At 43.7% G+C, this 142,248-nt stretch overlaps 3 protein-coding genes and 1 long non-coding RNA gene across 6 annotated transcripts in view; 3 read left to right on the forward strand and 1 right to left on the reverse strand.

Moving 5' to 3' along the window:
• Positions 1-238: 238 nt before the first annotated feature.
• On the forward strand, positions 239-40,632 carry PPP2R2A (protein phosphatase 2 regulatory subunit Balpha). 2 transcript variants are annotated; one of them, XM_075117503.1, is made up of 10 exons: positions 239-461; positions 2,835-2,909; positions 30,722-30,819; positions 34,148-34,313; positions 34,878-34,990; positions 35,264-35,441; positions 36,333-36,497; positions 37,091-37,260; positions 38,065-38,156; positions 39,514-40,632. In XM_075117503.1, the coding sequence occupies exons 1-10, from the start codon at positions 455-457 to the stop codon at positions 39,791-39,793; spliced, it is 1,344 nt and encodes a 447-aa protein (XP_074973604.1). In that variant the 5' UTR covers positions 239-454; the 3' UTR covers positions 39,794-40,632. The 2 variants fall into 2 exon arrangements, with proteins under 2 accessions (XP_074973604.1, XP_074973603.1); XM_075117502.1 differs by lacking the exon at positions 239-461 and adding an exon at positions 2,069-2,192.
• A 6,292-nt stretch (positions 40,633-46,924) lies between these two features.
• Positions 46,925-61,791, forward strand: BNIP3L (BCL2 interacting protein 3 like). Its single transcript, XM_075074679.1, has 6 exons — positions 46,925-47,144; positions 52,429-52,615; positions 54,341-54,413; positions 56,230-56,333; positions 57,115-57,264; positions 58,539-61,791. Exons 1-6 carry the CDS (start codon positions 47,060-47,062, stop codon positions 58,585-58,587), a joined length of 648 nt encoding a protein of 215 aa, XP_074930780.1. The 5' UTR covers positions 46,925-47,059; the 3' UTR covers positions 58,588-61,791.
• A 30,337-nt stretch (positions 61,792-92,128) lies between these two features.
• Positions 92,129-142,248, forward strand: part of DPYSL2 (dihydropyrimidinase like 2) — a 54,935-nt gene continuing 4,815 nt past the window's right edge. Inside the window, exons 1-12 of one of the 2 annotated variants that reach the window (XM_075074677.1) lie at positions 92,129-92,494; positions 106,284-106,372; positions 107,721-107,905; positions 125,919-126,083; positions 127,218-127,279; positions 128,441-128,521; positions 129,412-129,480; positions 134,503-134,623; positions 138,101-138,257; positions 138,417-138,558; positions 138,780-138,950; positions 141,738-141,917. In XM_075074677.1, the coding sequence (XP_074930778.1) occupies positions 92,144-92,494; positions 106,284-106,372; positions 107,721-107,905; positions 125,919-126,083; positions 127,218-127,279; positions 128,441-128,521; positions 129,412-129,480; positions 134,503-134,623; positions 138,101-138,257; positions 138,417-138,558; positions 138,780-138,950; positions 141,738-141,917 (1,773 nt within the window). In that variant the 5' untranslated portion in view covers positions 92,129-92,143. Of the gene's footprint in view, positions 92,495-102,670; positions 103,060-106,283; positions 106,373-107,720; positions 107,906-125,918; positions 126,084-127,217; positions 127,280-128,440; positions 128,522-129,411; positions 129,481-134,502; positions 134,624-138,100; positions 138,258-138,416; positions 138,559-138,779; positions 138,951-141,737; positions 141,918-142,248 lie in introns of those variants that run through there. The other variant, XM_075074678.1, reaches the window with a different exon arrangement.
• LOC142048108 (uncharacterized) lies at positions 100,208-102,525 on the reverse strand. Its single transcript, XR_012657401.1, has 2 exons — positions 102,335-102,525; positions 100,208-100,790 (listed from the first exon to the last, which is right to left on the reverse strand). It is a non-coding gene; the product is annotated as an uncharacterized LOC142048108 (long non-coding RNA).

Here is a 142,248-nt window from a genome sequence, read left to right on the forward strand (position 1 = left end):
TGGGGGGGGATTCGGTGAGGGAGTGAAATAAAGGGCGAGCCCGCAGAGCATCCTGCCGGGCGGGGGCACGGAGGAAGCTCCGCCGCGGGGACGAGCCGCCGGGAAAGGCCACGGTGCGGTGCACCCGCCCCGCCATGCCCCGCCGAGCCCGGCCCTACGGGGCGCAGCGAGGGACCCTCCGCGCCGCCCCGCCCTCTCCGTAGCACCGCCCCGCCCGCCCCCCGCCGGGTGACGTCACCCCCAGCTCTGCCGGCGCCATTTTGAAAGTGGAGGCTGTGGGGGGGGGCCGGAGCGAGGCGCGGAGCGGGGGCAGCCCCAGGAGCGGAGCCGGCCGCACCCCCGCCGCCATCCGCCGCCATCCGCCCCCCGCCGCCGCCCCCCGCCCGGCGCCGCCGGCACCGCCGCGCACCGCCCGACCCGCCGGGCCCGCCGCGCCCGCTATCGCCAGCCCAACATGGCAGGTAAGGGGAGGCTGCCCCCGCGGGGCACCGGCCCCTGCCGCCGCCCCCGCCGGGCGGGGGGGCGCAGGTGAGGCTGCGGCAGCGGCCCTGCCGAGCGAGCGAGCGGCGGGGCTGCCGGTCCCCGCCTGCCCGGGGTGCTCTCCCGGCCCGCCGCGCTCCCGGTCCGCCTCGCCTGCGCCTTCCTCATCTATTTCTTTTTTTTTTTTTTCCTCCCCCCTCTTTCTGGCAAGCCGTGCTTTCCTCCCACCCGCCCTTCTTCTCTCCCTCCCTCCTCTCCCTCCCTTATCGCAGAAAAAAAAAAAAAGCCATGCGAGAAGCAAGGTGGAGGGGCTTCGGTGGGGGAAGTGGTGTATTTTGAAGTTCAGCGTGCAGGAGGTTGCAGATAGGGTGGGTCTTTAGCCCCCCTCCTTCCCCCTCCTTCCCCCTCCTCCTCCTCCTCCTCCTCCGGCTTTTTGAATTTGTAACCGTGCTTGTGTGGCGTTTATTTCTCAGGTGGAGTTAGCGAGGGGTGCGGAGGGGTGCTGCTGTGCCCGGAGAGGGGTTCGGGGGTGCAGACGTGCTTGTGGCGAGAGTACAATTGCACCCTTCTGTAGGGTGCAGCTTTCAAGCATCTGCAAATGAGAGTAAAATTGGGTACAGGATGTAATTAAATAATACAGGTCTTCTTTCTCATTCCTTCCTGTGCCTGCTCCCCATTTTGCATCCTGAAGTGCTCTCGGTAGGCTAGAAGCGTGCATGCATAAGGTATCTCTTCCTGCTTACTTTTCCTTGGGATTTCTTAATTTGGAAATACATTAATTCCCCTCCTCTGCAAACGAATTGTCTTTTCAGCGCTGTGCATTTGGAGGAGCAAGCGTGAGAGGCTGCGTTAGTTTTGTGCTTTGCTTTTTCCCCCTACACCATACGCCCGTGCTCCGCCCTCCTCTTTTTCAGTCGGGGGGGGGAGGGAGGGCAAGTGCCAACTTGGTTCAAGTAAATTGTATGAAAAATGGAATTTTAGCCTCAAGTTAGGACGAGGAGTGATTTTTTTTCTTACGAGCCGCCCCCTTTAAACGCTTCCATGGTGCCAGCTGCTAAATGACAAATGGAGGCTGGAGAGAGGAGAGGAAGGGGGTGTGCGGGGTTTGGGGGCTGGCAGGGAGGCGGGTGGCAAACCCTTACAAGGTCTCCGCAGAAGGCGTTCGGACACCTCTTGCACGGGGGGGTGCTCGTACCTGCCTTCACCTTGTCAGGTGCGTGTCTGATACCCTTCAGAAAAGAGATTAAGACAAGTGAAAAATGCAGGCTGGACTCTGAGTGTGTTCTGAGGCGCTTGGTCTCTTTTTGGAAAGATTATTTTGGGGCTTCTGGTTTCCATGTCTTTGACCTTTTCCCCCCACTTAACTTAGGTGGAAGAGGGAAAAGTCCTGTAGTCGTTGTTACTCCAGAAGTGATAACAGACCTCTGGATTAATGTGCAAATGCCATCTGTTGCTCAGCCCGTTTGAATTGTGCTGAGGAAAAGTTCCATTTTGACAGTGGCTTTCAATTAAAAAAAAAAAAAAAAACAGGCAAGCCCATTTCAGTCCCTTCCTGTATGTACTGAGCCCCGCGGTGATTTGCTCAGAATGAAATGCAAAAGAAATGGGTGGTGATTTTTTGTGTGTGTTTTGGTCGCAGGGTTCAAATGAATCACTGCCTTCCGCTGAGGCAGTAATGTTCCTGAAGTTTTCTCTTCGATCCGTTTTCTATGGTAGTAGAACTTGTTAACTGCTTGTTTGCTTTTCTGCTCGGATTTGCTGCTTTTTTTAAAGGCTGATATTTGCTCTCGTTACTTCTGCGGAGAGACTCTATAATTGTGGTAAAATTCTTTTTCTTTAGCCTTTAGTGTGTAGGTTCAGTTCAGTGTTATTGTAGAAGGAGGAAGTGAGTAGCGGGCTTGGCTTATACGGAACGGAAGATTGAAATTTTCCAAAAATGTACGGCGTTTTCGGACAGTCGCTGTTTGTGTGCGTTTGTGGGGGGCTCTCATGTCTAGAGCAGGAAGAAGCTTTGTGAACTAAGATGTTCACGCGCCCGCGTTCGAAACGCGCCGTTGAAGTTAGCGCTGGCCCTGTTCCCTCGTCCGGCGGGCGAGCTTTGGGCGATGGAGGCTTTTCTCGCTCTTGCTGCTTGTGCTTCGGCTGTTTTTGACAAAGGTGGTGTTGAGCGCTGGCAAACGGCTCATGACAAAAACAATATCTGTAAAGGAAAAAGGTGGGGAGGGGCGATTTGCAGTTGTGCCTTGCTGAGGAAGTGGGCGTGGACGGTGTTGTCTGAAATTTTCAGCTGGTGACTATTGTGTGCTCTTTGTTGCTGGGGGGGGTCCTCATTTTCTTTTGCTTGTGTTTTTTAGGAGCTGGAGGAGGAAATGACATTCAGTGGTGTTTTTCTCAGGTGAAAGGCGCTGTAGATGATGATGTAGCAGAAGGTAAGAAGACTATTTTTTACTGAATGTTTTCTGACTTTTTAAGCACTCCTTTAGGAGGGGGGTGCGAACGCAGCTGTACTAAAACATCTCGGAGTTGCTGTACGCAACTTGGGCGAAGCAGATAGGCATCTGATGGGCATTCGGATACCCAGATTCAGGACTGAACTACGGTTTGAGAGTACTGTTCCACGCACTATTAAGAAGGGTTGGGATTCAGGCTTCTTAAATATTTTGCTGGAATTGTTTTCAAAGATTATTCGAGTTTCCCGTCACTCAGCTTTTGATTTGTGTTTCTTTCCTCATGTGCAAAATGGGGAATGTGATACTTGCATTCCACTGGGAGGTGTTGTGAGAATTAATTAATGTTTGTACTCTTTGAAGATCTAAGCACTAGATAAAGATCAAGTAATTTTCCCAATCTCTCCAGCCTCTATTAACCAGAAGAGGAAGAAATCTGAATATTTGTGCATGCTTACCTCTTAAGTAAAGAGGGGTTTGTGTTTGAAATAATACTGGAAATTGCCTAAAACTTCCCTAAGCTGGCAGTGACAGAAGTCACCCTGTACTAAGATGTCTGCCTCTGATTGTGACTGCAAAAAATGGACTTGTTTATTTTTTTACTTGGATTGGGGCTCTTTAGAGGAATCGTACTTCCTCTGTGCTGCTCGATGGCTGTGCTGGAGAGCAAGGTCTCTTCTGCTCTCTTTTTTGGGGAAAGTCCTACGGAATTATTAATTTTTTGGCCATAAAGTCCTGTTTGTACAACACAGCGTGTAAGATCATGAGTTAAAATTTTTCGTTGCAAGCAGTTGGCCTTGTCGCTTGTGTATTTCTCAGGGTTTTTTCTTCTTATTATGTATCTTGAATGCTCTGACTTACAAGTAAGATTAATGTTGTATTTAGAAAAGCAGTAGCTACTGTTTCCATTACTTCCCCATTTGACGTGTGGCTCAAATTAACTTCCAAAGGCCAAAAAAATCAGTATAAACATAAGTGACTTGTTTTTATTTATTAGCTGCAGCATGTGGCAAACAATGTGCTTTCAAAGACTCCTGTCATGTACAAGCTGAAAAATGGCTTTTGGAAACAAGAAAGCTGTAACAATTTTTTTTAAAGTTACATTTTAAATTCTTCAGGAAGTATATTTTTAAAGCTTGAACTCAAAACTACTGTTAAGTGTAGTCTAGCTTTTTCCCAGCAGACTTCTATAACCTTTATTTTAATTACATATCAAACTACGTCCTTAATTAAGTACAAATACTGAAGAAGTTGTGGTTGCGGGGCAAGCGCCTGCAAATAATTCTTCATTAAAATAGACATGTTGACATGCATATAACAGTAATGAGCTTAGTATATATGGTGAAGTGGCTTTTACGGGGATCTGGAAACACAGAAATCAGGAAATAGCCTGTCCTTAACTTCCTTAGCTGCCCTGAAGTATTGTACTTCACGTTACGAAAGGTGCCTTGCTAGCCTCGCGCTTCCTGACAGGTTAGCAGCCGTACTGTGCGTTGCTGGAGTCGCAGTGGGTGGAGCTGAGGGAAGCCGTCACTGTAAGGGAATTAAGGAGCCTCGGTTTCAGCAAGCCAGTCAGGATGGTTTCCAAAAACTTGTAAGAACGTCCTTTTTTGATTTTATGGAAGATGTAGCCTTCTGATTTTGTGACCCAAAGAGCAAAGAGAAGCTTGGTTTGTTGTCTGCTCTAACTGGCTTAGGATGAGTCTGAAGGTACAAACCACAGAGCTTCGATATACTCCTAGACATGCTGAAATGTGAATGCCCAGATCCTGGAGTGAGGTCCGAGGGTTGGTACTACACTTGGTTGAAGTGACTTTGAGCTGAAATTCTCTCTCCTTCCCTTATATTGGGCTTCCACAATTCACGCTGGAAATTTTTGAAAGCCAGCTGCCTAATCAAAGTGCAAGTTTAGTATCTATGCGACCCTTTGAGTCATGCTTATACTTCGTAATGTCTCCCTGTTAAATCTGTTGGAAGGGTTAATAATGTACCAAGCTGGTCACATTTTCCCTTTTATTGGCTATATTTCTGGCTTTAAGGTTCACTTTAATGAAGCGGAACCATATGTGGTTGTCGCAAAAATTGGAACGGCAGCTTTGCGTGCTTCTGGTCCTCCTTCAGGATGCCCAAGGACAAGCTGACAGTGGCTCTAAGTCTAGTCTGAGGAGCTTTTTTTCTCCCCCAGCCTTTCTGTCTGCTTTCTTGTGGCAAGCACCATGCTGAAAGCTAAAGAAAATCTTGCTGTCTGAAACTTAAATGATTGTTTAACAGCTGTGGTCTGCAAGCTAAGAAGTCTGGGCTCTAATCGTGTCTGGGTCTGAGGACAGTGCCAATTTGTGCGTGGTAGTACCTGGGGCGTGGATTTATGTTTTTTGAATGGCTTTAGAGCTCAGATTTTAAAACTAACTTTTGTTGCGGAATACTGAAACTTCACTAAAAATGAAGAAAAGAAACCTGAAAGAAATGGGAGGTTTCACTTTCTGTTTTCTTCCTGTTGGAAGCTGCAACCTTTAGAATGGAAAGCTAGCTTAAACTAAACTAACAGAAACGGTGACCGAGAAAATGGCATCTATTTAATGGCATTAATCAGGAGAATGCAAAATCAGTGGTGTCTCTACAGTGTTGCCTGTAAAACAGGCCAATGGAGAATAATGCTTTTAATACAGTAATAGTGGCAGCAACTTTAAAAAGCTTGCTGAGAGCGCTAGTATGTAGCTTCCGGTAGATTTGAGGTCAGGTCTGACCTCGTAACCTTCACGTAATATGTATAAACTACAATTCTTTAGATACTTAGGCTAGAATGGCTGCCTATTACAAAGTCAATATTTGGTGGCTTTGATGGCTGAAACATGAACTCTGATACATACAGTTTTTAATTTTCTGGCTTTCTAAGCACAGTGTGATAGATGGATGTGACAGTGTTTCTTTTAGAGCTAATGAGGGTGGAAGGGAGAGAAGGGGGAAAGCTGTTAGTAAAGCCTGAGGAGAGAAGATGGCAGTGACTTTGTCTGGGGCCTGCCTGCGCCATCCTGCTGCGGCAAAGCTTTTCCAGCTTGAGGAATGTGGATGTGTGAGGAGCAGAGAACTCACCTCTCTTCTCTGTGTGTGTAAGTTATAAGCTGTGGCCTGGCCCTATCAGATCACAAAGTTAAGCGCAGAAATTGGGATATAAATTGAAATCTGAGTGTCAGCCTCACTATAATTGGGTCCTTAATTTTAACTTTTGCCAAAAGTGTGCCTTTTTGTGATTTCGCCCCCCCCCCCCCCCCCTTTTTTTTTAGCAGCCCATTGCATCAGGGCAGGGGTGTTGTGGCTTTGCTGCCTGTTTCTGAAGTAGCTGATTCTTTGCTCAACAGAAGTTTTCCTCCCTTCTTAATTTTACATTTGTCTTGCTTGTGCCCAGTCCTTGCAATGTGCCTGTGCTCAGCTTGTTCTGCGTACTCTGGAGAATCGAGAGCCAGGGCATCAGATTAGGCAGAACTTCTCCAGTGGAGAACAGAGTCATTGTCCTCGATAAGTTCAATGATCAGGTTATCAAAAGCATCTGTAATGCATGGACTTTGTTCTTCCGTGCCATTACTGTTTCAGTGCAGGTAAGACTTAACTGTCCAGAAATACTCGAGAGCAGACATTACCATGTTTTGGTAGTGGAAGTTTCCCTTATGGGAATGATTGTAGAAAAGGATTATAAAGATTTTCTGCAGCAGTTTTGATGTTTTGGGACTTGTTTTTACCCTTCTGCTCTTATGTTCTCCAAGATGTGGCAAAATGGCAGCTCCAGTTGGAAGCAACTAAGCATTGAGAGTTTAAACTGTCTCTGAAAACTAGACACTTGCTTAATGGAATGAGTTCGTATTTCAGAACAAATTATGTCAAATTTGTTTAATTACTTGGCAGAAGGAAAAGAGTCAAGCTGCAGTATCTAAATGTTCTTTCAATTGTAATACAAAGATATGTAGAAGTCTGATAGTCTGCCTCCAAGGCTGGAAGCCAGGAACTTAAGTCCTAAGCTTTAACCCTGAGTGGTTACTGCTCATCTTTGACAAGTTAACTATCTCATGCCTGAATTGTCTCTGAATGAAGTATGGGAATATCTGCTGCGGGTGCTGATTACTGACTTAATTTTCAGGTCTGATGCTTAACTGTTCAGTGCTGCTTTGTTAATGATCTATGGCTTGTTTCATGTTTCCTCTTTTATAGCCAAAACATTGCTGTAGTCTGTTTCAGTTTGTGCAGATGATGAACAGATGAAGACTCTTACGTTTCTATCCCTAGCCAGCTCGTGTGTGTGGTCAGAGATGTAAACAAGATTTGACTTTTCGCTTGTTGAGGGAATGCTTTCTGTATTTGATTCTAGGTATGTTGTATCTTTCAAGTGTGGTTTCATGTTTATTTTTGGCGGACATCAAAATTGCAGAGCAGCTATGGGAACTGTTGTTCCAGTAATGGTAGTTTGTCTCCAATGCACAAAAATAGTTATCTCGGAGTAAGGAGTATTGAAGCCAGGAACGAGGACTGCTGTAAAAAGCATTTTACCGCCATCTGGAGCTCACCACCTTCTCTTGCCTTACCAGAAAGCTTTCTCTTTGAGTAACGTGTATCTGAAACAGCTGGTTAGAGCTGCCGAGCCTCCTTCAGAAAGTTGGTTAGCTCCGTCCTGCCAGGCTGCTGCTCCTGGTGGCGCATCCCCTCTGTAGGCTCATCAGCAGCCGGCGAGGAGGGGCCTGTACCTTGTAGGGGGACGGATATTGCCAGGATCCGTGGGGAAGAAGGGCTTCTGCCGAGCTGTGTTTGTGGGCAGGGGTCACAGAAGAGAAACAATGGCTTTATTATAGAAGTCACTGATGGGCTTTTTTAATGGGAGTTGATGGAATAGGAGGGGAGGAAAAATTCTCCGAGAAGACTAGCAAAAGCATGAGAGGTTGTGATAATACTGCTGAAGCAAGATTGGGTGTAGTTGTAGGAGGGAGCTTAATTTGGGTTTTTGAGGGCTGTGGTTATGTTCTGTACGCTCCTAAGGTAATATCAGTTAGAAGGGGCAAGGAGCGGTAATAGGTTTGTTTTTAAGGGGTGGTTTGAAATTTGCTGTAGATAAATAAGACGACCCATGGTTACAGTCCTGTTCTGTATTCCCAAGTCTGCTTCTGTATTTTAGCTCTTTTATCATCAGCCATTTGTAGAATGACTGTCTGTATCTAGAGAGAGAAATAGGCTACTGTGTTCTAGGAACTGCTGGTCTAGATTGACTAAAGCATGCATTTGAAGTATGAAGTTCCCCAAACAAAGAGCATTTAGCAAACAGCTAAACAGGAGGTGGCTGTTTAGCTCCCTAGAAGTTATTCAGTGCTCTCTCTTGACATGGGTTTGGTAGCTGGGCCACTTCAGCTTGTCAGTCATGCTGGCCAGTGTTGTTCTGTTACTACTGTCATGCTTTGCTGTTCTAGGAAACTTTTTGGCTTAAATTAAATATTACTTGGAAAAGGAGTGGGCTTTTTGTGTCATAAATACGGTGGTTATAGTGATCAAGCTGCCAGACTCCAGTAGTACAAATGAATGCAACTTGGCTATCGGTGGCAGTCCTGGTGGATTACAACTCTTAATCGGCTTTGTGAAACCTCATCGCTTTTAATTTTAAAGGTGCTACCTAAACGTTTCTGGTTTGGGTATTTCTACCCTAGAAATGGGTTTCTGTGGTAGCTGCAGCTTCATAGAATGTGTTTTGGAAGAACTAAAATGAAGAATAAAACCCCTGGTGGATGCAATGCTGAAGCAAGAGTTAAGAGCTGCATGATCCTAGCTGTACTGTCTGCCCTTTTTTTTTCCCCCTCTTTTTTTTCCCTCCCCTACTTTCTGTTCTCTTCTGACTTGCCTATTTAGGCCATGGCTACATGTTTGGCAGCATTTCTGCTTAAAGAGGCACTCCTTCCCACTTTGCTGGCACAAGTGTTCATGTAACTGCACAATGAACTTGTTTGGGAAGCTGATCCAGCTGAAAAATACTTAAAATTGTGGTTTTGACTGGAATTTTCAGCTGAATTGAACCCTGATCTGGTTCTCGGCGCTCTGCGTGCGCTTGTGCCAGCGTAGTGTGGAGAGTGATCAAGTGGCTCAAAGAAACATGAGGAACTCTGGAAGAGGGTTGGTCTCTGTAGGACATTATGTACAGTCAAGACAAGACTGTGATCTCTGAAGTGCTATGCTGCTACAAATGGTGAAATAAAAAGGACTTTAAACCTTTGCTGTTAAAGATACATACTTTGAATGTGTGCTGTCTGAAGGTCAGCAATAGAATATACCTTCTACTAATACTGTAACGGTAATCTTAAGAGATGGAACTAAAATACTGGCCAAATAAGAGTGGGGGCTTTGCTATGGCGCACGAATGCTTGACAGAGATCTGGCATCACTGGCGATCATCATCTTTTAGATGCAAAGGCTGAAGTGGGGCCAGGTCTGTGCTGCTATTGAAAACAAATGGACCTGTAGATTTTTTCTGGGTTACATTGTGGTGGAATCAGATCACTGAATTTAAGGCTGTGTGGATGTGCAAACACTAGAGGTGTAAAAAAGGGGTGATGAAAACCTGTGCCTGCAGGCAGGCAGAGAAGGCAGTGCTACCTCATTCGGTAGTGGCACAGATCTGGGTAGGTATAAGCCAGTTGTCAAAGCACCGTGCGGTGTGATGGCTCGAGATTTTTTGAAAGTAGAAATCGCGTATGCATGTGCAAACACACGTAGGGACGCAGGCATGATGTCATTTATCACTATGTTACAAATAATCTTTTTGACGTTTTTGTGCCGCAAAACTAGTATACATGGAATAGGTTTTCTTCCTTCGGTGTCCGCGCAAGCAGTATGTGGAAATGGCATTTGTTTGGCGTTGTTACCAGCTCTGGTGGTAGAAAGAGCTGTGTTAATAGCAGGACAGTTTAGTTTCTTGGAAGTTCTAGAAAAGAATACCACTTAATTGGGAGATGGATTACTTACTGAGTGCTTTACTGTAAAGCACTTTAAAAAGATAATCTGACAAATGATAATCTTCTCTTATCGTGTCTTTATCGCTCTTAATATGATTTGAAAAATTGATCCCTTGTTTGGGGTTTTGACTTCACCTAATGTATTGTCTCGCCTTTAGATGCTACAGAATTAGGTTTTCTTTGGTTTAGATGCTGTTTAAGTGTGCATCCAATTAAATCTGCTACGTACTGTACTGTACCTCCTGTAGCAAAAACATCAATTACTGATGGTACCAAATTAAGGCTACCATTTGTTCTTTCCTCTTTAGGAAACACTGTGCTCCCAAAGCAATTTCCTGAGGATAAGATGCTTTTATAACTGCCTTAGGGGTGTTTTACAGACCCTTTTTTTTTTTTTTTCATATTTTTCAATGCTCTGCAATATGCAGTACCGTAACTATGTCCGCAGATTTTTAGTATGGAGCAAAGAGTTTTTCAGACTAAGTCAGTGTTCTGTAATTATGTGAAACTGAGGTTTACCCTTAAAAAAAAAAAAAAAAGCTTGACATGTAAATGATTGAAACAAATGAAGAGTCCTGGCATAGGCAGGCACTTGTCTTGTGAATGTGAATAGAGACAAGAGTTACCATGTTTCTATGAAAATAAAAGGAGAGAAATACAGGAAGTATGATACTTGATCCAAACCAATTTAGAATAATCTCTTTCAAGAAGCAGCAGTGGGTCTTACAGTAAAAATATTTACATCTGGACAGTTTTCTACATTTCTTGAGTGCAATATATGGAATTGTAGCTTTGTTACACTGCTTTATAGCTAAGTTATGCTCTTAAAGCATGCACTAGCTAAATGCTCCTTTCCTAGGGTTAGGATGCAAGTAATCTGAAGTAGAAAAGAATAGAAAATAGAAGTTGTCATTCCTTTATGCTGACCCTTCCTGAAAATGGGGGAAGCCTAAAAAGGTGTCTTGCCTTAAGAGGTGAAGCGTTGATACTTGTGTGTGTGCACTTGCCAATGACTCAGTACAGCAGGACTCCCTTTGGACATCCTGTTGCTCGCTTTCTGGCTCCCCAAACAGGACTGCTTTAGGAGATTGCTCCGGGCCCCAGGTAGCGTTACATGGTGGTGGTCTCGTCTTGTTCTTATCTGTGACTGGAAGGTCTTGGTTTGTTACATGTGCCTTTAAAATTAAGATGCTGGCTAATGAGACATCAGGTAGGGTGTTGCTTCTGTGAGTCGATATTACTCAAAACAATTATTTGAGGCTTCCGTGCATGACTGTACTTCGGTTACAGAAACAGAAGTGTTGGCGAGCTGCTCTCTTCTAACTTGCCATGCTTTTGTTAAACACTGGAGGAGAAATTATTAATTTGGTCAGGCATTCTTTATAGCAATGTATTTTCTTCTCAGCGATCCGCAAGTGATCGTACCGTTAAGAAAACCAGCCTATTTAGGTCACATTTAAACCCCTTAGGCGTTTATGCTTGCATCTAATTTTGGAAGAAAATTTTAGGGTCAGGAAAAGAGTGTTTAAAAGAGTTGTGTTGTAAGAAAGATTGATTTCCCAGGTATATAGAATGCATTTTGTGTGGAAATATTTCCCTTTGCATTTTCAATTGCAGTTCTGAAATTAATGCTCTGGGAATAACGTGATCTCCAAATACACAGAGTTGGCACTCTCTGTTTCTGAGAAGTTGAGAAAAAGATAATTGCATATATTCAGGAACAGTTAAGATAATTGAGACTTCAGACTATAGCTGCTTATTTAAAATTTGGACTAATTTCTAATATATTCTTGTCTGCTAAATGCTAGTAGGTGTATTTTCCTTCTTCCCTGGCGAATAGAAGAAGTATTCCCGGGGAGCATTCTTCGATTCTTAAAAGTAGTGATTTCAGCTGGCGTTTCTCCTGGCAGTGGCAGGTTAGAAGATGATTGGCAGACGTTAGGACCTACGTGTGTTTGTAGAGTGCTTATAAATGTAGGCTGAGGACTTTTTTTTTTCTTAAAATTACTTAAAATTTTAAGTTAATTGGTCCAGCAGACAAGAGCTACCCCACCTAAATAAATCTTCAGCTTCAACTCTCATAAATATATAATAATTCTCAAAGACACTGAGAGTTCCTCCTGGACTCTTTTTCCAATGGAATTACATGACAAACCCCTAACTTCTCAGGTGCTCTTCTTGATGCGTTGTATAAGGATACATTTATAGAAATATTGGAGATAATAAACCCCAAACTGGGATTATCTTTTAATAATTGCCGTGTTCAGTTTGTTTTGGAGTGAAATGTGGCCTTGGTATGGAAAGAGGAATTAGAATTCAGATTGCTTCCTGACTTGCCTGTAAGTTCATTGTCACTTCAAGTAGCTGCTGCTTCTGAAAGAGATGGTCCTTCCTTACACCTTTAGAGTTTCTGCTTTGAGCCGACACAGGTGTTCACTTAGCTGCAGAGTGATGGCTTTGGGAAACCGACCTGAACGAAAATGTCACGGTTTGGTTTAATTGCCATCAGCTTAATTTTATCCTGAGTTTTAGCTTCCGCAGACTGGTCTGTCAAACTGTAACAGGTGCCTGTGTTGGGATAGGTAGTGGTGCTCCAGGAACAGGACAGGAGCTTTGAGAGATGAATGGATGGATCGCTTCTCTTGGAGATATAATAATGTTGTTAAGGCAACATGGTAAACGTTGGCATTGTGAACAACTTGCTCATCCTCTTCCTCAGCCTTTTCATGCTTACAGTGGATATGTGCTTGTTCATAGGCTGCCTTTCAGGTAGAAAACTCTACTTTCAGTGAATTGAGGCTCATGTTGGAGGACACCCCTTCTAAAAGATCAATGAAACAGCAATTGAAGTTGAAGCCTGAAAACCTTTTTATTATATAGTCTAGCAGTGGGAAAATGGCACTGCTTTATAGAGGTAATAGTGAAGAATTCAGAAGATATTTTAGTGGGATGTGGAACTGGCAGGAATGGCTTTTTGACCAAAATTTTAAAAACTTTCTATATAGTCCTTGTGCCTTTTCTCAGTCTGTTCTTACCACAGCTCCCTGTTTTTGTTCTGTTTGTTTTTTTGTTTGTGTTTGGGTTGGGTTTTGGTTTTGGTGGTTTGTTTGGGGTCTTTTTTGTTTGTTTGCCTTTTTTTTCAGTTGTATCTTACTATTTTTTCCTTTTTGTTTTCAAGAAATATCCAGGATCTTTCATTTTACTCAGGATCCTTTTGGAAGTGATAACCCACTCTTGAAACTGGTGGGAGGCTGGTAACATACCAGTTCTGTTACTGGAGCAGAACGCATGCTGTGCTTAGCCTGGCAATTTTGTCTCTGACAATATTTAGATGCCTGAGAGGAAAGCGCAGTGGGAAGACAGAGAGCATTTAAACTAAAACAAAACAGTTGGAGATTCTGCACATCAGGTTGTTGGTTCCCTGGAGCTTGTGGATTCTTTTCCTTGATTTGGCCTGAAGAAGCATGTACCAAACCTGAGAATAACAGACGTCTACTTGTTTCTGTAGCATTCGCATCTTTCTGCTGTTTCTGAAAATCAGAGGAGTATGTTCTAAACTGCCATCTACAACTGTGCCACTAGGTCATCCCTCTGTTCTGTTGCTCCGGGCTCCTGCACAAGGGTTATTAAGCATACATGTTGTTAGAAGAAATGACATGACCAAGTGATTGCATCCTGTGTAGGAGCACTTCTGGCTTAATCTCTCCTCTGTGCTGGTTGCTATTGTTTTGAAGTCGTTGTCAAGAGAAGATGGCGTACACAGTCCTCTTTGGTCTTGTAAGCTTCTTTATGTGTATGTTGAAATTCTTTTTCCAGAAGTTTTACAGTTATGTAATGTAAAACTGCAAGTATTTTGCACCTTCCAATTCATGTTCTTTCTAACCAGTGTCTTTTGACTGAGGCTCAAGTTTCTTACACAGCAGTTACTACTCTTTTACCAAGTTTAAAGTTTAGATTTAAATTTAATTATCTGGGAGGAGGGGGACAGGACTGACAAAAAGAAGACTAGAAATGGAGCTAAGCCAAAGCGACCGTCCAGAGTTGTTTCATCTGGAAGGTCACTAAGTCATTTTAACTCCTCCATGCTTTGTTTTCCCTGTCTGTAAGACTAGTGTGCCCTTCTCCAAAATGAAGTTCCAAAACTTTCAGAAGTTATTGCAAAGAACTTTGAGATCCTTGCAGGACAGTCATACTGCTAAAACTCTTGATCTTGTTTTCAGCTGTTGTACAACTCTTCCAAAATCCAGAGAAAAGGTCCTAAACTATAGATAGAGAAGGTGACAGATGTAAAATAATTAACTTAAATGTGAAGGTCAGTTTTTTGCTCAGATTAGTACACTATATATGTGTTTTTAGGATGTGTTATAAATATAAACGCCTGCCTTAGAGTTGTCAAGGTCTGTAGATTCCATTTCGTGTCACTTAGAGAAGTGAGTGTTAAGAGTCTCTGAAAGTCCAGGCCGGAAACTAGTAATGGCCTCTCTTTAATACAGTTTTTTTTAAGAAGCTAAGGCATGTATGCTTGGGCCAGAATAGAAACACAGGAAAATACTTGCCAAGTGGGGGAAGAGAAAAAAAGAGGCAACTGGTAAGGGGAAGTCTATTTTTTCAGGTTCCAGGTGCTGCTAAGTAATGCTTTAAGTATTAAAATGAACTGGTAAAGGAGTGAATGCCCATAGTGAGTGAAGTAATCAGAAATTTTTATCCCATGATCACTTAATAGTCAGAACTATGTATTCATCTCTGCTGGAAACTTCAGTTGTACTTGTGACCTTCACAGGCGCTGTGCTCTCCGGCAAGCTGCCTGAAATTCAGTTAGCGAGTGTGCCTCCCTCCCTCCTTCCCCCCCTCCCTTCCCTTGCGGTAGGTAAGAGCGATTTTTTTTTTTTGCTTTCGTTTTCTTTCCGTAGAAGGAAGCACGTTACACCTTCTCTGAGGTACAGTTGTTTCTTGCATTCTACACATGAAGATTAAAAGCCTTAGAAAATTTTGGCCTTAGCTTTTGCACCTAAACTAAAAGCTTTGGTCAAAGAATATATGAGAAAAGTCTGAAACAGCATGATAGTTTCTAGGAGTTGTTTTTTTTATATCTACAACAGACATGCACACCAAGCCACAGAATTCTAGCAGCTGATTTTGAAAGGCATTGCCAGATTATGGTATTTTTCTAAAATACTGCGACTAATTTTGAATTTGCAGTGTATGTTTTGGAATGGCTTCAACAAAAAGAGAAAATCGAGATATTCCAGTGCTCTGTCTGTAGCGTTCTCAGCAACAAATCAAGAAAGGCACTGCCTAAAGGCTTCTGTTATGTACATGCAGAACAATAGCACAGTATGTTATTTCCAAATTTATTGTTATTTGCAAACAGAAAACTAACCACTAGCTTTTCTGTGCTGTGCAGCCTATTGAAATTCTGGCTGTGATTTCAGCAGAGATTTTTCCATAAATAGCTCTGTACTCCAGTGGAACACAAACAAGCCCCTGAAAAGATCTAAAGTAAGGTCTTCTGAGGGGACTGTTTAGCTGATGTTATTATTGTGTACTTCAGTGTAGGTACTATGGGGGATGTGAGGAATGTTTATTTTGGGGGGGCCCGTCAGCAGGAATTGAGAAATAGTTACTGATCCAAATTAGATGAAAGGACTCATGAATCACCTGGCTCCAGCATGGCGGGGGGAGGGGGAAGAGGTAATATACATGAATGAACATAAGCAGAGGCAGGTATGTTTTCCTTTTACCATTGAAGTTTGGGGGGTTGGTTTTGTTCTTTTTTTTAATAAAAGCCATTACATAATGACTTTAGGCATTATTAGGTAATGTTTCAAGTAAATACAACTTGAAATAGAAATTATTTATTCTTCCAGTGAACAGACATCCAAACTAAAGCATCCTTTTAAAATGTTTTCTGATTGGAAGTTTGGTTATGTGAATTAATACACAGCTGTTTTTGTAGGGCAGGATTTTCAGTGCCATGTGGGTGAATGTCCTCTTGAATAAGTAGTACTACAGGGGCAACTTCCGTGTAGATGTGTTTAGTGACAATTGGTGTCAGCTATCTTGAGAGAGGTAATTTGTAGTCTTGAGAAGAAGCATGTAAACATTCTGTGAATTAGAAGAAGTGGTGAGGAAATACTTCTGTGATTTGTCTAGTTGATAGGGCTGATTTTCTGCTAGTCCTGCTGCTACTAAATATTTTTTTTAACAAAGCAGAAATCCCCTTTTAAAGGGAATCAAAGAGCATGAAACTAACTCCGGTGTTTGTGAAATCCATGCTCCTAGTGGTAGGCTCTTCAGTGTCCTTCTCAGCCCTGGGTTATCAAACAAATGTGTTTATCAGCTGTCACAACAGAGTGAGGATGGTATCACAGAGCGTAGGGCTGACAGGGCCTTGGGAGCTTGTTAGTATGTTCTCTAAATGCAAGTCTTTCAACTATACCTACTACTACCTACTGTTGGATGTTTATTAAAAACCTTCATCTGTGGAGATTCTGCAGTCTCAGAAGCATATCTTTGAGAGCTTAGCTACTTGTAGTCTTGAATGACTTTTTTCATGATGTCTCATATCACTTTTGGTGAAGGAACACCCAAAATTTCTATATGGGGATTGTATGTTGCTCTTGACTGGAAATTAGCCCAGATACCTGTACAAGACAGTGCCTTCATGCTGTTAACTGGATATAACTTAGTGGGAAGAACAGCTTAAGTGTTGTCACTTTTTCTTTTTTAGGGCCTGGATAGTACTTCTGAGCTTGTTGAGATTCCCGTGCCCCCAACACTCTTTTTCGTCACTCCTAGGCATGTTGAGAGCAGTTACCTAAGAAAATGGAAGTATAAATAAAACAGCTAGGCAATACAGCAAAGCACTTACAAGGGGTAATTAGCCTGTTTTTGGAGAATAGATACATTGCTAATGTTTATCACAGTGGGAAGAAATACAGCTTGAATAAAACTTATTGCAATTCTTTTAATGCATTTTGAGGGATCCTCATACTATGTATAACTTGTATTTCATAGCATGTTTTTTGAGAATTATGTAGCACCTGAGTAAGCATTATTTATACTCCTGAAGGAGCCTAGTGAGTATGTAGTGTGTGACTTAGCTCTAAGAATACAGGTTTTCCAGAGAGCAGTGGCTTGAGATGGAGTTCTGGTGTCCGGAGTCTTCACTCTTTATATGCTGAGCAGGATGGCCTTTACCTGCAAGTTGGCAGTAATGTTTTCAGAGGTCAGAAGTGGCAGCAGTGTTCTCCTCTGAATACAGACTATTTAGTTTCTCTGTTCTGGCATAAAGTTTGTTCTGGAAGATCAGTAAACCTGCATTTTTGTCCTCAACAGTGCTAAAACTGAGATGTTACTTTCTTGGAAATTAGGTATGCAGAAACAGTTTTGCTGTCGCTTTATTAATGATATGTTGTAAAGTAAAGCTCTGCAGGCAGAAACTACGTTGGAAAAGTCATGTACCAATTCCTAAGGCTAGACAAATGCTGTGTTAGAGCAGCAATAATCAAATCTGTTATTTGTCAGCCTTTTTGTCTCAATTCTCCTTGTATTAATCAGCAAGTGCCTCAGTTTTGTGAGTGATAGCAACAGAACATTGAGGCACCTGAGGGGATCTTGTATGAAGTAATTGTGGGCATGAGGTTAGTTCCTGCTACAGTTAATTTTGCTCCCCTATAATTAGGTATGTGTGATCTGTATGCGATTGTACAAAGGACAGAAGTGACGAGTAACTGCCCGACTAAACTCTACACAATGCGAATGTAACTTAACCTTTCGGTTATCTTTGTCCAGGAAGACCTCTCATAAATCAGCGTAGGTTTTGCTGGCTGAACAGTGATTCTGTCATGGAAGTACAACTAGTGTGGACTGTGTATCGTACTGCTTAGTACAGTTACTTTGTTTAAAGGATAATGTATGGTTGAAAGGCACAATCCCTGTAGTAGTACATGTTTGAAACGGGAAAATTCAAAGGGGAGGAAGCTCTTTTTGTGTGTGTGTCATTTAGTGAATTATCACTGTCTGCAGTAACATTTAAGTCTTCCTCTGTAGTATGAACTGTAGAAGCAGAGAACGCTGACACTGCCCGTTTGTTTCCCCCTTCAAGCAAACCATAGACTCCATATTCTGCAAGGCTTACATTTTAGCTCACATTTCACTTGGGGTTTAAAAAAAAAAGTTGGTTTTAGGTAGAGTCTTATTGCTGCAGCACCAAAGAACACATTTGTTTTCAATTTTTTTAGTGTATTTAAGCCACTCAAGGAAGGCTTGGTTATGTGACTTCTGGGCTGTTACAAACTTTGTTGAAGGCCAGAACTCCCTGGCACTCGATTGAACCCTAAGGTTTTGGACTTCTTTAGTTGCATCTGAACAGGGACACAATCTTTGCAGCCTAAGTGAAACTGATGGGTGCTGTGACAAGAATGGGGCACAAACATACCTAGACCAGATATGTAAAGTGTCAGATGGCGTTTTACGTAGTAGATGATGCTTTCAAAAGTTAAGTATTATAATGCCTTCGGGTTTTTAAACACAGCTGTTGCTTAGGTAGTGTATTTTCCTCTACTTCATGTTTCTGTTCTTCTAGTTTGTATTTCACATCAAAGACATCCTTTCTGACAGAGTGATAAATGGCAATTTAATTTAGGGGTGCGTAGCCTCTGAAGGGGGTGTTATCCAGAGGCTGGAAACTACTGCACAGTCTCTTTTTTGATAATCCTAACCTTGAGTGAAGGGGAGTTCTCATTGCAATCCAAAGGGGGTTGATGCGAAGCATGCTCAGCAGGAGGGCCGCTCTTTTCTCCTTTCCCTGCCTGAAGATACATTTAAGTTTCATAGGTTGGAATCTCTCAGCAGAATTGTGTGACGTTTAGACAACTGAACCCCATGATAGCTTTCCCATTGAACAGCTGGCTGGTATTTAAAAATGCTGAAGTGTTGGATTTGCTGTTGATTACCTTTTTGTTGAAAAGCAGAACAGTTCTGGTTGGAGAGAGGAAAGCTTGTGGACCAACTTGAGTTTTTTTCTTTCTTTTTTTTTTATTGTAGAGTATTGCAGTGGCTGCAAAGGACAGCCTCAAGGAGAAGCTGTGACCTTTAACTGCTTATTCCTAGTTGTGAATCAATGTTCTAGTTCCACAACCTGTGAGATTATTTACCCGCCTTTCTAAGGTTATTTAAGACGGGTACCAGCAGTGGGTCTGGATTTCTGCCACTTAGGCCTCTTATGTTTATGATATTAATAAACTGGTGTCAAATGTCCTGGGAACGGGTGATGCAGGTTGAAAGACCTTTGTTTCAGCCAACAATAGACCTGAATTAGTGTGAATAGGAAAAGCAAATAGCCACTTCCTGTCATATTTTAAGGAATACTTGAGTTTGGGGAAGCATGTGTATTAAGAGATTTAAACTAAATGCTCATCATTTGCTCCCCCCCCCCCAGTAAAATATTCCCTGTATATGTATGCATATCTATTAGTCTTTCTAAATATGCTTGCAGTACTAAAAGTCAGGCAGAATCCCATTTATTTGAATAGATTCTTTAGGGCGATATTCAGGGGAAAAACCCTAAACCTACGTAACGAAGATCTAAAGAGGGGAATTGCCTTAGTTGTTGCTTTCCTAACCAGGTTTGTTCCTCAGGTTAAAACACAGAGGCGTCTTGCAAAGACTAGAAACAATTTGAATTAAAATTGTCTGGGTGGTGCTTCAGACCACCTTGAGGTTCAGTTGCCTTTCACAGGGTATTGTAAAGGTCCAGAACAATGCTGTTTGTGGTTTCAAGGCAGAGGATGCCTTGGGAGACTCAAGGGAATTCTTGTCTAATCCCTTATTATTGAGTTTGAGGTATTTTCAGGCTGACCTAGCCTGTGTTGAGTTGAAAAACGGCTCTGTCTTGAACTGGTGATGTCTCGACTTTGCAGTGACTTGCAGACTGAATTATTTGGATATTGGTAGTCTTCCAGAGTTGCGGCGGACTATCAGAAGCTTCACACACATCCCCACAATGCCAGGACGGGGGGGATCATAGTGTAGATCAGCTTAGGTGTATGTGTAAAATACACCCTCAGAGGTCCTAGTAATACATAGGTGAAGGCAGCTCCCGAAGGACTTGGAAACTACTGACAGGGCTACAGCTCGTGTTTCGCTAGTTCTGCAGTGTGTTACCTTTTTTACATTAATTAATGCTGGAGCTAGGTTAACCTTATTAGTTAAACATGCAGTACCGAAGTGTGGGCAGACAAGTCAGCCGTAGTTTTTTGTGGTGTTTGCATCTGGACTGATCTGCTGTAAATGCATTTAGTTTCCTGCTTCTCTGAATGCCATTAGACTGACTGTCCCTTGCTCTGTGCCCCTAGTTAGATGATGTCTGGCTTAGGGGCGAGACGAGGTGCTGGGAACTCTTGGTTAGCAGCTTTTCGTGAACTAAAGATAGTTTACATATCATACGGACAGGTAAATGCACATACTGCTGTGGTCATTTTATTCTCTTTCGCCTAGTGGAAAAGGGGATTTACCTATCTGTTTCCTATGCATGTGTTCTGAAAGGAACTGCAGTAATGTCTTAAGGTTTAAAAATAGAAAGTAATTAATCAAGGTGATGAGGGTTAATGATTTCTATCCAGAAACCAAACAGCTTTGCATTTGTTTATATATAGAGAAAGTTCTTCTATCTGCTCTTGTTAGGAGTTTACTATGAAAAGTCCTCTCATATTAATTTTTGAAGCGCTTATTAATAACTAATTTGGGGTTAAAAAAAAACCCCAAACTATTTAGTGCTCTCATCAGATGACATCTTTTTAAGGCACCAGTTCAAGATTGTTTTTAGCTAACATATACTAGCCCTATAGTGGATTTTGTTCGTCTTCTGTAGGTTTATAATGAAGTTTGCATAAAAGGAATTACAGAATGCAGTGCCAGATCTGGAGAGCAGAAATAAAACCTCTACAGTCAGATATAGCCCAGTGGTTACAGTAATTGTGGTACAGGTGTTGCTCCACCAGTTCCATGGTGGATCACAGTGCTCATACTAATTTTAGTGTGAATGCTTTCACTCCCGTCACAAAGGTCAAACTTAAAAAAACCAATTTTATGTCACTTTAAGCAGTAGGAAGCATGGACCAATGGGTTCACACTAGCATACCACACGTCTGTTTTCAGAGTGCTTTGACTTGCTACTGTTTGTCATCTCTGTTTTCTCTAATGCCACCGCAGGTGTCTTGGAGTCATGTATGCTGGAGACTTTGAATTTCCTACTATAGATGGAGACAGGAAGCCAGTGGTCTGAGGTTTAAATCAATTTCCTTTCTTCTCTAGCAATGCCAAATTCTGATCTTGTTTAGGAAACAGTTGTAAGTGTACGTTTGTGAAGACTCTACACATAGACCAAAATGCACTTAAATGGCATTTTGGTTGTGGGCTCAATAGCCTTTTGCAAATACAGCTGTGCTGTCTGGAGATGTGGTTGCTTCTGAGCATGTTCCTTGCCCACCCCCACTCAGCAGATTTGCTCCTATAATGCCTTCAGTTCAGTCTTAATGAACTCTCTTAGCAAAAACCAAACTGCTTAATGTAACTGAAATGTGTCAGGGATCATTGACAGAAGTTCGAGGCAGTGGTAATGTCTGTTGGAGGTGGGGATTATAGTGTTCCCTGTAGTGATTTCTGCTACTTGTGAAAGTTGGTGGTGTTTTAGCTCACTTGTTCTTTGGCCTTTTGCCTTGGTCTGAAAATGGACCATGAGGGAAACTGGTGGTAAGTATGATGGTGGAAACTTGACCTGAATGGAGATGTTGAAGTTCACTAATGTTGGCCCACAAACAGCAGTTGCCGGGTGAGGCACAGCAACTGTTTACCAAACACAAGAATTAAATTGTTCAGTATGCTACTCTGCATGCAACTTAGATTGTAATATTGAACACAGAGTGTGCTTTCTGTGAATTGTGTTTAAATGAGGAAGCTGCTTTGATATCATGCTTAACTTCAGATCACTTAAACGTTTCTGAATGCTAAGGAGCCGCTTCTCCAGATGAGAGGCGCTGTGTTTCAGAGATTCTGTTCCCTGCTTTGCTATTACCTTGGTAAAATACTTCATCTGAGTATTCACCGTTATTCCAACTGGTAAATGGTTTTGAGAGTCACTTCTATTTCCATTCTGTTCTCTGCAGTTCTAATGTCATCTTCTCACTATTGCTTTGCAGACAGGAGCAGCTCCCGTTGTGCAGGGCAGATGGGTTTGGACTTGTATTCCTCTCTGAGCGTTGAGCCTAGTAAAGCTATTTAGGAGAATTACTAGCCTTACATAAAACCAATGGCAACAAGATTAAGCCTGGTATCGCTGTATTATTTCAGTGTGAGGGAATGGAAGTTTGCTGCGCAGGAACTGCTGTTTTTTCTAAGAAGGCTTAACAAAAAGAGTTGTTTGCATAAAGTTACAAACCCACATAATAACGTTGTTTTGAGCTGAGTACTTATGTTATCTCTAGACTATCTAAGAATATGTTATAAACGCACCTGTAAATTCAAAGCCATCCTAATACGCATATAACCTATGAAATGGTTGTCTTGGAGTACTGGTTCCTTCCCTTAGCTTTTATTGTTTGTGCTTCCACTAAAACAAGTGACTGAATTAAAGCTCCTACTTCTGATGGCTGGTGACAATAGTTCTCTACTGTCATTGCTAGTACGTAGATTGGACAGCATAAAGAGTGACCTCAGAAGGATGTGGCGTACTCAAAGGTACTATGCTGAGCCATGCTTTGCTGTTGAGGAGCAGAGCCCTGCTTACCTATGGCCCACTGTGAACTAAATCAGTGGTAAGGTAGGCGGGCATCCGCCCTGCTCATGTAGCTTAGGAAGCTTTATCGCGAGGGGCCCAGCCTTTATTTTAGGGAACTGAATAGGAAGTTAAGATGTGTAGTAATAATAATAAGTCACTCAGGCTTTCATATAGAAAGTTGAACTCCTAGTTGAACTAGGACTTGCTGTTCCTTCTAGAAAGTGATACTTTTCCTCAAAGATGGGCAAAGAAGGGGAGAAGAAAGAGTGAATAAAAGAAGAGAAATGGGAATATAGGAAAGTCCAAGAAATGGCGGGAAAGTGGGTTTTAGGGCTGTTTGACAAGGTTTATATTTGGTTATTTTACTTAGAGTATTTTATGCAGTGAACTTCAGACGTGAAGTACTACATATATTTGCTATTTGGAGACTTTTACCCTGTGAGTGTATATTACACATAGATACATATGTAAATAGGACTGGGAGAGTCTCAACATTTAAATGCATCTTTACCGAACAGGACTAGGATGCTTGTAAAATCCATGGGAAAAATTATGAGTTCGTGGTGATAGCATATTTTGTTTCTCACATCACAGGGCCTGGAGCACTTAGAATGAACGTGGATACTAGAGAGCATTCTGTAAATCTTTCTCCCTGCGTGTAGGTTTCCCAGATTTGCACAAGCCAACAGAACCAGCTTAGTTACTGTCTGCTGCTTGAGCTGTGTCTTCGGCTCCCGCATATTTGTGTTCTGACACTGGTAGAGCCAGCGGCAGTGTGAAGCTAGCTGGCCATCATACAAATTCCACTCCCCTCTCTGTTAAGGTGCTTTGTGTGCTCTTTGCGTGCAGCAGTACTTGCAGGGCTAATACTTGGGAGAGAACAAGTAACCAGCTTGCAATACTTCATGGCACAAGGGAAAATTCTCACCACCAGGGTAACTCCTTTCTTTACTTCTGTGGTGCATGTATTTCATCTGGTCCTCATATTTCTGAGGAATTACTAGATATTTTCATTCCTAGGAGAGGGCATTAAAATATATTTAAAGGACCTCTGGAATGACTCTTGAGAAATAAATTGAACAGTAGGAATGCCTTATCCCAGCTGCCTTTGTTTTTGTTGCCTAGTCACTTCTGAGAGACGAAATGAATGCAGAGAATCACTCTTGAAAGTGAATGAAGAAAAGGGAAATGAAGTCAATAGTAAAACTGGTCATGGTAACTTTAAAGTGTACAATCCTTGTATCCCCTTCCCCCTCTCTACACACACAAATGAGGGATGAGGCTGGAATGTAGAGGGTATTTTCTCTTATTCTATCAGTACTAAAAAGTGCTTGCCATTTTCCTCTCTTATTCTTTCCCTGGGGCATATAGCTGTGGTATCCTGTGTTGGGAGCTCTCTTCTCTGTGAACACACATGTATAGTCACTCTTAATCTTATTTCAACAGCCTTCCTGTTCGCTTTGAGATTAACGCTTCACTATCTAACTTCAGAGACTTAATACACAATATATTAGGATTCTTGGTAAGTGTGGTAAATCAAAATCATGCAGACAATGGGGTGATGTGGGAATGACTCAGACATTCAGAGTGCATTGTGCAGCTTCTTAAAATATTTGAAGCCTTGGAGGAGCTTTTGTTTTCTCTCTAGTGTTTTTGGTTGTGTTCCCCCCACCCCCATGAAGTACATAACTCCAAAACAAAATCATTACTGGAAACAAGGAAGTCCAATAAAAAGTCAAAATCTTCTGCCATTAGCTGGGATTTGAGCTTGAGTTTTTGGAAGTTGCATCTGTTTAGTAATCTGAAGCAGGAAGGTTTTGCTTCACCCTGGATTAGAAAGGACCAAGCAATTCACAAGTGATTTCCAGATACTTAAGGTCTGCAAGTTCTCCTGGCCTGATCCTCTTGCTCAGTTTTGAGCTTGTTGGCTTTATCTTTAGAGATAATCTAGGAAGAATGGCTCAGGTATGCTCAGTAATTGTGCGTTGAAGTAAAATACTTCACTGTCTTTATCCCTCATGATGTTTATCCTTTCCTGTGCTGCTTCCTCAGTTTGAGGTTTTTTGAGCTTCCTTGGATTTTTATTACTACTACTAAATGGGTTTCTTAATGCTTCCCCATTCCAGACAGTTTCTGAAGTATCCTTGGACTGCTCAGTTGATGTTAACTAAACACGTTCTATACTTAGGTCTGGAGAACTGAGGTAGTGGGCTCTGCATCTGGTCAGTCAATTCTTTTTACTCCTTAGGACAGAATTACCAACCTATAAGTAATCTGCTCGACATTATGCATGAGATTTGAGTTGCTCCTTTGGAAAATTCCAGAAACAGTATTTGGAGCCACTGGGAAGGTGTATAAACAATGAAGACATACCAAAATGCTTTTTAAATACTACAATTCTTTGTTCAGTCCTTGGAAACATCAGGAGATTGCTCCACGTGTGTAAACATACTGATTTACTTGCTCTCTGCTTAGGCAGCAGATCAACGTGATTCCAAAAACTTGCACAGAAACCTTTTAGGTCTGGTGAAATAAAGACGCTCTTTGTTCACTGCCATGATTGACTTGCTGCTGTAGAGTAGGTGACATGTTTTGCCTACCAAGCATGTTTTATAAGCAGAGTTTATATAAAGTTCATGGTACATTAAAATAGATAGCCTCTTCTGTACTAATAAAATAGCTTTTATTCTATTATTGGAAACAAATTCAATACAGAATTGCTTTTCAAGTTCACAATGGGCCTTCTGGAACTAAGTCATTGGATTACAGTAGTTTTTTGCTTGTTTGGATTGATAAAGCTGTTTTCTTCCCTTATTCCATAGACTTGTTGACAGTGGTAAAACTTCAGCACAGCCCTTTCTCTAGTATTTCGGAAAACTTGCTCGTGATCGTGCACATGTGGTTCTTGTTCAGCATTAACTGGGAAGTGTGGAAGGCCCCAAAGTGTGAAAATGCTTTAATATCCATCACTGGTTTTTTCTTATTGCAAACGTTGCTCCCCTTTAAAGGGGGATAAGGCATTTGAGATCTGTCAGATTCCTTTATTCATCTATCTTTCAATAGCGTAATCTGCCTATTTTCATTTGCACTTGCGAAAGATGACCAGTTCACTGGCCCAGTGCCACAGTTCCTGTATCCTGCCTGACACGGCAGGTGAATTACACAAAAAAAGCATAAGCTGGTGTAATTATGACTAAAAAATCTGAAATGGTGATGGTTATCTTCAGAAGCCCACTAGGATGCAAGTCAGGTTTGTGTTGAGTGGCTGTTGTCTTGCAAGACGATTAATCAGCAGGAATATGTGCCTGCCACTGGTTCAGAATTGCTTGGGAGCTTCTGGTCTGTCTTCCTTTCATGTGGTGAACTGTGAATGTGTCATTTGAAACATTACCAATACTTTGAGGCATGTCTTCCCCCTGCACTGTCCCATGCTGTCCTCTGCCAAAGCTAGACACCTTGGTTTGATTTCTTTGGTTCTTCAGGTTCCTGTCTCCATGTTTGCCATGGGAAAAGCTAGTCTTACTTGAATCTAGTGAAGGATAAGTGTCCAAACCTTGCAGTGGTTTTGAATTCTGTTGCAGCACTTAGTGAAGTTGAATCATGGAAGCAATACCTAAAAAGCTTAAAGCAGGTTGTGAAAATAAAGATGATGTGCAGAAGAAAAGGCAGCCTTGAAAGCAGTTGCAAGAAACTATGTTGTTGCTGCTGTATCTGGGTGAACTGTCAGGAGGTTTTGAGGACTCCTGGGAAAGCAGCAGCTCTGCCCTGTTGGTGTGTGCCGATAGGTGAGGGACCAGAAGCATCTCCTTACAGTTTGGTGGGATTTCTAAGATCAATGGCTTGGTTTGGCTGTAGTATGTTTTGTTTCTTTGAGGTAGGGATACAACTGTACAATAGTTCTGGGTTTGATTATAGTGTTTCACTCAACCTGCTGCAAAACACTTTCCCTTGGTGATGTACGTGTGTGCCAACAGTAAATGGACTTTGAGTTGTGGAGGTGACTTCCCCCCCTCCCACCCCTTTGCTTTTAGATCACTGAATTTCATTATTGGGAAGCATTTAGTCTCAGAAGTGTTTCTACAGTGTTGAGAAGTGTCTATGAGGGGATATTTAAGTGGAACTAAAGGACAAAGTATACATCTGTGCCAAGAAGTACTTTTAAAAACTACAGTAACCCCTGAGCTGTCTAACCCAAGTTACGCAAGAGGGAGAAACGTAGTATGGGTGTTGCAGATATACTACAGGAACGAAGATGTACATTTCTGTCCTGCTCTTTGCTTTTGTCAGAATGATGTCTTCATCTTGTGTTTGATGTTGCCCTGTTGTGTTTCAAAATCTCAGCATTTGAAATGTCACACTTCATCTTGGTGTCAAAGATGTCTCAAGATGCCTGGGGGGAGGAGAGAGACAAATCTGATCTCTCATGGGTAACTTTGTGGAAGTGTATTAACAGATAATGCTATCTAACTCTGCCCTATGAGGGGTATGGTTATCAGATAAGGTTTTGGTGGTTCTTTATCTCTGATACTGGTGCTAGAAGAGGAGGGCATTGAAATTAATTCAGCAGTAAACAGTAGAATGCAGTGTATTTCAAAAACCTGCCGGTGACAATAGGGCACCTATAAATCTGCTTCTCCCTCAGATATTCCTCCCTAGTGCTCCTTGTGTCCAGCAGGGATCATTTACAAGCTTCTGGACAGTGCGAGCAGCCCTCTGCGTTTGCAAGACTCCCACCTAGAGACTGTAGCAAAAATAGCATGCACAAAAGGGAGGAGGCAGAGAGAAGGCAGCGCGTTCTATAGATGCTCTTTTGCCCGTTGCAGCGCTGAAGGACTAAAATAACCCTAAATGTAACTGTCATGGGAATTACAGTTACTATTTGAAAAGGAAAAGATAACATTGATTTTATTTGGCAACGAGGGTGTTAATACAGATGAAAATCCACAAGCGAATCAGCGCGCTGCAGAAGATGAAATGCTTCCCCTGTCAATTCTCAAATACTATTAAATCCGCCCAGTTCAACACCAGTGCTTTGATGTCTGTCTCTTTCTTTGACCAAGGTATGGGAATACAGTATTCTTAACGGTGAGTTATTGGCTTTAAAATGTGTGGTCGGTTGCTTTGCTCTCCAGTACTGATTTTTGTATAAAAATCTGCATTTCAACCCTGTTGTGGGACTAGCTAAGCAGAAATCATTTTTTCTGCCTACTTTTTTAGCATGTTTGTTTTGTCCTTGGAAAGGGAACAATCCAAGATTACAGTGCAGAAGGCACATCAGATTCTATGGATGCAGCCTGAGTTTAAAAACTAATGAATAATTTTCTGTTGTGATTGCTGCTAAGGAATGTATTTTGTTTCTAATTTAAAACTGATCCAAGTACTTGAAAATATCTTTTTCATAGTGTCGATAAGACACTGGAGAGATTTGAGTACCTTGTCACCACTGACTGAGGCTGCTGGACTTTTTGGAGGTGTGGGGATGTAAGTACCAAAAGTTCGTTCATGCAGTTGAACCTATAGACAAAGCAGGACTTGTATCAGCTTGGAGATGACTGTTACCAAGCTCAGGTGATCTTAAAATAAATGGAAAAAACGAGAATGTCGAGAATTGTTACAGGAAAAGTTGCTAGCTTTCTGCTGTATGAGAGACTTGTGTAATTAAATAAATATATATTACAACAGCAGACCTAAGAAAATGGAGGGTTTATCCCTTAATTTAAGGCTTTTCTGGTTGTTGTTGCTGCTTGTTCTAAGGATAAGGCTTCAAGCCTAAGGCTTTTGACCTTGTAGAACTTCTCCGTGACGTTCACCAAACAAGCGCTAAGATGAATTTATCCATCTATTCTTAGATGGATATATAAGATTTTTAAAGCAGTTTTTTCTTTGCTGTTCTCCTTCCACATACATGCACACGTTTAGATCTGCTGATAACTTGCTGTATCATTTTCTCTGTTTAAAGACGGGCTTAGCTTGCAGTGTGAAATCCCTCAATGTTTTTCAAAACAGTAATTATTCTGTATACCTCTCTCTTGAGAGGTGAGTTATCTTGTTTTTCTTCAATTAATTGATAACTTCCTTAAGCTCATCTACCAGAGGATTACAGCAACGTGGTTTGCATTGTATGGAATAGGCAAAATTAGATTGCTTGGTTTGCGCTTTCTGCATACTGGATTTGATTAATCCTATGTTATCTTTATGCCCCGTTCACCTGTGAAAGGTACATATTGAATGCCCAGTCTTCATCTGAACGGTATGCAGTCTGAAGTCTTATAGACGTGAGATAAATCACTTCTTCTTCACAAGTACATGAACGAATGGCTAAAGTAACTGTTACCTTCCCGGGGGGAATTATGTGCGCTCAAATCAAGGTTTTTCTATGTGTAGTCTGGATCCTGGTTTATCTCCGTGCAAGCTTACATCATGTTTGTCCTTAACACAGTGTTGTTGAGAAATTTCAGCCTGTTCGTATTTCAACAGTGCCTGATAATCATGGCAAGGGAGGTTGATGGATATAGGAGCATCTTGTGTTTATATCCTTTGTTATATGGCAGTTTATGCTATGTATTAAACGACGACTGAGCCGTACGTACCTGCTCACGCCAAGAATCTGACTCTGCATCTTTTGCCTCTGTGTGAGGATTTTGCAGCTGAGTTTGGCCTGCTCGTTCAGGCTGTCTTTGCATTGTGCAGTTTTCAGACAGACACGGCTGCATGCTTGTAGCTGCTGTGTAATGCAGTTGTTAAGGAACAACAGGCCCATGTCCTCAGAGGCCACCGCCCATGTGTTTGGGACAACCCAAGGATGATGTAAGTTGCATTTTGGTGTTAGAATGAATAAGAGGAAAATCCTGCGTGTTTCACTTCCAAATTAAATAATTGCCCATTGCTGTCTGTGATAAGATAGCTTCCCTGATATGCTGCACAATAGTGTCTGCTTAAATTCAGACTGAGCATCTTTTGTTTAGCAGTAGCTTTTGGTCTGTAGAGCAGCAGGTACCAGACCTTTTTAAACTCTAAAACAGAGAATGAAGAAACCATCCAATAGAAAAAATGGATACGTGGTTTTATCTATATCAGACTGACATGAAAGCAAAACAGCCTGAAGACTTGCACGTGTAAAAATCTCAACTACTTTTTTTCTGCAGAAAATTAGGTTTATATAGTTGTATTGCAGTTTGAAGCTGGCATTCAAAGAATGGCTTGGCTTCTGATTCTGCCGTTTGAAAGTACGGGGGGCATGTGTATGTTTGCAAATGTGAATTGGTGCGCTTAAGCTTAAGTTGTAATTTGTCCTCTTTTTTCCCCTGTATGAAGAGATCAATGTGATCCTAGGCATGACTTTTTTTTGCCGATGTATATTCACAATTTAATTTTAGCACTCCTCATGGAAAAAAAACTTGTGGTAATGTAAACCTTCCTTATCCAGAAAAGATAGTCAAGTTTTTTAGAGACAGTCTGAATTTATTTCTTAATTTTCTGTAGCTGGTTTTGTTCCACATCCTTGCATTCCTTAGACACTGATGCCTGAACATCTCCACTCTAATACGTTTTGCCCTTAAGCTGTCAAATGTATACAGAGTTCTTAAAAAAAACCCAATCAAACCAACCCAGGCTTTGGTATCGTACAGATAATGATTGTATCCAATTTTTCTATCAGAAAGAATGGAAGAAATAAAGGTAAGAATATAAACATACACAGTCTCTCTCTGCTGTTACAGCACATTTCTATACTCTACCAGAGTAGCAGCCATAACAGAAAAACAGTTCTAAGAAGTGACAATATAAAACCTTTAAAAACATCTTAGTGCACAACACTGAACTTGTCACGCTGGCACAGTGAACTAGTAACTCGTTTCCAGATGTACAGATTAAAAAAATTAATTCTATATTTTAAAATAAATCCCTACTTGTATTTTATAGCTTAAGTATACTTAAACTGAAGTATGTGTTTTCTTCTTTACTTAAAATTGTAGCTTTCTTGGCCACTTAGTATTTAGAAGAATTATTAACTTGTGGGTTTTATTTCTGTTCCTATGCAGCGGATATAATTTCTACAGTAGAATTTAACCATTCTGGAGAGTTGTTAGCGACAGGAGACAAAGGAGGTAGAGTTGTCATCTTTCAACAGGAGCAGGAGGTGAGTGCTAACTACTTAAAGTAATTTAATGTTCTCTTCTGTTCCTGTTTGTTCTCTTTTTCAAGAAAAGGAGCACGCTTTTATAAAAAACTTTACACAAAGTGCATGCCTGTGTAATAAGGGTTTAAAATAATGAAATTTAAGAGTGAAGGCATTATTGTGAACTTTGTGACACTGTTAGAAATTAATGTCTCTTTGAACACTCTTAAGCAGTGGTCTGAACAGTGTTTAAAGTGAAAATGAGAAAGGGTGGGGGTAGGGCACAAAAAGACTTTGGAGAAGCTAAAGGTGGTTATTTGACAATGACTCGACTTGGCTGTGATGATTATTCCAGATTATGCTGTAGTTGGGGAAATAAAAGTTGCCCTTAGTGAATATGTAACTGTGACCTAAGATGTCCTTTTCCCATTCTGATACCAATCAGGTAAAAATCATAAAATCATAGTAGCAAAGGTATCTTATCATTTTATACTTGTTCTTTTGGTCCATGCAGAATTCTACAGACAAATCTTCTAATGCCCGGAAAGGGCCTCTACTCCCACGTTAAAGGTGGGAGAGCTGAGTTGAAGTGCTTGATTTTTAACTAAGGCCATAGCTGGAAGTTGACTTGGTTAGAATTTATTTCAGGGCGAGGATCAAAAGGCACTTCTTTCATCTCACTGCCTAGAAAAGTCACACTGTTACTTCCGCCCTTTAGTGTTTCATTCAATTTCAATACTAAAAATCCCAAACTTTAAGAACTCCACAGTTCCCCAGAACTAGTTGCTTCCTGCTGGTACGCAGGCAATTCGAGTGCAGTATCTTCTCTTTACAAATAAATCACTTTGGTCAGCTGGTGCCACCTAGTGGGATATTCCTGACTGACTGGCCTCTTCCGAAGCTTTTTTTGGCCGGAGTCTGAGATGAGGGTAGTATGTAGAGTATCCTTACTCTTCTTCCGGTTGTTTTGGGCACAAACTCTTGGGTTTTTTTTTCCTAAGTCTGAGTTTTAGCTTGTGTCTTTTAATGATCCTTTGCTTCAGCGTACCTTAAAGCTTAAATTGCTAATTGCCTGTTTTCAACTGAGTTGTCTTTAAATGACTACTTCTGGTCTTGCTGCATAACCCATGGCTCATATCCTTATGACCTGTGAGTCTAGGTACAGTAAGAACCACCTGGGTTATCAGATTAAGTTGCACAGAATTGTTTTTGGCATAATTTTGAGTCCTCTGTGTTTAGAGAATGAACAATGGGGACAAGATTCCCTAATGCATTAGCAGTTAGTTCCGCCATATCCATGACTATCTAGAGCAAGTTTTATACGTGAGAGTATCTAAAAGACAATTGTTAAACTATTATGGCTGAATTTATGTATCACTGTCATCACACTGTATTCCAGAGTGCTTTAAGACCATACATACAGGAAGGAAAACACTAAAACACAAGTGCTCTGTATAGAGTTATGCAAGCGAGTGTAACCTTACCCAGGGCCAAAACGCTGCCACCTCTGGACTGGAATGTGGCAGCCCTTCTGCAATGCGGAGCAAGGGACACTACAGAAGTACCAGGCAGGAAATGAATATTGTATCTAATTGAAACCGAAGGAGGAATTTGCGTAGGCAGCCTGTAATTACCTAAATTGGAATTTAACATAAGGCACTTGGGCCAACACCTCTTCTTGTTTTGATTTGGGGTTTTTTGTGAGTGCCCTGAGATGGTCTGATGGTTTAAATTTTGCTTTTATCCCAAGGATGGATTTAATATATTATTGGTTTTATATATTATTCTAGTCCTGTAGAGTTTTACTGGAATACACAAGTACATTTAAGACCCAATCATTATGGTAACTATGGAATTGAAGGAAAGTTCGCTGAATCACGACCAGCATTTCCTAAAGCACAATAGATTTATTTCAGAAGTCGCCTGTTCTCTGCAGTGACCCTGGTTAGCTTGTTAGGTCTAACTGAAACTTAGAACAAAGTTCCTTCCGTTCCCTAGGGTGGGAAGGCCAGTATAATTGATAGGTGTGGTACAATATTCTAGTGCCAAATTTTATTTCTAAGCATTTTGTCCAATTTTCCCTCCCCCACAGCTTATTGTAAAATGCCAGAATTGCTGCCAGCTATTAATGTAAGGGTGTGAAGCAAGAGAAAATGACGCAAGGAATGTGACAAATGTGGGCTAGCAAGGATCCTATCAAGAGTATGTTTTAGTGAGGTATTAAGGGATGAGATGAATGATGGACATGAGACACACAAGACAAGGAAGGAGCAAAGTCCCTAGTCAAGAATATATCACAGGAAAGGCATCTGATGGTGCAACCTCTTGAAATGGGTGGAACAGGAATACGTCACAAAATTAAGCTTGCATTAATTTCAGGTACACCTAGTGAGCGCTATTTCAGAGATGGTTCCAGTTTTCTGTCACCTTACTCCTTGGAGGGAATGTGAGGTTCAGTCCGTGCAGTGCAATATTAGTGCTAGGAAGCCACTGCCTAAACATAGCTTTTAGAAATCATGCAAGTTTGGAGATTTTCTCGGTTTTCCAGACAGTTCCATCCTGAACAGGCCAACTGCAGGTGCGACTTTAAATGTCAGAGATGTATTCAGCAGAGGTGTTAAGCTCCCCCCACCCCCCCCGTCTCTAGAATGAAGAAGAAAAAGCTACTTAAGCAGTTTAGAAGGTCTCAGGCAATGTGGAAATGAGCTGCTTGTATAAATTTAGAGGCGACGTGGGATTTCCGTAGTGTGTCTTGCCAGCCAAACTTGCCCACAGAGCGGATTTGCCATACGTGTGGCTGTGTAGTGCTCTTGGGGGAATATTCTCCTTAAAAAACAAAGGTGGAAAATCTAAGATGAGAGAGTGATGAAGGTTTTTGAAATTTGTTTTTAAAAGAGAAAGCTTATGCCTAGAATATTTAGGCAAAATGTTAGTTCGTAAGTTCAGCTGCTCAGAATGAATATGAAAACTTCCTGGAGATACTATTCATGTGGCTGAGAGGATTTTCTGGAAACTTTAGGAATCAAAAGCTGCTGCAGTAACTGTCTTTTCTCTGATACTTTCTTAGCCAAATAGTAGAAACTCTAATCAAGTTCTTGAAAAAGAGATGATCCTTACTTCATCTGTCCTACAGGGTCGTTAAAATAAGGCAAGTTGTAGACTAAAGGATACTCGGGGCAAACCTGGCATAGGCAACACCAGAGTGTAGAAGTCTTAACCTATTCTTATGCTCGTTAGAGTTTGCCTGTATATCTTGCTGCATAAATACTTAGTTCTGCCTTCTGCCTGCAGCCTTGAAAAGCATTGTGTACAATGCATACCTATCTTGATCATTTAATTCTCTTTTCAGAACAAAACCCAGTCTCACAGTAGGGGAGAATACAATGTTTACAGTACGTTTCAAAGCCATGAACCAGAGTTTGACTACTTGAAAAGTTTAGAAATTGAAGAGAAGATCAACAAAATTAGGTGGTTACCCCAGAAAAATGCTGCTCAGTTTTTATTGTCTACAAACGGTAAGCTATGACTTAGTAGTTAATTTTGCACGGTAACCTGTTGTTACATAGGTTTGATTTAGGATTTTGTCTAATGCACTCCACTTTCAAAAGGCTGGAAGAAAGCTGGTTTTAAACGCAAGTGTCTAGGGATGTGGCTACGCAAGGGTTAGGCTGTTTAACTCTGTTTAGCGGCTGTTCTGGCTTCACTGGATGCAGAAGCCCCATAGCATGGGGTGGTATATTAGTCATTTCTGATTCGGTTGCTTTATAGCAAAGGGGCTTAGCTAAGCTGTCGTTCAGTATCTCCTTATCTGTGTAACTGTGTGAGAGCTTATATTAGTCATTCATAACAATCCCGATTTAACTGAAACTTGCTATAACTTTTATAAAAAGAGCAAACTGTGGAGGTGGTCTTTTAAATGCTTTTTATCTTGTCTTGTTTTCTGCAAGCAGTATTTTTGTCTTTTTTGGTACATGTAGGTGGTCTTGTCTTGTTTGAAGGCTTCATGTTAAACTGCATCAACTTGAAGATTAGTATCTTTGCTAGAGCTTTGGTTTGAAACTCTGGCTGTTTATTTTCAGATAAAACAATAAAATTATGGAAAATCAGTGAAAGGGACAAAAGACCAGAGGGTTATAATTTAAAGGAAGAAGATGGACGGTATAGGGATCCTACTACAGTTACAACACTACGGGTGAGTAGTTCGTGCTCCTGTGAATAGGCCGTGTTCAAGTGATTTCTCCTCCCCCTCCCCGCCGGCACACAGGTTAGCCTCTATCTCAGTGAGCAGCTGCCCCATCAGATTCTTAACTCCATATTTTCTGTGATGCCAGTTGGCAGACACACTTATTTCTGGGGTGATTTTAAGGTATTTTAATCGGCTTGGTGTGTTGAAGGACTGTGATTGAGTGCTAACATGTTTGTAGTACGTTTGCATCTCAAACTTCCGTTGCTTTGTATTTTGCAGGTGCCAGTATTCAGGCCCATGGACCTCATGGTTGAAGCTAGTCCACGAAGAATATTTGCCAATGCTCACACGTATCACATCAATTCCATCTCCATTAATAGCGATTATGAAACGTACTTATCTGCAGATGACTTGCGGATTAACCTGTGGCACCTAGAAATTACAGACAGAAGTTTTAGTATCTTTTTGCATTGTTTTATGTGATGGGAACAGCTTGGCTACAACAAAACTGTTGGATTGTATTTCCTTTCCTGAAAAGCTTTTTAACTAGCATGTTTGTCCATTTCCTGGTTATTTCTCCCTAGCAGTCGTAAGGACTTCTGGAGAGGTGGCTGCTCAGCACGAGCAATATAAGGAGAGCTAGGCATTTGCATGGCAAGAAACACACTCCAAAAGGAGAAAAAAACTTCAGGTTTCAAGTTAGATGGGCGGTGCTGGGAGGCAGCATTACTGTAAGCTATCTTGTGAAAATTTCCTTGACTTGCAGTAGGAAGCAAGTCAGAGGAGTGCCTTTCTTATCTCTTGCATGTGCACCTACAGGGGTTGCAGGCAGTAGGATCATAGGAGTATGCGTTCAGTCCCATCGCCGGGAGCAGAGATTTGTGGACAAATCGGCAGGATCCTGAGCAGAAATCACACGTGCCTTCTTTATAATGTAGCAACGTAATCAGAATTGAAGCAAAATAAAGTTCTATGTGAAAAAATGTAGGTGACGCATATGTAGTGTAAAATTAGTTACTGCTGAAGCGGAGCAAAAAAATTAAGCAGGTTTTTGCTGTTTTAAGAATTAACTTTGAACTGATACAGAATGCAACGTTCCAGTCTTGCTTTCTGGACAAATCATGGGACTTGATTTTAACTTTTATGCAGTTTGTGACTGGGTCCCACAGCCTTGGCATGGAAGTCTTGTCCTGCTTCCAAACTTCAAGTATTATTTTGCTTTTATTGGCTTGTTTTAATTCTGTTTGGCTATTTGAGATATACTTTGAACTGAAGAAGCATTGCTGAATACATTTAAAGCTGAAAAATGTGTTACAAAAAGAGAAAATTTCTTAACAAAATGCTGTAGATATTGTAGATATAAAGCCTGCCAACATGGAGGAGCTCACAGAGGTGATAACAGCTGCGGAGTTCCACCCAAACAGCTGCAATACGTTTGTATACAGCAGCAGTAAAGGAACGATTCGTCTCTGTGATATGAGAGCGTCAGCACTCTGTGACAGGCACTCAAAATGTAAGTTCTGCCCTGCATAGTTTGTTGTCTCTTTGTGGAATGTGATACCTCGCTGTTAGATGAAACTGAACACTCAGTGAGAACCTATTAAACACCAAAGAGCGTGTGTATTTGTATTGGATTTCTGTAGTATATTGAACGGATCTAAAACCAAAAATCAAAATAAATCTTAAAGTTAGATTCATATTTTTGCCACAGTAAAAGTAGTGAATAAAATTATTAGCAGCTTAAGCTGGGGAGCCTGCCTAGGCAGTAGGACTAGGAGTGGCTTTCTGCAGACTTCAGGTGGTGAGACACTGGTTGAGTTTGGTTTGTAGTTGATGCCTGGTATCTTACATGTGTGAGAGAAGACTCTGAATATTAGTGAGTAGTTCACTTCACTAAAAGCTGACCTTGACTTGCTACAGAAATAAAGTATTTCAGAGTATGGCAATGGTATTACAAGGTGTTCTCGCAAAAGCTGCTGTATGTGATGCAGGCAGGCTGTAGCCTAATGGGGCAAGCTTATTGCAAAAATGTTAACCTGATTGGGGTGTATCTTGTACTGGAAGAGATGAAACTTACCTCTGAAAATGCCCATCTTATTTTTACAGTGTTTGAAGAACCAGAAGATCCTAGCAACAGATCATTTTTCTCTGAAATCATCTCTTCCATATCTGATGTCAAATTTAGCCATAGTGGTCGATATATGATGACTAGAGATTACCTGTCCGTGAAGATCTGGGATTTAAATATGGAAAATAGACCTGTGGAAACATACCAGGTATTTGGTGAAGATGATGTAGGCTAGAAATTAAAACCTTGACGGGTGCTGAGTCTTATTAATAGTAATGGTGTGGCCGTTAAATCTTTGTCTGTTGATCACTGTGCTCAGGCAAAGCATCAGTGAGGTTTGTGGGTTCTACACACGTGCGAATGGACCTTGCTATTTGCAGGCTGATTGCAGAACCCAAACCCATGTTTGGGTGTGAAAAAGCCTCCCTCTTAGACAATGGAAATGTGGAAAGGGAGTCTTCAGCCACAAGAGAGCACATCTCTCTAGAGTCTTCGGTTGACTTTATATTCTCCTATTCTTTCCTGGTGAAAATAGGAGGTAAAACATATCCTTTGTGGAAAATGTTTTTATAAGAAAAATTGTGAAGGGATCCTCCTCATCGTACACAGAAGGAAGATGAGTCACCAAAACGTGATTTTTTAGAAAGAAGCAAAGGCCTGATAAATCCGTTCAGATATCTAAAAGGGTACTGAGGGTACAACAAATGCACGGAGAGGGGAAGCATTCTGAGGAATTGCCAGGCTTTGGGAGATGTCTCTTTCCCCACCCTGAGTGACTTGCTACTATTGGAGTTCATTTGACATCTCTGTAGTGCAGAGTATGTTAACTCATGCATCTGTTCCTTTTGCTCTTTACCCCTGCAGTCAGAGACGGAGCTGTGTGGGCTCCTGTGAATGGGCTGTAAGCACTCTTGGATACATAATTACTTTTGGAACAGAAATTATGAAGGTTCTTGCACAGGTATGCAAGTTCAGCATTCATTCAGGTTATCTGATTATTTTTTTTTTCCAGGTGCATGAATATCTCAGAAGTAAACTTTGCTCACTGTATGAGAATGATTGCATTTTTGACAAATTCGAATGCTGTTGGAACGGATCGGACAGGCAAGTTTAACTCTTCTCAATATGCAATTAAGACCGTGCCAAGTTATTGTTAAAATGGGCAACTTAGATCTTTGCCTCAAATATCTGTCTGGTTTTATTCATGGGCTGGCTTGGATAGTATTTTAGTACTTCCGTAGACTTTAATGTATGTATGTTAGCTCTTAACCCTTGATGTTGTAGGATAGGATTATAGAGAATTGTCCTAGTGTGTACTAAAGAGATGCAGAATTCTATTAGAAATTGAATTTTTTTCACTTTGCCAGAAACAGTGACCAAATGTTCCAGCCGCTTAAACTGGAGAGAGAGGCGAAGGAGTAAGATTAGAGCTGGTTTTCTGCGAACTTTAACTTGTGAAATACTACCAGTACCCTAGACCACTAGGTTTATCGTCCCTAGGGTTTCTTTTGGGTTTCTTTTTTTGTGATTTCTCCCCCCCCCCCTTGTGTCATCTGTTATGACCCAACTTTGGAATGATTTGTATGGGAATATGGCCCGTGTACTCAAACCCTGGTGTCTGCTTGATGCTCTAACTGTAAGACTCTACGCCGGGGCTGTTGGGGAACCGTGTGTGTGTTTTTGGTATTTAAGCTGCCTTGTCAAAAGGTGGGACACTGAGGGAGACCTTCTCGGAATTCTCTCTCCTACAATGAGTTGTCAAGTTTGCCTCCCTCGGGCATGGCTGACTAGCCAGTAACACCGTTTAAGACAGCTATGACTTTTGTGTGTTAATCATGTCATTAACTGCTTATTTGCTAGATCTAAATCAGCTCATTGTATCCCTATCGGTGCTTTTTTTTTTCTTTAACTCAGTACCTGTCCAGATATATTTTTTGAGGCAAAGGAAGAGCAGGGAAACTTCTAGATCAGCTTCTCAGCAAGACAAATACCCTTAGAATAAGGATCTTGTATAAGGTAGTATCACAAACTAGGTATGTTAGTACCTAAATTCATGCAACTTGTGCGTGACTAAAACTAAGTGGCCAAAAGTCGGATGTATTTGGCTTTTGTTAAATCACATTCCCACGTGTGCATGAGAAGCAAATTGAACGATGACACTTGAGCTGAAGCGCTTTGATAACAAAGTGTGTACCTTTAAAAGGTCCAGTTAAGGAAAAAGATTAAAAAAAAAAAATATTTTTTAATAAATGAAAAACCACAAAACCAACAACAAGCCAACCAAAAAATCAAACCTATAAAACATTCAAATGCTGTAGTTTCACTTTAGATTGTAGTGGGCAAGGCTGCCTGCTTTCTGCTTTCATAATAAGGCATGGTCTTAGTTGGGGCCCTGAGGTTTCCTAACAGGAGAGGTTATTTTCAACTGAACTATTACTTTCTTCCTTCTGCCTCTCCACAGCATTGTCATGACAGGATCTTACAACAACTTCTTCAGAATGTTTGACAGAAACACAAAGCGAGACATCACCTTAGAGGCATCCCGGGAAAACAATAAACCCCGCACGGTTTTGAAGCCACGTAAAGTATGCGCAAGTGGTAAGCGAAAGAAGGATGAAATCAGTGTTGACAGCCTAGACTTCAACAAGAAGATTCTACATACAGCCTGGCATCCTAAGGAAAACATCATTGCCGTAGCTACTACAAACAACTTGTATATATTTCAAGACAAAATGAATTAGGGTTGGCATTCCTACCTGAAGAGTCCACTTCCTGCATAGTTGAAATAGTTGAATCTAGCATTTGTACCTGTAAACGAAAGAGAATGAGAGGTCCATTATGGCACCCCTTTCCAGTGTTTAAAAATGTGCCATATGACAACACACTTTTATAGCTACATGGAGAAAGCTCTGTTGATCTGTCACTGCGTTCTTCTCCATGTCTGCTAGCCATTTAGGTGAGGATAGGGCACTTTTTAATTTAAATGACTACTTGCACCATCTTGCCTAATGGACTAGATTGGACTGTATCAACATCGGTTTACTCCACTTTTTATGCCTTCCATTGTGATGACGTCAAACACAGGGAAAGCCTTCAATCATGCTATGGGATATAATTGTGTAACCTCATTACTGTATCATTCGTGGCCCCCTTTTTTTATTAAAAACAGCTCATTCTTGCTGTGGCTTGTAGCATTCCTCCTCCTTCTGGCCTCCTGGACTCCCCCTTTCCCTTTCATCCCCCTCCACCTAGCCTTGGTGGTGGTGTATAGAAAAAAAAAAAAAAAACAAAACAAAATAAAGCACATGAAATGGGTCCGTTTGGGGTCAGTGGTAAAGGGGGTCTGTGTTGCAACAAATGTTTTAATAAACAGTTGACTGTAATCACTCCTTGCCATGTCTGGCACCAAAAAAGAGAAAATAAGGAAAAAAAAAAAACAACCAACCAACAAACTACTGAATAAAAGTGACAAAGAATGGAGAATCTGTTTTCTTTTTTTTAATCTACCTCTTTATACAAATACTCTGTGTTTTACCTTAGATGCATGAAAATAAAATTATGTTTTTTGTAATGATTTTAACCAGTATTAATTATTTTTCATGGGAATGAAGAGAGGGAGGGATTTCACAAGTATCTGCCTTCATTCGTGACTGACACGAATACCAGCCCTAGTATGCGCTGACCGCTTCCACTTCAAAACCACAAACTGCTGTCAGATTTTGCCATAATCTGACCAGGTCAGTTACTGTTCCAGGATCCTTAAAGGCGCTTTTTTTTTTTTAAACTATTGCTTAAATTGGAACAGGAATAGAATTTTCAGGTTTTAAACTCCATTTTATGGGACTAATGTCTTAATGTTCCATTTCATCCTGGTTTCTGTAATGCCTTGTTTTAGGATACGACACCTTTAACGCCCTTTTTAGAGCACAGAGTCCCCTGCGGCTTCTAAAAAAGTTGTTTGAGTTCTTGTCTGGCAGTACGATGTTATGTAGTACGAAGTACCAAGCGGTTACGTAGATAATTACTGCACTGCGTTCTGAGATGCTCTGTTTTCTGTATTTTATTGCTATCAGTACCTGAGTGGAAATGTAGTTTTACCATGCAAGTGTTGCTTTTGGCTTTGCAAAGTTATTGCACTTACAGAAACGTTTAATGGTGCAACGATCAGAAAATACGTGGAGTACAGAAACTGCATGAAATAAGTGTTCGTAGTTTTTTGAGAGACTTAAACTCTTCAGCAAATAAGGCTTATCCAAAGATGAACTAGATATTGATGCTTTATAAGGCTCCTGAGTTTTTACCTCCAGATATTTTTGCTAATTGTGCTTTTAAGTTTACTCTTCCTTCATGGAAACGTTCAGAATGAAGTTTAAATTGTAGTGAACTTACCTCGACAGGGAGAATTTTTGCTTTTCAGTTACCTATATTTAAATTATTTCTGTGGCTTAGTTATAGGTAGTTATAATGCCTCTGTTTGATCAGCTGAGATACTGTTTCTGCTGTAAACTTATGGCTGGGTTAGAGGTTGTTAACAAGACTACTATTGCAACCATACTTTAATTTCTTTAAGTCCTTGTGCAGTGGTTTGAAAATGTAAAAAATTCTAATATTTATTAGATCTGGTTCTCTTAAATACAGTATTTGTCTTGTAACATGCATGCCTGACCATGGGCCTTTGCAAGGATTTTACCATTTTGGGTTTGTTTTTTTTTTTTTCACCTGTTAGCCTTGTAAAAAAAAAAAAAAATTAAACTGCCCCAGGGACAGCAACTGTTTTCCAATGGGAGAATAAACTAGTAGGCCCTACTCCTCCTTTATGTAGCATGTGACTAATTTTACTCAAATGACTCTACTCACTAATAGTTAAGGAAACAACTTGTTGAGTAACATTAATCATGTGTATTGGTGTTTGCAGGACCAGGGCCAAGGGTTTTATTCTTTATCTTACCGCAAGGGCAAAGAGGTAATTAGATGCTGCTTTTGCATCAGAGCTGGTACAGTTCACCTCCATTTTGTGAAGAATGGCGTAGGTTTAATGACGGCTATTTGGGGAAGACTGAGGGTCCTGGTACCAAAACCGCTGCTCTTGCGTGTATCTGTTTCCCAAATGACGCACAGAATATCTGAGAAGTTGCTTATTGCAGACACAGAAGAAAGTGAGGATGTGAAGACGACACAGAACCAAACAGGTAGATTTCACGTAGAACATGGCACAGCCTCCTAGCAATACTACAGTCAAGCGAAACTGCCTCTCGGACCTCAGCTGTGCCTGTTGGGACGGATTCGGGGGTTTTCAAGCTAGTCCTGGGAAAGGTTTTCGGTTTTGTCGGTAGTGGTGATCCCTGGCGGGTCATCTGAGGTTTAATTTATCCTCGCCAACACCAGCTACTGACTTTGGTGTCATACTATCCAACTAGGTAATTCTCTAAGCACACTGTCCATTGACATATGCTGTAAATCTTATATTTTATTAATAAAAGTATGCATAGAATACATTTTGTCAGGTTGCTTTTTATCTTCTTTCCTGTCCCTCTCCTTTTTCTCTGTTCACACGTATTTTTGCAGTTACTGACCTCTTCCCCACTGCATGTTGACAGGAAACCCGTCCTGCTAGCTGAGACCTATTGTGCTTTTGGGGCCTTGCCCTGGAAAGCCTGCCTGGTGGGGTGTGCTGTGGGGTCATTCTGCCCTCCACCAGCAGTGGCAGGAAAGCAGCCACTCTGTTCCAGCCGTCTCTTCCAGTGCCCGGTGAAAACAATGTAAATTTGCAGTTCGCAGTCCTTGAATGCCATACTAAAGGCAAAAAAGGAGTTCTGTTCCCTAGCGTCTTGAAGCCAGGGATGCTACCTAATGCCAACAGCTACCACTTCAGCAGTTACTATCTGCAAAATTGCAGCCATACTCTAAACCACGGTGATACTATTGCCAACAATTAATGTTCAGCACAGGTCCGTTATCCGACGGGCACGGCGCTGAGGTGCAGGCAAGTTCTGTGGCTGAAGTCCCTTCATGGTCTTCCTGCCGAGAAGTGCAGCAACACCCTTCTTACCCTCACTGTTCTGTTGAGACAGGACTGTAACTTCAGCATTTATTATTTAAATATATTATCTTTTATTCTCAGCTGAACTGGAAGAAGCTCAGTGCTGATAGGCAGGAACCTGTACTTTCCCCTTCTTGGAGAGGGGCTGCTGGATGATGGCATAGTAATATTTTTACTTTTTTTTATTGGCAGCTCTGGAATTGTGTGTTCCTAGGTTTGACCTAGCTAGGAAGTAATTTCCTGTGCACTGGTCTTCAGCTCCTCATCTTGGACTGTAGCTGTATAGTCTCCCTACTCACGACATACGCTTTCGACTAATCGAACAACAGGTTTCCTGCTGCCCTTTCTCTCTTGCGTCTTGCACTCTCCCTTGTCTCCAGTGTGGGTTTTTCTGCGTCGGTGCTCTCTGCTAGGGGGCAAAACATCACCAACAAGGGTGCTTTGGAAATGTAAGGGAGGGAGGTTGGATGCTGTGGCTATCCCTCGCAGTCATCTTTGGAGTCCCCAGTTGCCTGCAAGGACTGTGTGTTTGATCAGTTGCTGCTGATTATATAACATGAATATTGTAATAATAAATATAAAACACAAGCATTTCCAGTACACATCATCACTACCTCCAGCATAACGAATCCAGCCAACTGAGGTGGGTAGGGAAAAGACTGCCTTTGCATTTGCTGGATGCTGGCATAGTGTCTGTCTTGGCAACAGGTTAACTTTTTTTCTTCATATTTGGGGCATAGAGGTACTAAATAAAATAAAAGTAATCGCAGCATGTTTAAGATTTTTAGGTCATTCTTACTTCAAACATCAATAGCACCTTGGAACACAAGAATAAAACAGTGGGATTAGCTTGGTTCGGCTCTCTGAGAGAAGTCAGGTGGCTTGTCACTTGTTTGATTTCAATGAACTGAAAGGTTTTCTGTAACTTTCTAGAAGAAAAACCTTTTTATTGCACTTGAGTACAAAAGGCCTTTCCCAGGAGTTCATGGCCATTGTTTCTCTTCTATTAACCTGTGGTTTCCTGACCCTCCAACCTTGCTATTGTCATAGCATTTTCTGTCCAAGGATTCAAATTACTTTACAAACATTAATTACATCATTCAGCTGCCTTAGGAACCTGTGTAGTGGTTAGAGCACAGGGCTGAAAGTCAGGACTTGTGGATGCTATTTCTGGCTCTGAACTGACTCACTCTATAATCTTGATCAATTTATTTCTGACTCAGAAATTTTAATAGTCCTACTTTACTGATAAATTTTCATGCCACAAGTATTACAGCACATGCTTCCTGAATGATGGAGGTGACAAATACTCATGGCGCTAGCCTGTGAGTGTTTGGTTTGCACAGGAGGATAGGGTTGCCTGGGCAGGTTTTCTATACAAAATCGTAAGCAGCTCATTGTTCTGATTCTAATCGAGAATGTATCTGTGGCCCTTCTTCCTAAAAACTGCTGTTTTATTAAATTATTTAAATTACTGTTTTCTTTTTACTACACGTAGCTACTCCTGTTCCAGTGATTTCCAAGGGACATGCAGATTTTCCACCGGATTAGACGTTTGATACAGTCACGCAGGGTATACAGTCAGCTTGGTAAGAACGGTCAGCGTTACAGAAGGCGGATTTCGAATGTCCACACTCCAGTATCTGGACACTTGTCAACATAGCAAATACAAGATGAAAAATGTTTGGAACCGGTAGTCTAGGATGGGCCAACTGTGACAGTTGTACATACAGGCTTTTTCTCTAGCTAGAAAGAGTTCTGACGCAAGCAGAAAAAAAGCAATTTCTTTGCATGTGTAATGGTGAGATAACGAAAGAAAGAACATGAATGGAAACATACCTGTGTGACTCCAGTCTCTGAAGGTATTACTGCTACTGAACTCCTACTGTGCGTACAGTGACGTAAAAACGCAGTTTATATTCTCGTGGCTGCTGATGGGAGGGGTTTATGATATAAAAGGCTCCTTTACTGCTGTTGGGAAGCAAAATAATTTTATGTATACATATATGTATGTATGTATGTGTGTGAGATGGGACTTGAGTTACAATGTTCCACCTAAAAGACTCTAGGCGTTAAAGCAAACCTTGAAGTTCAAGTGATGTCAAATAGAGTGAGGTTAGTAAAGCTGATTTCTTAAGCTTTGTGGGCAAAATTACATAATCTTCTGTGAGGAAGTGAGTCTCGCTGGTTCTTTTTGTTAGACGATGTCAGTGAAAAAGGAGATCAGAAACAGAAAAATCCTAGTAAATGTTCTGCTAAGCGCCATACCAAGTATCTATGAAAACTCACTCTGCCTTGAGGAATGGACTTGCTTGATTTTAAAGATAAAATTTACTTTTATCTTCAAATTAATAATTTATAAGAACCTTTTTTTCTATATATGGTCACTTAATGACAGCTACTTAGTCTGGGTAATTGGTACAGAAGCTACTTGTGTTACAACTGAAGAACCCTCAGCAGGGTGAGGCAGCTGTTTGCATCTGTATCTCACTGCATTTGAAAGTCTCTTCCATGGAAATTCAGCTTTGCTCCCATTCTCAGTAGAGCAGTATGCGCATAAATAGCCTGAGGTTGTCTCCTCATTTTCATATTGAAAGGAAACTGTGGTGCACGCTAGTAATTTCACTTTTTATAGCCATACTTTTGCATCCCAGTTAAGAACAAGTCCAATTTTGTTACACAGATGCCATCATTTCTATCTTAACTGTCTGACAATAATTAAAAAAAAAATTGCCACACACGGGGTTGGTTTGTCTGCTAAACACTGTCATCTCAGAGAGGTATTACTTTTGATCTTAAAAACTATCAGTTCTTTGAAAGCAACCTTAACTCTATTTCATGGACCTACTACTTGGCTTAAATTTATCTGAGGCAAAAGCAAGCTGATGAGAGAGGAAAGAAGCTTTCGGCGGCTCGTACCATTGCGCCATGCAGGTCTGACAGGTTACCTCACACCTGTTGCGCCTAGGGAGGAGGATTTGCTGCAATGTCTCATGTGGAAACCCGTCTGAGCTGAAGGCTCAATGGGTACTGTGGTAGGGGTTTGACAGCAGCGAGTTGTGAACGCTGTTCTTGTCCTCTCTGGAAGCAGAACAGGAGTTTTGGCCTGGAAAAGGTGCTGGAGGCCTTGGGGCTGAGCCTCCAGCCAAGGCGGGAGACCATCAGGTATCTCTCCTGGGGGGACAGAGATGGCTCCAGAGACGTGTGGGGAGGGCTGGCCACCTCCAGCCTGCCTTTCCTACTGATTTCAGGATCCTGGGGCAGCTGGAGCTGAGTGCTGGCTGCCTCCAGCCTACCTTGCCCCTGATTTAATAGAATCATGAAGGTTGGAAAAGACTTCTATGGTCATCAAGTCCAACCCCCAACCCAACACTACTATGTCTCCTAAACCATGTCCCCAACTGCCACATCTACACGTTTTTTGAACCAGCCCCCAGGGATGGTGACTCCCCCACCTCTCTGGGCAGCCTGTTCCAATGCCTGACTGCTCTTTCAGTAAAGACATTTTCCCTCATATTCAACCTAAACCTCCCCTGAGGCAGCTTGAGGCTGTTTCCTCTCGTCCTGTCACTGATGACTTGGGACAAGAGACCAACCCCCAACTACTCCCTCCTTTCACGCAGCTCTACGGAGGAGCTCCCGAGGACCGCCCGCCTGACCTCTTCCCGCCCCTTTCCCTCACAGCCCTGCGCACGCGCGGCGGCGGCGGAACGTGCGCGCGGCGGTTCAGCGCCATGCGGGGCGGCACGCGCCCCGCGCTGGGGGGGTGGGGGAGCCGGGCAGCGCGTGCGCAGGAGCGGAGGGCGGGAACGGCATCTCCCGCGCCTGCGTGTTGCGGGAAGGAGGCGGGGCGGGCGGGCCCGGAGCGCAGTCCGGGTTTGTTGTTGTTGTCCCAGCGGCTCTTCGGTCGCCTCAGCCGTTCTCCCCCCCCCCCCTTCCTCTTCCTCCTCCTCCTCCCCGCGCCGCCATGTCCAGCCCTCAGGAGCCACCGCAGCACAACAACAACAACAACCCGCCGGCTGAGGGGACGCACACCGAACCGGGCCTCAACAGTGAGTGTGGCTGCCGTTAGCGTGTGGGGACGAGCGCGAATGGGGCGGGGACGGGCGAATATCGGGGGGGGGGGGGGGGGGGGGGGGGGGGGGGGGGCTGTGAGGGCCGCCCTGAGGGCCGCGACCCCCTTCCTACTCTTCTCTGGGCCGCGATTGGTGGAGGACGGGGCCGCGCGAGCCGATGGGGCCAATCGGTGGCGTCCGCCGGGGGGGGGGTGGCGAGGAAGGGGAGGGTGGTGAGGGCTGAGGGGGTACGGGGCTGCGGAGGGGATGGCGGGTGTCCCCGCAGAGCCGGGGGCCGCTGGTGGGGGGCTGGGCGAGCGGTGGGGGGCTGCGGGGTGAGGGGCTGCGCGCCAAAAGCTCAGGGTTCGGGCTCGGGGTGCTGCGCGGGGCCGGCGGGCTCCGGAGCGGAGCGCCGGCGGGGCTGAGGTAAATCGGCCATGGCGAGCAGGGCCGGAGGAAGGAGGCAGCGCCGTGGCTCGGAGCGAGCCCGGGAGAGCAGGAGCGGGTTTGTTTCGTGGTTAAACGGAGTTTATTCGGTGGCTGGTGCCAACAGCTAAGATGGGGATACAGCAGGGTAGGGGGAGGAGCGTGACTGTGGGAATGAGTTTATTCAGTGGCTGAGTCAATACCACTGACGTGAGCTATTTTCCTCTATATCCGGCATCGATGTCAGCTGCTCTGCTGCATCCTTTTGTTCCTAGGATAACACTAGTAAGGCACAGCGGTGGGTTTTATGTAGGCTCTCGTACTTACTTGGCAGATGCTTCTCCCTCGTTTTAAACAGCTACTTCAATGCGTCCTTTCATTTGTTTGTAATTATTAAGGATACCGCAGCTAAAGAAGTGAATAAGTTGCATTAATCATTAACTGTTACCTTCGCGGTTTACAATGAAGTCAAACTGACAACGAAATATATTGCTTGGTTAATCTCCTGTAACTCAGTGTGAATTGTATTAAAAAAGAATAAACTATGCCCATTTTGTAGGACTGCTATTGTGTCACGGTAACATTACATCTTGTGATAACGATCGTAGTTTACAACAATGCTCACCTGAGTCAAATAGGTACTTTAGCAAACTATTCAGGGCTGTTAGCATACTTAAATAACAATTATGCTGTCTTAAAGTTATGACATGCTTAGTGCCGAACTCAATGCGTACTTTGGAAATTGCGATGTCTGGCGCTTCTGTAGTTTAATATTTCCTTTTTGTTTTCTGTTAGAGTGTTAACTTACTCTGTGGGACTCGTTAGTCCGCTGTAAAATAGGAGCAACAAGAGATGAGTGCGCTGTGCTGGATCTGCCCACATAGGTCTTATTGCCGGCTCAGCACATAAAGGCTTAGCAAAATCCATGTGATTACTGAAGGTGGTGAGCACAAGGTATGAGAGGAAATGTTTGATAGTCTGTGCTCCGTGAACAAAACAAATGCAACCAATCAGCTCCATGTAGGCTTAGTACTGCTTTCAGATGTTCAGCCGCTCCACAATGCTTTGGTGTTATAGGTACATTTTCCGCCATCATATAAGCTTTTCAGTGAACCTTTTCAGGCTAATGAGCTTAGACGCTTATTCATTTTGTTCTGTATGTCATTTGTGCATGTTTAGGGCCTTTCATTCAAAGATCCCTTAGCACTTGAATTGAAGGTCAGAAGACCTGGGAATAAAACCTGTAACTGAACCTATGCTTTGCTGGGTTCACAAAAAAACCCTTGCGTTCTCTGGGAATTCTGGATGTTTCCTATATTTTAATTATTATAAGGCTCTGTTACATATTGACGAAAAAAAGAAATCCCACTTTAGGCAGGAACCCATCTAACTCTGTCATGGAAAATCTGCTTAATGATTACCATTATGGGAATCTGAACAGCTCTCACCTTCTCTCTCTTTTTTTTTTTTTTTGGTTAATGGTGTACTTCATTATAAAAGTGATATTTAGTAGTTTATTCAAGCTGACTGTGGCTCAGACTTCTTGTGAACTATAAGTTTGGAGTATCTTTATAGGTATATAAAATGTATATATGTATATAATTTATATATTGTCCTTAATATCTCCCCCCTGCCCAAGTGAAATCAGAGAGTGAATAAACAAAATGAGACCCCTTTTCCCCCACATGTTTACTTGTTGTGGTTTAAACAGGCCATCAGTACATGTAATGAAAGTAACTGTGAATCAATTTTAGCCTTAGAGCATGGCCAAAATTAAAATAATTTGGAGAAAAATACCATTCATGCAAACAGTTGTTGGTGTTGCCCCCCCTCCCCCCCCAGCCCCCCCCCCCCAGTGTGTGTTATGTGATTAGTAAAGGGAGAAGAATTCTACCGTGCTTCTTAATTTTACCATATCTCTCGTTTTACTGACAAGTTGGAAATAGGGTAAAATTAAGAGTTCTCATGTGGGTGATTCACGTAACTTCCTTAGTTTTGAAGAAAGCTTGGGGCAAAAAGCAGACTCTACTACTTTGGTGGTTTAGTTTCAGATATATCCCTGTGCATCTTTTCAAAGAAGCAGAGATTGATGTCCCTCTAATCAGAGTCTCTGAAACTACTGGGACTCTCTGGCTCCTTCTCCCAAACCGGTTGTGACTGCCAGTCGGAGTCTGTAGCATGTTTTAGCTTGATGTCAGATTACGCTTCCTTAAAAATGTTTTGACTCATTAGAAGTGAGGTCAGATGGAGAACGTGCTGCTTGTCATGTAAACTACTGCTCGACTTGTTGGGACTCTTTACTCACAGCTTAATTTGAGTGTTCTTCCTAGTATGGCCACAGTGTGTTTTAGATAAACGGCAAGTTTTGTCAGTCTGGGATAAACATTAATAAAGACTTTATTTGTGCATAATCTTAAGTGCTGTGGAGGTGTGTTTAGTAGCTGCATACTAGAGCAACCAGTTCTGATCATTTCATCTTCTGCTGGGTTTTTCTCTGTCTGTGCTTGGTGTCCAAGGAGGACGTCCCTTTGCACCTTTGCCCTCTGTTCTTTTGACACTGCTAGTTATTCACTGCTGATTTTTTTAATAGTAGATGTCTCTGCAGATCCTGACTACTACAATTCTCCCAATAAGACGCTCTCTGCTCCAAAATTGGGGAACGTATAGATTTCTGGCCTAACTGTCTTCTAACTGTAGCTGCCACGTGCTTTTTTGCAGGTGTGGCCTCTTGCTGTAAAGGTGTTGCTACAAGGCAAATCCACCTTCCTGGTGTTAGTGCTTACAATGTGACCTTTTTATTTTGAAATTTAGACACCAGCAATCATTGTAAGTCTGAAAAAATACAGTCTGTCTGTGTCATGCTGACTAGTCTGAGCAAAGGCTGCCTTTTCCCAGTTAACACTTCATTATCTGAAAAGCCCAGTACGTAGTACGTCGTGTGATTGTGCACGAGAGCTTTATGCACACCCTAAATTCCTTGCTTGTGAATATAGCTTGGGGAAACCAGACAGTAAACCACCAGGACTCCTACGAGTGTGATGCTTACGTGGTCATCAGTATAATGGCATAGTTAATAATTGGTGCTAAGGATAAACTGTGTTTCAGCTTCACAAAATCAGGTTGAAAATAGGTGAATTTATGACATACAACCTTTCCTGTGTCACTGATAGAGTTCCCAGAGTCCAGACTTTGCTATAAAAAATATAAAATGCAGGCACTCTAAGGTGCGTTTCAGAAGTCAAGAAGTCAGGGTTAAAATTTAGAACCTGTACAAATAATGTTTAAAAAGTAGTTTCAGCTGTTGTATTCGTATCTTTAGGCCTTTTTTCTTCCCTGAATATTTTTACCTCAGTGGTGAAGATGTCAAAACTTTACATAATAAAAAAATCAACCAAGCACAAGAACCCTGAAAGCGCACATCTTCGGTTGGCATAAATTAAATTACATGGAGTTGTCATGACATAATATACATGTGTGAAATCATCATCTGACTGATAATGGGAAATAATGTTGCATTGAAAACAGTATATTTCTGAGAAATTGGAGATCTTTCCCTTTATAACCTTGGCAACTAAAGTGGTTGTATGGTCAAATGATTCTTCTTATATGTCTTAATGAGAAGGTTGGAATTGCAGTTGGACAGGGAATGTATTTAAATGTTTGGAACAGATCGAGTAGTTGAAGTCGCTTGTATCTTTACCCCTCAGGACATTAAATAGTATGTTTATGAATTAAGTGTATTTCCAAAACCTATGTGTTTTGAATTGAAACATGTCACTAATGAACATACCAGTAAATATTGCTTTGCGTTTAGTTAATCTGCAAGTAAAATACAAGTGAAGACATTTAAAAATAAAAATCTTCCGTCTAACTACAGAGTATATGAACGTTTCAGTAGATGCTTTTATCATTCAAGATACTCTTGCTCTTTTGTCAAATGCCAGTGCACACGTGGTATAACTACAGGAAAAAAAAGGGGGGGGGACCCCCAGTGAATGCCAACTTGTGGGCTATACAGCCTTCCCTGGCTAAGGAGTGGAAAGAAGGGGGGATGGAAGAGGCTGAAGTGATGGCATTGAAAATAACTGTTATTACATGTAAGAACTCTGGATTTCTCATGCTACACTGTCCTTTATTTTGGCTTATTGGAAGTGAAATCTCTTAACTGCAGTGAGATGTATGTTCGCATGGTACTTCAGCTGTGTAAGGATTCAGCTTCTGATGTTTGAATTGTGGTATGACCCATGGTAGGTTAATGAGGTGGCAGATGGCATTGAATGGGAGATGTTTCTTAGAGGGCCAGGGTGGAGAAAGTTCAAGGAGGCCAGAGAATGGCAGCCTGTGCTGATGTATATAAAAATCAGGGTTTCACTGAGGGCCTTTGGAAGTAGAGGGAAGAAGGAAAATATGAAGCCACGGATGGGGGAAATTGTATAGTAGGAGGCTAGGGGATGAAATCTTTGTTTCAAAAAGGAACGTACAAGTAGAACGGGGAAGTGAGGTGACTAGTGTAATTGAGTGATACGCAGATAATTGAAGCTTCAAACTACAGAAGGAAACATTGCCTATTAAAGTATTAATAGTTGAGGAGAGAGGGGACATTTTATTTGACTGGCTCCAGAGTTAGGTGGCAACAAAACGTGACTTTTTAGGGGTGTTTTTGTTGATGAAAGAGGAAGAAACATGTCACTCTGTCTCCAGTATGTGTTTATGGGCTTTTTCCCAGCAGCACTGTATGTTATCTGAATTCACCATGTTCATGGTTGGTTTTTTTTTTTCTGTTTGTTATTGATAAACTCAAGATGGGTTTTAGTTCCATGGCTTTTAATGAAATGACGTCTGGCTGGTCTGACAGGTTCCTGGGTGGAGTTACAGATGAACGGCAATGGCAATAGCAACGATAACGGCAATGGGAAAAACGGAGGTCTGGAACATGTTCCTTCGTCGTCCTCCATCCATAATGGAGACATGGAGAAAATTCTCCTGGATGCCCAGCATGAATCAGGACAGAGCAGTTCAAGAGGTAGTTCCCACTGTGACAGGTAAAGAAATGATTGCTGTCCTGTGTGTGATTTATTGCAGTTTTTATCCTGTAGATGTTAATTGAGTGTAAAGCTTTTTCTCAGGCGTAAGTTTGTCATGCTCCAGTATTTGGAGTACTGGGTGGCTCGCGATAACTGGCTATCAAGTGAGACATCTGACTTCAAGAATACCTCGTTGCTACAAAAAGCTAAGGAATCCACAAGCAGGAAAGTCACATCAACACCACAGTTAAATTTCACATTGTCATCAATCATATATGGTATTTAAAAAATACCAAATTTTACTGGCTCATTAATCTGTTATGTACATGTGCTTTATATTAGGTCAAGCATAGTAACATATATCACTGGACTTAACAGAAAAAAATATTCTGAGAATTTATACTCCTTGCTTTCAGTATTCTACTTTTTTCCTGTGAAGGCAAAATATTTCTTACCTAACAATATAATCCTTTGAGGCGCATGTGAGCATTATAATATTTTTATGTGTTCATGATACCTTTTTTCTAGGAAGTTTTGGGGCAGTTTTGGAAATGCTTGAGCGATTTCTGTATATAATTTTAGCTGTCCTTCTCGTGCCTCCTTTGTTTTTCCTGGGTGAATGCTGTCTAACCGTCATGTCTACTGTGTAGCTTCTGTAAGTGGTTGATCAGATATACGAGCTATTTAAAATTAGTTAGGCCTGATTTAACTACTTAATGTAGTAGACTGAAAATAATCCATGTGAGTATTTCAATTAGAACAGTTACATTTATAGAAAACGAAGTTTGTTACATCTATGTTGCTAAGAAACTAGGTGTCAGTGGTTTAGTACTTTCCAGTCCAACCAGGAATGTTTGCTAGATGATGGTTGTGTAGTTTCTTTTACTAGCATTGGATTTTCTCAGTTATTATCCACGCTTTAAGTGAATGAAGACAGATTACTCCTTTTTTTTTTAACTTAATTTTCCACTTATTACATTTTTGATAATTATTTTCCCTCTTGACAGCTGAAGTAATGTACAAGAAGGGGGGGTACTTTGATATTTTGTTTTCTTTTCTAAAAGTTCTAAACAGTAAGTTGCTCTTAAGTGTGGTGTTCTGGGTTCTTTTTGGTTATTCCTAAAATACAACCTTTTTTTCAGGAGAGCTTAGATCAGGCTAAAAAGATGCCCTTAGTGTTTTAATGGGAGACCTGCACTGGTGCATCATACAGCATTTTGTATTGTTCCTAACTTAAATTCGCTAGTTTTTTCTTGGTTGAGGTGTAATAGTTTATTAATTTCTCTAGCAGATTACCAAATTTTTAATATTTGAAGTGAGGCTAACAAGGGTAAAATGTATTCTAGCCAGGCATTAAATGGTGTTTTGAGGTGGGATATTTCGCTTGTAATGACACAAAAAGAGGTATAATTCACAACATTGGCAGTGTTAGCTAAAAGAAGGAAGGGATCTACATCATCTGTGTAGCAGCTGAAGGTTTGGGCAGTGCTTCCTTTGTTTCAGTGGTAGGGCAGGCAATCCTGTTGGGAAAGGTAGGATTATAAATGGAAACGATGAGGGGTTTTGGAAGACTTTCTAATACTGATATTTGTGATTTGAAGGGTAGTATAGTCTAATTCATCTGAATAGTGTGCAGAAGTGCATGTGGAAATGATTCAGCTGAGATGCTATTTACACTAATGATTCTTTAGGTGACAGCGTGTAGTATGACAAAATGACATAATGAAATCAATTTTTCTTCAGCCCTTCACCTCAAGAAGATGGACAGATAACTTTTGACGTGGAAATGCACACAAGTAAAGACAGTAGTTCTCAGGTATCTTTTTTCTCATTAACCTTTAAAATACATGAACTTTTAAAAAATATCTTTTAAAGTTGTGGATGTTGTATATAGACCATATATTTATATAGGTCAGTATTGGGAGTACTTGAGGGGTAGAGCAAGTTCTGTCATGTCAAAAGGTCTAAAACGTTACCTATTTTATGTGTCAAAAAGTGCGTTAGACTACTGCTTGCTAGCATTTTTTTTCATTCTGAGGCCCTAAACTTGGCTGTCAGCTGCAGTACAAGCAAATTAATTAATATACCTAATTTATTCAAAATTTGGAGGTGTCCCGTAGTCATTTGGGTAAGGCTGTTTACATGTCCTGTACTTTGTTCTTGCAGGTTTTTAGTCAATCTTTTCTATTAGAACTTTATATAGTACCTTCCCGTGAATAGGTATAGTAAATAATTTTTGTGCACTCAAGCTTACATCAGTTTAACTAAATTATCTTTTCTTTTAAGGAGTTGTTTTCAGAATAAAGTTAAAACAAATTCCAGACAATTATTTTTAACAAATTTTAACAAATTTTTAACATTAGTAAACTTTTTTAGGCTTACGTTCTGTATTAATTGAAATTTGACTTGTAGAGATGAATAGCTTGGGAGTGAGGGGATAAATGAGGCTCCGTCTCTAAACCTGAGAAATGCCCTGTTTAGTAGCAGTTATGTTATTGTTTAACACTCTGCTTGCATTGCGTGTGTCAAACCTGTTTTGCTTTTGAAATGTTTATACTTCTGCACAAGATTTCAGAGAGTTCAGTTTGTTGCTGTACAGATAGTCAGCTCACATGATAGTGAGTAATCTCCATAATACAAACTGAGAGGAGACTAATGCCCAACTCTTAGTTTGAGCATTTAATAGAATTTGCTGTCTTCAGCAGTATAAATAAAAAGCATTCCTGGAAGAATGAAACATTGCGTTTAATTTTGTCAAAGACCTGGCTGGCCGGTAGGACTGCTGCAGTCCTGCCCTATAGAGCCTGAACGATCTCAGTGAGATTGCTGGTTAGGGCCGCCATCTCCCTTTTGTGACTGTCATATTTGATTACTTCTGGTTTTGGCATGGTTCCCGCTTTAATGTTTTAAGTGGTTTATCTTGTTTTACTAAGGGTCACTCAGGAAATTGTTTTAATTACTAAGGAGGAGTTTGTACCAAAACCAGTGGAGTTCTCTAGTCTTCCCAATTTATTTTTTTCTTATATGGTAACATTTGCATCTAACGATGTGATGTAAAATCTTTGGATCAAGCAACTGTAGCGAGTGCTTGCCCTTCCCTACTGCATCTGGGGTGCACCCAGTAGAAGCTGGTAGTTTCAAGTAATATGAATTATAAATTGCTAATAACACCTTTAAAAAAAAAAGTCAAAATACTGGTTTTGAAACCTTTTTATTACGCTTTCTGGCTGTGCTTTTATCCACATTCTGTACACTTTAAATCAAATGACATCAACTTAAAGTTTCTGCCATTTGTAAACACTTCAGTTTTTTTTTGCATAACGATGATTTATTAAATTTAGGATCAAAATAACCTCTTTTTTTTTTTGTTGGTTTTAAAAAAACCCAAACAACTTGCAATGATGTGGAAGTTCCGGACATGCTAATAAAACCTGTGGTGTACTGACTTCTGCAGACCCTCCTCTTAGCATAATCAAATCTATTTCAGATAATCAGTTGGCCAAGAACACTTGCTCGTTTATCAGGTGCCACCATTTGGTGCTTATCATTTTACCACTGTTGTTGTTGCTCTCAATTTAACACCATGAGAAGCTAATTGAGTGTTACAAGGCTTGTCCCATGTGTATTTTCAGTCTGAAGAAGAAGCAATAGAAGGAGAGAAAGAGTTGGAAGTTTTGAAGAAAAGTGCTGACTGGGTGTCAGACTGGTCAAGTAGGCCTGAAAACATTCCTCCCAAGTGAGTTAAACTCTTTTTTAATCGGATATTCTTTTATATGAAGGAGGAAAGAATCATAAGTCCCAGTTGAATGGAATTACTCTGGCTCTCTGAATAAAATCATCTTAGAAAAAGATTTTTCTGTGGGGAGGCTACAGAAAGTCAGAACGATGAAGTATGAAAATCTTAATAGCAACAGAATTACCTTTTTATTGAAAGTAATATAAATCCACAGCAAGCTGATTACAAGGTTTCTTGACAAAATTATAATTATTGGGAGAGCTGGGATTCATGGGATTTAGTTTTGGCTTATTGAACGGGGTAGTGTTGAGCAAGTCTCCTAAATTCTCTGTACCTTTTTTTCTTTCTATGTAAAATATGTAATGTTCATCCACGGAAGGGGAAACGTTGAGATCCTTGAATGCAAAGCATTTTTATTAAGATAGAGGATGCTGTCTAAATCTGGCAGACTTCTGTATCTCTGTTTGGAACAAAAAATGAGGCTCTTGCTAACAAATCACATCCTGAAATTCCCTCTCTCGGACCTACCTCTCTCTTCAGCTACTGCTCCCTTTGTCTCTATACTGTCTGTGTAAGTGGTCTCTCCACAATCCCTCCTATTATTCTCTTTGATTCCTTACTCTGTGTAAGGGGTCTCTTGCTTTGATCTCTAGCTCTTTGTACTTTTTAAAAAAAATGTTCCTACAGAGATCTGTGCATTTGTGTGCAAAAAAGGGGGAAAAAAAAAAAAGGAAACAAAAAAAATCTTGTTGAATTTTCCCCCCTCCCCCTTTTCTTTCAGGGAATTCCACTTCAGACATCCTAAACGTTCAGTGTCCTTAAGTATGAGAAAAAGTGGAGCAATGAAAAAAGGTGGCATTTTCTCTGCAGAATTTCTTAAGGTTTTCATTCCATCTCTGTTCATATCTCATGTTTTGGCTTTGGGACTAGGGTAAGTATTAACCTATTTCTCACTTTAGCTTTTGCATCTGGCTTTGCTTTTCCACTTCACTTTTATGTCAGGCACCTGCTGAAGAGGGAGGTTTCTAGAATAGCGAGAGTGCTGTTGCACCTTGCCCAAGATAGACTTGGTGCATTTTTTGAAATGCAGGTAAACTTTGCAGCAATTAAAAACTTTGCAGCCGTTAATGTTTTATTTCTAGAATAGATCAAGCTTCTTACATTGAAAATGCATGGATTATCATGAATTTGCAAATAACCTTTGTCATTATAACACGTGCCATTTGATTATCCACGCCTTGTACTTAAGTGCTTGAGGTTATTACGTAGGGAAGGTAAGTACAGAATAGGTGGAGAACTGTTGTAACTTTCATGAACCATTACAAAAACGCTTTGTACAAACACTGATGCTGAAGTTCCGTGTGTGTGGCACATACTCTGTAATTTTCAATGTCTAATGCTGCAGTTGTGTGATGTTACTGAAAGTTCAAGGTTTGAATACTTAAAGAAAGATACACGAAATACTGGATGTGTCCTGCAAGGTCAGCTACGACTCCGCTCAGCGCTGTTTTCATTGCCTGCGTAATCCGCCATAATCTCTCAGCTTGCTTAAGTCCTTATGTTATGTTTATCCGTCTTATGTTCTTCTGTGATGGGGGCAAAGGCATGTACTCAAAATATGTTTTTAGTTAGCTTCATATTTGTTTCTGGGGGTGTAGTTCAAGTGTCTCTTTAAATTCTGGTAAACTATCAAATTAGGAGGATAGGATATGTGAGAATATATTTTAAGTTATTTGTACTATAGGAAAATTGTGTATTTCTGTCATGAATTAAATCTTGCCTGGATTTATTTTTTGCAGGTCAGCATTTGTGTAGATCCTCAATGCTCAGTATTTTAAAGCTCACCCCCTCCCTTTATAGGCAGTACTTCACTTGTTTTACTGTACTAATCTGGGAGTGTTGCTCAGCTGTTCAAGAGCCCCTGTGTCCGGTACTCCACAAACAACACAAAAGCTTTTGGACTGGGGTTTTCAAATGAGCTTGGGGACTGGAAGGAGACTCATTTTTACTGAATGTTGATGGCATCAGTCCTTCTAGGCTCATCTGAAAATCTCACTCTAAGTCATTGTGTAGAAGTGAAGTCCTTGGAACAATCTCATCAGACTTAACTGAAGGACAAATTAGAGTAGCTGGGTGCGTGAGGATTGTTTAGAAAACGAGGAGTATTTCTGTGAAATACGATATGCCTTATACTTTTTATTTCAGCATCTACATTGGAAAACGACTGACCACACCTTCAGCCAGCACTTATTGAAAGATGGAGTGCAAAACCTGGAAATCCACGTGACCTGTGAAGGTGTTACTGTCTCATTTAGTACATTTACATTTGACTTGAGACCATTTTAAGCATGACCCTGACTTCACCCTTTCCTTACATATCCAGGTTTTTGCTAACTCTGGAATTCAGTATTGTGTTGGAACTCTGTTGAGGTGTTTCGCTATCCACATTCTTTCCCTCTCTCCTCCCATTCCCCTGCCTCTTGGCCTGCAAGACACGTCAGAGTTGCTGAACGGAGTTTACAACTGTCTATATGTTGCAAGGGCTTCTCTCAATGCAAATTGCCACCAGCAAGTTTTAATTTTATCAGTGATGCTGTTGCCTCCTTAGAGCAACCTGACTTAAATTGCAGTTGTGCATGGTATAGATGTTGACTGTATTATGGTGATAAAATTATCAGTCTCTTTGGAAGAAAATTACTGATTGGAGTGAAAATGAATTTTTCTTTTGAAAAAACAAGCTGGTTGTGAAATAAACTAAGAAATCGCTGGCAATAAAAAACAGTTTAAATCAGCTTTTGGGGGAATTTACTTGGCCCTTTGTATTGGCTAACACCATTTGATTTGCAGGAGGCAAAGACTGCATAAATTTTAAAGTAGGGTAACTAAGTCCATCAGCATATTTTAATATTAGGTAATTGTTGTAATCTTGTCTTTTCTATGAAGTCAGCTCCTTATTCCTTGTAGGAAAACCTGTCTGATGCCTAGAAAATGTTAGAAAAATTGCATTGTTTGCATGTGAAGAAGCTTTTCTTTTCCTTACCTGTTTTCTTAAGGGAAAATTTTAAATGTGAAATTTTCCTTTTAAAAGTAGTTTTAAATTAAGGAAAAACCCAACAGCTGTAGGTGTAGTTAGGCTCTGTATAAAAGGATAGGATTGTTTGTTGTGGAACCATTTACAATTATGACGATAAGGCAGTTTCAGAAAGTAAAGCGTTTGACTTATCTTTAAGGGGGACAATCTTGCAAGTGCGTCAAGATTCAGAAGTTGAAAAGCTCTGAAATGTCTTCTGCAAATGAGTTTTCAATATTCCTATCTCTCATTGTTTACTGTACAATCTCCTTTGGGGATACGTGGAATCTGAAAGTCACTCGTGATGTCTCATGTTAGATAGACTTCTCACTAATGTTGCTGAACTTCTATCTTAGGGAACATTAAGCCTCGTCCTCCTTCAGTGACACTTCTTTTCAAAATGTGAAGCTTTAGTACCAAATTGTTACAAAGCATTGGGACAGTCATGTCCTTAAATAGATTTTATTGGATTTCAGAACATATAGCATGACTCTGAAGGATAGAATACTCTTTTTTTATATATATATGAATATATTAAAAAATGATATAGACTTTAATACTAAGTATTTAGGGAACCAATGCTAATTTTAAGACTAGCAAAAATCTCATTTAAATAAAACCTTCAGTAGGCTGATAAGAAAATGTAGTCAGCCAGTTTGGGAAGAACAGCTACCTATAATTGTTTGCTTGCATCAGACTTCATAAAAAGTTGATTATTTGATATAGCAGTGATCACTGGAAACAGTTGATGCACAGAAGCTAAATCCCAGTTGAGATTTGGTTAAAAAGAGCCTAGTTAGCTCCCAGGAAGTAAAAAAGTTAAGTATAAATCCACTGCTGAACTGTATTTATTTTTATTCTCTACTTCTGAATGCTGTTAGAGAATGCTTTCAGGGTGAAAGGGCAGTCTAACAAAAAATTCTCTCGAAGACATCTGCTTTTTTTCTTTCAGTTGTGCATACTTGTGGCACTGGAGTTGCCCACAACTGCATGTTTGTTTCAAGCATGGATATTGGGTTTCACCCAAAGGTGAGGGAAGGAAGGTGGAAGTGGTGAAGGGTGTTTTAGATAGTATCAAGAAAATCATTTTACAGTCCTAAAAACTGAGGGGACGGGAGAATGGCTGAAACACTTTCAGTTCTAATTACAGCACCTTGTTTCGTATGGAAATTGAAATAGTGGAAAAATAGATTTTTACTAAGAAGGGAGTATTTCTTTCAAAAGAAAAAAAAATTACCCCTTTCTAAATTAAAAGTTAATTCTTCAGAATATCTGATAAATAATATTGCAAGCTTGTGGCTACAGTATCAACACAGCTTAATAATATTTGAAGGAGCGTGATGTAAAAATTGGAAAAGCTGTAGATGAGGAATGGGTACATGATCACTGTAACACTTGCTATGATACAATGCAGTATTTATTGATACCCGACTATAAGCTCTGGATGAAAGTCTACAACTTCTAGTTTTACAATGGACAGAAACAGATTGTTGTATAATTTGAAAAGGGGTTTCAACTATTGATAGTTGAAGTTTTGTTAAGATAAATGTTGTTTAAAAAAGCTTTATACCTGTTTACAGTTTTGGAAAAAAAAATGCAGGCTTCATTTTTCTTACATTCAGTGAAAACTGGCCTAGAATATTTGTAAATAGGGTCAAGAAAAAAAATGCATAAACTCGCACATTAAAAATGCAGCAGGCTAACTTAACTGCAGCAAATGCATATTTACTTACTGTTTTAAAAAGTGAAAGCTGAAGATTGTTAGAAATTCAAATTTTTTAATTGACATTTGTTGAAATATTGGAGTTAACTGAGCCAAAGTGATTATGCATTCTTCATAAATTAGTTAGCACTTTGTAACATTATATACAGTTTACAGTACATGTATAAGTTGTAGCTTATAAACATTTTGTGCCATTAAAGCTCTCACAAAACTGGTTGTCTGAAATTACTTCATGCTGCGCCTTCCTTCTCTTTTTCTCTCTTCTATTATCTTTTTTTACAGGTGTGCTTTGTATAATGTTTTATGAAACTATTGTGATCTGGGTTATATGAACATTGAAGCTGATGTTTGTAGACTGGAATAATTTTTTGAAAGATTGCTTAGGGTTTTTTTTTCTTTCTTTGGTGACTTGGGATCATCCGCTTCTTTTCCTGAAGCACTTAATAAAAATATTTCCATTGGCAGCATCGTATGCCCGCACCAAGCCCTCCAGCACCTTGTCAAGGAGAGCTTTTAAAGCAAAATAATGTAGTGGCACATGAAATGTAAAGTAGAATTGATGAGATTTTGTATAATTGGTCAACTCTATTGTACTCCTTGTATTTCTCTTCTGTTTCCTAATTCTGTTAATTTTGCAGATTAAAGAATAAGGGACATAAACCTAATTGTTAATCTGCCTCGATATTCTTGATTCAAGAGCACTGGTTATTTCTAGGAGTACCATGTGGAGAGTTGTTCGTTCTAAGTGTGAAATGTCATCGTTCTGATACTGTTGCTGCCCATTTGAGGTACCTAGTGATTCTTTCCCATGTTTTTAATGTAAAAATCCAGGACGTTGTGAAAATGGGATTTATTTTTTCAGAGGAATAAGATAGAGAAAATTATGAATCTTACTTTCAGAAAGTTTAGATGTCTGGGACTTAGAGTGAAACGGGTTTGATGTTTTGAATTACTAGTACTTTGTAACTGCTTGGGAGAGCAGGGTTGTGGGGGTCTTGAGCAGATTGCTTCTCTGCAGCCAACTGAGATAAACACATTTGTTTAACAGGTGTCGCAGGAAAAAAAATTCACTGTGTGCTTCCAAACTTTTTTAGTTGCGAAGCAATGTTTTGCAGAAGAATAAATACAAGGTAATATTGCATAAAGCAGCAGTATCTTTGCACTAAGATTTTTCTGGTATAAATGATGTTTGGATGGAATTTGAGGACTGTCAAGTTTCTTTTCGTTCTAGTACAAGAGAGTTCAAGTAGAGACTGAAGAGAAGGGATTTATTTGCGTACTTTAATTTGGAGCAGCGTAGCGGCATTGCTTGTCTGTTGGACTCAGTGCAATGTGGCTAGACAAGTGAGCTGCATAGTGCCTCCCTTTCCTCTGTAATCAGCGCCAAGAAGTATGTTTCATGTTACGTTCGGTCACCTTCTCCCTTTAGTTAACTGCAATGCACCTAGAGATTTAGCTAAGTTAGCTAGTCGTGTGAGACCGACAGGCCATGCTGAGTCGTACTCACACTATGTTTTCACACTTAACTGTATACATATGAAAAGATTAGATTTTACTTTGAATTCTGTGTTTTATGAAAAAGTTCTGTATAAAACTGTTTATACATTTGTGTGCGTGCCTACATGTAAAAATTGTATCTAAAAATGAAATCCTGATTCCATGCTAATGGTTGCAGGATCTTTGCCTTGTACTTAGTTATATATGAAGACTCTGTTGTGTTTTGGGTCTTGAACACTAAATACAATGCTAGGCCTCCTGAACTGTGCTGTATAGCTCAATCATCACCATGAAAACAAAACTAAAACCTTAAGATACTCCTGGAGAAATATCGTGCTGCATGCAACGTCCACATGAAAAAGGGCAATTATTTTCCGTTTCATTAAATCACCCTTTGTGTCCTGCACTGCATGGCGGCTTGGCTAAGCGCAGCTGACTCAGCCAAACCTCTGCCTGCAGTACTTAAAGAGTGATTAGTCTTGACATTAGGGGGAGAGCGAGCGGTGGTTTTCCATTAAGGAAAGTAAACATGACTTAACTTTTTGAGCTGCTGCCAAAAAATTGAGAGTATGGAAACTGGCGTTTTCTATTTTAAACTGTTTCCTAACACTTTTCTGATAAGATTGTGGAGTTTGTTTAGAGTGACTTTTTTTTTTTGTTATTTCATTGGTACAGTTTGTTTAACTTGCAGTTTGTTGTCTAAAGACAAATTAGTGAATTTTAAGGCCAGGAGATGCCGTAAGTGCTTATTCTGATGTATGTAATGAAAGGGAAGAATAGTGAGCCCTACAACTGTTTCAGTTTTTAGAGTTAAGGTGTATAATTTAGGTCACAGAAGGGCGCAGACACCCTTGCAGAGTTTTTGGTGTATGGAGTTGTGCTGGACCTCCCACTTGATTCAGCTGTTACAGCCTTTTACTTACATCTTACTTCGGACTGAAGTTTAGATGCCAGCCACTGGATCCTGGAACGCCTTGCTGTGGTGGATGAAGGAGCCTTTGACTCTCCATACAATGTCTCCTAAATAAGTGTTTCATTGAAAATCTCTGTATTTTAAGACAAATCTTCTCTGGGAATTCTCACAACCTTTTACTACTTCTGTGTAACATACATCTAAAGGCATGCTGGCAGACAGTCATTTATCTGTGACTGATAGAAAAGTTATGTGTACAAAATCTTCAGTGAAACATACTTCTTACCCCTCCTTTCCTAAAAAAAAAAAAACCCCACCCCAAAAACCCTCATTTACTTCAAAAATGTTACATGACATTTTGACCAAACGAAACGTAAAAGGTGTGTGTGTGGCATTTCAAATGGAAGCTACACTCACCATTCTTCCAGGTTGTTTTGTGAACAGGAGCAAGCACTTTGATTGTCCTTCAGGTAGTGTGAAGAGCTTCCGTGGGACCATTCTGGCAGATCTGCAGCTGGAACAACGTGCCTCCTCTGCAGCTTCCTATTGATTGAAAACCTCTTGCTTCTGCTGTTCCCTTATTCACTGTGACGTTCATTGCTTGGACGCTTATGTTCTCATGGTTCATCACACTCCTCTTTCCTATGGCCTGCCCAGTCATCTTCGTCGTGTGCTCTATTTCCCTTGTTCACTATTTTCATGCTGCTTCTCCTTTCTGGTCGGTTAACAGGAGCGAGCGCAGTCTCTTGGGGTACCCACCTATTTCACCAAGAGTTCCAGTATTGAGGCAAAATATTGCCTTGTTTTCTTATGTATTTCCTGGTTCCATGAGATTTGCAGTTTTTTCAGGTAGGTACGCGGTCACTTGCACAGCTTCAGCTCTTGCCCTCTGTTAGTCTCTGGTTGTTCTGTGGAATTGCATCTGGTAAAGCCCGGGAGGGCACGTGTTCAAGAGTCACTGTTCTGCTTTCACCTCAGAGGAAGTAGGTTATAAAGAAAGTCTGTCATATTCTGGGTAAGAGCATGATGTGGGCTTAATAAGGAAGCTGAATTGGGATTCATCTCCAAACTTGGAATAATCTTCTGGACTTTTCTGTCTGAGAAGCCCTCCTGAAGGCCTGGAGGATGCTTTATGACTGGTGTTCACTTCCAGCAGTGCTGGACAAATCCCAGTTGCTTACAGCTCTGAGTTTCATACAGAAGGGAGCTCGCAGGAATAAGTCGCTATTTCTACCAGCGTTTTGCTTGTCATTGGAGATGAGATGAAGAAGCAGCTGCCAATATTTGTGTTTCAGAAAGACTACTTAGGTGTTGGTGAGAGGGTAGTGAATCAAGGAGGCTCTGACAAAAGTCCAGGTTATGTGCCTGGTGCTCCACAGCCTGCTTTGGATGGGCAGGGGTCCATAATAACACCTGCCTGTACCTGTGCGCCCTGGTGCGAGCGCTGCGTGGCAGGGTTTGGCATGGCTGTGCTGCCCCAGCGCTGGGAAGAACAGCGTGTTCCTTTTCCTGGGGTTATCTCGCCAGCTCTGGTTGCAGGATTCCGCATTTTTAAAATACAGATATTTTTGTAAATACTGATAAGGTAGGAACAAATATTCATATCGGAGTCACCAAGAGCAAGATGGATACCGGAATTGGATTTTTCAGCTTGATCTTTGCGAACTCGGAAGTAAAGCCTTGTAGTGTGTGTGACTATGCTATCGGAGTTGGAGCAGTGCTCAAATATTTTTGCAATGAGTGTGACAAAATTCTGTTTGTGCTCACAGGCTTTTTAGGTGCTGCTGTGTTACTTGGCTTCAAAGCTGTGTGCCTAGAGTATAACCTCCAGACTCCTGAATTCTCACAGAGAGGGCCTGGGTTTTTTTTTTTTCCCTTTCATTAGGTAGGCTGTTCCAGAACCAGAAGACTATACAGACTTGCTCACTTGATGTACCAATTGTCATTTCATTTCGGAGTGAGAAGCAACTGACCATCACAAATGCTTGTGTAGGAGCGCTGTCTGACAGGTAGAAGAGATCTCTTGGGTTCCTACCAATTATTTTAATAGTTTGCTTCATCCTGTGACTGTTATGTGCCCATTTCCTATATTTCTTCCTAGATGGCAGCTGCACTGAAGTACCTCTGGTGTAAACACAGCATGCACTTGCAAGCCTTAGTTTGCAGCTTACCCTGATCTGATATTGGGCTTGGCTTCCATGTGCTAAGAATTAGGTCTTGTCTAGTTAAATTAACAAATATCTGGGGAAGGTCAGAACAGAACCCCAGCTTTAAAATCTCTGCTGCCTTTTCGCAGGGGTAAAAGCATGACTGGGCTATCTGGCTGGCGATGAATTGCTTTTAATGTATTTGGGAAAGACCGTTAGCTGCACAGTGTCATAAAAATGGGTTAAAATGATCAGTGACTTAGAAGAGGAAGCTTCTTCCTCCCACTGAAATTGCTGAACAAAAATATGAATCTCCAGAACCAGCAGGAAGTTCTTATGTGAATCACTGCCAAAAGCATAGTACTCAGAAACGGATTTTTACTGTGCATGGTGGTTTTGCCGCTGCTGTGTTCTCTGCATGTGTGCGCGTATGCGTGCTGGAGCGGGAAGGGGAAGGAGAGGAGGTGTGGCAAGATAAGCATCAACAATAAAAGAGTGAGCCCTTTCCCGGTGCTGTAACATTTTCCTATAGGCTTCCCTGCTAGGTGAGAAGTAACGGCTGCTTGAGAAACCTCCCCAATTGGCTGGTAGCGTAGTGGTACGATAAGTGATGTCACCCGGGCAGGCCTATTCACAAGAGTGTGTTCTGGCATTTTTCAGGCTTGGGCTTTTATTTCTCACCAGAAATGTGTGTGAGAGAGAGAGAATGGTGCTGAAAGGTGCTGTGTTCCATTTCCTTCTGCAAAAGTGAGAGTTGCTTATAAATCATTACTGTTCCACTCAGGAGCGCAGTCTGAGCAAAGTTAATGTAAATTAGTTGGGGGCAGGGGGTGGATTAGATTTCAGTACTTCTGCATAAGAGTTATGGGTTTTTGAAGAATAAGCAAAGAGCTGCCGGAAATGCTTAGGCTGATGAATACACAAGGAAGACAGATGCGGTGGCACTGGAAGTATTACATTAGACATGAGCATTTATGAATAGGTAATTGGATGAGTGTAACAAAGAAGAGGCACAACAGACAAGATTTTTCTTCCCAGTCTGTCTGTCTCTCAACCCTCTGACTCAGGTTTTGTGATACTGGATTGTACAAACATGGGAAGATGTCTCTTTTTGCCCCAAAGCGCTTGTATCTTGTTCTTGATGTACACACCTAGTTAAGCATGCAAATTTGCATGCATAATTGACACACCCACCGAAAGCCAAAGCAGTACAAGCTGTCCAACTTCACCATTTACACCCTTTTCATACTAGTTTATTTTACTATTTACCCCTTCTGCTGAATTTGACTAGGATTTGGGGGGCGTTTTAATGTAGTTTACTTTGAATTTGTTCTCCAAGCATTAAGGATTTTTTTTAACTGGACTGGAAATGCGAATTGTGGTTTTGTTTTCCAGAACGACGACTTAAAGGAGCAGCCTCCTGTATGCCACTGCCTTAATACTGGCTCTAGAGACTTGGTCCTCATCTGTAAAATGAAAATATTTAACCTACCATAGAAAGGTGTTAATGGCGTCTTTTAAAAGCAAAGGATTCCTGTAATCCTTTTGTATAAAGATCGCAAACACCAATGATATTTTTTCCAGATTCTCAGCTAGTGTAGATAATTTTAGTGTCAGCAAATTGTATGCTGATGTGTGCTCTCTGACCTGTTCTGGTTTGATTGGTTTTTGAAGTAGATTATATGGTATGTCTGTCTTTGCTTATAAGGCCAGATTTGATGACCCATAAAGCAATTACTAATCTTATATTCCTATAGAAGAATATTCCTATGAGACTCAAATTTGTATGGAACGCAGTGATTGTTGGTGAGCTGTTTATGTGGGCCCTATCTTAGTGGAGTAATGAGGTGACGGTCTTTAATCTCAAATTACTACGTGTTAGCATGCTGAGTCAGTAAAGGTATTTTTAATCTCTGTTTTTGATAAAGTTCAGTACAACACTGTACTTGTTCAGTGTGACCAGGCAACGTGATCGCCGTATGAACTGCGCCATGAGGGTCAGGATCTGAAAAATCTATTGCCTTGTTTCTGCAGTTTAATTAATGCCTGTGGAGCCTCACTGGAGAGCAGCAGGTCTGTGTTCGGTGTGTGGATATCGGCTTCTTTGTGTGGACCGAACTGTGGAATTCTGGCAAATTCTGTTGTGCAGGTAGCTGAAGCCTATCGACATACTTGTGCATTAGAATGTAGATGGCGCGAAGTGGGATGGCTGATGCTGTCATGTTACGATCCTTCCTCTTTCAGTGCATACACAGAGCCTGTTATATAATCGATTTCCTACAGGTTTTATCAGCAAGGAAATCTGCATTGTTCTCGAGGCAAAATCCAGTGGCCTTCCCAGACCTCCTGTGGAGAGCGATGAAAACCTCATTGGTAAGCCTGAAATGCTTTTATCACATGCAATGGGGCAGTGAGCCAGAAACCTAATGACGATCTCTAGAGGTTAGGCAGAGTGATTAGAATGTTGGTTGGACAGAATAATTTAAACCTCCTGAAGGCTTTTATCCGATGCACCACTAAATATCTTCTTTTGACTTTAGAAGAAATGAGGCTTGATTAACATTCAAATGTACTGTGCTGGCACCACTGGTTTCTTCTGCAGAACTATTATTATATTCAATCATCAGCTGCTTTTTCCTTTTCCTGAAGTAAGTTTCCATGTGTTTTTGGTCAAGCTTCTCAAAGCTGGCTAAATCCATTTGATGTTATCACCTCTGCCTGAATTTGCTAACAGCCTGGAACAACAGCTTTCAGCTGGACAAACTGTCCCATGCAAGACCTGCTCTCCAGAGTCTGACACCGTCATGCTGTCGGAGGGCTCTGCACGACAGATTGTGTGCTAGAGCTGGGTCATGCACCCGAGCTGCTGGGGGAAAGCTGTGACAAGGAGGGTCAGGGTGAGGAAAGTTCCTGCAAGGCTCCTGGAAGAGCAATGGACGCTATCCAGTGTCCTTGCATCTGTCAAACGAGGGCTGGTCTAAAGTATCAGGAGGAGAGGCCGAGGCTGCTAGGCAGGCCGGGCATGGGGTTAGGGTTACAGTAACCCAAGTCTGTGCTACGCCTCATCCTTCACTGGGAGCTGTAGATTTCAGCAGGGTCAAGCGAAGGCTTATTTTCTGAAGAATGACTGTGTGAAATACAAGCAGCTCTAATTCATCAACTGTACTGATAAGAGACATGGGTCAAGTTCCCCATATACAGGCCTCCTTTTGTGGGATGTAAGTGCTGCCCAGGCCTCACGCCAGATCTCTGCTCAGAAGCAAACCTCACTCAGACCTCTTGTGAAGCGAACGCAAAGCTCTTCAGTGTCGTGACCTCCCAAGCAATTCTGGGTTGCCATGGCCACACAGCATATTAGTGGCAGAGAGCCTGGTTCAGAGCCAGAGTGAGTCTTCCCAGTGGCCTCTGCAGGCCTCAGCGTGAGGGACAGAGCATAGGAGGCTCAACTGACAGCTATTCCTTCTGTCTCGTTAAAGTGATCTGCATTCCCCAGCCCCAAGCAGCGATTTCGCAGTGGTCTGGCAGCCGGGAGCCAGCATGCTAACACGCTGCTTTCTGTGAGCGCTTACGCTGCATTGAGTGCAGATCTGTCTCCAGATGCTCTCCACACAGCACTGGAACATGCTGTGCTGCAATTAGTCTAGCAGGTGCCCAGCACTGCAGTTTATTATTAGCCACCCCTAATACCATGCTGCAAAGGCACATGATGCTTTGCAAAGAGAGGGATGGAGATTCCTTGCCCCACGCACCCATTTGCCTTTTGTTCCTGAAACCTCGACTCCCTGAAACTCGGTGCCTCACAAGGATTTCTTCCCCACCCCATGTGTATTTTGAGAGATAAATAACCTTTCAGTGGCTTGATTAAGCAAGAACTCCTGCAACCTGCCCTTCCTGGTAAAGCAACAACTTCCCTAGAAAATCACACTTGATTTTTTGATTTTTTTTTGAAGTTAAATCAGTGGACACTGATTCATGTTTGGATATGTTGGTCCTGTGTAACATATGAAGGAAACCCAACATCTGGCTTTCTACTGGAGCAGATTTTAATTTTGAAAAGTTTAAAAACAATCACCTATAACCTAGGTGAAACTGACACCATATTTTTTCACAACTGTAGAAATACTTTACTGTTACTATTTTGAATGTTTAAAAGGAAGTCTGCAGTCTCTTTTTCCTTCCCCCTCTTGAGTATGGTGATACTTTTTGCGATAAAAGGTTTCACTCAGTGCATAAATCACATTGTGTTTCACTCTGAGGAAAGGTACAAGGCCAAACCTTGGCCCAAGATGAAGGGGAATAAAATGAGTAAAATCTGTATCTGTTTGAATAGTCATATGAGCAAAGAGGGTGGTGTGATACACATTTGTAGTATTGGGATCAGACAGGGAAATAAGGAATAGGATTTAGCCTAAAGATGCTTCTGTAGAACATCTAATCACAGCAACCTGGACAGCATTGTGTTTTACTCGTTAGGTCGTATTTTTTCTATCTGTGTGTATTTTTCCTCTCTAAACATATCAGTGTGGGATAACACAAATGTTTATAAGGCCCTTTCTACATGAGTATAAAGCTTGTAACAGCCGTCTCTGCTGAGCTGTCTCTGGCAGAGTACCGCTAGATGCATAATTCTGGATTAATCTGATGAGAAAGCGATGGCTACCCTAATTGCAGACATAAGCGCAGGTGGACTTTCTTCAGACATTGTCTAGATTGTGAGATGGATCGTGACCCAAGCAGGTTCACAAAGCAGTCTGCAGAGGGAGGGCTAGCAGCTAGGAAGCGGCTGGTGTCTCGGTGCAAGTTATGGCTGGTAAAATCACAGTACAAATCCAGCTGAGTTTCTGTCCTGCTTGTCAGTCTACTGGGGAGCCTTCGTTTTCTCCCCTTCAGCCAGTTTCTTGGTAACCATTTAAATATGGTGACATGTATAGCCGCTGCCCTCCCTTTATTTTTGCTTGGCCAGGTAGCAATCAAGCAGCGTGTTTGTGTTGCAAAAGAAATCACTGTTGTCTTCCCTGAGTTGCAGCTGTATTTATCCTCCCACTCCCATCGCTCCAAGCACCTGCATTGTTGTGCCCCTTCCAAGAGGGACATAGAGTTTTCCAGATTTAAGCAACAATCTGCTTTCACAGATGCTTGCAAACAACTCCAGGGTGAACAGCAACTTGTAACTTCTCTGTGTCAATTAATGCCCTGATCTTGCTGTAAGCTGTTCTTTTGCTGGTTGACTACTAAAATATCTCTGATTCAGAAAGGTAATTTTCCAAGAACTTTATAAGAAAAATCATAGATTCCTATAGATTAGAACCTGTTATTCCCTAGGTAGTAATTTTAGGGCCCCTTGGGCTTACTGAAGAAGCTAAACTGAATTTCAGAGGGCTGTTGCAGAACTAGGCCATGTGCATTGCTAGCACACATGCTTCTGTCTCTGCTTTCTGTTTTAGCAAAGCAATCCAGACTCTCACCACCATTTAAGGTTGTCTCCAGGGCTTTAAACCTCCCTGCAGCTGAGGCTCCTGTTTAGTGGCCTCCTCCTACCTCTTTCGGGGTCTCTGACAAATGAAGAATGTGGGGAAGTAAAGAAAAATAAAAAAGCAATACCTTCTTCCTTCCCTGATTCTCATCTCTATTTCCTTGCCATGGAACAGAGACGAGAACATCCCTCTGTTTCCGTGTGCCAAGAAATGTGATGCACAGCTTGCTGGAGGCAGGGGCACTAATAGTCTAGGTCTCTGTAAGATGTCTCAGGTTGGGAATCTTGATTGCTAAGCACTTCAGAAATCCTTGCTGTAAACACGTTAGGGTTATTCCTGTCAGGATGGGCGTCTGGCCAGTGGGTTTCTGTTCTGCACCCTCCCTTTAACATCAGGATCTTCAGAAGAGCTGTTTATGACAGTGGTGTTGAGTGTGGGGCTGCTCCCAGCTGTTATTTGTAGGATGGGCTGCCTGACTTCCCCGATTCAGAAATCATAAGAAAAACAATCACCATGGCAGGAGGTTGCTGCCCTCCAGTGCTGCAGCCTGGCTGTCAGACCCAATATTTCCAAAGTGTCACAGGAGATCCACCCATGCTGGTATGTGGGTCTGTTTGCACTAGCTTGCTCATTCTGCTATGCACTGCTTGATCAGACTTGTGTCTGGTGCTGTCTGCTACATGCTCTCATTCAATTTATTTACGTTTGTTTGTTAATACAGGGGTGAAGGATTTTTTTGTTGTTCAGCTTTATACAGAACCCCATGGAATTACTAAGAACTGAAGGTTTCAATCCCTCCCCATCTCATATGGCAGGGATGAGCTGTCAGAAGGACTTGTCCAGCTGAGAGCCTCTCCTTTGCCTGTGTCTGAGCGAGCAGAGGGAAGGAGGGCAGTACAGAATGAGTCATAGACTGGATGAATTGTTCTGGCCGGGCCTGACCCTGATGTATTCAGATGTATCCAGGCATAGCTGAACAAAATGTAATGGTCTGAAGTTGTGTGATGGTCTTTGCCTAAATTCGGATGGGGCTTTTTCAGTAGAAGTCTGATATTTAAGTCTCTTCTGTTTCTTTATTCCATCCAAGGCTTATTCCCCTCCTGCCCCCCGAGTTTTAACGTTAGATGGCCATGTACATGCTGTCTTGTCCTCCTGCTAGAAAAGAAACCTGCATGTCTGCTACATCCAGAAAGATGCCAGGCAAATCAGATGTGCCCTGGAGCCATTCACTGTGGAGTTCAGTAAAGAATAGCAACCCCCGGAGCGTTTTGGAAATACATTGTGAGGAGTGTAAAGGCTTTAGGTGATTTCAAAGGGTTGCTTAGGATTCCTCCTCCCCCCTCCAACCCTGCCCCAGATGAAACAACATTTGCCACTAAGGTGGAAGAAATCCTATTTTCCTTACAGACAGAGACTCCTGCAGGAGCACTGGTTTGTTTTGTTAGTTCTAAGTTAAAGGAAGGCACTTCTTTTTCTCAGTTCTGGGGAGTAAATAGCAAAGCGTGGCCATTTACAGTAGTTCCTCTTTCAGGATGACTTCCAAGTTTTTTACTGATGTGATGCCATGGGGGGAGAGGGGCAAGATGAGGTAAGGAGGGAACATGCAAGAAGGTCAAAAGCTTGAGTGGGCTAAAGACAGATGCCAAGTCTCTCCTCCTGTGAGGTCAGCAGAGCAGTAGGAGATAGGCTGAAGAAAGAGCCAGGTAAAACCAGCAAAAACATCTGGATCTCCGTCAGCAATGGCAATTTTATGAATTGAAGCAAATGACAGTTTTAGGTGATGAGTTTGGAGCAGGTGTGGTCTGACTGTAGGGACTGTCTAGCGCCCAGTGCAACAGGTTTGCACGTCACAACTAGAATACAAACAATTGCAATGAAAACATTAGTATCAAACTGGTAGTAGCACAGACAGCTCAACAGAGTTCTGTTTTGGTAAAGAAGATCTAGCCTTGATCACAGAGTGTAGATGGAAACTGCTTTCTCCAGCATGGTCCTGGCTGGGACTTCTGGGCAGTAGTGCCCACTTGAGAGCAGCGCGGCAAGGGACAACTGGCAGCACGGTCAAGTGTTCTGTCCACGCAACAGGAACAAAGCATGGCCAGCAGCCATGTTGTACCACCCGGCCTGCGACTGTCCTGCGGAAGAGAGGTCCCTCATTGTGTCTAGGGGCCAGTCATCAAAAAGGGGTGATTTGTGATGCTAAGGAGAGTGGGGGGGAAAAGGACTCTGGCTAGTGTGATAAGTGCATAAGAATGATCATAAGCTGGGCCCTTTTGGATAATTGATTAATTATTCTCATTTTATTAAGCAATGTTTTAAGTAGGGTTCAGTGCACTAAAAACTCATTAACTAGGGCAATCAGGGACAAGCACAACAAGCGCATACAATTTGATTTTCACAAGGGTTGCAAAACACTCTCACGTATACACAAAACCCCTTTGAACTCCCAAGTCTTTGCATCCTGCAACCTGGAAGGAGCAGCACAGCTGAACTGCTCCACCTAGTACTGCAGGTCTTGCAGAAGGCCTGTCAGGACCCTGTCTTTGGAAGTTGTTATTGGCACTTTTGCTTTGACATCTCTATGGCCAAAATGAAAAGCTTCTTGTAAACTTTGCTTTAAAACTGTAGTGAAAGGAAGGCAGCTGTGTATGTGAGGAGAGCTGTGGGAGGAGTTAAGAGGCCTCTAGGCAGCTGAGTGATTTAGCCTGCATCATTGTGAAGGAGCAGGATGATTGTTCGGGTGAATGCAGCAAACGGGCCCAAGTCTGTAGACCCTGCCTGGCTTGGAATTACGTGCTGCCAAACTGAATCTGGTTTGGAGGTTCTGACAGGATCTGGGCAATGGGTGACACCAGAGTCAAGTAAGTCCCTAAGAAAGCCACACCAATACACATCCTCCCAACTCTTAGTGTGCAACGCAGCACTGCCTGATGCACCCGCAAACCAAAATGGGAGCTGGATCGCAAGTCTCTGCCTCTGTTGTCACTAATTGGCTTGGCAGCCTGTTGTGAACCTTGAATATTTTGTGGAGATTGGGACCGGTTTTGTTATCATAATGGAACTCATAATGAAAATGTAGTTTATTTTAGTGTGCAGTATGGCTCAATGGACCATTTACTGTGGCCTCATAGACATTAGTGCTTTGTAGTTGGAGAACCATTGACTTAATGCAGTGCTGAAAGGTAATTTTGCTGTTATGGTGATGGATACAGCACAGTAACAAGAGTAGAAAATAGTGTCTATATATAGGCCTCTCATTGAGATATATGAACTATAGAATGAAACATTTTCTCAGTGACAATCTGAAGAATCGTGTGAGAACTGCTGACAGCTTGGACTACGGCCTGTGGCGGTGAGGTACAGAGGAGCAGGAAGGATGGATACAGCAATTACGATGAAGGCAAAGTCAGCTGACAAATTGGCCATTTCCTTTTTTTCTCTTCAGTTAGGAGTGACAAATGGTTTAATTTATATTACTTCCTTACATTAAACTTCAGCATGACCAACTGCCTGGAGATTAATACAGTCTATGGATCTTACCGATCACATATGCTTTAATGTGTTTTCTTTTTAAAGGTTCATAGTGAATTTTGCTTTTGTTTCTAGTCTGTTAGGTCCCTGAAATGTAGTCTTTGCAAGAAACCTAGCTGAAAGGATTACAGTGCAATTAAAATTCCTTTTCCTTTTTCTTTTTCCTTTCTGGCACTCCTGTGTGTCAAGTGGATTGTTTCTGTCTGGAAGATCTAAGCTTGCCACACTGAAAGAAACAGTAAAGAATTAGAGGTGGCCTCTTCAATTCCATGCAGGTGGAGCATGAGAGCTGCATGATTTCTTATTTATTTCATGTTCTTGGTATAATTTGTACTTGATGTGACAATTTGAAATACCATAAACATAGATAGAAATGATTGTTTAACAGGGTCACATTGATTTACAGTGCTGCGAATGTGGCCTGCACTTTCCAAAACTGGCATTAGCCGAGTCTAGCTCACTCCATACGCAGAAGAATGCAGAGACCTTTCTCAGTATGTATTAACATTTTAGCAGGCTCTGAATTAATTCTTCCAGCCAGTGCTGAAAAATAAAATCAGATGTTATTTTTAACTGTGTAATAGTAGATACAGAAAATAGCTAGTTTCTAGGAAAAGGAGAAGAGTTAACAGAAACAGTATTCATTGCTTTTTTTGGATTTGGCTTAATTTTCTTCGTTAGATTTATCCACTGACACATCAAAGTTTTTGTCAATGTATCTGTTTATCAAAAGCAGCTGCTGGTTAATCTCTGTGTGTAAATTTTGGTCTGTGCTGTGTTGATGAGTGTTGAGCACTCTTAATCCAAGCTGGTTTGAGCACATACGCCGAATACACGCCCCCACCCCTTGCCTGGGACCTGTGTGTAGCCTTCAAATCTGACTTGGGTGCTTTTTTGGGTAGGTTGAAATAATGTATGGGCCTAAAGTCTGCTCCTCTTGACAGAACAGAAATTGCGTATCAGCAGTTACCTGTTGAGGAAGAGGAGGCTACTCACAGAGGGGCTGGGCAGACGTGGTTTCAAAATGGGCTCAGGTGAGGGGTAAGGCTGTATAAAGGGACCGACTGTGTGCCCCTGCTAAGGATCTCCAAGTGATGGCCGCAGCCTTGTTGCTTCCAGCTTTTGTCCTTGGCTTTGCAAACTTGGCAGACCCATCTGCTGCACTCATTAGAAATCCTGCCCCTGAGCTTCCATTCTTCCTCTGTAAAATGGGTATAACGGGATTTCTTTCCTCCCTTGCCTTCATTGGACTACGAAGGTTTGGGCTTTGTGCGGCGGGGGCTGCCGAGGACTTCAGGCACACGCAGCACCAGTGATGCCCCAGTTTCAGTTCTGTCTCGCCGCCACCGCTAATTGACAGCAGAGTGAGTGCCAGCTTGTCAGGGTGTAGGCTGAGCGTGTTTTGCTGGGAAGCCTACTTGCATAGTCTTCGTGGCTAAACTAATACAGGCTGTGTCTTCCGCTGCTGGTTTTGTTATTTCTCACTGAGCTTGTGATTTGTACAAGACCTCGTGAATGATGCACATCAGAGGGCATTTCCCTCAGGTTTTTTTATTTATTTGATTTATTCATTTAAGTCCAGCTTTCTGCTGCACTCTCTGAGAGCAGAAATCTCTCAGTAGTACGAAAAACAGGACAAAACCAAGGCGAAGGTAGATTTCGACAGAGCTTGCAAAGGCCTAGGCTTGATGATTGGTAACCAAGGCAACGGGGCCTCTTTCGAAATAAGTGCTTGCTGCAGACGCCCATTTTATGCGGAGAACCGGTCAGCATTAAAAATTAGAGAAGACAAGGTAAGATCTATTAGGCAAACAAAGCCGTCAGGCAGGCAATCAGAAGTGCCTGCCATCTAGCTGACTAAATTAAAGCAGGCACCACGTGGGGACGAATGTTCGCTCCCGGTTTGATCATTGCCTTGCGAATGGTTAAAGGGTGGTACTGCTAATCAAGAAATGAAAATATAGATTGCAAGGAAAAGTTTTAATGTAAGAGTGGCTGCAGTCTGCTCTTTTTTTCACACTGTAAACCTGGCAGGGCTCAGTCTGCAACTGTTGTAACAGAGGGTGCAAGTGTAGCCCAAAGCCTTTACTGAATGGGAAAATTCCTACAGGTCTGATTTTAATTGCTGATTTGACATGGGAATAAATGGGAGTGAGACACAAGTGCCTGTTTTAAGCCACTTTTGTGCTCCCATCATCTGTTAAAAGGCCTGGGGGTTAACAGGTATTATGGCTGCTTTAATTTACATTCATAATGTAATGTTCTTTGGCTGATAGTCTCTTTCTTTTCACTTAATAGCCCTTAACCATGCCCCGCACTCTCCTGGTCAATATTTAAGTTGTGATTTTGGTCTTTTAGAAAATGATCTGTGGTGTATGGATGCATGTGAACCAGACCTCTGTTCTGCGGTTGCCTGCAATTGCAGGGGGCTGGTCTCTGTCCCAGCCAGTCCTTCTGGCCCAGTGTTCCCCGGGGCTTTTCCATGTTTGTGTCTGGACAATTGGATCTGCGAAGAGATGAGCTTAGTTTTGCCTTAGCACATACGGAAACTTTGATTCCCTAGAGCTGAACCAACAACACTGTATTCATTTCAGATAAGCCCCATCCAGGACTCATGTGCTGCTTAAGCCTTAGTTGTGTCGAATCCTGTTGTAGGGGTTAAGTCAGACACTGAGCCCAGCTCTGCAGGTAACCTTACAGCAAGGTTTGAGTCTGATCCTGAACATCTGCGCTGCAGAATCCCTTGCAATGCACTTGTCATGCTGCTGGCCAGCATGATCGTGTCCATCCACCAGCAAAACTAACGTGTTGGAAGTGGACAAATCTGTTCCAAAGATAAATGCGTTATAAACTGGCTGAAAAAAGGCATTAGTGGAGGAGTCTGTAGCCACAGATGTTTTTACTGCCCAGTGCTTTCTGTCGTTTAAAGTGAGCCCAGCCTTTTCATTGTGCAGCCATGGGTTACTTTTTGGCTGCTTCAGCACCTGGGGAGTAAGTGGGTGGATGGTTGTCTTTTGTCTTCAGCTGGGACTTATTTCAATGTTGTTTAAGCTGTTGAAGCTAAAATTCCGTGAGGTACAATAAGCATTATATAGCGTGGGGGGTGTATTGGTGAACTGGAGCTGGTCTGTGTTTGGCAGCCGTGAAAGATGAAGAGAAGCAGACCCCTGCATTTCTTTTAAGAGCTCTTCATGCCCTCTGAAGAGCACCCATTCTGCATTCTGTTGCCATTGCTATAGTAACTTTCTGCCTCCTGATTTTGTTATGAATGGCAGTGGGAAAAGCCTCCATGCAGGCTCCAGCTGATACCCTGCTGTTTCAAACATCCTCAAGGCTTGCTTTCATTTTTAACCCATGAATGGATGGTGCTTTTTAGCTGGGGGTTCCTTTGTGAGCCTGTTTTTTCTTCCTTTTGTCTCTGTGCATTCAACAACATGCCATATGTCCACTGTACACAGAGAGGAGAAATTTGGAGCAAGCAGCTTTATACAGGCAACGGTCTGGATCTTTTGGAGGAGGGAGTGCTGGGCATTTTGGGGAGGTGGCAGATTGTAGTGGTGTTTTTGCAAGATGAACAAGAGCTGGTGGGGTTCAGCAGCTACCAGTGCTGGGCTCTGAAGGCTGACTTTGTCTTCCTTTATCATGATCCAGGCATCCCCTCTCCAGACACAATGCAGCTCTTTTCCTTCTGCCAGCACAGTCTCCCTCTGGGACTTGCTGCTACCATGGAAAACAGCATAAAGCACGGGTGAATCTATTCTTTAACCAGTTGTGAGCAGCAGGTCCATATTATTGCTGCCATTTAACAAATGTGTAGATGGATCCCACAAGAAGGGAACTGGCTTGCTCAGGTCAAAAGAATGAACATCAGAACTGGGGAAAGGGCTCAGGAATTTGGGGATGCTGGCACATTAACAATTTTTGTTTAGAACAGTACTGAAATGATGTGACCTTGAAAATGACCTAGTGCTAGAGGCTATACATACACAGGTAGCTACCAAAAAAAACCCAAGGGTGATGGAGGAGAGACAGTCACGGGAGAGACTGAATCATCGTGTCCAAAAAGGAGACAGGTTTCGAGAGACAGAGCTCTTGTGTTCGCATACAGGAATCAAACCCAGTTTCCTAGAGATAGTGGTAACCATTTCCTCACAGCACCCTGCAATTTATCCTCAGTTAGAGCATCTTTTCTGCATGATCAAAAAATTTGTCCCCCTGTTTTGCCCCAAGGTGCTGTTGAAATATTTTTCAAGATTTGCCTTAACTTGAATTTTGCTGCTGCTTGTTAAAGTTTTAGAGCTTGAATATATTTTCGGCTGACAGAATCTGTCCTACCTTGAATTGAGAGAGAGACATCCTCTGAAAAATGATGTGCTTTAAAATCCTGTTCTTCCAATTTGACTGGACATTCATAGATTTTCAGATGGGTATACTGTTTGTGCTAAGTCATGCACATGTTCTTATTAGAAAATAAGTGCTTACCTTAATAGTAACACATATCAAACCTGATTTTTGAGATGCTGATTAATTAGTGTATAATGCAGTAGACCTCTTAAGTAATTTCATTTTGTTACTGTGGGTTTTTGTTCTTTAATCACCACATCTGAAATAATTTTCTACTCACTAAAGAATTAATGAATCTATCATCTTTGCAGATAATATTAGAACCATAGAATCATCTTTTGAATAATCAGACCCTTAAGATCATCAAGTCCACCTGTTAACCTAACAAGTCCACCACTAAACCGTGTCCCCAAGTGCCATGTCTACACATCTTTTAAATACCTCAAGGGATGGTGACTCCCCCACCTCTCTGGGCAGCCTGTGCCAGGGCCTGACCACTCTGTCAGTGAAGACATTCTCCCTCATATCCAACCTAAACCTCCCCTGACGCAGCTTGAGGCCGTTCCCTCTCATCCTGTCACTGGTGACTTGGGAGCAGAGACCAGCCCCCCCCCTCACTCCAGCCCCTCTCAGGCAGCTGCAGAGAGCGAGAAGGGCTCCCCTCAGCCTCCCCTTCTCCAGGCTAAACCCCCCCAGCTCCCTCAGCCGCCCCCCAGCACACTTGTGCTCCAGACCCTGCCCCAGCCCCGCTGCCCTTCTCTGGACACGCTCCAGCCCCTCCAGGCCCTTCTTGTCCCGAGGGGCCCAAACCTGAGCCCAGCATTCAAGGTGGGGCCTCCCCAGGGCCGAGCACAGGGGCCCCATCCCTGCCCGGCTCCTGCTGGCCACACCAGGGCTGACACAAGCCCGGGTGCTGGTGGCCTCCTTGGCCACCTGGGCACTGCTGGCTCATGCCCAGCCGGCTGTCAGCCAGCACCCCCAGGGCCTTCTCCGCCGGGCACTTCCCAGCCCCTCTGCCCCAGGCCTGGAGCGTTGCCTGGGGTTGGTGTGACCCAAGGGCAGGACCCGGCCCTTGGCCTTGTTGAACCTCACACAGTTATCCTCGGCCCATCGATGCAGCCTGTCCAGGCCCCTCTGCAGAGCCTTCCTGCCCTCGAGCAGATCGACACTCCAGCCCCATTTGGTGTCACCTGGAAACTTACTGAGGGTGCACTCTGCCCCTCTCCAGATCATTGATAAAGGTATTAAACAAGACTCACCTGAACACTGAGCCCTGGGGAGCCCTGCTCGTGGCGGGCGCCAGCTGGATTTAGCTCCATTCGCCAACACTCTTTGGGCCCAGCCGTCCAGCCGGGTTTTTTACTGCCACTTAATAGGCGCAGGTGAATGCAGTGACATGCTGAAGGTCACCAAGTGAGTCAGTTGCAGAGCCATGCAGGGAGCCTGAGTTTTCATATCCCCCTGCCCCAGTATAGCAGACAACTGACAATGCTGCTTCTCTTGACAGGTTTTGGTATGCAGTGTAGAACAGATAAGCATGCCTGCTGAAGTAGACTGGTTTGCTTGTAAAGACTCACTCAAGTATGTGTATTTATTTCACTGCGTACCTAACCAAAGCAGCCTTGCAGATTAGAGTCCTCTGCCTAACTCTTACATTTGCACACATTAGCAAAGCAAAGAGGAAACTGTAGAGCAGCCACTGCATATTTCCCACTGTAATGCTAATTTGTTGGCTGCTGTTTGGGAAAGAAAATGGTGAGTAATTTGAGGGAGATTGTTTGTTTGTTTTTCCTCTGTAAGACTGAAAAAACTGATCCAGATTAAAAACTAATTGGGCACTATTGGACGTGGGGAGAATTCTGCTGTATTCTGGGGCTCAGACTTAAAAGTGTGGAGCATTGAATTCTGCGAAACATCTAACGGTAGCTTGAATCTCGGTGGGAGAATTGTGCTATCAATACTGCTGAGGCCATTGCATGTTTCTGAATCTGGGCTGGCTGTTTGCAAGGGGGTGCACAGATCAGTCAGGAGATGTAGGTGGGATCTGTTTCCTTTCGCATCTCAGTTTCAGTACTGAAGCTGCTGAAGAGTAACGTGTGTCTTAGAGAGCTGTTGTCAGAGTTAGATACTGAAGCCATGCTCACTGCCTGGAAATGCTCCTGCACTTGCAGTGGGACAGTGTTGGCAATGCTGGGATCCCTGGGACATGCCTTGACTCCCTGTGTCTTCCAAATGTTAGCTCAGCTTAACTGGCTTGGGCCTGGGCATTGTCCGTGCTAGAGGTCTGTAGTGGTTACAGTGTGAGGCCTTTGTGAATATTCGTTGTCCAAATATGTGAAGTGAATACCAAATCTATTGAGCCATGCTTAAAATGGATTTGAACGCTTCATCAAATTGTTTGAGAGAATTTCTTTTTTTTTCTTTAAGGGGTTAAAATATTCATGTTGGTTCTTGAAAGATTGCAGTTCTTAATTTTGAAGTCAGAATGTCTTTCTACGCAAACATTTCCTTTGATCCTACAAAAAGTACAGATCAACCTTAAAAAAACCTGTTTAGCCCCCAGATGAGACGTTTCATATCAGATGGAAGAGATGGAAGGCAGGTCAGTCTGAAATTTTACATTTTAATTCACTGAAGTTTATGTAACAAATTGTTTCATGTTGACCTCAGATCATTAAAACAGCGTACAAGGGGGAGGAAAGGCTGTTTTGCACAGAATGTAAGAGCACCTGACCTCTTGGTACTGCTCTCCTGGAACAGTCAGTAATACCTTGAATTTTCGCTGAGTTACGACAGGCTCTTTGGATGATTTTAAACAAATATTTCCATACCTACAGCCCGTATCAGAGGGTATGCAACTTGAACTCTTTTTGAAACACCGGTACCAAATTTAGGTGGATATTAAAGCAGCATCTGAGATGCTTCCACCCTCCCTTACTGTTTAAAAGAGAATATGTATTTCACTGGTGGGGGAAATAATCGCCCTGTGTGTCACTGCTCATCCTGCCCGGGGAAAGTGGGGTGTGACACTGGCGTATGTCTCTGGCTGTGCAGGGATACCCTGGCAGAGGAGGGTGAGGGGTCTCCGTGTGCTGGTGACACATTGCTGTTCCTTTCAAAAGCAGCAGCTGGTAGCCCTCTGATTAACATGCTACAGATGGCAGCAAGATGCAAAGGGCCTCTCCCATCCCCTCACTGGAGCACCCTCTGTGCTGTCACCCCCTGCCCTCATTCAAGGGAACCCGTTGCTGCTTGCTGGGCTTTGCAATCACAGCTGCAAAGCAATGAGCTGCATCTAGGGCTTTGGCCTCTAATGCATGCAGAGTGCTCTGAGCCCGCTCTGGTCCTTGGGAGATGTAATCGGCAGGGATGATGGTTTTGTTGGGAGTGCCTTCTGCAAGCTATGGGGAGGAAAGGCATAGTCCGCTCGGGAGTTAATCCTCTGGGTGATCTGGGAGCCACAGAGATTTATGAAATAAAAGCTTGTAATGCAGTTTAATAAGATTAGATTTATTTAATAAGTGCAACATGAGGATGTTAGTTCATGTTGGCATCAACTGCAACCCCCCCAGACTTAATAAGTTCCACAGAGCAGGACAAAGAGGTCTGGTTTTTGCATTGCTTCTTTCTTACTACTGCTGTTACCCCGGCTTTTGCCTGCTTCTGCCCTGCCTAGAAAGAAGGGCTGAAAACTATGGAGGCAGAGTGAACAGAGCAGTGGTGGTGGCTAGGAAGATCCCCAAACAGGGCTGACTACGGACAGACAAGAGCCTGCACCAGTGTTTTGCTACTGCTGCGTGTGACAGGCTGCTTCTGTGGTTTTAGGTGGGTCATTTGAATTTCTATGCCTCATTTCCCATGTGTACAGTGAGGCTAATAATGCTGCCTTTGTCTGTCCTGTCTATTTAAAATGTAATGAGATGAGATTTTCAAAAGTGACAAATGATTTTTGGTGCCTTGTATGAGTGCTTAGCTGAAGGCGTCTTCCGAAGTGACTGAGCTCTCTCCTGCTGGGCCGTGTGGCCTGGTGAGGTTTGCAAGCTGTGTCAGCAAAATGAAGAAACCGAGTGGTACAGAGACAGCACAGTGCAGGTTTCTGCTTGAAGCTTTTTCTTCTTTGCTTAACTTTTAAATTCAGTGACACCAATGCATCTTAACAGTTAGCATTGCTTCTCCCAGACATCACACTTGGAGAGAAGAGAAACCTTTGTAAAAACAAGAAAGAAAAGTGAAGTTTTTCTTTTTCTTGCTTTCCAAGTTGCGGGGTTTGATGACTTCAGTTTTGCTTTGAAATTTCCAGTGTTTTATTTTTTTTTAACTATTTGTCCTTCATATTCTTTGTTCTGCCATTGAGCCAAATCCCAGTTCGGCATGTCCCTTGAAACACTGGTCATCACGAAAATCTTTGCTTGAGACCTTCAGAAAAGACTGAGTCTTTTGTGTATGTTTATAATATTATATAGCACAGGACATGCTGAAATAGTAATATGGAGCATATTGGGAAGCTTTAGTTTGATCTGTTTCACTTGAAAGTGTTGCACTACTTGGAAATCTGTTTCCTTTAGTAGGGTTATCCCCTGTTTTTGTAGTTGGAAAAGGCATCAACCTGGCAGCATGGCACAGCTCAGCCATAACGTTCGTTAGCTTTCCAGTGTAGTGATTCTCTCTCCTGTATTATTGTCTCTGGTTGGCACTTTTATTGCAGAATAAAGCATGGCAGGCTGTTTACCTTTATCAACAGACTTTCCCTTTCTCTCTCCTTGGGTTCACCAAGTAAGTAATTGCGTGTGTGTAAATATGATTAACAGTGTATTCAGAGCTGTATTCTAAACGCCTACCTGTGCACGCTGGTGCGATGTGTTTAAAATAGGCTCTAAAGCCATCACCAAACACAGAGCCCATGAGGTGAAGCTGCCTAATGCAGCTTAAGGGTAAGATGCTTCTGTGCTATGAGCCGGCAGAGCTTTCATCCAGTGATGTTGATAAATCAAACCATCAGCATAAGTAACATCATCTTCTGAACTCACCTGGGCATTTTCATCCAGCATCCCTTCTTTACCTGGACCCTGCATGAACCCTCCCTCTCTTTTCTTTTAACTTGTGTAGCTTGGATCTCTGCAGTGAAAAGCCTTGAGTCTCTGACAAGGGAAACACTTCTGTGCTCGTGGGACGTGCATGTGTGCATGCATGTGTAATGAATATTCTAAGCACAGTTCTGATCCAAGTGCTGATTACATCGCTGCCTGTGAGTGCAGGAAACTGGTTTTGGTGTCCAAAGAAGCCTTCTCTGAGCCCATCACCCTGTATTATGTGTGACACAGCAGATGATGTACCGGGATATTCTGTAAAGTGTTTCTGTTCCAATTAATGGGGAGGCAGTTCCACTTAGTGGGAAGTGCTACAGGAATTGCCATGAAATAGCAGGGATGGGAGAGAGCAATTCTAGAGCAGTTGAAGGGAAGGTGGAGCTGGACTGCATCTTCGATAAAATTAGTGGCATGTTAAGCCAAGTATTATGTGTTTATCGTGAGTCTGGGACACATCTCTCATTGAGTTTACTGCTGACTTTTATTTTCAGTGCTATTGTGTCCTGTCTTAAAGGAAACCAGAGCTGTAACACTCAAAGTCAAATGAGTGAACCATTTATAGAGCATGATATGCTTTATGACCCTTAATATTATTGTTGTCATCATTATTTATTAATATAATGCATAAAAGGTGTGTGAAGCCATGTAGATCACAGCTCTCGCATGCTTGCGATGGAAAGTTCTTATCTGGAGAGATAGAGAACAGTCTGAGAGATCCCAGTGAGAGGACAGAAACAGAAATCTTCACACATTCTTCTCCTTCACTTTTTGACCGGAGCTCCCTGACTTGTAAGGTCTCTATTTTAAACGATGTTGCAGCAGTAAAGATTGTCATTGTCCATTTTGGGTCCTTTTGGGAAAATGCTGGCAAAATTTTAAATAATTTCCAGTCCACAAATCAATAGCTGTTATTTCCTGTTGAGTCCCAGTTCCATACAGATTTTAATGGTAGTAAGACAGTAGCTGTCATATTCTTAGAGAGGTGTTCAGAGGAAATGTTAATATTTAATGATGCCTTTTTTCAGTTAGATGGGCGAGTTCTCTTAATGACACTGTCTGGAAGAAGCATACCTCAATCTTCAGCTGTAATCAATCCACACAACCTATTGCAAGGCTTCAAAATGTGACAGGACACTTATAGACCTTAATGAAATCAGCAGTTTTGCTGGAACTTTTGTCTTAAATACCGAACACTTCAGAGACATTCCTACTGCTTCTATCTATGATTATTGTCCTAGGAATAGCTGAGAAGTGTCTCACTTCAGAGCAGGCTGGTACTTTTCACATGCAGTTATTTTAGAAAGACTGAATTAGGAAGGAGAGATCTTGAAGGCAGCAAAGGCTCTCCACTCGCTCTGGAAGTCAATGGGAGTTGTGTGCCTAATTTCCATTTGTGCCTTTGGAAAATCCCCTTCTAATTGACTAAATATTTGTACTATTGGCTGTGGGCATGGTGGCACAATGTGGCTTTCAAACCATCTGTTTTCATGGACTAAAACCCACTGGCAACAAACCTTGATTGGCAGAAATTCACCAAGGCCGGTTTACATTAGCTGAGGTTGCTGAGGACAAAACCATAAAGGGAAAGAGAGGCATAGGATAAGCAGAAAGAAAAAGGACCACGGAAATAAATGAGCTTTGTTTCAGCATTTGAATGGACTTTACTCATTTCTCAAAAGACTTTCTTCTGGTCTTTAATGTTTCTGAAATAATGTGTCTCGTCTTTGAGTGCTCAACGCCAAGAGCTGTCAACCACTCCAGCAATTATATCCCGAAGGGAAGTTGGTTAATGATTTCTCTGTAGACAACTTGGTCTTTCAGTTTTTGTGCTATGCCAGAACAATTCCAACCCAATGAAGCGCTTTAGCATTTGGTTTGATTCTTAATGTTCAAGGAATATTCTGGAAATATAGTTATTCACTGCCACCTCTTGCTACTGAGCCTGCACCTTGGCAAATGAAAATTACAGGGTCAGATGCAGGGATCATCAAGCAGTAAGGCAGCAACCAGAGAGAGGAAAGATGGCTTTCCCAGCTTGTGGTTAGGGAGGGAAATTCACAGGCTATTGCAGCAGCACACGCAACAAATCGGTATTTTTAAGGGCTGCATAATTTTGTAAGCAATGATGGTTGCACAGGTCAGTGCAGGCTATCCCAAGTCCTTGCTCTCAGCATCCTTGAAATTTGGTTGTGGATCTCTATTCAAGCTTTGTTCAGCTTCTCTTTGAAAGTCACTTGCTAGTGTATCTCGGATTCGTCACTGGATCTCTGCTTTTAGCCCCCGCTCCCAGGCATCAGGAAGATTTTCCTCTACATTCAGTGAAAGCAATGAGCTAACTTCACCACAGAGTCTCCTCTCGGTGGACCCAGCTGAAAACATAGTATCAACATGATTTGATTCTGGGGACAAAACTGCATTCCTAAATTGTGACCTAATGAAATTTAATTGAAGGATTGCCATTGACTTAAAAATGTCTAGTATTTCACTTGAATTTGCTCCTGAGCGTGAATGTCAGCTGTGCTTCAGCTGGCATAAGCCCATGTTTTGGCACATACACCTAATTCATTGTATGGGAAGCTGCAGCTTTCTCTGGTAAGGTGTTGACCTGTGCTCCTTAGGGCTGTTGTTCAGATCTTGGAGACATTGAGCACGTACCTCTGCAGCCAGGCGCAGGTAAATCTCCCCTGTGCAGGGGGAGGGGCTTGTTGTGGTCATGGTTATCTGCCAGGCATCTTTGCCATGAAAACCCTTGCTCTGGTTAGACCTTAGGGGCTCTGTCCTAGGGAGGGTCCGGGCTAGAGTTCTGTAAGCCATGCCTTAAGGTGGCATGGCGGCTCATACGGGTCTCTTTCTTTGCTCGTTGTCACTGTAGGATATAGGTTTTGTGGAGTTCTGCTTTTGCAAATATCCAAATTTCAATGGGATCCTGCCTTGCGTGATAAATTTTGCACCCACTGGAAGTATTAATAATTAATTATTTGCAATAGGAAGAGCCCCAGATTTGGAAGTAGTTGCTGTCATCTATTTTAATAATGGCAATTTAATGGCAGAATATACTGCTGTAATTTCTGGCTGGGTTCTTAATCTTTAATGAAGAAAATTCTGGATTTGCAGCAATTCTCTCACCTAAAGATGGTAGGCAAATAAAGCGACATAGAGCTTATATTGCATTGTTTCTAATTCAAATCAAGTTTGATTGTTCAGCCTTACCCTGCACGTGTAAGTAACTATAGCAATGAAATGTCATAAAGCATCATTCGTCTTTTTATGCATGAGAAGTGAGTTGGCATGCCTTGGCCAGATGGAATAGGATATCAGAAATCACTTGCGCCATTGGTGCAGCGCAGGTTAGTGAAGGAGTCCTATGCTCCTGAGGTTTTCTTCTAGGCAGGCCACGGATACCAGAGCACTGTAGTGCGGAGGGGGTGTTAGTATGTAAGTAGAGAGACCTGATTTTCCACTTGTTTGATGAGGAGCCTGCCTACTTCATATCTTTGTGCTCACATTTTCCCCTCTATATCATTGTAAAACTTCTTTTTGCAAAAGGATCCTTGTGAAATCCTCGTGCTCTTCATGCGGTCCTTTTTCTTGTCTTTGCCAGGGCAAATCCCCAGGCAGGGATTGTCTGTTGTCATGTGCTACTGCCGTGCTTTAAGGTAGTGAGTACTTATGGCACTTAGGACTTTTGTGCACCAGCATAAAAGAATCTTAAATTAAGCCAGTTCTGCCACTGCTTTCCTGTGCAGTTTCTGGCAGGCTGTGCAAGCTCTCTATTCATCACTCCCCTTTTCTGTGGTGTTGAGATATTACTACGAGAAGTCACTTGCCCAGAAGCGTCAGTGTGTTACCATGTTAAGAAAACCCGATGTTGTGATTCCACCATTTCCCTCTCTTGTTCCTTTTATTATATGGTGTGTGGATAATATTAACTGATAAAATCAACTACTTTTTCATGTATTGCTAAATAGTTTATCTGCAGATAAGTGTTCAAGTTAGTTATTCTACTCTGCATACCTCTATCACCGTGATATTGCAAGAACCAATTAATACTCATTCCAGGATCGGAATATTAAATCTGCCGCATGGAGTCTGAAGGCTACTGGTGTGACTCCAACTGGCCCAATTCGTTCCTCAGGTTGGGTTTATGTCACTATTCAGTGTTTCTCCACCTTTGTTGTCAATAGGGTGAAGTGCGAGCTGTTATCTGAGGACATTTTTCTTATTGATGCTGGGTTTATGAAATTCAGATGAGGGTCAGTGTCATTTTCAAAGTAATTTATGTGGTTCAGAGTGAAAATAGATGCCCTATGGGATTATTAAGCACACATGGATTATCAGCATCTGGTGATTTTTCATTAAAATTTGGTTATTTCCACGCTTAGAGCATGGGCATATCCAGTTGCTGGTTTAATATATTACTACTCAGGAGTTGTGCCATGCTGACTAGCTGTAAACAAACTCAAACTGAAATTTAAGTGGCATCAGCCTATACATTTTTTATGATAACAAAGTTGGTAAGGAATCTCATATATCTTGTTGGGAATTCTGGGATCTTAAACAAGACCTGTATGTTGGACATTATAGAGGCTCAACGGGACTCATGTAGACAGCAAGTTTCTATGGCTGGTCCCAAAGTCAGAGTGATTTTGGGGGTCTAAGTTCCCAGTTGAGCTTTACTCACGATAGCACTCTTCCTGTAGGAAAAAGAACATCCTAGGAACAAAGCCGTGGAGTCATGTAGGTGTATAAAAATGTTTCAGTTCAAGTTTAACAAAAGGAATGAGTAGAATTTACTACAACTGGACATTTTTCAAGATCTGATACTTGAGTTTCAGAGAATAAAAACTTTTAAAATTACCCCAGTATTTTTCAGTGTCCATAAAGAGACCGTAAAGACAGAGAGAGTACTACACAAACACCCTCTGAAATATCCAAAAATGAGAACACAGTCAAAGGAGGATTCCTTTTTAGCAGTTCAGTGAGTTTTTTGCAGTGCCTGAGTTTCCACATGGGTGGATGAAATAATCGTTGGTTTGATATGTGAGGCTGATCAGAGACTCAACAGATCAGCCTGTGGTGAGGTATCTTTGATAGACTTCCCATGAGCACAACTGGAGCTGAACACAAAATAACTGAAGACACTGCTGGGGGTTTCCTCAGGTGCGTGCAGAAAGGGGAAACACTTGGAGATGGCTGTTCAGTATGTGATTGTTGGCCATGTTTTGAGGGTTTATTGGAAAAGAGGGTCAGATCTGTGTGGCAGGAAACCTCAGCTTTTGGGAGTGACCTTGTTCAGGTCTGAAGCATTTGGAAGTTGCACTCTTGTCTGCAGGATTTCAGACTTGTCTCGGCCACTTCACAGCCTCTAGGCTAGCTAACTGGCAGATCATTCTCTTTCCACCCCTCCACAGAGGCCTGTGTCTGTGGCCATCGGAGCATCTTCCAGGGATGTGCCAAGTGATGAATGAGCTTTATTTAAGGCTATCCCTGAAAGCCACTGCATACATTTCAGCAAACTGCAGAACGTGTCAACACAATCACTTCCAGGCTTTCAGCTTGCTGGAGCCTCTGTCAGCAGTCTCTGCAGCTTCTGTGGACTGCCTGATCAGCAGTGCTATGACTATTAATATTTATAAACCTTAAATAATACAGGACTTCAGTGTACCTGAGAGACCATATGTTGGCCTCCAATCCCCAACAAAGCACCTGAGATCAGTGTGGCTACAGCCCTGGCTGATCCACTGTTACGGTCCCAGAAGGGGAAGGAGGTGGAGCTGTTCCCCTGGAGGGCCTCTGTCTTTGGATTTCTTCCTCCTTCATTAGTTACCAGAGCACATCATCTTCATGCTTCAGGGCCAAGCTGCAGGCTTATTTCTTTCCTTTCAGTCTGGGGTGTTTTATCATTGTACTGTGCATTTATTACAGGGCTTCACTTAATTGTGACCTTGGTTTTGTGTTCCCCCCCCCCCCCCCCTTTTGGTACAAATGTATTGATTTGGGTGTGGTTTGCAGGGTGAGAGGGCTCTGAGATTTTTATTTATTTATTTATTGCTTTTAGTGGGTTTTTGTGAATCTTGCAAAGGTGCGTGGTCACCGTTTGGACACAGATGCCTCTAAATTAACATTTAATGTATGCATGTGCAAAGATGCATATCAATGAATAATGCATAGTAATAAACAGCTTGGTGATTGGGTTTGGTCTGGAGCAATATTGCATGTGGATTAGCCTTAAGGACCCAGATCAGCCGTGTTAATAATGTGTATCAGGTGGAGACAGCCAAGCTCAACCTATTGTGTGCTGCACCACTTACCTTTGTAATAAAAACACCTCTCCTCCCATGCACACAGCCTCAGCTGGAGTCGCAGAGCCATTCGGTGTCCTCTGCTGAAACAGGCCCTTCGGAAATGACTACGGCAACCCTCCCTCCGCATCGCCAGCCGCGGGGGTGGTTGGCTTAGGTACAAACCCGAGAGAATAAGTAAAAAAAGGATCCCTGCACATGCAGCTGCATTAGCTGCGAGGAGCAGGAGGGTGTGTAAGAGCCCAGCAGCTCATGCAAGGCGGAGAGGGGGCTGGGGGTCGGGGGCGAGTGTCTGGACGTGGCTCTGAGCCCCCCGGGGCTGGCTCTCAGCGACCCCCCCCTCCCCGAGCCGGCTGTCGGGGCCGGCGGGTGGTGCTGAAGGGACAGCGCCGGCGGTCCGCCCCGGCCCCATGTCCCCCTGTCCCTCTGCCTCTGTCCCCCTGTCCTTCTGCCCCCTCGGCCCTGCTCCTCTGCCCCTGTCCCCCTGCTCCCCCTGTCCCCCGCTGTCCCCCTGCCCCCTCGCCCCTGCTCCCCCTGACCGCCCCCCGTCCCTCTGTCCCCCTCCCCCCCGCTTTCTTCTCTCTGCCCCCTCGCCTCAGTCTCCCAGCGCCGCCAGCATGGGGAAGAGCGGGGAGACAAGGGGCTGCCGCTGTGTCTCCTCCTCTAGAAACCTGCATGCAGCCGGAGCCGCCTTTGGCTGCCTCGCCTGATCCCCCGCAGGGAGGGACTGGGGGCTTCTGGCATTGCAGAGCCTTAATTGACTAGCAAGGGCACTAATTTCAGCTCCTGGAGGTAAGTCCTGGTTAACGGCTCATTTTCCTCTCTCCCCCGGTTTGCACACCCCTCTCCCATCTGTCTCTCTTTCTCATTCTCTCTCCAGTGCCATCAATCAATCCTTTTCCCCCCTGAAGAGGGTCCACCCGAGTCACAGCACCAGCGATGCCCCAAAACCCAGAAAGATGAGTCAGCATTCTGCCTCCCACTAACCCAACCGCGATCTCCTGCTCCCCGCCCTGCGGCTCCGCTGCTTTCAGAAAAAGTGAGGAACAATAGGATTCCCGGGGCTCTCCCTGGCTCCACCATTGTGGGCTAGGGGAGGAAGGGGAAAGGGTGGTGGGAGGAAGGAAGAGATCCTTTTTCCCCTGCCTTGGGAACACGCCTCCGGAGCAGCCGGAGGTGAGGGGGGTGCTCTGTCCCCATCAGCCTCTGTGCAACTTGTAGCAATGGCAGCAGGCTGGGGAAGGGGAGGGGGGAAAGGGTGTGTGCGATGGGGGCTGTTGCTCCAACCTGATCGAGTCCATTTGCCAATTCACCAGTCGCATCACTTCCGGACCAGTCCTCAGTTTCTGCTGCAGAGTGAGGTTTTTTTTTTTTTTCCCCCCTCCCCGTCTCTCTCTCCTTTTCCCTCCCTCCCCATCTGGATGCTGGGAACTTGAAACCTCCTCCCTTGATTGCAGCAGGATCTGCCCCAACCGTCCCTCAACTTTGCACTGCATCAAACAGAGCGAGCCACAGGCTATATTGTGCCGATGGGGGCAGGGGATCTGCCAGGCACAGCCCTTTGCAATTGATGTTGCCGTATCTTTAGGACCCAGAGCAATCTCTCTCTTTCCGCCCCCCCCCCCCTTTTCTTTTCGTGTGTGTGTGCGTGTGTGTGTGTGTGAAGGATCCTCCTGGTTACCGCTGTTATTATTTTCCCTTAGCAGGGAAACCACACAAGCCATGGCTGAGAGGAAGCAGTCTGGCCGGCAGGGTGAGGAAGAAGAAGTGCCAGCCTTCTTCAAAAATCTGGGCTCGGGCAGTCCCAAGCCCCGGCAGAAATTCTGTGGCATGTTCTGCCCGGTGGAAGGCTCCCTGGAGAACAAGACCATCGACTTCGACTCCCTCTCGGTGGGCCGCGGATCTAACAAAGTCGTGGCAAAGCAGAAGGATGTTGCCCACCTGGGTCCGGATGCTCAGTCCGTCTATTCCAGGCAGAGCGGGAAGGGAGGGGAACCATCTGTTGATTTCGGGAGAAAGGTGGAGATCAGGACTGCCACTGGGAAGGAGGCGCTGCAGAACCTGAATGACAAGGTGGGTACATATATATTTGTGTGTGTGTGTGAGATGCAACTTGAACACGTGATAGGCTGCAGAAGGGATGGATCCTTTCCACCCTGCAGTTTCTTGCTTTTATGTCACTTGCATGTGTGTGGCAGTCAATGTCTTCCTCTAAGAAGCAGCATCTCTCCTAGAGCCTTCTTGCCAGACCTCTAATGTTATCCCTGTGCTCTCTGCAGGTGTGTGTGTATGTGCACAGGGAGGAGGGCAGAAGAAGAAAGGAGCCCCCCACACCCACAAACACCCTCTCTTTCCCCGCCCTACCTTCCTATTTGGTGATAGAGACCGACTTTTTTGTTTCTTAGGCGATTCCCCCCAGCACAACCTAGCAAAATGCCCCACCCAGCTAGTGAATGCAGCTCACGGGAGCAGAAATGCGATTGTTAGCAAAAGAGCATCGGTGAGCCTCCACCTACAGGGATCAAATCCCTGCAGGGATTCTTCCAGGGGAAACTGCTACCTCCTTCTCCCAGGGGAGGACAGACCAGAGTGACCCCTGGGAGCTGTATTTCAATACAAATTTTGAGCAAGGCCTTCGGCTACAGGGGGAATTTTTCCCTCAGGAAGATCTGGGACTTTCACAGGAATGTGGCATTCTCTTAGAAACCCACTGAACTCCTCCCAGTCTTTTAAGACTCCTGAAGCTATTTTCTCACTCTCTGTATGTGTCATGGTGTGATAAAGCCTATCCTCTTCCTGAGGCAAAACCCATTCAACCCATAGGTCTAGCTGACCGTGCACATTTGTTTTCCTCGATAAATAGATTTAAGCAAGCTTTATGCAGACCTGAGCCATGAAATACTCTGTGCATTCCTCTGACAATGCTGGCTCCTATGTGTAGGCTGGAAGAGTGGAAATGAAAGAAGCACCAACCAGCAAACTGATAAACTTCTAGCATACTGGGAAAGCGTTTCTGTGAGTAGTCCCTCGGTGGGTTTACAGAGCAGTCCTTTCTTCTGGAATCTGTTTCTGGGATGTGCCTCCTGATTTTTACTAGTGGTATGAATTGGATATCCAGGGCAGAAGTCTGCCTGGAGTTTAAAATATGAGCTTGTTCACCGCTTTCTCCTGCTTGGAGAAATGGGAAATATTACTAGGAGTATCACTGGGGACTCACCCTCCCCAAATCAGACCCTGCTCTGCTTTTTCCTACTACAGTAAACTAGGGGCTCCATCCAGCCATATTTACATGTGCAAACAAATGCTGTTTACAATGAGATCACAAAGGTAGGCCCAGATTTTCAGAAGCGCTACGCACCAAGCTTTAATTAGGAGTGGGATGTGCTCCATGCTGCTTCAAACCTCGTTTGCCAAACCCCCAAAAAAGTTTGCCACTACAAATGCCCACGGTTTGATTTGACCATGCTGAAGTGCCTACTAATTGAGTAACTTCCCATGGCTGATGAGTCTTGTTGGACTAACCGAAGTGTATCTCAGTAGTAAAAGGTATGCACCTTTTCAGCTTTGTGAGTCAAAGTTTTTGCAATTCAGGACCTTTTCAGAACTAATTTCGGTCAATTTGATGCGATGATGTCCTGCAGGATATGAGTATAAACAGGTGATGTATTAATTCTGAAAAGATGAATTATTTTGGGATTGAAGGGTACCAGTATAATAAAAAACTGTAAGTACAGTATGGTGAAAAATCAGAAGTCCACACAAAATATTAATCACATTTTTTTTAAAGTGTGTTTTTTGGTTCTGTTTTTAAAGTGTGTTGTATTAATGTTAACTGAGGGTATGAAACAGTGGGATAGTGCAAAGTGTTTGAGTTGTTTCTCATTAGCTTTACATAACGCAGGTGCCAATGGATTGTGTTTGAGGGGTTGTGAGCGTTTGGGTAAGTGCGGTCTTATATTATAAATGTCTTGCTATGGATTGGCACTTTATTGCAGGAGCGGTTGAGCTTTCATGGTTTTCCAGCTGACTACATCTATAGCTTGAATCAATGGTTAGATCCTCAGCAGGTAAAACTGGCTTTACTTCAGTGTAGTTAATAGAATATATTTATGATGAGAATCAAAGCTCAACGTATTTAAAAAAAGGAAGAGAAAAATAACATTGCAGGAAGTGGCGTTGAAGGAAACTGCGTTAAAATCATTTGAGATAGGAGCTAAAAGGCTTCTGAAGGTTTGCAGCTGAAATTGGCCCATAATTTTCAAACATCTGGACCCAAAGGACCACATCGTTATCAGAACGGATTCTGATCAACTGGATGCCATAGAGGTGGCTGGAAGTATTTTAGCCAGTGACTGGATCCAAAATGGATTTAAAACACAGTCATCCTTTCTGTCACTGTACAGAAAGATCTTGTATTAATCCCCACTGAAATAATTAACAAAGCAAGACAGACAAGCTATTTTTCATTTTTTTGAGGTCTTTAGTGTCCAGAGGATAAAAAAAGGAAGGTAATTATTCCACATTAAATTGCAATATATTGTTCTGCAGGCAAAGATAAGGGTAATCAAATCTCTTTGTGTCTGTCCTGTCTAGGGTATTCTATAGGCATCTATCATGGCCTCCCTTTATTGCCTCTGGGCCATGCTGCCTCATAATTCAGGGTTAAGATCATCTCTAGAGGCACCAGAAAGGCTCTCTATCTTAGTTTAAGCAGCTCTTTACAGTTAGGCCTCTGGAGGCAGTGTGACCTATTCAACAGGTCTGTAACTCAGCAGATCTGAGGCAAGCTCTGCTACTTCCCAGCTGTCAGGCCTTGGAGAATTAACTGTGCTTCTATTTCCCATCTTAAACTTTGTCATCTTCCCTGTTTAGACTGTTAATGCCTGGTCCTGGAGCTACTTGTTCAACGTCTGAGCATTGCTTAGTGCTTTGAGGCCCTGACCTCAGCTGGGCCATCACTGTAGTCTGAGAAGAATGTCATGTTCAAACCCAGGATTCCTTGAATGAGACAATAAGCATTTTGCCTGGCTTTCATGAATTGCTGTGCAAGTCCATTTCCTACAGTGGGATCTGGTATTCAGAGAGCATCAGGGAAGAGACCTGTAGAACTTACTCATACCACTGGTTTGTAGCAGACAGTGCAGAAGCTGCAAGCTTCCTTGTCTCAGAGCAGGGGGACAGGTAAAATGGTTTCCCAGGGCAGTAGTCCTCTATTCCTTAGACAAACAGTCTTGAGACACACGTATTCGTCTGGGTTTTGAAAAAACTTGGTCATTGTGTGCTTGACCCGGGTCATTTCTCTGTGTGTATTTCCCAGATTTCCCATGTGTATAATTGGTATCCCTTCTGTCTTGCTCTTCCCTTGAGATTCTTCAGGACAGAGATGGTCTTTTAGGGAACATCTATAGGGAAAAGCAAGGTTTGATTGCAAGAGGGATCAGCAAGCTGGGGGCTTGCTTTAATCTAGGTTGCATAGAGAGCCTGAGTAGGTGCTAAGACACTTCATCACAAGTACAAGCCCTGGGATCCCAGATCTCTCAACTTGCTAGCTAAAGTTCCCATTGCCATCTTGCCGTTACTTCAGTGATTCAGGTGGGTCCTCTGTGCACGAAATAGTCACCTTCTAGATACCTTTTTTTCATCCCTTAGAAACAGTTCATGGACCTTTACACCCAGTGCTCTGCACTTCCCAAACTACTGGTCTAAACCAACAAAGCTCTGTCCTGTTGTAATAAGATAAATGACAATAATGAATAAAAAGAGACTAGGAAAATATTTTTATTTTAGAATTGACAGGAGAGGAATCACTTGCAAAACACAGTTTCAGGAAGCTTTTGGCATGACTTGCCTTTTTGCTAAAACCTTAAAGCTCTCAAGATCATTATTGTTAATTCCTGGAGAGAAATAAGGAATAGGAGTACATCGTTGAGCACTCAGATAACCATAGACCCTGGAACATTAATGGAACTGTTGTGTAAAACAAAGAAGCTGTTCCAGACAGTTGGAAACACAGTTCTGAGTTTAGTTTGTTACAATGTCTGTAATTTTTCTAGCCTTGTTTTGACAATCATTGCGTTTGCAAAATAATCATACAGGAGGATGACTTGCATGTTCTTCCACTGGATCATAATAGTTTGTCTGACTACTGGAAAAAAAAACCATAGAGAAACTAACAATGATAAGCACAAATGCCAAATTCTTCTTAACTTCTTAGATCCCTCTCAAAGCCATCAAGCTGCATAGCTGCAATGTGAGTGGGCGTCATGTGGAGTGGTCTGTTTGTCGGATGTCGGGAATTTACCAATACCGCGCTCTCTTACGCAGTAACGAGCAAGGGGCTTGGGTACAAGGCCAACTTATTATTTGGGCTAAAGACTGGAGGGAAACCCTAAACGCCTGGGGCCAGATCTCCCCACCCAGTTTGGAGCTGAGCTAATTCACAGGTCTGATCTTTCAGCGGCACCTTGCGATGCAGGCTTTATCTTGGGGAATAGATACAGTACCTGGCACAATGAGACGGGCAGCTTTGCGTGCCACCCTTATGCCAGTGCTATGGCCATCACTTGACATGAGCCATCTGTGTTTAGTAGGTGCTGAGCACTTGTTTAGGTCTCCCTGAAATTTTTAACCTGCAGGACCATGTCTAAGTCCCCGTATCACTTGTCTGTCTTGTGGCTTGTTCAATCTGAGCCTGTTTCTGTGGTGGTGTTACAAAGTTGGGAGATAACATAGACAGCAAAGCTCTCGTGAAGTAGTTGTGTGTGTTCTGCGTGAACTCTTTTACCCTAAAGAGTGACGGCATGTGGGAGCAGAGCTGTAGGAAATCTACACCAAATCAAACGTCTTTGTAGTTCTGTGTGAATCTTACAGTAATGCTCTGTCCTTTGGTCACCTCCCAGAGATCTGGAATGAACCTCAGGGTGGGAGAATAGAGGTCTGAATTTCATTTTCTCATTGTCTGGAGTAATGATTGTCCTGTACATCAGAGGTAGGCGAAGCTGGCTGACATGAGCAATGACAGCAATTGCTGAGAGCCTGATGCTTTGCCCTGTAGGTTTCTGGGGAAGGGGAAGGTATTATAATGCTAAGAAACCGTGCAAATCACTGTGAAAATAGCCATTTCTTAGACCATACCCATGGTTCCCATGGGCCTGGAGTTGCTAAACTGTCTCCACTGGATGAAAGGGAGGAGCAAGGAAAAGGATGCCCAAATGCCGTTGTTCTAGAAATGCTATATTTAACTATAGCGAAGGTCACAGCATGAGTGTAGGCTGTAAGCTCTGTAGAGAGGAGAGCACATTTTTGTTATGTACTATAGTACCCATGACCGAGCAACCCCTGCCTAGAACCCTGAAGAAGGCTGTCTCTTTCCCGATAACATGACGTGATAGTAAATGGACTGTGGAGCAGCAGCTCGGGCTTCTTTAAGGACAATTACGATTGTAATGCAGCCGAAATGCTCAGGACATTTCCTCTAAGAAACACACTGTAACAGTCATCTTAGGAGGTTATTTCTGAACTTTCTCAAGGTTTCCTGGGATTTTAAAGGAAACAAAATCAATTGGAAGGTTAATTTTAATTTGCAGATCAAGTGTACATTTTTATCGACCTGTTTGTGCAGCTAGAAAGTGAATCTCCCCCCTCACAATCTCAGTCTACGTTAAAAAATCAGGCTATTTCTCTGAGAAGTAATATGATTTTACCTCCTCATAGTAGCAACTTTATGGTCATTTCCATATCATGACACTTATTTTTAATTTTCTCCTGTATGATAATAAAACTAATCAAAGATGCCCACTGGCAAGTATAATTCCCTTCTGTAATTTAATTTATAGTGATCAATAATGGACAGTTCTTTCATCTTTTGGGAAGGACACAAGTACTCCTTCTGCCACGTATCGGCCTGTATTTAATCCTCCCAACACTTTGTAAGACGCAGGGGGTTGCTGGATCCATGGGAAACTCCTTTCAAGTCACTGAGGCTCAGAGCCGATGCAGCAATTGGCACGGGCAGAATCGTGACAGAAAATTAGGGCCTGATCGGTGAACTCGTGAAAGCTCTTTTGGCCCAGTCCTGCTGCCCCTAATTCCAGTAACAAGAGCCTCGCTGGCTTTGGCAGGGTGTGAGTCCCTAACTGGGAGCGGGGATTATTAGCATTTAACCAGCCTAAAGGGAAATCTAGAGCTTGTTGACTCTGTGTGCTAGAATTTCAGGTACTTCCAGGAGTGCTTTAAATCCACCTCTTATCCCTCTTTTCATTACATTTTTAAATGTATATTTCCATTTGCAGGTTTTATAATTTCACAACAAGATGTCCTTGTGGATAAACCTTTAAGAATTTAGTAGGAGTAAAAGCAATTGGGTGTTGCAGAAATTCTGTGGGGTTTGTTGCCATTACACTAAAATTCCACAGAGAAAGAGGCTCTTTCGATGTTTTTTTTTTCCCCAACCATCCAGTAACTCCACAGTGGGAATAAAATTCCCTGCTAAGTGCATTATGGTATTTCACAGAATCTGTAAAGTTAAGATTCAGAGCTGATGTAAATTGATTTCCACTGATGCCTGTGATGATTTATTTTAGCATAGATTATCACTGTTCAGAGATTCTTATATTCTTGTGCCTTTTTTCATGTAGACCTTTCCAGGAAACGTAGACATAGATGTTCCTTTAACGTGAAATGTGTTTCTGCTGCAAAGAGCCTGCACAAGATGTCCTACACAGCCGATATCTGTGCAGACATGGCTGCCAGCAGTCTTGTGTATCCACTGGCCAATATACCCCCAACTACCCTAAGCCTAAGGATGGGCCAGAGACACTCAGCCAGTGCAAAGGACAGCTCTGTGTGTGGTCGGGGTAGAGGCTGGCAGTGCAAATGTGGGTGTAATGCTCGGGTTTGTGCATTTCATCCCCTGTTCTGCCATTTGGAGAACGTTGTCAGGGCCCTCAGAAGTGCTGATGTAGCATAATTGAAGATACTTATGTTCTTTTGCTCTTCCTGTACTGCTGATGTGACTTGGCTGCAGGAACCTTGCTGGTCCTGTTGTAGCGGCTGCAGTCAAGAAGGCTGGGCTGGGCCAGCCATCCTTCAGCACTTTCCTTTGTTAACGTTTGGCAAGTAAGTTTTGGCAGTGCTCGTTCTCTGTAGCACCTTCTAATCTTAGCCTGCCTGGCCTGCTGTGTGCATTAACAGACCTTTGGAAGACAAAGTGCATCAATGTTATCTAGAAATCCCTTCACTACCTACGGGGGCAGGTAACGGCACCCCTGTGTGACAGCTGGGCCGGATACAAACCTGCAGGGATTTCAGCAGCGAGTTCAGCTCCCTGCTTTTAACCTAGGACCTGACTCCTGCCCCAGCATTTCATAAGTAGTTATCGTTCTTCATTTAACTTATAGGGGGAATTTGTACATAAACTATAGCTTTACCAGGGGAATGAACCAGCTTTTGTGGGAGGAAAAAAAAGTAATGCAGGTGTTCATCTCGGTATTTTCTCGGTTCCCAATTTGTTCTCATCCCAGCATTGTCCAATAGCTCTTCTCCTTCCCCCGGATCACCTCCTCTCACATGTGTTTATACATGTGAGATAATATAAAGGATAATATTATATATTATAATATATACAGATAATATAAAGGAAAGAAAATGTGGCCATGTTGGCAGTTGGTGTAATAGAGCTAGAAGATACACCTGGGAGCTCCGTTCCGGTCCTTTGGGTACATGCTAAATCATATGGCATTTTAAAAAATTTGGTGCTGTGTAGATATTGAATATTGAACAACCATGTTTTTCAGCCCTTTAATCTCTTCGTTTATTTTATTCTGTACTACTTAGGTTCTTGCAGCATGGTGATGGGAAGGAAAAGCTAAGTGTCATCGGAAGATTTGTTATTACTTTCTGAACCTAGTCACGATTCAGTTCAAGTTATGGAATGTATTCGAAGTTCAAGAACTGCTGTTCTGTATTAGTCCCATGTGCAGTAAGGATTGCCTTTTAAAAAAAGTATTTTAAATAGCTATCTTTGAGCAGATGAGAATAGCTGCAGAAATATTAGCGTGCTGATGACATCATCCCCTTAAAGGTGTTTCTGCTTCTTGTACCGGTGCTGCTGTTCCACAACTTTTAGCGTAACGTGGAGAAATGACCTGCCCAAGGCCAGGGAGGTGAGCCAGTGCTGGAGATGTACGCTTTCCTGCGCCCACGTTTGTGGTCGTTCCTCTGTAATCATGTTCCTGCTGCCGGGGCAGGATCTTGAAATGGTAGCTGGACTTCGCACATCTCCAGTCAGCTGCCCAGGGACCTTGATGCTCTTTCTCAACCCTTTAGGCTGCGTTTCCTTCCTCTTTGATAGCTGAAGACACTCTTTTACCTGGCAAGGCAAGGCAAGAAGCTATTCAGATATAAAATTGAGGAGGAAAGCCAGCATTAAAGAGAGAAAAGGAACAGTTGCACTGTCTAAATTTAGAAATCTGATGTAGATGCTTTCGTCCGTGTTCTGAGCAAAAATATGCTGAGGTTTCAAAACTTCTTCCAGCACAGAGCAGAGAGGGGCAGGATAACTCATTTAGTATTGTCTATTCTAATCATTAAATCAAAATAAAACCCTACAGGATAACAAATTAATCATCTTGCTACTGTCATGAGCCACTTTTTCATTTGCTAATAATTGGATATCAACTGATTTGGCACATCAGCTACTTAGATGCTGCCTGACGCCCTCCCTATACCCAGCAAAAGCTCTTTTACTCTTTTCCGTATAGCTTCCTGTGAACTACCATACATAGAAGGCCCTGAGAGTCATCTCTCTGAACAGATGTTGCCTTTATAATGATTTACTGGTGTAATATACTGCGGGTTTTTATTTCTTACGGGCTGTGCACAGTGTGTTTCACGGAACTATTTGGGTATGTGAAGATCATTACATTTTGTGACAGGAGAAGCTTGCAGTTTGCTTTGTGTGATGTGAAATTCACCCATGACTGAGGGAAGAAGGTAAGTCTGTGTCGGTCATTAATTGTCTGCCATAACCTTCAAGCAGAAGTGGATTTGTACTATTTATGAGCTCTCCAAAAGGTGTCTCGTACCTTTTACCAGGGCAACTTATATAAGGGGAACTGGTGTAAACGGATGTGTTTTGAATGGTTATCCCACGCTCTGGCCACGAATCCCATCTCTTTTCATTGCAGTGGGGCAAGTGCAGTATGAGTAACGAGGAAATATTTATGCCATTTAATGCATTTCTTTCCTTGGAAGTACCAGCTTATGGAGTTCAGGGACTGAGAAATTTAAGACTCCAAGTGTATGACTGAAACATTGAACGTGGAGTTTGCAACACTGGATTAGTAAGACATGGCCAGAGTGACTGGAGAGGACCACCCTGCCTGTGTCTGTAGCTCTGATCCCAGGTTTCCCTGGCACTAAAGCTTCAGGTTAGTGACCACAGGAGGGGGGACTGGAATCTGGGCTGTATTTTCTGGACGAGGAGGTGTAGAAGGCGGCATTTAGAAAGCATGGCTGACATGCAGGGAAATCAAAGAACCGGGAGTGGTTTCACCCTTATTTTTTTCCCCGCAATTTGCTAACGTTTCCCACCAGCTTTTTGCTCCGGTAGCGCCAGGAAGGGCGGGGTGGGACAAAGAAGATGGAGGGCTGCGCGTTTTCCAGCGCACCGGCTCCGCGGGCAACCTCTTTTCCTCCCGCTGAGCCTCGCAGCCCCGGGGGGCTGCAGGGGTGGGGTGGAGGAACCGGGGGGTGTTGCAGGGGAACCGGGGCGGGGGGGCACCGGGGAGAGCCCGACGGGAGCAGCGGGGGGAATCGGGGGATTGCAGGGGCGGATCGGGGGATTGCAGAGCGGTGCCCGGGGGTTGCAGGTTGCAGGGAGGTGACACGGGGGTGCGGGGGGGAGGAACACACCGGGTGTTGCGGGGGAACACCGGAGGGTTCCCGCGCTGCAGGGCCCGCCGCCGCCGGGCGCGCGCGGTCCCGCGCCCGCACTGACGTCTCCGTCGCGGCACTTTGCATATCGCCGCCTCCCCCTCTCCCCCATTGCACGGCGGCGCCCTCTCATTTGCATCCCGGCCAGGCGCTCAGCCAATGGCGTTCCTTCCTGCGCGGCCCCCCTCCCGCCGGGGGGGGGGAGAGGGGAGCGGCCGAGGGCGCATGCGCAGCTGCCTCCCCGCTCCGCTGTTGTTGCTGGCGGCGATCGCCCCCTCCCTGCGCGGCCGGGGCCGGGCTGGGTTGGGCTAGGCTAGGCTGGGCTAGGCTGGGCTGGGCTGGGCTGGGCTGGGCTGGGCTCCGGGCAGAGGGAAGAAAGGGAGACGCACAGGGGTGGCTGCTTCTCCCTTTCCAGCCATTGCGGAGAAGCAGGGCTCGCCTCCCCGCCGCGCCGCGCCCTCCCCGGCGGACCCCCCCCGCTCCCCTTCCTTGTGATCGCATTGATTTGGGCTTGGGGGATTTAGTTTTATTCTATTATTTTTTTTTTCCTGGTGGAAGGGAGATCGGGGAGCAGTTGCTGCACGGGAGACAATAGCGATACAGCAGCCGCCCCGCTTCTCCAAAAAAAAAAAAAAAATTAATAAATTTGGGAGTGATTTCCAAAGATGTCTTATCAGGGGAAGAAGAATATTCCACGGATCACGGTGAGTTGGGTGCGGGGGGATGAAAGCGGGGAAGGGGGAGGGGTGCGCGGGGATTAAGCCCTTTGTGTGCTCGGGGAGCGATGGCAGGGGTTTGTGGCAGGATAATAAGATCAGGCTCTAATGCAGCGCTTCCTGTGCTGCAGCGCGGCTGGGAGCCGGGGGGGCCGGGGGGGTTCGGGAGCGGCTCCGGGGCGGGGGCCGGGGGGTGCGGAGCGGGCGGCGGGGGGATGCGGGGCCGGCCTCGGGGGGTGGGGGGGAGGGATTGCACCGGCATCGCCCCCCGGAGCGGAGCCCCGGTAGCGCCGGTGTCACCGGCCCCGGGAGAGCATCGGGGACAACGGTACCCCCGGCGGGGGAGGATGGAGAGTAACCCTCCCCCCCCCGCCCCAATCTCCAGCCCGGCCAAGGGCGGCTCCGGGGCGGGGGGCGGGTGGGGTGGTCGGCCGGAGCCCCCTGCCCCGCCGGCTGCGCTGGGGATGGAGCAGGATTTCCTCTGCTTCCCCAGAATCTTCTCGCAAGGCGCACGTTTCAGCCCGCTCCTCGATGCGATCCTGGGGGAAAAGGGAAGGAGCCGTTATATAAACCCCTCCCTTGGTTTCCTTACTGTGCGAGCAGATTTAGGGCAGGTACTGCAGATCCAAGGATACTAACTTTTCATTACGTAAGGCAAAGATATTCGCATCTAACGGGCTGTTACAGCCATTTATTCTTTTTGACACAAGAGTTTTTCATTCTTGGCAGCGGCTCCTTCTCCCAGCCCCACGGACACACCCATCCTAGTCCTCCTTCCTCAGCCTCGGAGGCAGAAAAGTGAGCTCTGAAATAGAGCTTTGAAGTGTGACGTGCATGCCGGAGCCGCCGGGCTGTACGGTTATGTCTTAAATGATGTTTAGGAAATGCAGGGGATGCACAAAATTGGTATGTGATAAATGGAGCATCCTCTTTCTTGGTGGTGGTGGGGAACAGTATCCCTCCACGAGTCCAATGGTAGAGGGTTTAAAAATATGCCTACTTTTAAATAACGATGAAGGGTACTGCTGAATTGCTGTCACGGGCCAAAAGCAGCATGACGCATTTTTCTTGTGACTGAACACTCTGATTTATGTTGCGTGCACCCGGCGCAATTCTCTTGTAAAGATAAGGGATAGAAAAAAAATCAGATTCTGGTCTTATTTGCTGTTGTATGAAGCCAGAATTGATCTACCGAGACTAATGCTTGAAGAAGAAGGATAATCAATGTTTAGCAGTCCTGTTTTGTCTGCCGCTGTACATACAGATTTAGCGGCAGGCCCTCGCAGGGTTGCAAACTGCGGGCGCTTTTGTCTCCAAGGTGGTTGAAATGAGCAGAAGGATCCGCACTGGTTTCAGAGCCTACCGTTCAGCCGCAGCAGGAGAGCTGTTTACTAGCAGAAGCATTCAGAGCATCATTAAAATGGTCCAGGCTGCATTTTTGTTTGTCACTATATATTTTTTTTTTTCTTTTCCTTTTTTTTTTTCTATCCTAATTGATGCCCAGTGCATTAGGGCTTGTGCTGTCAGTGACATCGATGGCCAAACTAACTGATTTCAATAGTAGCTGGCCTTTTTAATAGCACAAGAAGTCTGCACTAGAGGTGGGCATAAATACTGCAGTGTTTCTGGAAATGGTAAACATGTAGGACAGTTTGCTGTAGAGGCTGGCGTTGAAAGACAAGTGGGTTTTTCACGCCCCAAGTTAATTCATTCAGGCTTATTGGCATTCACAGCAGATCCTAAATTTAAATCTTGGGGTTTTCTTTCTTTGTTTTTTAAATCGGTGGCGTTATTCCGGGAAACTCTCCATTGCAGCAGTAGGAGGGAAGAGAAGGAATAAAAGGAGGGGGAAGGAGAGACACTTAAGATTTCATAGATATTTAGGAGTTACATAAAAGATGGATGTAACAGTATAAATCAGTAGCTGATGCAATTCATGTAGCCCTTCTGGCGTTAAAAGAGCTGTGTCAGCTTGTGGCAGTTCAGAATCGGGTGCTCCAGCTCTTCAGTTGTGTTATAAGCTCTTTGGGAAGATGCCCAATTCTTCTGGTGGACCCGCGGAGCCCCAGCTCGAAGCAAGGGCCCTGAGCATCGCTGTCGCTGCCCTGTGTGTGTTTGCTGTAAGGTCAAGGCACCGCCAAGCTAAAGTCCTGCTTTCTACCCCGTCTTGAATTCAACATTTGGCTTCAGCAGCCAGACTGCGCTGCTCTGATATAGCTTTGTTCTCCTACAAAGATGTTTTTGGGAGGAGGAAGGAGAACCGGAGGAAGCACAAGTGCAGATACAAGGGCCAAGGCGTAGTTTAAACCGAACGTGTATGTGCTTTGCTTCAGATACACGCGTCTGTAACGCAGGGACTGAAGGAACCAGAGGGACGTAGCAGTCGCTTTTAACTTTTCTCCCCATCCAGAGCTCTGTAGAGTGCGTTTCACTCTTGTTTATGACAGATTTGATTTTGACCTAAAGTCTCGCAATAGCGAGGTGTAAGCTGGGCTGTGATAAAAGCACACGGCTCGATAGCTGCCTTGTTATAATCATCTTTCTGTTCCGGCCAAACTGTCTCCTAATTGGAGGGAATTTTAATAACAGTCTCTTAAATCCTTCGCTTAAACTTAATTTGCTGATATGCGCTTATCTCCATCTGATTATGCAGTAGTGTTCTGGAAGGGCAGTAGAAGTACCCACTGCATCGAAACATCACAAAGTTGGACAAAATGAGTTTGTTTGTGTTGTGTAACCCCTGGCAACAGACTTTTGGTCCATTTCCCTGACAGCAGTTGACTCACAGCTAGCCAAGTAGTGACTCCAGTGTGTGGGTGCATATAGGAAACTTTGCATACGACCAAGGCAGAAAAAATAGAGCTGTGGCTATTACGCATCCCTCAAAGTATTATTTAATGCTTTCGCTGTAGGTGATGGGGGCAGACTGCAGGTAGGAGTGACGCTGCCAAGTAGACGAGCCCGTTGGAACTCAACTCCTTTTCCGTTCTGATTTTTTTTTTTGGATCCTTGGTGTGATGAAAGGACTCGCAGATGAAGTGAAATATTTTATCTTTCCAGTTGAAAGTGCAGCGATTGACTTGTGTTTTGACACGCACTTGTGAATAATGCAGAGGTTGTTTCCGTCTCTACTTTTATCTCTGAAGTGACACCGCAGACTGTCAGCTTTCTCACAGAATAATTATGTATTGTTGTATGCTTCTTTGTTGCAGAGCGATCGTCTTTTGATCAAAGGTGGTAAAATAGTTAATGACGACCAGTCTTTTTACGCAGACATTTACATGGAAGATGGGTTGATAAAGTAAGTGAAGCCTCATACCGTGTTGTGATTTGGAACGTACAGAAACGTACTGCAGATTAGCAAGGAGTAGCTTGGTCTCAGCGAGCTCTATTAAATTGCAATGAAAAATGAGTATTTCACATATATCCTGGTGTTTGACGGAGGAACTTTAAAAACAAGGTGTTGAATTAAATCAACAAATGCGCCAAAACCCCACTGTTATTAAAGCATGGGTCAAAGGAGGTACTTGCATGCGCTTAATTTTAGCCATGCGAATAACCCCATGCTGAGATGACACATATGTTTGAAGTTATCTGTGTTGTAACATTTTACTGAGTTATGATTCAAGATATTTTGAATCCAGAGTTTAGCATCCCAATACTGTTAATTCTGTTTTAGGGTAGGAGGCTGGACTTAGGTGACCTCTTGAGTTCTTTTGCAGTGCTGTCTTCTGCGATTCTATGATAACAAGGATCAATCTAAACCCCCCTAAAGTTAATAATGTCCTGTAATTTAAGGATTAAGGTTCAGACCTCTTTCCAGCATGCTTCTATGTTTTCAGTGCTGAAACATGTGTTTCTGGCACATTAAATATATTACAGATTTCTTTGGAAAATTACTCCTAGGAAAAAATGGACGAGCCAGAGGTTACAAACAAGGAATTTTCCTGTTCTGGCTAAATGGTCAGGACATATGCTTTGCTAATCAAGGTTAAAAGTAAAAGGAGCCAGCCAAAGACAGCTAATTAACTGCAATGTTTCATCCACTATTGCATTTCTAAAAATATGTCATGAAGAACTAGACTGGAGAGGGCTTTGGAGGTCTCATCAGGAATTTGGAAACCGGTATCTGCCTGGGTTTATATTTGTGCGGGAACTACATAATAGTTACGCTTGAAGGGGAAGTAGAGAGTATAGAGGCAAAAATTCTTCCAACGCTCCCAAAACAATGCTAACATCCACATCGCTGTGAGATAGCTACAATCAAGTGTTGAACCGCCCCTTGGCAACCCCTGTCCAGTCCCAGTAAAGCTGCTCGCAAGGCTCTTGCTGCATTTGGTGCAGCAGTCGTCTGATTATCTGCACGGCCCCTCTCCAGCTGTCTGCCAGTGTGGCTCCTTCTTTTCCTTCCTGATAAATCTAATACTGCCCCGAGGTCCTGAAGTAATTGCACGCTTTGCTCTCAATTATGCAACTGCTTCAAGGGGAAGCATAAAATATTATCAGCTGTGTATGCTGATCCTGTACGTTGCTTTCTATGGAAGAAGAAAACACTAGCAAGGTTAAGTAGCGCAAGGGTGTATGTTTACAGGCTGTTTGCCTTGACTGATGTTTGTGTCTGACTCGCTGTTCGAAATGTGTTTACCCAGGCAAATAGGAGAGAATCTGATTGTGCCAGGGGGAGTGAAAACTATTGAAGCCCATGGCAGGATGGTGATTCCTGGAGGGATTGACGTTCACACCCGCTTCCAGATGCCGGAACAGGGGATGACATCTGCTGATGACTTCTTCCAAGGGACCAAGGCTGCGCTGGCTGGGGGCACCACCATGATCAGTAAGCTGGCTGTTTGTTCTCTACCAAGAAAGCTTTACTTTTTTCTTTCTCAGACAAGTACAGAGGCTGTGGGCTGTTTAAGTCACATGATATTTTGGACCAGGTATCAGCAGTGGAGGATTTCTGATGCCTGCCCAGGTTGCTGAGAAAAGCTTGTGCAGGGGTGGGAAAGGGCTGGAAAATGAAGACCCCAGGATTTCCACATCTTGCAGCTGTCAGTCATTTCACTCTTGTCTTCTCTGTTGGCAGGGTTTACCCTGCTACCTGTGTGACTTTGCCAGATTCTTGGGTCTGCTTCTAATGAAACCAGTGTCACTTTGACCTCTGGCTCCAGTATGAGCACCAGATTCTCCACATCCCTGTGCCTCGGGTCCCTTTCTTCGTGATGTCTGTGACTCCAAGAGGCTTGTACTCTTTCATCTTAGAGTTCAGCCTTTCTGGAGCAGCGGTTGCTGCACATACAGAGAGAGGAAGGAGAGGTGCTTCATACAGGGTTGTCTGGGGATGGAAAGCTGTCCATCATATGGTTCACACCCAGAAGCTTGATGCCAGTGTTCTATGAAAACTGGGCCACTTAATTAAGGATTTGCACATGCCCACATGTACGCAGCTTTAGCACCAGAATTTTTGTTAACGTTGTTCCTTTTGTGCTCATATCCTCTTTTGGAGGAAGAGAGAAATCAGGAAATGAAAATATCTCAAAATACAAAGACAGACTGACTGGCTGTTCTGCTGACACCAGGATTGGACACTTGTGGTGTTCCACTCTGGCTCTGAAACGCCTCATGAATGACTTTGGGACTATCTGTCCCCACTCAATGTTGGCTACAGATGCTTGGCTTCTCAGAGCCAGGACCTTAAAACTCTCTAAGTGAGTCTTTGTTGTTAACCTTGTTTGAGCTAGAGAAAAAAATAAAACAACCCTGTTGCAGTGGAGCTGATCACGTGTAAACTGTAACACGGCGCCCTGGAGTCTGCTGCTGCATATGGGAATCAAGGATAAAGGTGTAAAGTGATACAGTGTCTAAGCATCTTGCATTCTTTCATGTACTCTGAGGGGCTGCCATTTCACAGGAGGGGAGTTAAGGTACAGAGAAATACAAGCTCATGGTTCAGAACAGGTACTAGTGTCTATTGTCTGAGCCGGGGATATAAAGAGATCTTAGGCACAGCCAGGAATCGGCCTAGCTCTCCTCGGTTCAAACCTAGCTCCCTATGGACTAGAACATCCTCGTCTCTTAGGGGATGGCAATGAGCAATCTTTGATCACTGGCCTGGTGGGTGGACTCGGATTGATAGAGATGGAGGTTGGGAGCAGGAGCCGGTGGTCCAAACACAGCCGGACTGTTCGTGTTTCAGAAAGAAATCTTTTTCTGGGCCTGAACCTTGCAAACAGGTTGTGTCTGGCCTATGAACTTGGTCTTCTGCTTCAAATAAATAACCTGGGGAATTATTTTTCATAACGTTATCACTTTAGAGTATGAAGTTTGTGTAGGAAGATCACCTCACACATGCAGGGAAGATAAAATGAGAGTGTGGCTGTGGACGGTCTCATTGTGCATGCTAATATCCAGTTTTTCTTTGAATTTTTGCTGCCAATTTAAATTAGCAACACTGAAATGGTATTTTCTTTTCAGTTCATTGACTTTGTTTCATTGGCTGTTCCCTTGTCATTAGGACACCTGGTCCACCGTTGAATTATCATTTTGTTCTTCCTTGTTGAGTTAGATCAAAATAACATTCTCTGTCATCTGCATCTGAGCTTTTGCCGGCATTATTTCCCCCAATGGCACTTTTGAAAACATTTTAAGCAGAAATTGCTTAAGCAAAGTTTTCTAAAGTAGCCCTTTACTTTGGTTGCCCGATTTTACCTATGCAGAGCCTTGTACTTCAGAAACACTGGACCTTTCTCTATATGTGTAGATGTATACGGCCTTTATGACTGTAATATCTGAATATCTCACTAATGGTGTTCATAACATCTCTGAGTTAGGGAAATAGGAGAAGAGTCCCCCATTTTATGACTTCTCATTTTACAGCTCTGAAAAACTAGCGCAATGTAGATTATGACTGTGGGCAAACCACATGGAGGAGGCGGTGGATAAACTTGACCTTACTGCCTTCCTGAATATCTCGGATTAGAATACTAAAATACACAATTATTTCTGAACAAAAACCAGCTTCCTAAAGCGTAGCAGCGAGGACAGTAATTGGACTGCTTAGGAAGATGGAGAGACAGTTCTGATGGGCGGGTATGAGTAACTGGAGCTGAACAGTGGAAAGCAGAATAAATAATCCAGCTAGACTTCAAAGCTTTGGAGACTCTGCTCTGTGTCAGCTCAGCTGTTCTGTTCTTAGCAAAATTATACCATTTGCAAAAATGTTTTTCCATAAGGAAGCATGCAGAACTGCCCTCGTGAACGTGTTCTTGGTGGGTGGCCTTTGGTTTTTCCCAAAGCAGGTGGGAGTCGTGGTTGATTGCAGCGTTTTTTCTTTCATGATAAATAGGAGAACGTTTAGTGAACTAGATTCATAATATCACAGACAAATTGCGGCCTGAAAATGACACGCTAATGTTTATGTCATTGTATATTTTAAATACTGTGCCTGGGACTTCTCAAAAGAGAATATCCTCCTCTCATGGAAATGCGTCTAGCTGTGTGCCTCTGTTCTTCAGGCTTTTTTGGAAAAGCTGGCCTCATGGATGTGAGCTTTGTAGAAAAAAAAAACCCTGTGTTTCTTCATTTGTGCTTTGAGCAAACTTTGTATTATTTACAAATAGCTTTACTCCATCCGTTTTTCTCTTTTATGCATAGCCCGCATTTCGGGCAAGAAAACCGGTTAGTCGGCTTCGTGCTTCAGTTTGTTTCACACTTTGATGTGGGAGGGCACTTTAAGGGTGTTTACTTTACAATCATTGTAGGGAAATACTTGTTTTACGTACATTTTTCGGTGAAATTAAAACAAGAATCTTGGATAGGGTTCTATTGATTGTTGGTTTTATAAAAGCTGTGGGTGAAGTCCTGGCTTTGGAAAAGTAATGGAGAGTTTTGTCACTGACCTCAGCAGCGGCTGGAATTCGCCCTGTATGTCTGGTTTGGTTTCAGAGAGCTTCATTTTCAGCTCAGATCAAATTCAGTGTTGTTCTTTTAATTCTCATGGCAAACACATCCAAGGGAAGCACACAGGAGTTCAAGAATGTAACCTATTGTTTCCAAGCCCTGTTCTCATTTACTTCTGTTCGCCTTTAAAGTAAGTTCCCTACTACAGCATCGGAGATGGGAGAATCTGGCTCTGAACTGGTACCAAATGGAGTAGCCCTATTTTCTGTGCAGAACCAATGGAGATTTATGCCAGTGGGAAGCAGATGTGGCTCCAATCCAGTGCTTCCCAACTCACCCACTGGCCAGCCGGAATGAGGGAGGGTGGCTGGCCATGGTGATCTGAATTAGCCTGTTTCTGCCCTACCTCACCCACATTCCCATAGGGCGCTCCAGCCCTTGCTTTCCTGAGCCCTCCTCCAGGTTGCTTCACTCAGGAGTTAGGGCTGATTTCTTTCTCTAGCTACTCATTCCACAGAGGCCATCTGAACAGGAATTCCAGCTATGATCCTTCTGTCTCTACCCTCTTCAGTGCCAAAGGCAAGACTCCAGCTGACTTTGCTGATGTATGAAAAAATATAGTTGGTCTTGCTGTGCAGAGCTGAGAGGTGAAATGATGTATTGCGATATGACTGTTTGTTTTTCTGAAATGGCAATTTTCATGATCCTACCTTAAAACAGTAATAGTGTGGGTATGTCAGCCGAGGGTGAACAGCACTGCGCACATTTTAGGATGACATTACTCTGGAAAAAACTTGGATTATTGCCCTTTTAAAATGTCAGAATGCAGTGTTTGGGCATTAAGTTGAAGGGAGGATTCCAGGATGATCTGCAGAAGACTTTGGAGGAGAGAGAGTATTAGACAGGCTCCAGCTTGTTCATGGTAGCTTCCCTAAGCTCCCCTGTATTCCATGGAAGGAGAACAGTCCTGGAGTTTTGGAAGAGGACTCCATCTGCAGTTGTCCTTTACAAGAGGTTCTTTCTCATCCATGAAGCCTATGGAGCAACAGGTTTTTGAGCCATAGATAGCATTTTTGAGCCCCTGTTGTCCCAGCTTGAGGGAGGTTGGTGCCCTAGGATATAAAGAAGTCCCTGGAGCTATTAGAGAAGATCTCACTGCAGAGAACAGGGTGGTCTTTCCAAGTCTTGTAATGGCTTGGTCGCATATTAACTGTGATGGGTAAAACCCCCATCAAAATCAATGGTAAAACTCCCCCTGATTTCAGCAGAGGCAGGATTACCTTTCTCTGGTCCTAAGAAAGGATGAAGCTAAGCTGTGTATATTTGCAGGCTCTTTTGTTCTCTAGCCTGTTTAATGTCCTCCTGAGAACTGCATCTACCCAGGCCAGCTCCCACACACATTTCAGCCCCTCCTCCTGAAGACTGTGCTTCTTCCTGGGTATCTGCTGTCCCTGAGTGAAATCGCTCGCTGACATTGCCTGTGTTGACTCAGTCAACCACTGTTATAATCAGAGAGAGCAATTACAGTGAGAGAAATTATAGCTCTTTCTGGCTTGGTGACTTGGAAGCCAGCTGCCTTTTGAACTTGACTAGCAGTTATCCTAATAACATGGAGAATGTATGCTGGGGATATGAGCCTTTGTATCTTGGGAGGTTCAGAAAATGAAGGGGAATTTCAAATGGGCTGCAGTCTGCTTCCTGATGCTGTACCTGGCTGTTGAAGAGAGAGCTTGTGTGCAGGATGGCAGGGATTTTCAGGAGTGTGCTAGCTGCTTAGCTCCAATTGAGTTTGTGGTGAGTTGGCACCAGGTCTCCTAGGTCATCCTGAAGATCGCCACCTTGCTAGAAGGAAATGTTTCCGGTCTAGTATTCTTCATATCTCAGTTTTTGAACGGAGCATGACTTAAGAGAATGGAGCCCCACCCCCCCTCAAAGGAGATCAGAGTCTGAACTGCAACATGAGCTTAGAGTAGGGTTTAGAAAAGGTCTAGGCAGTGTTCTGGGCAAGGGCATGGGGTGGTATTTAGACCCACCAGTGAAGACTAGATCATATTCTACCATACTGGGTGCTGCTATTTTATATTCTTGGAGTTAGCCCTATCCTGGAAGACAGCAAGAGTCTGAATGGTGAGCAGAGGAGGAGGATGGAAACAGAGGCGCAGAAGGATGTGGCACAGCAGTTGTTGTGCAGTAACTTGTGGCCGAGCTGGCGGTATAAAACCAAGTGGTTTGAGTCCAAGGGCAGCGACCACAGAGCTGCAGTGTCTCACCAAGTCTCTGTGGCTGTGTGTACACAGCACTGCATTGTTCTGCAGACACCGGCCTGAATTTTGTTTCTTTTTGCACCCAGTAGCAGAGATAAAAGAGGAACTGTGCAGCTGGGGACTAGCACTTCAGACGGGCTGTGTTGGGGTGTATGGCTTGTTTCACTTTCCAGCAGCTGGCGGTGGATCTTCTGCACCAAAGAAATGTTTAATTATCTAGAAATGTAATAAAAATGTCCACTTGCTTGTATAAAAGATTATTGGTGATTTATATGGGTAGAGGCTTCCTTGAACTCTGTTATTAAGAGAATAACATTACCACAGAGGAGTGCAGAGTCCCTCCGGCCCTTTCTCTCCTCTCCCCAGCTCCCCTCGGTGCCTTTTATACCCCCCACACTCTTCAGCCTGTACACTGATTCACGCTAAATCTTGTTCGCTTCGCTGACTCCCAGCTTCCTGCTGTTGTGTTTGTTGCTTTCATTCAGAGCGGGCTTAAAATCATTAATGAGAAAGTTGGTCTGTAAACAGAGATGGGCACTCCCCCGTTGCGAGCTACTCTTCTCAAGCTTTTAAACCCCTCTAAGTCCATTAGGCATCTCTGCCCGCAGTAGTGTGTGCAGCTACTGTACGGACGACAGCCTGCCTTGCTGGGAGAGGCTCTGCTTCCAGCCATCCTGGCCATGCTGACTTTCAGCTGGATGGGATCGCCTCTATTGTTCCGATGGGGTTTCCAAAGGGGTCTCGCTGGAAGTGAATGGAACGAATCTGCCAAACCCTTGATGTCTCTTGCTGGTTAGCACAGAAGGAAACAGCTGTTCAATCCTCAACACTCTGGTGTGTGTTATTGTGTGCATTTTATTTCTTTTTTCCCGCTTTGGGCTGCAGCTATTGTTTGTCATCTCTTTGCCGCTGAGAGAATAGGCTCCTGGGAGGACTTTAGGAGCTGTGTAGCTTTGCCTGAGGTTATGCAGGAGGCCTGTGGCGCAATAGCGTCTTTAACACTGGCTGTCAGATATTCAGGCTAATGACTGCCTGCCAGCTGGGCCATCTTTCCTTCTTAGTGCTGAAAGGTGAAATCAGCAGTGTCTGGTTTTGGGCCGGAGTCCCGTGAAACCACTGCAGTCCAGCGTGGCTTGTGTGTAAGTCAATCAGTAGACATGTCCCTATTTTTCCATCTTCTGCCTTCCCCAGAGCTGCTCTGGATCCTGGCCCTCGCTCCTCTCCCAGCCTTCTGCCTCTTTGCAGCACTGATTTATTTTTTAACAAGCAGGTGAGCGGGGCCCTTGCTCCGTCTCTGTTTTGCCCCGTTCTGCTTCGGACCCGCTCCACCCCTGTCACTGCAGAGGGAGGAGTGGAGGGAGGCTGTCCCACATGTGCTGGAGACTCTGATTTCGTTCTGAACAAATGAACGTTGAAATGGCAACACCACTGACAGCGCATCTGCCTTCCTGCAGATGTGACTGGCTGAGATTTTTCCCGGCATCCAAAACGAGGGATTTGGCACTCACTCAGGAGAAATAACCGGTGTTGTCTGTTTCTGTAATAGCGCTTAATTACCTCTTATTCCGTGTAATGGTTGGGATCAGTAGCGCTGCTTTGCCACTGCATGGAGAAGAGTTCACGTTCTTTTCTTTAAAGAGCTGCTTTTAAATGCTTTTCTTGCTTTCATGTGCGCAGTGCTTTTACCCCCAAGTCCCATGCCTTCTGGATGACACGCAGGGGAAGTAAAGAGCTAAGGATATCATCAACGTGTTGTCTTACATAGCCTCTTACATCAATGGAAAATGCAAGGGGTGCTTTGAAGGGTGCAGGTGTAAAAGTTGAGTCCCCCAGCTAAAGCCTGTCTGCTGTAGATGGAAAAGCAATCTCAAAAAAACAAAATACAATTATCCACCTCCGTTAATGTAACATGATTAGCTGTCTGTGGTAGGTTTTCAGGGCACATGTGTTAAATCTTGCTGGATAACCTGTCTTAATCACCTTCAAGTTGAGACAAGGTCTTAAAAGAAACACCAGGAAATGGTGCCTCCAGCTCTTTCCTTGGCTTGTTTTTCTGGGCATGGATTTTTGCCTTCCTACCAGCGTTCAATCCTTTGGCTTCTTTTACCTTCCCATGAGCTTGACTCAGCAGAAACCATCCTTGCAGACAGGAACTTTCCACCTTGGGAATTAGCTTTGCATGTCAGGGGAAGGAAGCAAGTGACGCCTGGAAGAAGGGATGGCTAAAACTAAATGCAGTATTTCTCTCTTGGGGTGGATTCGGGCGAGTGCTGTCTGTAGAGTGGAATTTGACATCTTGGGTCAGCGGAGTCTATTTCCATCATTCCTTCAGCCACTATGTTCAGTTCATAGATCCCACCTGTTCCTTAGAAACGGGATTTTTTATTTTAATCTTTCTGGTGAGAGGGAGAAAGGTTTAAGATATACAGATTAGCTTCTCCTGTCTGGCGTATTTCAGTCATGCTTGTAAAGTTGTTACCCAGGTGGGGCTGTGCCTGCATCTTGGCAGAGCCCTAACTCCCATGGAAGCCCTGTGCATTTAAAAGGAATGCAGCGATGGGCACTTAAGAGTTATGGCTTCTGGGGAAACTCTCTTCTTCTCTTGATACACTACAGTTAGTGTTATGACGACCTCTGTGCCAATGGCTATGTCACTTAATTGCTCCGTGCTAGTTGCTAGCTCTCCGTAATGGGAGGTGGCTTTGTTGCCGAGGGGTTGTAAGCTCTCATTCAACTGAGTTAAGTTCACCTAGACCCTCATAATTACAAAGTAAATATTTTTATGTAAGGGTGCCTGAAAGCCTGACGTGTGAAACACTGGATGCCACCTGGCAGTGAGACAGTCCCTGTCCCTCCCAGCTGGGATCCGTGCAGATGCAAGCACCCAGTCCCTGCAGCTCGTGGTGCACAGCTCTGGCTACTGTCAGGATATGAATAAAAGGAAAATCCCTGTGTGAGGGAGAGATGAGGTTAGCCCTGTGTGTGTAAAAGTGCTGGGGGTTTCCTGCATCCTGAAAGCCTATTTTAAGTAACAGGAGGAACTGTTAGACTTTAACCGGCAAATGTTAACTGGGAAATCTCCCGGTGAATTTTCAAAGCCCATCAAAAAGGGCTGTGCTTTTGGAAGTTCCCCATCCTGACCGCTTCTAGGGCACATTTTCACCAGATTGCTTTGCTCCTGAAAAAAGTTACATATGTGCACTGTGTATATTTTTGGAATCTGGGGGACTCTGTGGTGTTTTACATATGAATGAAATTCCCCAGCACAGCCTACAGGCAACGGGAGCTGGTAAAGGAGTTCCTTGAGAACTCCTGTATTATTGCACAGCACTGCTTTTGTGCAACGGAGAAGGGGGAAAGTTCCCAAAGCATAGCACAGCAAGAGATAACGTAACCCAATATCGCTTCAAAAATCTCATTCCAGAAATGCATGTCAGTTAATGATACTTCCCAACAGACATTTCTTTATCTCAGGTAATATTTCTCGGGATTTGTATCAGCATCCAAAGAGAAGAGTTCAGCTGCTGATGGGGTACAAAGTGCTTTTCAGACTGATGTGCAGAGACTCTTTATCCACTGCGAATTGAAAAAGTTCTGTAAAGTCTTTGTAGCAAAACGGTAGCTGGAGGAAAATGTCGATGTGCAGGATGTTCTTACGTGAAGCAGAGTTAGGCCACGGTACCAAGACTAGAGTTTGCTTCTGCTCTTTGTGAAGCAGTTAGTCCTTTTGCTCTGCAAACACTCTGTAAAAGGGGAAGATGGCAGCTGTATGGAAGTGTCTCACACCAAGCTGTCCTGCGCGTGGATCCAGGGGCAGTGCAGGCTATTGATCAGTCTGGCTTCCATGTTTGAGCCAAGAATTAAGGTGAGGTCTAGTATGTGAGAGTTGCTTGTAAAAGCTTGGTGCATGGGGAAAACAAAAGGCAGCATCTTGTATGTATGAGTGTTCCTAACCAGTTTGCTGTCGGGGTCCTGGATTGGAGGAGCGACAGGCTTAGTGTCCATCTTTGGGTTGGCCAGAGCAGGTTATGCCCAGGAGTGCATCCTTTTTGACCTCAGACGTGGTGCTTTGTGCCCCCTAAGCAAGGGGGAGGTTTTGTGGGCCTGGGAAGATACCAGACTGCTCCAGAGGCCGGGCAGGGCTATTTCAGACCTGGAAGAAGGAAATTTGGCAGCTGGGGACTGTGTCACAGAATTCTGATGTAAACCTAGGATGATCTAGTGAGGCCCTCCTACAGGTGATTATTACAGCAATCTCAACAGCTATTTTTGCAGGCAACAGTAGCCTTGCAAAGTTGATAGAAAACTAGCAGATGGCTAGGTGTGGTCTGAAGACTGACGTGTGCAGTGTGAATGTGCTGCTTGATCGCTGTCCTACAGTAGGTTTGTTAGAAAATAGGTTCTGCTGCACCTCCACATCAGATCCCACCAGTTTTCTCTATGGACACATGCACATTTGGGTCTGGTTTAGTCTTTGCTTCCTTGTCTTATAGTTCTGTTTGACAGTCATCAAAGTCAGTGGTTTAACTGAGAACAGAATGGGGACTCTTACTGTTTTACCAGAAGTGGAAGTGGTATGATGTTGATAGATGAAAACCTCTTCCTAAGTGTGATGTCACTTCATCACAGCCACGAGAAGAGGAAATGTCTGGTCCTTGTCCAGCGAGGGGAGATGTTCATATGGCAAATAACGAGAGGGAAAGGACAGGTTCACCAAGCAGATCTTCCCCCTCGCCCCTCCCTACTTCCCTCACAAGCTGTTAAAAATCCAAAAAACCAAACAACCCAGAAGAGATTATAGAATCAGAACTCTTTGCATTTACTTTATTTTATTAGGGGAAAAGTTCATCTTTCTAGTCCTGAAAACATAAATCTCTCTCAGAACCATCATAAATTCCCATTGTTAAAACTCCCATCCCGCAGTCGCGTTCATCTCCCACGCCGCCCTGAGACAACCACGGGCAATGAAATGAAGCTGGGAAGCCAAAATCTGGCCTTGGCGACAATGATGCAAATCCAGAATTGTTCCAGCTTCCCGGCTAGTGGAAAAAGCCTGACGGGCAGGGTATATCTCCAGTGACCTGAGAGGGACAGAGCTGGCTTACAGCACTTGATCTTTTGTCCTCTTGTTTCTGATCAAACTTTTGCCCCTTGGATGTGTTGTTATAGCTGTGTTTTGCCTTGACTTGAAATCCATGGCTACAAACAGAGGTTTTCTCCATCCTGGTCCCTCAAGGTTTACAGGCCAATTTATATGGAAGTCTTTGAAGTCCTGTGTACTTTTTTCCATGGGCTTCAAGTGTGGAGTGTGCCTAAATGAAAGAATAAATCTTGGAATCACTTAAATACCTCTTTTGAACTTGGCTCCCCGCCTCCTCTATGCTGGTGACCTCCTGAGATACAAGCATAGCTTGGACCTGCGCTGTAAAGAAATGGAGTGGGTTTTGATCTGATCTAAATATGTAGTCATTTCAGCTGTTGAAGAGGGTTATTAATTACTGTTTGGACATACAGACCCCTATTCTCTACATTTGTGTCCAGCTGGCATTAAATTATTAATCATATTTTGGATCTAATCAGCTAAAAAGACAAGTGAAATATCTGTATGACATCAGTGAGGGAATAACAGAACACTGCAGTCTGAAAATGTAATCAGTGTATCACGGATATGTCTAATTCTTCTGAGCCTGGTCCAGCTTCTGATTCTCTGCATGGAGTCTAATAAACTGGATCTAAACTGACAGAAAACAACATGCGATGTCATTTAGCCTGCCTTTTCTTCTGTGAGTTTGGCAGACACAAGCGAGCAGTCCTTGTCTTGTATTAGCGCGGTAAATGCTATTCTGTGCAGAGCGTTCTTACTCCCCAGAAAAGTCTCTATATTTTATTATCTTTTCTTGGGGAGAAAAAAGCCAACAACAAATAAATAATGTGGGAATAAGTCCACATAAACATACAAAGCTGAGATGTGACTGCTGGGTCCAGGATGTTGAGAAAAGTCCTGATTTGACTTTTCATTACCTTCAAGTGTACCAGCTTTGGTGTGTCAGATGCATGAAATTGTAACCTTAAAAGTGATCTTGTAGCTATCCTTTCTTGTCCTAGATCAAAAACATGTCCCAGGCTGTGGTTTAGAGTAAGAACTGGGTGTGAAATCAGAACATACGAGGTGTGAGGCTCTTTTAGGTTACTTGATTTGGGATTTTTGAGCTCAGAAGAAACGCTGAGGTCTCTAGCCTAAATTGATGCAGAGCTCGCGAACTGGCAGTTGTGTCTCAATACTTCAAGCAGAAGTCTTGTTGCTGGGAGGGTTGACTTCTGAACCACTTTGTTACTGGACAAGGCAGCTTTTGGTAGCTCAATTTCTTGACACGTAAAAGGGTCATAATGACATACAACCAACAGTAGAAGGGATTGTGGTGCTTTACTAGGTGAGAGTTCGAAGTCTCTGAATGAAATAAGGTCTGTGATTATGGGATAACCCTCTGTGAAGCTTCTTGGGTCAGTCAAGGGCCTGACTTTCAGTTCACTTATATTGATTTTATTCCACTCACTTTCATAGCATTACTCCCAGTTCACACCAGTGCCAGGAGGATACTCCTGCAGCCATAGACTAGCAGCTACCCCAGACTTCTAAGCAGGGAGCTGTGCAATTACCAGGGCTGAATTTAATTACAACCTCTCAATAAAATGGCTTGTGACAGAATGTACAACTCAATAAATTTGCCAGATTTCATCACATGCAGTCGCTGTGAAGATTAAGTAGTATTAAAAAAGGCAGATGTGTTTGTAGTGATCAAGCTGCTATTTAAAGTTTTGGGTAGGGGCAATCTGCCTGCTAAGCTTAAATGTTAAGGATTTTCACCTTATAAACTCCTCTTAAACAATAGGCACATTTAATGCTAGTAGGAGCAGGAAATAATGTGTAAAGCTGCAGTTTATAATAGCAACTGGAACCCTGCATACATGGTTTTATTACATACACAGTTTTTGTAACATCTGACCCTAATTCACGTTTATATTGTCCATATCAAATGGTTTCTCTCTTTCCTGGTAGTGGTGTTCATTAGCTGAAGATCAAGAAAAATTTCATGCATGCTTTAGATGAAACGTAATTAAACCAGCTGAAAAAAAAACCTTTACAGGGGAAAGCTGGAACCAAGGGCTATTAATAGAAACTGCAGGAAGAGGTTGTTAGCAAGCCAAGGCCTGCTCAGATGAGGCAGGATGCAAAAAAGAAAAAAAATGAGCATGCCACAATACCAGGAAGCTATAAAACCCATTAATCCCCACCCATGAGGACATCCATCCAAAAAGTAAAGTTTTGTTTTCAAGGCAAGGTTAATAGCCGAATTCAGCTCTCCCACTGAAGCAATAACTTCTCTTGAGCTTAGTGAGGGGTCAAAAATATGAAGACATGGCTCTCAAACAGCATTTTTTTGAGAGCTTCAAATTGCCAGAGAGAGATTATATGGGATTTTTTAATGGCTTCAGTCTCAAAGCATCCTGCAGGCCGTTGCTTAAGTTCCCCAGTCTTCTGTGTGTGATCCCCCGTGCCCATGCAGAGCAGCTACCTCTCTTCTCAAACCGGGCACTTGTTCAGGGCCTGAGTGAGGGCCACAGATATCCCCAAGCTTCAGAAAGCTCTTAAGGACCAGAAAGCCGCAGTGTATCCGAGTTTGTAAAAGGAAGCCAAGATGTGATGCAACACTTCATAAAGCCACTGTTTAAAGCTGAGATCGGCACCATTTTAAGTCTGCTCTGCAGCTAGAGGGTCGGTATGGTTTTAAAGTAAGTGAGAAGATAGAGCAGCTGAATGAAGGGCAAAGGTATTTTTAAAGCCAACCCTTAATAAGCACACTGGTCAGTAATGAGATTAATAAATGCTAGTTTTTTATAAACTGATGCTGTCACTTTTCCTACCCTACTTAGAGTTTTCCTGCTTATGTTAAAACAATACTACGTCATTTTTCCCATACTTAGAAAGTTCCCTTCAAATCAGTTCCTCCAGTTCTTTGCCTTCTCCTTTCACGTAACACCGAGTGCCTGATGCACTGGTGGTTGTTATCTCTCCTCCACAGCATTCAACCATTTCGGCTCATCGGATGCATAACATTTCAGTGTGGCTGAACGCCAGCTCTGGTATATTAAAGCCACACAGATAAGGTAACAGTGGTTAGTGTTGTTGTCTTGCTTCAGCTCATTGTCTGCCTTTAATCTTGAGCTGATTAATCTGTCCAAGGACGAGCGAAGGATGTGAGCGAGAGGGGCAGAAAACCAGCCATGGCTGATGGGTGGGCGGGAGCTGAAATACCTGGAAGTAAGAGCAGATGCACCTTGTAAGCAATGTGGGACTCTGTAGTGATGGGAGAGCAAAACCAGGCACATCGGAGAGGTAACTCAGAGTCTTAGTGACTGTGGCTGGAAGAGTCGTGGCACGTTGGATACACAGGTGCTCAGATCCCACTGCCTTCCGAAGGGAGGTGAATGCTCAGGTTGCCTGGGAAAAAGATAAACAGACTATCCAGTAATTTTGGAATCTTGTCAGGATTTTAGCAAGGGAAAAATGAGATTATTTGTAAAATAAAAAATCCTTTTAAAATTTTTTGTTTTTAAAAGCTGATGTAAATGGGCTTGCTTGCTTCTAAGCTATAGGCTGTTGCATTTTGGATTCTGCATCTCAGAAGGTTAAAAGATAAATCTACAGAACGTTTTCTGTGCAGGGCTGAGAAACCATTGTAATCCTAACCTTGGCTTTGCCATGTAACTTGCTGAGAATATATGTTGAATAAAGAGAAACGTTAAGATCAGGCCTGAAATTCACTGTGATTCGGGGAGCCACTACAAGCTACTTAATTCCTCCTTTGAAGGTTTCAGTACTGATGAAGTGATAGTTAAATGATCTTTTCCTTTTCTCTTTTCTGCTTCCTTTTGTTTCTGTTTTTGGAGCAAGCTTTGAGCTCAAATTGAGCTGGCAACTTCCTTGTCAGACCTCAGCAGCTGACATCATTTGTACAGCAATAATCAACAACAGGAAGAAAACATCTGGGCTTGGAAGCACGAAGACATCAAGGCTGTAGTGGTCTAGAGAATAAAGGGGTGACAACAGTCTGGGTTGCAACAGTTTGGCTTTGGTGCATCCTGCAGGCATGGGGCCACTCCAGCGGCTGCAGGAATTGAGCATTCCTGGTTTTCGAGATGAAGGAACAGAGGATGGGGCAGCAAGCTGTCGGGTTCCCTGGAGGGAAGAAGTGGTTCAGTGAGGTCAGGACAGCACACTGCTTTTCGCATGGGAAACCTCCAGGGTGATCTCCACGGCTGTGTTTGCTGTGTGCTCTGGTGGGTCAGAAGACCTTGTGTCTGTGGTCCTGTGGCAGATCATAGCCAAGGGTCATCTTGGGAACCTAGGACTGTGGGAATGCAGTAGACGGAGCTTTCATCAGCTGCTTTGTACTGCTCTGAAGCACAGGGGCCTTAAAGAAAAAGCTTTTTGTTTTACTCTGAGCTCTTGAACTGCGCCTGAGGACTGAAAGGAGAACTTCCTCTGAGCTGCGTGTGGGCGATTCCTATCCATACCAATAGGCAGAAGTAGTTGCAGTGCTCAGTTTCAGCGAAAAATCAGTCTTGACTCTTCTCCTTTGAAGGATCTAGGCTCACTCTTACTTATTTGGTCGCCCCAAAACCCCAACCCTAGCATGCAGGGATGGAAGCCATGGTCTTGCAATGTAGTTGGCCTCTTCCATTGTAACAAGGGATGGTAAAATCGAGAGGAGACATTTGCATTTGCATTTGAATTACTTCTAGACTAGCACGTAGGGTTACATGCACCTTCCTCATGTCTTATGTGCAGCATCTACTGCTTCTGCTGCCTCACCTGCAGCAGCACAGCTTCCTTTCTGCTCCAGGATGCCGTGTGTCAGGCATCCATGGGATGATCTACCATGATGCTCCTTCGCTGAGTCTCTTTGGACTGGTTAAATCACAGGCTTTTGAAAGCTCTTGGCTTACCTTGCACATTCAGGCCTTCTCCTTACTGACTTCTTCCACGTGAATATGACAAAGTGGTTGATCAGTAATATTTGCCTGGCAGAGAGCTGCTATGGAAAGAAACCGTGTTGTGTTTTGATGGGGATGATGGGTGAGTTGGCTATCTGGGAGCTCAAGGGAGCTGCTATGAGATGTGTCGGCAGCACAGCTTCCATATGAGATATCCCTAATCCCCAGAGCTGACTTTCATGCACATATGCACCACTACCTCCATCCCCTACCCTTATTGCAACCAGCTGTGGTTTGACTTTGTCAAAGATCTGATAGAGCTCCCTTACCCCCTCTCCCACTCCCTCCACAAACTCCCATTAGTCATACTTGGGCAGCGCATGAAATAAGATGGTGATAAAGCTCTGATCCTGGACACCAGAGTTGTTCCTAGGGTCTCCATGCTGGGCTGTGAAGACTCCGCTGTGTTAACTCCTTGGTGTCTCCAGGCAGGATTTCTTAATGCCCGTAAGCCATGTATCATCTCAGGGTTGATAGAGCTCTTAGGGCACCTTTCGTCTAAGTAGAGATGGATTTATTACTGTGGTGTGAGAGATTAAATGGGCTTTTCTGGTTTTTTAATTAGTCAGTGAGCTGAGGAAGACAGGTCTTGTGTTAAGGCACCGGCTGTTTGTGCAAACGTGGGTTTTCTCTGTATCCCATTGGTAACGCAGAGAGAATGTTATTTTTCTCATTGTTGTTCATAGTACTTAAGCTAAAGATTAACTTTGGCAGAATGACAAGGGGATACGTACTGGCCAAGAAACAATTCAGCCTGGAAGTTAGTGCAAGGTTTCTGACCACTGGGGAGGAAGAGCTCATGGAACAGAAATTGGATTATTTTTTTTAAAAAACAGGACGGTTTATCAGCTGGTTAAATTTGGGTTGCTTTTCCCGAGGGAGGTGAAAAGCGCATCCTTGGTCTGATGCCAGCCACCAGGCAAATTTCAGAGCTTTCCCTCATAGCAGAGATTTCTCTAATGGGCAGGACGATGCTATCTGAGCAGACGAAGGCCACCAGCCGCTCCTGAACCCCTAAGCCACGGCTGATCAAAGCTGCAGCCGTGCTGCCGATGTATCAGCGAAGAACTGTACATCGCACCCTTCCCTTTGCAGGCCAGCGTGATACTTCGAGAGGCAAACAGAAGCCTTTCAGAAAAACACAAATATTTGAACTGCCGTTTAGCTATCTGTCATGTAGCCACCTTTGCAAAAGGGTGAGAGGGTGGGCAGAGCTTTGTGGGAAGGATGGTTGTGTTGGGTAATCATCTCGCCTTTCTGCAGTGTTGGCACGCCTCAAGCATTGGAGACATCGTTACAGACTTGGGTGGCTGAAGCTCGTGGGTCGTTCAGGAGAGCAGCACTGCTTTTGCAGCGGGTCGAGAGCTCCCAGTGTAAATCCAATTCTTAAGGCAGCGCTAAACCAGTAAATCTAGGCTGACGTGTCTGCATGGGGGGGAAGCAAAGCTTTGTACTTCACGGAGAGCGAGTAGGGCCCAAGGACTTTGTCTCTTATCCCAGTTGTGATTTAGAGCTAACTGCTGAGCTGATGGCAGCCCAGATACTCACCAGTGAAGTTAAAAATAAACCGCTTGAATTTCTCTTCTGATAATTGAGGCAGCTTCTTATTTTTTTGTGTGAGTTGATGTAAGATCAAGCCTTTCCTCCTCCTCAACAGTGCCTGCCCAGTTTGTGACCCCTGAAGTCCCCCAGGCTTTTCCTACTCTCTCGGCAGCAGTTCAGTTTGTGAGATGCTGGCTTGCTTCTTTTATTTCACAGTCTCTAGCGAAGATTTCAGAGATCCCATGCGTTCAAATAAAAATGTGAATGCTGTTCAAATTACTGGGAGGAATGCTAAACCTTCAGATCCAGATCTCTTCTGTTACCCCTAGAGGCTGTTCTGCATTTGTAGCGCTGGTGGAGTATCGTGTAGCTGCCTATGAACCCAGTTGCTGCTGGGCCTAATGTGTTAGGCTAGAACAAGGATCGGGTGGAGCAGATGCCAGAGGCAAGCAGGATCATCACGTGGTCAGGAGGTGTCTCTCCAGCCATGATGGACTGTTGGTCCTGCTGCGTCCAGTCCTCACATGTACGCTGTCTCTGGAAGGTGCTCTAATTTGGGATGTGCAGCACAAAGCAGCTCTGATCCATCCCTGTCCTTGGTTCTCAGCGCATACGTGCCAGCAGTAAGACACCTTTGCGCTCTTTGGGCGCCTTTTCTAGCGTGTCCAGAGGCACAAAGTCACTGCTTGAATGTGAGGTGCTGAGTACTGAAAGCTGCTGACTGATGCTCAGAGGGGATCTTGCCTGTGTCATTGTTTATTTGTCACCAAACAGGAGCGGTGTTTATAGGGCTCTCTGCAGTGGTTTGTCTTTGCTGCCCTAAGAATTTCATTTGCTCTATTCACAAACAATTGCAATAAACAGGCTGTAGTAACTGAACTCTCTCCTTCAGCTTCGGCCCCGCAATTGCCTTCTTGGCTGCGTTCTCAGATGTGGGGCTTTAGAAACCTGGTCTTTCAAGCTCAGATATTTTGAGGGCAAGGGGATGTCTTGTTTTTGGAGCAGCCTCTCCAAAGCATGCTTTCTGTCTTGGACATCCAGGAAAGCTGCTGCACCGGCCGTTTACCAATGCTTTGGTTGTCTTCCCAGTTGATCACGTGGTTCCTGAGCCAGGGACCAGTTTGCTGACTGCGTTCGACCAGTGGCGAGAATGGGCAGACAGCAAGTCCTGCTGTGACTACTCTCTGCACGTGGATATCACTGAGTGGCATAAAGGTGTCCAGGAGGAGATGGAAGCTCTCGTTAAAGATCATGGTAAGTTCAGTTACTGAAAGCTCAGAGAAGACTTTTCCCTCTTTTTATTTTTTGTTTTTTAGGACTGTTTCTTGTGAAATATTTTACTGTTACAGCTTAGTAAAGCTGTTCTGGGCCCTGACATTAACTTGGCCCATTCTGGCATCTCGTGGAGGTTTGGGCAGCCGCTGTTGTAGAGGGCTCAGGGCGATGGCACACACTGGTGTCACTGCAACGTGGTAGGTGGGTGAGCATGGGTTTTGGAGAGGAGAATCTCTGCTGCTGCCATGCGGAGGAGCACCTTTGTTCAGTGGAGGTCCTTTGTTTTTCAGTAGTGCAGGTAGGTGATAGGTTCAGCCATTAAACTGTTGTAAACAAGGGAAGAATCAGGCCCAGAAGGAACAATCCAGCACTGCTTGCTAAAAGTGGAGAAGAGCTGAATAAAATGACCTCATAGGTTTTTCCCCTCTTTAATTTCCTTGACGTTTCATCCTTAGGGTAGAGTAATTTTCCATCCTGTTTGTAGTTTAAAAAACCCAACCTTCTACATCCTAATGAGTGCTTTCCCACACGTGCTGGGTAAGAGCTTTTGCTGGTTCAGAAGGCAGGAGAGGGAAAGCTGACCTGGGAGCACTCCCTGTGTCTTGGTCAGTACGAACGTGGTGGAGGGGGGCGTGCTTACAGACGCAGATTCCCCACCGCTCTCGCAGGAGGGGGCGGGGGATCAGGCAGTCAGGCCCAGTCTCTGCTTTTGTGTGATGCGTTTTGCTTATTTTTTTACTCAACCTCCTAGAGTGCTGAATCCACAGAATTATTCTTATTTCAATGTCAAGTGGAAGCCTAGGGGCTTAGCTGTCCCCGCTGCTGGAGTGCAGGCTCCTCCGTTCTCATCAGTTGCGCTAATAGATGCCACATGGCCGAGGAGATCCTGGCTTTACGCTGTGATCTCTTGAGAGTGCCTGTGCCTCTGTGCACACACGTGTGTACACATTTCAGAACAGATTAAACTAATTTATTTGTCTGCCCATCATTACTGCTCGCAGGGGTGCTGATTGAGGGGGACGTCTTCTCCCTCTGAGAAACGGTGTGTTTTGTAGCTTCATCTGTGCCTGCAATTTGTATGTCAAGGATAATTCTTTGCTCTCTTTCTGCTAGGTGTGAACTCCTTCTTGGTTTACATGGCTTTCAAAGATCGCTTTCAGCTAACTGATTCTCAGGTAGGAAGGCTTAATGTCCACATGCTTCTGTCACTGCAAGCTGTGCATCAGTCTCTAATAAGGGTGTAATTTCAATACACTTGGATCTGACACTCTCTTGTTTTTAGTCCTTGCATGCGTAACAGTACCTAAGATTTGCAACAGTACCCAGAGCTCTGGTTTGAAGATTTATTTTCTTTTAATTAAAAAACCCAACCAACAACAAACCCTGAAAGACTTGGCTTGGGGAAAGCAATGCCAAAACCCTCATTCTGAGAGACCTAAGCTTTTATTCCAGCTCCTTTGGTGTGGAAGCAGCAGCAGTTTTATAAATTGCTGCTTTATGCCTCAGCACAGAGCAGGACGGCGAGATCTCTGGCATAACTGTTCTGTGTGTTTATAAGCTGAAGCTGATCCTGGTCCAGAAGTGGGTTTCTGGCTTTAGCACTAGAATCGCTGGGATCTTAAAAAGGAATTGCCCTCCTGTTTGCTATTCTAGTGGATACGTTTGGGTACATTTAATTGTTGAGATGGGCAGTTTATATTTCTAAATGTGGTGGGAGGAGAGGAATGCCTGGGAGTCGTTTGGAACAGTGTAGGAGGCAGTGGCGTAGGACAGTTATCTCTGAGCACTCTGGTAAGCATTTTAATGAGTGACCATCGATGGAGCTGGCGTCAGTTGTGGGCTGCTCGACCTGAGCCCTCTCAAACTGGTTGCTGGAGTGGGAAATCACACTGCTCCTACCCCAGGCAGTGAGAGGGGTGGGTGCAGGTTCTCCATGAAAATCAAATGTAAGGGTTTTTTTTAAGCCAGGCACTAGGAAGCAAAGACATGAAACGGGTACAATTCTTTAAGCTCCTTAAAGTCACTCTAGATGTAGAGCTGTGAAGTTGCTGTTTCTTTCTCCAGCGTGGCAAATATACCCAAACCTGGCTTTTGAATAGGGCTTCTTTGCCGTATCAGAAGCATCCGACGATACAGATTGGGAAATTTCGCTGTAGGCAGCAAATTGGATCATATCCGTCTAGCAAACCACATCTTATAGTTCTTCATGCCTCTCTTTCTGTGCTCCATTCTGCAAAATTCTGTAGCTGAAGGAGCCTGGAGCATATACTGTATACTAGGTGTGTACCTGAGTGTACCCTCGGGGTGTATTGTACTATATGTTTCCTGTCTTCCAGATATATGAGGTCCTGAGTGTAATCCGGGATATTGGCGCGACAGCTCAAGTGCATGCTGAGAATGGTGACATCATTGCTGAGGTACGTTATGTTTATTCTGTGGATTATTGACTTCAAAATGCTGGGAGGGATTTAAATTTCTAAATCCCTCTTTGCAAACAGAAAATGACCAAGACTTCTCAAATCACGGCATAGCTCTATCAGGGATGTGAGCAGAGCTGTGCCTCAAATCTCATCCCCTTCATTGTCACTGATAAAGCAGGTTTTTGTGGCAGCTTTCTGTTTGTGGTGGATATCGACCATCTCTGCCTTTCCATGAGTAAAAGGCTGTGTCTGGGTGTGATTGTCACTGCGTACAATAAAATGATCTGCGGTAACTAAGACCGGGGAGTGGGAAGGGAAACAGCTTCATACAGTACCTGGGATGCTGATAACTGGGATCTGTTAATCCTTTAAAGAGCAACGAAGAAGACATGTTAATAATGTATTCGGATTTAATCTGATCTTCAGCTCGTTTTGTAAGTTACGTCTCAAGTGTGCAAAATGTGGTGTTGCAGAGGATTTCCGCATTTTCCGACGGGGAAGAGCCCACCTGAGTCTTTAAGCCCAGTCACCTGCAGGATGAGTTTTTAATGAGATACTGTTTTGCCACATCTTAGAGATTATTTCATAAATGCAAACGAGTAGTGAAAGGTGAGGGGCTGTGAACCCGATGCGAAGCAAATCAAAATAGGTTTCCCTGACCTCCTGTGAACAAATGAGCAAACATTTTGCGAGCTCTGGTTATTCTCAACAAGGGAAGTTGGACAGGACTCTGGTTGTAAGGCCCTTATATAAAGCCCCATGTGATTATTAGGTAGCACAGATGCCTGGGATCTCACTTGTACCTCTCTCAAACAGCTGTGTTTGCGGCAAGAAAAAATGCCTGTTGCTTTAAATCTTTTTCCTGCTCTTTTCTCTCTCTGCCTTAGGAGCAGCAAAGGATCCTGGAACTGGGGATCACAGGCCCTGAAGGGCATGTGTTGAGTAGACCTGAAGAGGTGAGGACTTCACTGCCTTTGCATTTATTCCCCCAATTTTAGCATTTCTGCATTGCCATCAAGTACTTCATATTGGGATGAATGTGGCTGGAAACAGGATTTCATCCTGGCTGTAAGCATTATTGCTGCATGGGGTAAGGGAAGAGGCTAAGACACTTCTAGGGACTAACTAGTAACTAGTCCCTTCTAGAGGTTAACTGCTATGGGTACTTATGACGTACCGAGGAGCCCTCTCGGCTTCAGTACTGGAGAAGGGGACATCTCCAGGGAGTAATTCATCAGCCTAAGATTTGATTCACCGTCTGGAAAAGCTCAGCTCTTTCTGTTGATTATTGGAGATAGTCTAGAAAGGCTCCGCTCACAAGTCAGGTATCTGAAGTGGGGTGAGATGTGTTTGAACCACAGAGCACCAATTCCTTGATTCAGGCACTGCACAGGAACATTTTAAGATGGAGTCCCTGAAGAATTATGTACGCTGATGATGTTGGTCTTTATGGAGCAAGACCATGAAGTTCTTGTAGTTTCCCATCACTTTTGGTCAAGTTTTGCATAAGGAAAAAACTTCAGAATTTGGGTTTAGGTGGGCAGGATTCTGCCACTGGCTTTTCTAGATCCTGTTTCTTAGGCTTCTCTCTCAGTCCCTATTTTACCAAGACTTCCTCTGAATCAGCAGAAATTTTTAAGAGATGCCCAAATCCTGACATTCTGTCGTAGGCACTTGCATAGCTTCCATTACCATAGCATTTGATGAACATTTTACTGATGGTGGATTTTTTACACCGAGGGACTAAGTGTTTTGCTGAAGGCACAGAAAGTATGCGCCAGAGAGGGGAGCTAATTCTCAGATCCTAGCCCAGCACTTTAATGTGTCCATATATATCAATATACCATATTGATTTCTCTAGGGTCAAGCATCCTGATCCCTCTCACTCCCTGTAAGTCTTTAAAATAGATCTCAAAGAGTGGAAAAGGACCTCAAAACTTTGCTCTTCAGGTTGGTTCCCATTGCATTCTTAATTTCCAGTCTTTCAGTGTCTCTAGGCTAGACATATCACCATGGCATTCTGGGTTTGTCAAGTCCAGCCGTTATGTACAAGCAGTTCTTTTTGTTCCTCCAAGATACTGGGGCTTTGCTGACTGCCAGATGTGGCAGCTGGAAGCTGGGTGTGTGAGATCATCCACACGTGCCCCTCATGCTCCCTCTCTATTTCCTCCCCTTGGTTCAGACAAGCAGCATCCAGAGACGTTTCAGTAGGAATATAAATCATTCAGTTGCTTTATGCAGAAGGGGGAAAAAAATGCTTGACTTGGGCAGTATGTGAATCCTCACAGAATTTGTATTTGGCTCTGGGAGCTGAGATTTTTTGCTTCCTGGGAGTTGTGAGCCAACACTTGCACTGAGCCTTCCACCCAACCACCCACCCCTGCATTTTTTTTTTTTTAACATATTTTTTGGCTTGCATCGGGAGAGCAGGAAAAGATGCTGACGTGACACTTGGGGCTCATCTGTGGAGCACCCCCAAACTTTTGTTGACTTCAAAGGACAGCTGCTCCTTACCTTAAAGGATCTGGCTGTCAAACTAGCCAAGTTTTGTCTGGCTACTTCAGAGCTCATACTTAGTGGAGCAGGAGCTCTGAAGTGTGAACTGTGTGGCTCCCTGGCTTGCTTGGTTTGTTTCATCTGTCTCCTGCACTTTGCAGAAATGTGTTCTTTCTTGCTATGGCAAGGAAGGCTGCCTGAGGACACGTGGCTGCCTCAAGTGAGGATCAGTACAGCCTCTTCCCTGTGTCACTGGGCAGCTGAACTCAGCTGTGCTGTCTGTCCAGAGTGGAAGCGCTTGGTCCAACATTCTCCTCCTTTAACGTCATAGGAAACAGAGCAGGAAACAATGTCATCTGGTTCCCTCCCCTCCTTTTCTCCAGCGCAGGAATAACTTTGTGTTTTTAAAAACATACAACTCCCTTTAAGCTGGCTGATGACAAAGGCCAGATTCTGAGGGTGGCAGCAGATCCATAATTCCTGTTGACTTCAGTAGGACCGGATGGTTCTTGGTATCCTGCTGGAGTGCTGCTAATGCTAGAATTGGCTTTTCATGCTGCCCCTCAGGGAGTCTAAAGCCCGTCCTAAAGACTTCATGATGGTTGCCACCTTACTGAAGAGCTGCTTAAATCAGGCCTCCATCTACAGCAAACTAGCAGGAGTTGTTGAACAAGTATAAAATATTTATTAAATCAAAACTCCCACTCAGTTCAGTGAGGCCTACGTCAGAGTAAAGCATTCAGGGTCTGGCCGTGTGTGTTTGTGTCTTACTTGGAGCATACACATCTTCTGAATTCCCAGGTTGAGCAGAAGGCATGAATTAAGGCTTAAGTTTCACTGCTGACTCATGGGTTTAGCTTGCTCACCTCAGTAACCTGGGTTGAGCCAAGGTGATGGTATCCGGCATGTTGTTCTAGCCAGCAAAGGGAGCCTTAATTAAGACATCACCATCCTGAGCATGCATCACCCATCACTTTATGGAAAACTCTCCCCCTCATAGCTCAGATCATTCTGTGATGACTTTTCGGAGCGATCCATCATTTTTTGTTTTTATTTTAGCCACAAAAACGCTGAAAGCACAAGCAGTCCAAGTGCTCCAGGAAATGTCTGTCTTTTTTTCCAAAAGAACTGCTGTGCTAGGGCTTCTAATGCATACTGGTAATTGCAAACACTCCCCTTTGGACTAGTCGTTGGGTTATTGTTATATGCCTTGTCACCATAGCATCTGGGCACAAGGCATGAATTCAGCAGCCTTGTTTTCTTCTGTGCAGAAAATATTCTCCTCCTGCTTAGCAGTTGTTCATATGTCTTTTGGTCAGAAGCCTGGTGATGCGTGATTTTTATCCCTGCTTTGCAAATGGGGAAACTAAGGCACAGTGTGGAAACGTGGCTTCCAAGTGCTGCGGTGACAGAGCTGTGCGCAGGCCTGCTTTAAACGGGCAGTTTGCAAACCGATGCCATTGCCTGGAAGCATTGGCCTGTCTGAGTTCTCTCCTTGTCTCTCAGGAGGGACAAGTATGCTTTTCTTGGCTCTTCCTTCTAGCCTCTGTCTTCTCTGCAAGTGCTGCTGGCTGTGGCGTACTCAAGTCAAATGTCCTGGAATAAACACCCTTCCTTGTAGCCTTTTCCATTTGCGTGGGGCAGCTGGGCCAGAAAATGTCCCGTTCTGTACATCCCCCTGCCTGGAGAGGGTTAGTCACAAGCCCTGGCGTGGTGACAGGGTAAGGCTTTAATCCTTTTGGCACTAGAGACCAACCTGCTGGCTGGGGGGGGCTGGTTTTCTTTTAAAAACTCCCAGCTGTTGTCATGTTGTTGTTCTTGAGCAGTCCAGCTGCAAACAGAGCAGTGGTTCAGGTGGTGCTTTGTCAGCGTGAACAGAGCTGTTCTGGGCACTTGGACATCGGTGTGGCGAGTACACCGTTTCCTAGGCTGGTGGGTCCTTAATTTCAGGTACTTCTTTCAGTGGATTGAGTGCGGTGCTAGGAGCCAGCAGTCATAGACTCATAAAATGGTTTGGGTTGGAAGGGACCTTTAGAGGCCATCTAGTCCAACCCCCTGCAGTGAGCAGGGACATCTTCAGCCAGATCAGGGTGCTCAGAGCCCCGTCCAGCCTGGCCTTGAGTGTTTCCAGGAATGTACCACCTCTCTGGGTAACCTGTGCCAGTGTTTCATCACCCTCATTGTAAAAAAAAGTCTTCCTTATATCTAATATAAATCTACCCTATTTTAGACTAAAACCATTACCCCTTGTCATGTTGCAACAGGCCCTGCTAAAAAGTTTGTCCCCATCTTCTTAGAAGCTCCCTTTAAGTACTGAACGGCTGCATTAAGGTCTTCTCTTCTCCAGGCTGAACAACCCAACTCTTAGCTTTTCTTCACTGGGGGCTGGTCCATCCTCGGAGCATTTCTGTGCCCCCTCTGGCCCCGCTCCAACAGCTCCATGTCCCTCCTGTGCTGAGCAGCCCCGAGCTGGAGGCGGCGCTGCAGGGGGGTCTCCCCAGAGCGGAGCAGAGGGGCAGGATCCCCTCCCTCACCCTGCTGCCCGCGCTGCTGGGGTTGCAGCCCAGGGGATGGTTGGCCTTCTGTCAATGCATTCTGATTCTGGGACTGATGATGGTTTACAGTGCTTGGCTTGCGATCAGTCGCTGTGGAGCAGATTTTCAAAAGTGCCAAGCATGTGCCAACCCCACCGGAGTCCATGGGAGGTGCTGGTAGCCTCTTGCATTTGGGAATCAGGTGGCCGACTGCTCTAGGTTTCAGTTTCCTCTGTTGAAAAATGTCTGTGGTATTGCAGGCTCAGTTCTCCATGGTAGTAGGCACTATGAGGGTTACCCTGTTGTTAAATCTGTCGTCTGGACTGCTTTGATTAGGATGTGTGATCTGTAAAAGTCTGCAGGGTGACTATGTTCATTCTAAGACTGTAGTTATGAAGTGACCCTCAGTCTGCTGAGGTTATCTCTCTACACATGCAAGAAAAAGCAGTTGATTTATGGGGTGGTTCACACTCTGTCAGATCCCAAGCCAGATATTGTAGTGGAGGGTACAATTTAGGAGGCTTGTTTGCAAACGCGGCTTACCAGAATATGTGGCTGCAGCATCTCTCTTCCGCGTGGGCTGGAACATTGAATGGTTTTGTTGAGTCGACATTTAGTTGCTTATTTTTGTCTAGGTTAAGGGTGTTTAATCGTTCTGACCTTGAGCACCTGGAGTGTTATTTTAGGACTTAGTCTGCTTGCAGAGAAACTTTGAAGCAGCCTGGGAGAAAAGGTAGTAATGAGAGGGGCCTACAGCTTGATGTCATTTTAATTATCATGATTACACTGTACATTTTTCTGGCTCAGAATCGGAGGGGTGGAGAGTCTTTCATCTCGGCCCTGCACACCATATTTTCCTGTGAAAGCAGAGGCTGTGGCCCTCTGAGGAGAACGGGGTATGCCAGCATGTGGGGATGCTACTAACTTGCTGCTGACTTTGTTTCTCAGGTGGAGGCGGAGGCTGTGAACCGGGCAATAACCATTGCCAACCAAACCAACTGCCCCCTTTATATCACCAAGGTGATGAGCAAAAGTGCTGCTGATGTCATTGCTCAAGCCAGAAAAAAGGGTAAGTTATTTCCCTTGGATGGAAGCACCCTATTAGCTCATGCAGTTCAACTCCTCGCCAACATAAGCTTCATCCCTACGGGAGGGGATTCTTTTTCCAATGTTATTGTCCAGGCTCTTTTTTAAAAGGTCCCAAGCAACTCCTTCTGTCTCATCTCCCACAGAGAAGTATTCAGTGGTCGTATCAGTGCCAGGAGCAATTTCTTCTGTCCAGCCTAGAGCCTCTCTTCATGCTCATCCTACCACATTGAGCTATGCGCCTTCATGTTACTGCAGAGTAATTCCGTGCTATCTCCATTTAATGAATCCCTCTGACAACTGCAAGCTGTGTCCTCCTTCCAGCTGCTGTGGTCTTTCCTTGGTGCTTTTTGCTGAGCTGCTTCCTGGGGTCAGAAGTGATTCCAAGAGTTCTGACGGAGCTTTCTGACTCACAGGCCCTGTTGGATTTAGCTGGAGTAGTCAGAGAGGTTACAGATTCCAGCTATCCACTGTGTTCCTTACTTGTGAAATAGATACTCCTCATGTGCTGTAACTCACAGCCTGGCATCCGAGCAGGAATTGGGATCAGTAGTCTGGGTTAGACTGGGAATTTCTTGCAGGACCCTCTGCCTGAGGATGCTGCAAGAAGCAAAGCTCAGACCTGCGGTGGATGCTGCTGCCCTGTGCCTCCTCTCTCTAACCGAGGTCTGTGAGGGAGCTGAGCTGCTCCTGAATCCTTCTCCCGAATCCTGACCCTGCTTTCTTGCCCCCAAGGAGCAAGGGTTACAAAGCACAGTGAGCGCCTGTGTCACTGCTTTATTCTGTGACTAAACCCTTAATTTCTATTTAAAGCGGCTCTGGGTGGGTGAGTAAGCAGGAGGGATGATTTTCCCCCTTCTTTCCTCAGAAGGGTTGGATTTAATTTTATGCAGTCTAAATAAGCCTGAATGGGTATACAAATGACATCACTTTCCATCTGGGTGTTTGGTGTGAGAAGAGCTAATTTCCTACTGCAGCAAACAGATTTGTGTTTGTGTATTGGCTCAGAAGTACTTTGGTCCCATGATTCCTGTTAAATGAGTTCAGAGTTGGTGAGGAGCACTGGTTTCCAAGGCATCTCTTTCTGTTCATGGTGTGGAAGCAGCTCAAGCCATTTGGGGTAAAACCTTCCTCTCCTAGCTCTGTTAGTGGAGATCACACTGACGTGAGAAGATGTGTTGACGTGCAAAAGTGGCTGCATGTTGCATTAACCCAGAAAACAACTTGATGTGGCTGCACAGCACAATCCTATAAGCCAGGGAAGCATCCCTTCCTTTTTCTAAGCAAAGTACTGGAGAAATACGCGCCACAGAGATGCAGCATCAACAAAAACACCCTCTGGCTATGCTTGCTGTCCCCTGTGACCACTAGCTGGCAAGTAGAGCACTGGGATGAGGGACCGTACACTCACATCGCAGAAGCCATAAAACACAACCTGACTTGGGTGGTTGTTACCCTGCCCGTGAAAGGTGCTGGGACTGGCCCAGATGAAAGATCCCCAGAATTCACTTTACTTAGCCTCCTGAGTGAACTAGCGTACGCAGTTTTCATTCGGATTGCATAGTCTCCTTATAAGGAGAATTCGGGGTATAAATGGCACACCATTCTCTGTTCCTTTATTTAAATAATTCAATTTAAATGCTGTGCAGTCAGCCAACCGGGTAACCCAGGAGGGCCACACACACTAGCCTTGCCCTCCCAAGTAACAGAGGAAACATAACTGAAGACTATCCAAGGCGAAAACAAAACAGAATTGATTTGCTAAATGGAAAAGAACGAATGTTATTTAAAGCCAGATGTTCCCAGTGGCATTTGTATGGAGGAGATTCCCTGCAGACTCTGTCGTTGGCAGATCTGGGAGCTCAAAACATCGCTCCCCGCAGAACAATCCTCCCAATGTATTGGCCCACAACAGGCCTCCCATTAATAGCCAGCGTGTGTTTTGCCTTGTTCTGATTTCATAACCCTATTTGTGGCAAGTGATGTCAAACAGCCTCTTCCTCTGCTGGTGGATCCCCTCTGACAAAGGCTGTTCCTACACCTCCTGTTTCAGTGTGGTCCTGGAAGCAGCAGGAAGCCAGTTGAGGCATCATTCTGCCTCCGCTAATGCACTCTTTCCCAGCTAGCTTGGGAGCATATAGCCATAAGAGCAGCTCAGACAATATGGTGAAGGAAAGATCCTATTTTCTTACCCTGCGTGGCGAAGGTGTGTAAGACCCTGCTGACCCGTTCTGGGGGTGCCTTTGCCCGTCTTTTCTGATCGAAGTATTTAGGGTTAGTATTTTCTCTACCCACGTCTTTTGCGGGCAGATACAAATACATGAAGTGTCTGGGCTCAGAAGCCAGATGGATAAGCACTTTACAGAGATTTCAGGAAGGTTGCATTTGGTGAGCAGATCTGTGGGGCTACCAGCTTGCACCGCTTTTGAAGTTGCAGCGTCTTGCAGCTGCTTGGCGTGCAGATGTTGCTGGTGCATTCCAATTGCAAAGTATCGTGGCCTTAAGGATCCGCGGTTCCTTCATGTGGTTCCAAAAATGTTAATGAAGAGGAAGGATGCACTGGTGGTTAGTGCACTGGACAGGGAGTCAGAAGATCCAATTTAATTTCCTAGTTCTCCCACAGATTTACTGTGCACCCTTGGGGGAATTGCTTGGTTTCCCTGAGCTGCCTTTGTGAATCAGAAACCTTGATATTTCCTCTGTGATGGGCTTTCTCTGTGGGCAGGAAACTTTCCTGATAGGAGTTTTCTCTTATCTGATTTATGCACAGAGTCTGCTCCAATAAACCCAGCCTTGTTAGATCTTTAATACATACACATTTACAAAAATATTGCAGGCACTATTTTTTTCATTCTTTTTCATCCACATCCCTTCTGGATCAGGCTGGAACTCCTCACGCTCTTACAGTTCCCCTCAGCCTCTTTCATAAGGTTCTTGGCCCAGGATGTAATATAATGAATCTTTACATTAATCCTTTCAAGCACAATTAATCAGCACCCACCTCAGCAATTGTGTAATGGCATTGTGCACATTTTGCTGCTCCATGCTCTTATCAGTAGCAGTATCTTTATTATTAATTCAGATATTTAGAGGTTTGGATACTTATTCTGAGGGACTGAATTTTGAAGAATGGTCAGTGTTTCTTTAGACATTTCAAGATAGGTGTATAAAATTAAGAGCTTGCTTGTGAAAGCATGCCCTTAGTAACAATATAGTTTTAGAGGAGCATTGAACAGGCCAGGAGTTTTCATCTGGTTATGCAGGCCAGTGAATTCAATCCAGTGTTGTCTTTGTGAGCACATACTTAACAGGAAGTACCAAGAAACCTTGCAGCGTGCGATGCTGGCATGACTTACCCAAATTGTCCTGTTTCAGAAGGATGCTTTATGCCTGGGAGCCGGGCTGGAGATGCCCATTGCTTGGTGCTCACAGTGGATTTCCCTGTATTCCTGTCCTGTAGGCACTGTGGTGTATGGAGAGCCCATCACAGCCAGCTTGGGCACTGATGGATCTCATTACTGGAGCAAGAATTGGGCTAAGGCGGCAGCTTTTGTTACTTCCCCGCCACTGAGTCCTGACCCAACCACTCCGGATTTTCTCAACTCACTACTGTCCTGGTGAGCAGAGCTCTTTGTGTCCGTACAGCATGTGCTTTGTCCTGAGACAAGCGGATAATAAAAATAATAGTTGTTGCCAGCAAGCAAAAGGCTGTTCTACCTTCGGGAGTAAACCTGTGACAATAAAATATATTAAATACCTATCATTGTCTTTACCAGTGGAGACCTCCAAGTTACTGGCAGTGCCCACTGCACCTTCAACACTGCTCAGAAAGCTGTTGGGAAGGACAACTTTACCCTGATCCCTGAAGGAACCAATGGGACTGAAGAGAGGATGTCCATCATCTGGGATAAGGCTGTGGTATGTCACACGTGTCTTAGACTTGGGCTGCAGCTAGACATTCAGAGCTGAAAAAGCTGCAGCAGTGTGTTGTTATCTCCCCTTGGAGGCTTGTTATGGTCCTTCTGCATGAGGTTTCTGCCCCGATAGACCTTACTGGGAATCTGCTGTGCTGTTAGCAATTTGCTTTTTGGACTGGTCCCCAGCTGGCTAATGCAGTGACTCCTTTTGTCTTTCCCCAGGTGACTGGCAAGATGGATGAGAACCAGTTTGTCGCTGTGACCAGCACAAATGCAGCTAAAATCTTTAACCTGTACCCGCGGAAGGGCCGTATTGCAGTGGGCTCGGATGCTGATCTGGTTATCTGGGATCCTGACAGCGTCAAGACAATCTCCGCCAAGACTCATAACATAGTAAGGATATTTTCTATGATGTGAGCTCTGCTGCTCCTTTTCTCCTCTCTTCCTTCAATCCCAGACTGTGCTGCCAAGAAGTAGAGCTCATGACAACCCAGGGCTTTGTTTTCTCGATGCCCCAAGCCCTCTCTGGTCTTACACCCAGTACAGTGCGGTTGTGTGAGCAGAGGGAGGATGATTGAGTCCAAATTTGAAATCACATGAATACCCAGAGATTCCCCTTGGAGCAGAGAGATTGTCTGCTCTTTGAGTGTTGGATGCTTGGATCTGAGCACACAGAAAGCTCTTTAAGTCTTCTAAAATACCAAAAGACCTTTTATGGCAATGTGCCATTTACAGCCTTCTGGGGTCAGTGAAGCTTGTCAGCTCATGGACACCTTCGCTGGAGATCTGATCCAGACCAGTGAGTCCGAGTGGATTTAACCACGTTCTGATCTGGCGCAAGTGTGTGGAGTCATACTTAGACATGATTTTAGCGGTGACCATCCCAATGTTAGTTGGCACAGGGAGGCACAAGGCAGCACCCAGACTAACCAGACCTTCCTCTTGCTTCTTCTGCGGCTTTGTGGTGGCACTGTTAGAGGCACTGTTTGCTGTGGCCCACAGATGTGCCCCATATCTTATACCTGGCTCCTACAGTGAAAAAGCTGTTCCGCCCTGAGGGAAACTGCAGAATGGTCCCAGTGCAAAGGGCTGGTTGGAGTCTCCCTGTGACATTCGAGCACTGTCTCAGAGAAAGCAGCCACTGTTTGCATTTGTTGATGACTTGTTTCACTGCTGGCGATGAACCTATGGAATGTTTCCTTGGAAAAAAACGCCTTGTTCTTTTCTCCGTGAATGCTTTCATTCACTCTGGAGCTGAAGGAGCAAAATTTTCTTCCACACTTGGATCCTTGGGCACATTCACAAAGAAACTGTTTTAAAAGGTTTGGTTCACTTCCCTGTGGCTTAACTCTGTGTCAGAACTGGTCACAGATGGCCTGGATTCATTCTGCCTTTGCTTACACTTCTAACAGAGGCATCCTGACTCAGAAGTCTGGTGGCTTCAATCACCTTAGAGGTGCTTCCAGACTCATCACACCTCCACACATCTCCAGTCTGGAGAGGAATGACTTAGAGGAGGGACCCCAGGGATTTACCACTATTAGGTGCCAAATTTAGTGGGTTGAACCTGGGTTTGTGCTTATGAATGGCTCAGAGAGCTGGAAGTAGCTTGCTGGATGGAGTATTTGAAAGCCATTGCCATTTAATGGCTATTGTCTCTAGGAAATGAATTGGACTTTTGAAAATTTCCTAACACAAAACTCAGAGACTTTATTTTTTGTGGATATGCTCTAGTGCAATCAGGACCGACTCCGTGATTTTGCAATAGATCTGGGCTAAGCTGAAGGAGAACCAGAACCACAGAACGACCCGTCAGAAATGCTTTATACACTAAGGGCTGCAGATCCCCCTGAAACTCTTGCACCGTGTAAAAGCCCTCTGCACTCAATGATCAGCGATTGCCAAAGGCTGAATCTTTAAGTTGTGCCAAGACTACGGAGGATGAAGGGCTCTTTTTTTCAAGTGGTTTGTTTAGAGCTTGAAAGGCTGTCTAAGAAAGTTTTTTCTTTCGCATCCAGCACTAGCCTCTTCCCCTGTCATTGCCTCACCTCTTATACCTGGCGTTACACCTGGTGGGGTATTTTTTTGTGTCTCAGACTGCACGTGTGCCTTGTGTTAGAGGAGAAATAGATAGAAGTGATGCCTTTAGAGTCAAGGCGTCCTGGTCTGGTCAAGAGCAAAACAAAAGCCCCTTTGAAAGTCAGGCAGAGCGATTGCTGCGACATGGAGACGTGGTGATTATGTGGCATCAGATGATTGTTACTTTTTTAAATGCTAGAGCAACACACGGATATTTTCCAAGAATTCACACTGTTCTTGCTGCTGCCTGGCAAGGAAACGTTAGGAGCTAGTGTTGTTCTTGGAACCAGCCTAATTCATAAGCTTCTAACCAAGCCTCCTCCTTTGCCACCACAGCTTTTTTTCAGGCTGGACCCGGTTCAGTGTCGGTTTAACCGCCATTCTAGCTAATTGTAAGTCTGCACTCAAGCCTACCCATACTTATAACACACTTCAAGAGCAAACTCCATTATTAACTCAGTAAGAAAGACCTGGATTTGTCTCGGGAGATGGTTGCTAGAGTAACAGTCCCCAAATAACATGGTGGTTGTGCATCTCAGTCCAGGACGTGTCAGGGCTGGGACATTTACCAGTGATTCCTTTAAAACTTGTCTTTTTTCCATGGTGTAGTGTTTCCAATCCTGTTAACTGAGGATGAGCAATCCCATTAGAGTGAACAAGATTGTCCTGGCCCCTGACCCATCACCCAAAACACTGGTTTGAAATACAGCTTCTCAAAATTATCATTATTTTTAGTGTGAAACTCAGATAAAACTTTATTTGGCTCCTAAATCCCCTGCAATACAGAAGAGATAGGCGTCTAAATGCATTTAAACAGGTTGGCTTTCAGATATTCTCATTTGAAGCTGTATTTCCTCGTTAAGAATGTTGTTGTAATGGAAATTCTGCAAGAGTAAATCCTTAATAAATTTAGACTGATAATAAAGACCAGCCTTTCTATTAAACCACAACATAAACAACTCAGGTAAACGCTGTTGAGTTTGCTTCCATCTGTCCTTAAAATTTTGGCAGTTAGCATGACTGGTGATTGCTAATTAAAGCACAGCAGGCCTTGCTGGGATGAATATGTTTTCCTCATGTTGTCTTTTTTGTTTGTTCTAGTCTCTGGAGTACAATATCTTTGAAGGCATGGAGTGCCGTGGGTCTCCCCTGGTGGTTATCAGCCAGGGCAAGATCGTGCTGGAGGATGGGAATCTCCATGTCACCGAGGGATCTGGACGGTATATCCCCAGGAAACCGTTCCCTGACTTCGTTTACAAGCGCATCAAAGCAAGGAGCAGGGTGAGTATAAATGGTTGGATGCACATTTGTTCTCTCACTGGAACTCCTGAGTTGAAGTGGGTGGAAAACAGATGCTCTCCCCTGGCTTGCAGACGCACACTTCTGCAACAGAAAATGTTCCCTGGATAGGAGCCATATTTATCTCATTCCTCGTTCATTTTTGCTATTCACTCGAGTCATCACAGGAAAATGCTTTGGCTTGAGCTTGGATTTTCTGCAAATCTTATTTTTCTGCTCCTTAATTCTTCTCCATCTTGGGACACCTAGACAGAGCATCTGTCCAGGAACTGTCCGCTTTGGACGTGAATCAACCTGCAAATAACCTGGCAGG

This window comes from Phalacrocorax aristotelis, chromosome 24 (genome assembly GCF_949628215.1).
Source record: "Phalacrocorax aristotelis chromosome 24, bGulAri2.1, whole genome shotgun sequence".
NCBI lineage: Eukaryota > Metazoa > Chordata > Aves > Suliformes > Phalacrocoracidae > Phalacrocorax > Phalacrocorax aristotelis.

What these genes read in the sequence shown, in the direction of transcription:
- PPP2R2A (XM_075117502.1), top strand. Translation starts at nt 2,084, where the DNA reads ATGGGTGGTGATTTTTTGTGTGTGTTTTGGTCGCAGGGTTCAAATGAA. An exon ending in GTTTTTATTGTCTACAAACG is followed by an intron (nt 34,314 to 34,877) that starts GTAAGCTATGAC and finishes GTTTATTTTCAG; the next exon opens with ATAAAACAATAAAATTATGG. An exon ending in GACCTGTGGAAACATACCAG is followed by an intron (nt 37,261 to 38,064) that starts GTATTTGGTGAA and finishes TTTTTTTTCCAG; the next exon opens with GTGCATGAATATCTCAGAAG.
- BNIP3L (XM_075074679.1), top strand. Translation starts at nt 47,060, where the DNA reads ATGTCCAGCCCTCAGGAGCCACCGCAGCACAACAACAACAACAACCCG. An exon ending in CACCGAACCGGGCCTCAACA is followed by an intron (nt 47,145 to 52,428) that starts GTGAGTGTGGCT and finishes CTGGTCTGACAG; the next exon opens with GTTCCTGGGTGGAGTTACAG. An exon ending in CCTGAAAACATTCCTCCCAA is followed by an intron (nt 56,334 to 57,114) that starts GTGAGTTAAACT and finishes CTTTTCTTTCAG; the next exon opens with GGAATTCCACTTCAGACATC.